At 35.0% G+C, this 144,179-nt stretch overlaps 1 long non-coding RNA gene across 1 annotated transcript; it reads left to right on the top strand.

Annotated features, from left to right (window-relative positions):
• The first annotated feature begins 51,949 nt into the window (after nucleotides 1-51,949).
• LOC126937362 (uncharacterized) lies at nucleotides 51,950-111,640 on the top strand. The gene is made up of 4 exons (XR_007719708.1): nucleotides 51,950-52,055; nucleotides 63,938-64,009; nucleotides 93,276-93,392; nucleotides 111,322-111,640. It is a non-coding gene; the product is annotated as an uncharacterized LOC126937362 (long non-coding RNA).
• The last annotated feature ends 32,539 nt before the right edge of the window (nucleotides 111,641-144,179 follow it).

Genomic DNA, 144,179 nt, shown 5'->3' with positions numbered 1-144,179 from the left:
GTGTAACCTAACTTTCTGTCTTCTACATAATTTAAGAGACTAAAATCAACTAATCACCTAAAGTAAAGAGAAATGGAGGAAGTGAGGGACAGAAAACTATAAGACACATGGAAAAAACTATAAAATTACAGAAAAAGCTATTGCATTATTAGTAATTATCTACATGTAAATGTATGAAACTTTCCAATCCAAAGAGAAAAATTGGCAGAATGAGTAATATCCATGATCCAACAATATGCTCTCTACTAGAGACTCACTTTAGATTTATGTATTAGTCAGTTTCACACTGCAGATAAAAACATACCCGAGACTGGGCAATATACAAAAGAAAGAGGTTTAATGAACTCACAGTTCCATGTGGCTGGGTAGGCCTCACAATCACGGTGGAAGGTAAAAGGCACATCTCACATGGTGGCAGACAAGAGAAGAGAACTTCTGCAGGGAAAGACCCCTTTATAAAACCGTCAGGTCTTGTGAGACTTATTCCCTATCACGAGAATAGCATGGGAAAGAGCCGGCCCATGATTCAATTATCTCCCACCAGGTCCTTTCCCACATGGAAAATATGGGAGCCACAATTCCAGGTGAGATTTAGGTGGAGACACAGGCAAATCATATCAAGTCAAATACATGAAAAACTTAAAAGTGAAATAATAGAAAATGGCATTTCATGAAAATTATATTAAAAGAAAGCAGGGGTATCTGTATTAGAAAAAATAGATATTGAATTAAAAACCTTACAAAAGACAAGGAAGGTCATTATATATTATTAAATGGTTCAATACAGTAAGAAATATTATATATATAACATATAAGTGTTATAAATATTTACACACTTAATAACAGAATATCAAAACATATCAAGCCTAAATGAAAGGAATTTAAGAGAGAGAGATAGTTCTACAATAATAGTTGGCAAACTCAATACACCACTCTCACAAATGAATAGAATAACCAGAAGAAGATAAGCATGAAAATAGAAGAACTTGAACGGCACAATAAACCAACTAGATCTAGCAGACATGTACAAAACACTCTACCTAACAGTAAAAGAATATACATTTTTCTCAAATGCACATGGGGCACTCAAAATATGGCAGACCATATTTTAAGCCACATACTAAGTCTCAATAGATTTTAAATCTCACTAGATTTAAAAGATAAATGTCATACAGAGTATCTTCTGTGATCACATAGATGAAATTATAAATCAATAACAGGAGAAAAAACATAAAATATAAATTTATAGAAATTAAACAATACACTTTTTAAACAACCTATAGATCAAAGAAAATAATCACAAAGGAATTTAGAAAACACTTAGAGATGATTGAAAATGAAGACAAAATATACCAAAATTTACATGATGCAAGGAAAGCAGCGCTAAGGAAAAAAATGTGAGCTTAAATGCTTATGTTATAAAATAACAAAGACCCTAAGTTAACAATCTAATTTTACAAATTAAGAAACTAGAAAATGAAGAACAAACTAAACTAAACTCAAAGCCAGTGGAAGGAAAAAATAATACAGATTAGAGTAGAGATAAATAAAAGAGAAAATAGAAAAGTAATAGAAAAGGTTGTTGAAACCCAAATTTGGTTCTTTGAAAAGTTCTAAAAAGCTGTCAGATATTTAGCAAGATGGGCCAAGTTTCTAAAATCAGAAATGAAAATGAGGACATTAATACCAATTCTACAGAAATGAAAATAACTATAGGACAGCACAATGAAGAGATGCACTTGAAGAAATTAAACAATCTAAACAAAATGAACAACTTCTAGAAACACAAAATCTATGTGAAATAACCTATGAATAAATATAAAATCTGACTAGACCTGTAGCTAGCAAAAAGACTGAATCAGAAAATAAGAATCTCCCAACAAAGAAAATCCCTGGACCTGATTGCTTCACTGGTGAATCCTGTCAATTATTTTAATAAAAATTAACATAAACCCTTAAATTTTTCACAAATTAAATAGGAGAAAACACTTCTTAATTAATTTTCTAAGGCCAATATTATTCTGATAACAAAGCCAGACAAAGACACAAGTAAAGAAATCTGCAGAAAAATATCTCATAAATGTTGAGGCAAAAATCCTCAAAAAATGCCAGTAAACCAGATTCCATATTAAAAGTGTTATATATAATGACTGAGTGGGATTTATTCTTGTAATGCAAGAATGGTTCAACCTACAAAAATTAATGAATGTAATACACCATGTTAACAGAATGAAAGGGGGAAAACATTATTATTGCAACTGATTCAGAAAAAGCATTTGACAAAATTCAACATAATTTAATGATAAAAATACTCAATAAAGGAGAAATGGAAGAAACTACCTTATCTTAATAAAAGCCACAAGTATAAGTGTTATAGTTAACTTCATAAACAATGGTGAAAAAATAAAAGCTTCTCCTCTAAAATCAGGGATAAAGTAAGGATGCCCACTTTCACCACTTGCATTCAACAGAGTACTGGAAATTCTAGCAAGAGCCTTTAGAAAAGTAAAAGGAAAAAAATGCCATCTAAATTTTAAAGGAAGAAGTAAAATTATCTCTGTTTACAGATATGATCTTACATATGATTAATCCACAAGAAATATATATATAGAGATTCCACAAAAGAGGAAAAATCTTGTAGAATTAATAAATGAATTCAGCAAAGTAGCAGCATACAAAGTCAACACACACAAATTGGTTGTTTTTCTATACACTAATAATGAACAGTTCAAAAATAAAATTAAGAAAATGATTTTATTTACAATAACCTCTCAAGCAATGACATATTCAGGAATTAACTAACCAGGTGAAAGGTTACAATGAAAACTACACGATATTGGTGAAAGAAATTCAGAAAGACATATATAAATAGAAATACACTCTATTTTCATAAATTGGAAGACCTTAGTCCAATGTGTGCCATTAAAGAGGGACCCCCACAGAGGGTAAATCTATCCCTACCAGCCAACCAGTTAGAGGCTGGGAAGGGGGTGTCTGCCCAGGTGGTGCAGTGAAAAAAAGGGGGTGTCTGTCCAAGTGGTGGCTTATCTTATCTTGGATCTAAGATAAGAACCCAATAGAGTGTAGCAGGTATGGGTTGTAGACAAAGCAAGAGCATAAAAAGGATTAATACCTTACATGAGTTGCAATGTAAAACAGAGAGCATGGCAAGGAACAAATTATCTGGAGTCCTGAATATCTGTGTCTGGAGCAGGATTCGCTCAGCCTCCTGAGTTGTCCTCTTCAGCATCCCCCAGATAAAGTCCAGGGATTGTGTTGTCTGAGAAAACCGCATCGTCCAGGACTGTGGGTCCTGTAGGGTCATTTTCTTCACTTCTGTTACTGGGTTGGGTTCTAGCAACACCATGGTATGGTTTGATGCATCATGCTGGAATCCAAAGAGGACCTGAGGGAGTGTGAACACAAGCATATTCTCTTCCCCACATTAACAGTTTGTTTGTACCACACCATACATTACTGTTTACATCGTTCCATAAAACTGCGGATTTTATGTCTTGAGAGGTTTTAGCAAAGTGCTTTTCTACAGCTGATTGAAATTATTTATCTAAATTTTAAAAATTAAGGTGGATAAAGCTTGTGCCAATAGTGTTGCAGGGTCCTTACTCATATTTCCCTTTTTTGTTTTTTAAGCATATTTTTAAGGGTGGAGTGGGCATGTTCTACTACGGCCTGCCCTTGGGGATTATAAGGGATGCCTGTGGAATGTTGGATATTCGGTGTGTGACAATATTGTTGAAATTATGAGCTGGCAGAAGCCAAACCGTTATCAGTTTTAATTTTTGTGGGCTGCCCCACAAATGCAAAGTTAAAAGAAGATATTTAATGATATAGCATGTGAACTCTCCAGGGAGAACATGAGCACTAATTAAGTGAGAATTGGTATGAACAGATACATGTACATATTTAAGTTTTCCAAATTCAGGGATATGTGTAATATCCATTTGCCATAACTGATTAGGCTCTAGTCCTCTAGAGTTAACACCTGTTGAAGGAGAGGATGTGCCTGTGAGCTGGTAATCTGGGCATTGTAGGATGATTTGTTTAGCTAGCCTTTGGGTAAGTTGAAATTGTTTAAATAAGTTTCTCCAGTTTTGGTGGAAAAATTGATGTGATTGGGTGGCTTGGTCAAGCAGTGATGTCATATCCTGTAGGTCTGCTTGATCATTGTCATAAGCCAATGGGCCAGGCACTGAGCTGTGGGCCTAAATGTGTGTAATAAAAATAGGATGTGTACATGGATCTGGCAATTGCTGAAGTCAGAGAAAAAGTACACACAGGGTGGGTTCCAGAGTGGACTTAATTAGGGCTGTCTCAAGGTTCTACAATAAATAACAGAGTAAGCAGAGTCACTAACAAGACTGATGGGCTAAGTGGAAAATATTTCCAAGGCCAATATTAAGGTTCCACTGTCAGCTCTCTGAATGCTAGTAAATCCAAAACGAGTGAGGGAATTATGCTCTACCAAACAGCCAATATTCCACATTTACTAGAGCCATCAGCAAACAGTGTTAAAGCATTAGGTATGGGGGATTAAACTATTTTAGTAGGCAAAAACCCAGAAGTACAAGAAAAGGACTGAAAGAGTTTGTCAGCAGGAAGAGCATGCTCTATATGGCCTGTGTAACCAGAGAGTGCTATTTGTAGGTTCATAGATAAGGGCAATACTGCTTCAAATTGCTTTTTACTTAAAGGAATTCTGATAATATCAGGGTCATAACCTAGCAACTGATTGCATCATCTGCAGCCTGAATAGGTGACATTACTGACTAACTGGATATAGGGAGAGAGTGTTTTAGTCCTGGTATGTGAGCAAAAAAACCATTCTAGGAAGTGCAGACTTAGGGTCATCTGTCCTATTAACCCTTTAGGGGAGTGTTTAGTGGGAAAAAGAAACAACTGAACTGAATACCATGCATCTATGCAATCTAGTTGCCTCTGGGAAATAGCTTGCTCTATCTCTTCAATTTCCCTTTGTTCTGTGGGAGTTAAATATCTGGGAGAATCTAAGGAAGCATTGCCTTTTAAGATAGAAAACAGATTCTGTAACTTATCAGTAGTTATACCTAAGGTGGGATGAAGCCAGTTAATATTGCCTAATAATTTCTGATAATCATTTAAGGTGTATAAGTTGCTAGTACTTAATTTAACCTTTTGAGGTCTTATTGACTGAGAAGTTGGTATGTACCCAAGATATTTCCAAGGAGAGGACATTTGTACTTTCTCAGATGCTATGATTAAATCTCTTAACTGTGTATTACTTATGACAGAGGCATATAACCTTAAAAGTACTGGCTCTGTTGGGGCTGCTAGTAAAATATCATCCATAAAATGAAATAATCTTGCAATTAGGAAATTCTTTTCTACTGGGGAGCAAAGTCTGATTTATATGATACTGACACAAGGTAGGACTATTCAGCATTCCTTGGGGAAGCACTTTCCAATGAAATTGGCGAGCTGATCTTTCATTATTGATAGCTGGTATTGTAGACGCAAATTTTTCTGTTCTGTTCTGTTAGGGGAATAGTACAAAAGCAGTCTTTTAAGTCAATAATGATTATAGGCCAATCTCGAGGAATCATCGCAGGGGAGGGGAGCCCCCCCCAAGGGGCCCCATAGGTTGGAAATTAGCACTGATAGCACATAAGTTATGCAAGTCTCCATTTATCAGACTTTTTGGGAATGACGAAAATGGGTGAATTCCAAGGGTTGTTTGATGGTTCTATATGGCCGGCTTTTAATTGCTCCTCAACTAACTCATGGGTTCTTTGCAATTTCTCTCCCTTTAAAGGCTACTGTTCTACCCAAATAGGATTTTGAGAGAGCTATGTAAAGGGTCGGAGATGAATAACAATGGTCATTATTAGAAAGAGATCTGCAGATCAGTTAACCGTTTTATAAATGGGCTAGTGGCTCGGTTTTCTCAAATGCCTTTTTAAAATCTGTTTGCCTTGTTGATCTTGCATTACCAGGGAGGCTAAGAGCTGCCCTTCTAATGCCGCTTGCCTAAGACAGGGTCCCATAGCTGTAGTGTATCCCTTGTCTTTTTTTCAATTTATTGAAGGAGAGGGCTCAGGCAAAACCTCCATTTCCTCTTTGTTATTTTGGCCTGGTGATAGCGGGGATGAAGGCTAAGGAGGCGGTAAGGTAAGTGATGGTTCATCCTCCCTCTCCTTTTCAGGCTCTTCTTTGTATAACAGGGCCAGAGCTGCCCTAACTAAGCCTATAACATTAGAGATGTTACTGGGACCCATTGCCCTTGCACATGACATTGTTTATGATTTATCCCAACTTGTTCCCAGAGCTCTAGGTTCAGTGTGCCTTCTGCTGGGAACCGTGGGTTATGAAAAACAACAGTTTGTATTAGGTCCCTTAATTGAGCCTGTGAAACCAACATTCTGCTAGCTTTAAGCATCTGTTTCAATACTTTTATATACAGTTTCTGTTGTGCTGATAACTGTTATCTCATGATAAAACCCTAGCCTGAACAATTCCCTAGAATTTGGAAATCCTGAGCAGGCATCAATGACTTACTGACTCACTAACTGCACAGTCTTTTTACCTTTCTTTTCAAGGGTTGCGTCGGGATCTGTTGCAGTGTTCCTCATGCAGGGAACCACCTGCCAGGTCCAATCAGGAGACCCTGACCAAGAGATGGATGCATTCAGACACAGGTATCCAGTGAAAGAGTGGGCTAGGGGACTAGGCCACTCACAGAAAGAGATGTAGCAGCCACAGCCTTGACGAGCTGGTGCTGTGGGTATTTATTTAGTACAGATTTAATGACAAAGGCCTTGAGTCAACACACTTGTGGTAATTAACATGGTTGCCTCTCCCCACCCCACCCCACCTGCACCCCCCACCCACAACCCGGAGAGAGCAGCCTTGCATGCAGATAATCAAAGTTTTGTCTTATGACAACATGAGTAAACAAGCTATTTAGATAAACTCCCCTACATTCCCTTGTTATTTGCTTTTTGCTATTAGCTCAAGGTAAGAGGATTAGGTTGCCTTCAGCCAAAACCCTTTCCCAAAGCTTTTGCAAAACCTTCCAGTCTTCCAAGAATGTTTGCGTCTTTCCTATAATTTTTCGTACAACTTATCCCACCACCCCGACTGAACTCCTACAAAGATAGATATGTAGACAAATGGAATAGAATCCAGAAATAAACCATGGCATATATGATCAAATGACTTTCACAATGTGCCAAGATCATGTAGTGAAATAAAGTCAGTCTCTTAAATAAATGCTACCTGGAAAATTGAATGTTCACATGCAAAATAATAATGTTAGTTCTGTGTATAACACCATAAAGAAAATTCAACTCAAAATGGATCCATTACCTACAGACAAAGTTTAAAACTATAAAACTTTGGAAAAAAGCTTCATGACGTCAGATTTGGCATACTTTATTGGACAAAACACCAGCCACAGGTAACAAAAGAAAACTAGACAGAGTGGAATTTATGAAAAATGTTAAATTAATTCATCAAAAGATACAATCAAGAGAGTAAAAAGGCACCCTAAAGAATGAAGAATGTATTTGCACATTATGTATTTGAAAAGGGACTGATATCCAGAGATACATAGCGAATGTCTAAAACTCAACAGTAAAAAACAAAACAACCTAATTCAAAATATGCAAAGGATTTAAATGTCTCCAAAGAAGATATATACATGGCAACGAAGAATATGAAAAGATGCTCAGAATAACCAATCATTAGAGAATCAACCACATTAAAAATGGGCAATGGATATGAATAGACACTTCTCAAAAAAAGGCATACATATAGCCAACAAACATATAAAAATAGTTCAACATCATTGATTATTAGAGAAATACAAATCAAAACCACAATGAGATACCATCTCATGCCAGTCTGAAGGGTGATTATTAAAATAAAAACAAAAAACAAGAAACAGCAGATGCTGGCAAGGTTGCAGAGAAGTAGAAATGCATTTACACTGTTGGTGGGAATGTAAATTAGTTCAACCACTGCAGAAGACAGTGTGATGATTCTTCAAAGATTTATAACTGGAAATACCATTTGATCCAGCAATCCCATTACTGAGTATATTAACAAAGGAATATAAATCAGTCTATTATAAATACACATGCACTCATATGTTAATTCACTATTCACAATAGCAAAGATATGGAATCAACCCAAATGCCCATCAATGATAGACTAGATAAAGAAAATATGGTGCACATACACCATGGAATACCATGGAGCCATAAAAAGGAATGAGATCATGTCCTTTGTAGGGACATGGATGAAGATGGAAGACATTATCCTCAGCAAACTGACACAAGAACAAAAAACCAAATACTGCACGTTCTCACTTATAAGTGAGAGATCAACAATGAGAATACATGGAAACCGGGAGGGCAACAAAACTGGGGCTCGTGGGGGGAGGGTGGGGGTGGTGAGAGCACTAGGAAAGAGACATAATTCATCCTGGGCTTTATACCTTGATGATGAATTGTTAGGTTCAGCAAACCACCATGACACATATTTACCTATGTAACAAACCTGCATATCCTGCACATGTACCCCAGAACTTTAAAAAATGGAATAATTAAAGCAGAAAAATAAAAAAGGAGGGACTTCAACAGATATTTGTAGACCTGTATTCATAGAAGCATTATTCATAATAGCTAAAACATAGAAGCAACCCAAGTATCCATCATCAGATGAATTGATAAGCAAAACATGGCAAATATATACGATGGAATGTTTTTCATTCTTAAAAAGGGAGGAGATTATGTTACATTTTACATCATAGATGAATCTCGAATACATTTTGGTAAAAGAAATAAGCCAGTCCCCAAAATGACAATACTGTATGATTCCACTTATTTGAGGTAGATAGAGTACACAAAATTATAGAGTCTGAAGAAAGTAAAATGATGGTTACCAAGAGCATGGAGGAAGAAGGAAGGAGGAGTTATTACTTAATGGATGTAAAGTTTCAGTTTTGCAAGATGAAAAGTGTTCTGTAAGTGGACAGTGGTGATGGATGCATGACAACATAAGTGTACTCATCACTGAACTCTACACTTAAAATGGTTATGATAGTCAGTATCATGATACATGTATTTACCACAATTTTAAAAAGAAGAAAAATTTAACTTGTTCTTCCCAAAGATCCAGCAAACTATTTTGTAGATAATGACAAATTGACTCTATAGTTTATATAGAACGGTAAAAAGCCTAAATTAGCCAACATAACACTGAAGAATAAGGGCAAAGTTGGAGTGAATACACACACATACACACATATGGCTTCCATGTATGTATGTTTATGTTTATAGTTTATATTATATGGCAGCACTATGCCCAGTGATAGGAATAAAACAATTTGTAAGACATGCTCTAAATTTGAAGAATTCAAGTTTTTTTCCATGCAATGCTTTAGTTATGTGAAATGTTGGTGAGACATTTATGCACCCATGTGATCAATGGCATGCTGGATTTCGTTGAATCACTAACTAACCAATAGGAATTGCTTAGAGTTATCTGCATGTCCCTCACTTTAAGCCTTTTTTCAGTAAGATTTCCTGCAGAAAAAAAAAAAAAAAAAAAGACTGACACATATAAGGCAGGGGAAAGAAAACAAGGAAACAAAACTTTTATTTCTATTACTTATCTTCCAATATGGAACCTAGGTATATGAAATCATGATATTTGAAGCTATTAAGCAATGTGCCTGATACAGGCACATTTTAGTATATAAAAGGACTTGAACTGCCACAGTCCTACTATGAAAATAAGGATTCAAAAATAAAGGGAGAAGAGGCTAGGAGCAGTGACTCACTCCTGTAATCCCAGCGCTTCAGGAGGCTGAGGAGGGCTGATCACTTGAGGTCAGGAGTTCGAGACCAGCCTGACCACCATGGTGAAACTCTGTCTCTACTAAAAACACAAAACTTAGCCAGACATGGTGGCAGGCACCTGTAATCACAGCTACTCAGGAGGCTGAGGCAGGAGAATAGCCTGAACCCAGGAGGCAGAGGTTGCAGTGAGCTCAGATTGTGCCACTGCACTCCATTCTGGTTGACAAAGCTGGACTATTTCTCAAAAAAAAAAAAATATATATATATATATAATAATAAAAAGAATAAAGGAAGAAGAGAATCATCCATAGAACCGTATGAACCACTAGTTCCAGACATTTTCATGCAGTGATTAGTTGGTCTATCTCTTATTGACAATGAAAGCTATCTAACTTGAGTCAAAGAGAAATAATTTAATTAATTGAAGGACTCATACTTCTTTATTGGTGTTGGATCCCATAATCAAATTATCATAATTAAAGTAGGACATAGCACATAATTTTACATAACAGTATGATGTGAAATAAAAGTAGCTAATGTTGATGAACCCATTAATGGAAATAAGACTAATTGTGAGCTACAGGGACTAAACGGCCAGAATTTATAGAATTTTTTCCTGTAATAATGAGTGGAACATGTGTGTTGGGTTTGTTTCTTTGAATGCCCCCTTTTCCCTTTGTATCTGTTTTTCTGACTGGACATCCATCACATTATTACTACAGTAGTGAGACTGAGTATCACCTCACTATGCAATAATAAAATGACCTAATGATTTGCAAATTAAGCATCCTATGGAAATTTTTAGTAGCTCTCAGAACAGCGTGAGTGTGATTTAAGCCTCCTTTAGTCAAAACATTTGAAATCAGGATTCATTTACAGCTTAATCATTTATATATTGCCTACATGTTCACACTAAGCATATTTTGTTTTAGTGCCAAAATAATTAGACAGAAAATACTAATTCGGCCATGCATATCATTTCAATTTATATGCAATGTAGATGCCAAATGATGATTTGACAGTTATTTTCAGGTTTTAACCTGTTTGAATAGCCCTACTCATGACTGGGGATGTATAATATCGGGAATGCTTGACAATGGGAGGCCTGGTTGCCAAGTAAGGAATCTATTTTCCAAATTGATGCCAATGCATTGTATGCCACATATATTCACAATTGCCAAGCAGCCTTTCTAAATGACTTGTAATCCCTCTGCAGATTATGTTTCTAATTTATAAGAATTTTACTAAATAGCTATGGATCTCCCTCAAACTTTCATTTGTCAATCATGAAATTAATTTAGAGATTATTTTGTGTTGTTCTGAGAGCATCCCCTTATTATTCACCATATCCTGAGAACCAATGTGCTCATTTTTAATCCCTGTTAATCTTTCACTTGGTAATGTAGAAGTAAAGCAGCAGTTGACACTGGCAAAAGCAGTATTAAAATGTTCATTTTGATATATCCTGTGTCTCTTCTCAGCTTGTTAGTCACGGACTAAATAACATTATTTTCAAGTATTGCATATAAAAGAGGGTTTAAATCTTTTGTTGTTATATATAGTTAACATCTTCCAAGGATTTACACCAATACCTTAAATGATAGGAAGGCACATATTGCAACAGGAATAGGTTGGTATACTTTGTTCTCCTTTGATTCCAAATTAACATTAAAAGAAAAAGTTTTGATTATGTCTGGATATGTAATCTGAGGGAAAGGATGACTAAATTGATTGTCTAATTTAAAGTGTTCCTAAAGGAAATGTACATATTTTTGAAATTTAAAACCTGAACATGAAAACCAGGTAAAATTTGCTCTCTTGTACATAGCTAAAGGACAGCAAAGACCTCTTTGCTAAGCGTTGGTATAAAAGATTCTGTATACCTGAAATTTATGTCAATTTGCACTGTATATATGACTTGGGAACATTATTTCCAACTATTTAATTTTTATAAAGTTCCATTAATATATTATGTTTTTGTTGTTGCCTGTGCTATTGGGGTCATGTTTAATTTTAAAAAAAGTGTAAAACCCAAGGTTGTAAACATCTGCCCCTGTTTTCTTCTAAGAATTTTATATTATCAGCTCTTAAATACAGTAGCTGTCATCACCCTCTTATTTGCAGTTTTATGTTCTATGGTTTCAGTTACTCCTAGTCAACTGTGGTCTGAAAATATTATGCATGAATATAGTACAATAAAACATTTTGAAAGAAAGAGAGACAGACCACATTCACATAACTTTTATTAGAGTGCATTGTTACAATTGCACAATTTTATTATTATTTACTGTTGTTGATTTCTTCCTAACTTATGTATTAAACATATATATGTGTGTATGTATATGTATACATATATATGTGTATAGGTATACATATATATACACACATATATGTATGTGTGTGTATATGTATACACACACACACATTGTATATACAGTTACAGGGTTTGGTACTGTCCACAGTTTCAACCGTTGGCTGGGGTCTTGAAATGTAGCTTCAACAGATAAGGGGAAATGACTCCATTTGAATCAATTTGAATGAATTTTTGCATATGGTATAATGGTCCCAACTTCATATTTTGCATGTGCATATTCAGTTTTTCTAGTACCACTTATTGCAGAAACTGTTCTTTTTCCATTAAATAATCTTGGTACCCTTGTGAAATTCAACTGACCTTCACTTTTTTTTAATTTAAATTTTACTGATAGAGTCTTGCTCTGTCATCCAGGCTGGAGTACAGTGGCATGATCCATGGCTCACTGCAGTCTTGACCTCCCAGGCTCAGGTGATCCTCCTGCCTTAGCCACCTGAGTAACTGGGACTATAGGTGTGCACCCCGATGCCTGGCAAATTTTAAATTTTTTGTAGAGATAGGGTCTCACCATGTTGACCAGACTGGTCTTAAACTTCTGGGTTCAAGTGATGCTCCTACCATGACCTCCTAAAGTGTTGGAATTGCAAGTGTGAGCCACCGTGTCTGGATTATTCAATTTACTGCTTATGTAAGAGTTTATTATTGGGTTCTCATTTCTATTTCATTAGCCTATATGTCTATCCTTATTCCAGAGCCATACTGTTTGATTACTATAGATTTATAGTACATTTTAAAATAAAAAATGTGAATTCTCCAACATTTTTCCCTGATACTGTTTTGCTTATTCGGGATGCATTGAAATAGCATATAAATTTCCTAATGGGTTTCTACATTTCTTAAAAAAAGGCCATTGAGATTTTGATAGGGATTGCATTGACACTGTATATTGTTTTGAGTAGAAGCATCATTTCAACAGTATTAAGTCTTCTAATCCATGGACGTGAGAAATTTTCCCACATTCATACATCTATATTCAGAAAATCTATTTGTCTATTATCTTGTTTTCATGTAGTGTCTTTGTAGCTGGCCTCATACAATGATTTCAAAAGTATTTTTTCACTTTCCATTTCTTTTGAAAGAGTTTGGGAAGAGTGTTGTTAATCTAAATGTTATTTAAATGTTTGATATGACTTACTGGTGAAGCTGTCTATTCCTGAGTTTGTCTATATTGGGAGTTTTTTTGTTTTGTTTTGTTTTAGAGCGCCAAATACTTCTCTCTTCCTCCTCTTCTCTTGAGGGCTACAATTACAGAACTAGTTGGGAAGCAAAACGGTATAAAGACTACCACTGGCTTTGGAGTCCGACAAGCCCAGGTTCAAAACTTTGTGACCTAATATTTGTGTTTTTTTCCATTGACAAACAATAACGGTAAATATTTATAAAGTACTATGTGATATTTTAATATACATATATTATGGAATGATTAAATCAAACTAACATGTTCATCACCTCAAATACTTACTTTTTGTCGTATGAACATTTAAAATATACTCTCTTAGCGATTTTGAAATTTATTATTATTAGCTAAACATTATTATTGACCATATTAACCATGTCATGCAATAGATCTCAAATGCTTATTCCTCCTGTCTAACTGAAACTTTGTACCCTTCAACCAACATACCCCTATCTGTTCATCCTCTACTCTCTGGTAACATCATTCTACTCTCTACTTACATGAGTTTGACTTTTTTTAACTACTAATTCAACTCCCTTACTTGTTATAGTTCTTTTGAGATTTTCCACTTTTTCTTGAGTTAGTTTAGTAATTTATGTGTTTCTAGAAATGTATTCTATCTAGGTTATCCAATCTGTTGGTATACAGTTGTTCATAGTATTCTTCTATAATTTTTTACATCTGTAAAGTCAGTAGTGTCATTTTTAATTTCTGATTTTTATAACTTGAGACTTCACTTTCCTTGGGAGGAGAGTGGTTGGGTTCAGGCAATGGCAGGTTTTTAACTGGACTTCAGATCCCTCTAATGCCAGAGACTGGTATTTGGGAAGGTGATTATCTGTTAGCCAGAGACTTCACTTAGAGGACAACAGTCCTTCCACATTTTGTGGGGTATATGAAGTTAAATTATTTCCCATGGTGAACTTGGTGGCCACTGGCACCAGCAAAGCCACGGCTGCAACTCCTTGGAAGCAGCCTGGTGATCCTTTAACGACCAAATCAAGCTCCATGCTTGAGTAACCTACTGGCTATTGAGCTTGACCTAGTGCCTGAGTCAAAATTCCCAGAGCCATTTCCTTCCTTCTTGATAGATAGAGACTGAATGCCTTCTCTATGGGAAGAATAAGGCCTGGTGACTTCAGCAAGGCTTATTTTAACTGGTTAAAGGTCTTTTAAGCCTCAGGTTCCCAAGTCAAATAGTGAGTTTAGCTGCTTGAGTTTATTTTATGAGTTAATATAAAGAGCAATCTATCTCACACTGCCCAGGTATCCATAGTCTGCAAAATCTAGTAATGCCTAAGAATCCCTTCAGTTGTTTAAGGTTTTTGGTAAGGGAAAAGGAGGAAATAGGCCTAATATTTTTCTCACCTAGTGATCTGGTCCCTTCTGATAAGGCTAGACCTAGATACTTTACTGAAGTCTGGGAAAGCTGAGCCTTAAATTTTGAAACCCTACATCTCCTTTCAGCTAAGAAATTGAGGAAAGCCTCAGTGCCTTCCTGAGACTTCCTCAGTTGGGATAGAGAGGAGAATGTTACCTACATACTGCAAAGCTTCAACATGAGGGTGAGAAAAATCAGAGAGGAGGAATAAGCATGTCCAAAAGAACAGGGCCTGTCTTTGCAACTTTCTTCTGATCTCAGGGGCTGCCTGAGTAATAAACTTGTTGTTTAAGATTAGATGTCCTTCAGTTGAATTGGGAGACAAGGCAGTGTATTTCGCTAAAGCTTCTCTCAGCCTTTCTGAAAAGCCTGAAGGATTTTTATCTAGTTTTTGATCTATCATGGAAATCTTGGAGTAGTTAATAGGCTTGGCTCCAGTCTTTTGCAAGCCTTCCAATGTATACATTTAAAAGAGTTTTCTCCATTCTCCAATGCTATCATCATGGTCACATTTAGGGTCCTCCAAGGGCACAGCTACTCTCCCAGTTGGATAAGGCTCTTTCCCTTCCCTGGCACTTTGTATGAGACACAAAGTTCAAAGCTCTTTCCCTTCCCTGGCACTCTGTATGAGACACAAAGTTCGTCACTAGTTTTCTCCATTGTTTGCAGGGCTGACTGTTTCTCAGTAGCAGTTAGGATTTGATTTAAGAGTAACATAATATCCTTCCAGGGGAGTTTGAATACTTGTGTTAAATCCTGGAAGGCCACCATATGTGAGCGAAGATGGGGTTTGCCCAAAGAAAGCTTCAGGGTCTGAGGATTAATGGAGATCCAGGCTGCAGTTGAAGAGAATGCAAATTTGAAAATATGTTGTTACCCATCTGGAAAAGAGTAAAGAGAAAGCACCCCTTAGTCTCTTTTATCCTTTCAGAGTTACCCAGGGTGGAGAAAAAGATAGAAAGGGTTTCCACTTTCTCCTTTGTCCTCTGGTCTCCTCTGAGTTCCAGCAACTGTCATAGGTGCTGTCCATGGATGCAAGCATCACCTTCACCCATGGATCCAGAAGAGCTAGTTAGCAGTAGTAGTCATGCCCTAGCACTCCACCTGTCTCTGGGTCTCTCAGACTTACTTGACCCAAAAGGCTTCCAAGTTACCCAAGGGGCCCAAGAGACATTGTGCAGTAATTGGATTTGGTGAAGAAAATCCAATTTAATGAAGAAGTGTCCTGACTCTATCTCTGGCTTCTCTTACTGTGACCCCAGTGAAGCACTGAATTCCCAGAGAATGAGATGAATTGACTTCTAAGCATAAAATCCACTTTTTGTTTAAATGCCAATGTAGCTGGATGCAGAGGAGGTGTCTCAAAAGTACATAAGGATTTAATGGCTATCCTCCCTTCAATGGGGACATTACTGGGCTAGAATTTTTCTCTCAAGGGAAGCTTCCTCTGACTGTTCAAAGTGGAGTTTTTCTGTTTACAAATAGGACATGGGGTCTGACCAGAGGGAATGGAGTTGAGGAAATAGAGGTTTTGGGCTAAGGACCAATAGGACCGCCCACAGAGAAAATCCCATTTCACTAGAAGGTATAGGAGGAACTAAAATGTTAGTTAAAAACTCTGACTCCAAATTATTTTCAGGCAAAGGTTAAAGAAAGAGGTGTGGGGCTTGGTGGGCTGTTCCCACAATATGCCTCTTAGTAGAAAAAAAATGATTTGCCTCATAGAGGAACGGTTTTAATTCATTTGGCAGTGCTGCACTCTTACATGGAGGAAAACACAATCCAAATGGAGAGTAGGATATTCATTTGGGATCAAATACTCCTCTATACAGTGCCATGAATGACTATCACTGGGAGATTAAAATAAAAGCCCTTACTAGGTGAAAGTTTGGGCTAAAATGTTGAAATACCCCCATCTCAAGAAAATCATAGAAGCCGCAATTATTTGAGTTACATTCCTGATTACTAAGAAACTTTCTAAATGATCCCTAAAAGATTACCTCCACAGGCTGCAAAACCTCCCCCAATATAGCATAAAGAAGGGATAAGAGACATGATAGCCACAAAAAAGAAGAACAGAGAATGTGATAGGAAAGTCTGGAAATCCTGGTGCTGACATCTGATGACTGTTGGAGACCTGAATCAGTCCAGGGGCCTTCAGGTAACACTGAGGTGTGGCATTAGCCAGATGCCTTCGGTTTCCCCAGGACCTCCTAACCCCACATGAAGGACCTGTCTTAACTGTCCATTTTTTTTTTCTCTTGTCTCAATAGAGCATAAATTTACATCATCAAACCTATTTTATATATTTTTTCTTGAGTAGAGCTAGTAACAAGACTATATATATGAGAAGCTGCAAATCCCATTGTAAACTATTTAAGCTCAAAACGTAAGTCTGAAATACATTTTCTATCATGTTCTTCAATGCACTTTTTAAATTTAATTTTTATTTAGAGAAAGTAAAACTCACTTATATCAGTGAATATTTCCATGAGTTTGTATAAACACCTACAATTGTCTAATCACAACACACTCAAGATGAAAAAAAAAAAAAAAAAAAAACAAACTACACCACATCAAAGAAATTTAATCTTGAAAATACTTTATACAGTCAGCTCTTCCCACTTTTCCACATACACAACCAACTTTGGGAATGACTTATCTATTACTGTTCATAAAAATTTGCCTTTTACAAAATGTCATATAAATGGAATGTTGCCTTTTGAATCCTGCTTTCATTACTTCACATAATACATTTGAGATTAATCCATGTGTTGCATCTATTAGTAGTATTTTTTTTTACTGCTAAGCAGCATTCATTGTATAATGAATGTATCATTGATTGCACACTCATTTACCAGCTAAAGAGCATTTACATTGTTTCTCATTATTGGTTATTAAAAATAAAGCCAGTATAAATATTTACATATAGATGTTTGTGGTTGCATAAGTTTTCATTTATTTAAACACCCAAGAGTGGATTATTTGGTCATAACATAAGTGAATGTTTGAATATCTAAGAAATTCTTAATATGTTTTCCAAAGTGGTTGTAGCATAATATGAGAATACCAGTCACTTTGAATCCTTACCAGCATTTGAATTTTTCATTGTAGTTATAAGTAACATTGTTCTGATGACTAATTATGTTAGGCATGTTTACATGTGCTTAGTAGCCATATATATTTGCTTTAATAAAGTATCTGTTCAAATATCTTTTCTAATGAACTTGCTATTTTGCTATTACTGAGTTTTAGAATTTTTACACACACACACATTAAACAAAAAGAATATATACATATTTATTCTTTTTCTTCTTTTTCTGGATCTAAGTCCTTGGTCATAATAATAATTTGGAAATATTTTCTCTAATATTTGCTTACATGATCTTTATAGTACCTTTCACAGAGCAGGAGAATTTAAATTTCATGAAGTCAAATTTATTAATATATTATTAATATATTATTTTATAAAAATATTATTTTCTAAGATACTATATTATGCTTTTGGTGTAGTATATAATAAATATTTCGTAGTATAATATAATAAAAATATTTCTTTAGCATTTTTTCTATAAGTTATATAGTTTTAACTTCTTTATTTAGATTATTCATTTCATGTTAACTTTTATGTAAAAGATATGACTTAAGGTTAATTTATTTACGTGTGTGTTCAATTGTTCCAGGAAAATTTCTTTTTAAGACTATAATTACTTTATAGAATAGCCAAAATTTAATTAAACATTTAAGTATTAGCATAATTCTATAGGCTCTGTTCTGTTCTACTTATCAAAGTATCAGTCCTTTCTCTAATATCAAACTCTGTTGATTGCTCTAGATTGATACTGAGTCTTGAAATCAGATAGTGCAAGTCCTTGTATTTCCTAATACACTTGTATTTCCTAATATTTTTTGTTTTCCTAATTTTTAATTTTTGGGGTACATAATAGGTATATATAACTATGCAATACATGAGATATTTTTATGCAGGCATACAATGTGTAATGGCCATATCATGTTAAATGGGGTATCCATTACCTCAAACTTTTATCATTTATTTATGTAATGAACATTCCAATTATACTGTTATTTTTAAAAAAATTATAATATAAATTATTGTTGACTATGTCAACCCTTTTATGCTATAAAATACTAGATCTCATTCACTTTATCTAACTATATTTTATACCTATTTTATACCTATATTTTTATGCCTATTTATACCTATTTTATATCTATATATTTTTATACCTACCCCATCTTCCAACACCCACGACTCTTCCTAGCCTTTAGTAACTGTCGCTCTACATCTCCATGAGTTAAATTGTTTTAATTTTTAGCTCCCACAAATGAGTAAGAACACATGAAATGTATCTTGGTTTATTTTACTTAAAACAATGTCCTCTAGTTCCATCAACATTGCTGTGGATGACAGCATTCAGCTTGTTTTCATGGCTGAATAGTACAGCATTGTGTATACATATCACATTATCTTTATCTATTAATCTGTTGATGGACACTTAGGTTGTTTTCAAATCTTGAATATTTTGAATAGTGCTACCAAAAAGCATGAGAGTGCAAATATCCCATTGATAAACCAATTTTTCATCTTTTGAGTATATACCTGGCAATAGGATTGCTGAAATGTATGGTAGTTCTATTTTTCATTTTTCAGTGAGCATCCGTGCTATTCTCCATGGTGATTGTACTGATTCACATTCCCACCAACAGGGTATGAGGGTTCCCTTTTCTCCACATCCTCATCTGCATTTGTTGTTACTTCTCTTTGAATAAAAGCCATTTTAACTGGAATGAGGTTCTGAAACTGCCTTTGCAAAAATTATAATGGAGGAAATTATGACAGTGAACAAAATCAGACTTAACTGACTCCATCTTGCTTCTAATCTTTAAGGTGTCCTTGTTTATTCCTGGGTATAGGCCAAATTAACCTTGGGAAGAAATTTAGTTTATGGTTTGACTCTGAAACAATATTGATTAATAACCCTTTCCTGAAAAGACCTTCTGCCTTGGGACCAGTCTGCCTTTGTAGACTAACAAATTAGCTACAAGAGTAGAAATCATGGTAAGGGGGTTATGTAGCTTCTGGATGCAAGAGTCTGAACCTCCCCAAACTGCTCCTGGGGATAATATCACTATTGGAAAACCTAAAATCAGTGCTTAAGATATTTTGCAAACACTGCACTCGGTGCATCACCTGACTCCACCTAGATCCATAATCTGGCTCAAACCAGTTCTGCAATTCCACCTAGGAACAGAAGACAGCAAGACAACCTTTGACCGTGCTGTGATTCCATCTCCAACCTGACCAATCAGCATTCCTCACTTCCCAAGCCCCTACCCACCAAATTATCTTTAAAAAACTTCCCCAAATGCTCCAGAAGACTGATTTGAGTAATAATAAAACTACAGTCTCCTGCACAGCTGGCTCTGCGAATTACTTTTTCTCCATTGCAATTCCCCTGTCCTGATAAGCTAGTTTGGTCTAGGCAGCAGGCAAGGTGAACGCATGGGGCAGTTATAGTGATACCTCATTGTAGTTTTGATTTGCATTTCTTTGATAATCAATAATGTTGAGTATACTTTCATATGCCTGTTTACCCTCTGTATATCTTCTTTTGAGACATGTCTATAGAGAAATGCTCATTTCTTGGGTTCCATTGTTAGTTATTTTTGTATTGAGTTGTTTGAGCTCCCTATATATATTCTGGTTATTAATCCTTTTTAAGATGAGTAGTTTTCAAATATTTGAAAAATTATACTTCAAAACTTATCATATGTTTGTTATTAAATTCTATTCTCATTAGTTATTTTTAAGGTTTTTTTCCTTCATTTTAGACTATTCCTGCTTATTCCTTTGAATCAACTAGTGATTTCCTCCTGCTGCTCAGAAGAAACAAAAAAGCATGTGTAATGAAAACAACAACAACAACAACAAAACTGGATCAATATTCTAGTACTGGTTAATTATCTTGCAAATCCTGCCAGGTAATAGGAGTAAATATGATACCCACAATCCAGAAGTTTTTTTGGGGGAAAATAAAAGCAATGGAAGTAACCAAAGTCAAGTCCATGCACCCAAATCTTAACAGACATAACTACAGTCACAAGTTATCCAACTGTGTCAGCAGCCTTGGAATTTTTAAAGCGTCGTTAACCCCAGCCTTGTTTTGTTTTAACACCTGTTCTCTTACAACCCAAATTGTTTCTTTTTGCCTAGAGCCTATCACCCTCCAAATAGTGACACAAATAGAACCACGCATGGATGTGCTCTTCTTATGAGGACCCTTAGATTGACCCCAGGAGAAATCCCAGCTGCTGTCCCCCATATAATGTCCTCTCCAGCATGAAGTAGCCAGAATGATCAATGCTTCACATCCCTAACTTCACTTACGGTTTTCATTCCTGGGAAATGGGGAATGAGATGGGGGGGAAAAAAAAGTTGACAGACAGTGAAGACAGGTTCTTGGTAGAATTCTTTTAAACATAAAAACAGCCTGAAAAATCAAGTTGCAGTTGCACCGATAAGGGAGCAAAACCAAACATAGAAACACCTTTGTTCTTTGTGTAACCAGTGGGCTCCCGGTAAAAAAAAGTTTCCTTCCCTTCTACAGACATGTACAGACACGTACGTGGTGGACTTCCTGGGAACTTTCATGAGAGGGAGGCTTGTCTGAGACGTGCCTGAAGCTGCACAGATAAGGGCAATTACACAGATAGGTAAAATTTCTTATAAAAACCTTTGCATTCAACTGTAAAAACGGGAACCCTCTTGGACCCCCTCTCCACTGCAGAGAGCTTTGTTCTTTTGCTCAGCAAATTTTCACTCCAAACTCACCCTTGGTGTTTATCCTCCTTAATTTTCTTGCTCATGAGACAAAGAGCTCAAATAACACCTCAGACAATGAGACTACTTCATTGACCCTAGATGGCTTCAGTATCAAAAAGATAATAAAATAAAACAGGCCAGGTGTGATGGCTTATGCCTGTAATCCCAGAATTTTGGGAAGCTGAGGCGGGCAGACCACTTGAGGCCAGGAGTTCAAGATCAGCCTGGCCAACATGGTGAAACCCCATCTCTACGAAAAATAAATAAATAAATAAATAAATAAATAAATAAAAATAATTGGGTGTGATGGTGTGCACCTGTAATCCCATTGACTCATGTGGCTGAGGCAGAAGAATTGCTTGAACCCAGGAGGTGGAGGTTACAGTGAGCTGATATCACACCACTACACTCCAGTCTGGGCACAGAGTAAGACTCCATCTCAAAAATTAAAAAAAAAAAAAAAAAGAAAAGAAAACAAATAAAAACAAACAACAAAAATTCTCATCCCTAACTCATGCTGCCTTAAGCATGAATCCTCTAGTATAAAGTAGCTTACTTTTTCCTTCTACTTGCCCAAACTGTACTTGTTCTTAAAGGCAAAGTTCAAACCTCAACTTCCAAAGCTTCTTCAAAATGCACAGAGTCCTGTCTTTAATGTATTACTTCTATTATATTCTGCAGCACTCTTTTGGAATGAACCCAGTTTAATTCTACTTTGTAAATTTTTTTTAGCTCTCCACCTTCTCTTCTGTCAATCCAGTTTGTATCATTTGTTATAGAACAGTGTCTGTCATATGTAGATGTTCAATAAATATGTTAAATAAGGGAATAAAACATTAATGAGTGATATGTTTTTAATTCCCAAGTTAACACTAACTTGCATGAGGCTAATTAAATTAAGCATGCCTAGTATCTGGCTTTAAAAAGACATGTGATGATCCAAGCAGAAAATTTGTTAAGCCCTTATCATCATCTCTCATCTCTCCATCTTCTTTGATCTAAAGCATAGTTAAAATGGATTACTATGAAAACAGTGGGATTGACCCCTTCCCCACAGTTATTCCTTTGGATTCACCATATAGAGTACTTTGTGATAATCAGAAATTCTACATCAGAATTTTGTCATAGAATGTTTGCTTTTGGTTACCTGACATGGGGAACAATTTCACAATGCCTCATTGTATCATTTTTCAATGACTACTTTTGCCCTTTTACTTTGGAAATGTTTGTTATTTCAATTGCATGTAAATAATTTGATTTCTATGTTCTACTGAACCTCACTCATTGTATGGTGAGATTCCTTCTTTCCAATTACTTTGTTTGTATAGCAGAGTTGCATTTCTTTTGTAGGCATGTTTCGGTAATGGTCTTGAAGAGCCACATAATTCAGAAAATATTGAGCATTTAGTTTAATAAAACATTTAAACATCAGTGATTTAAAATCAAAATATCAGGTTCCAAAATCAGAGCTAGCACCAAGATAGTGAAGTAGGAAGCCATTTAAGCTTGCTAAGATTCAGTTCCTTCTATATAATGTGGACAAGACTAAGAACTGCTTTTTAGGTTAACTTTCAAGATTATGATCAGTAATGAAAACTCTTGCTAGTAGTTAGTATTAGAAGTGATGACAACAGTTTTATTCGTATCATTGTCATAATTATCATGTTTAAAAATATTAATATAATTTAATATTTAATATTATGAAATCCCATAAAATAGTTATGTCACCTTCCTATCATAGGAGAATGAATGTAGAGGCTTGTAGTGTAGGAAGAATACTTCTTATAATTAGGCCCAATAGTTATTAGATAATGAAGGATTCATTCTCTTAAGTATTTAATTCTTGATACCAGTCTCTATTTTATACCTAGTTGACTCAAAAAATTAATATATGATGACAATAGCAGCAGATAATATTGGATAACATATGTGTTTATCTGAAGAATGGGTTTTTCCAGTAAACTCTTTGACAGATCTCAGGTAAATTTCTCACTTTTCTATTAGTGACTGAGCTCCCCATATATCTGCTAAATTAACAGCACCCTAATAGAGTTTCTGACTTTTCCAAGGTGAATGGTGATAACTTACATTGCAATGTCTCTGTTTTTACCCTCAGCTGAAGGCAACACAGATCTTATTAAGATCAGAACTACAAAAAGAGAAAAAATAATCAAGCTCTGGAACTATATATATATATATATATATATATATATATATATATATATATATCTCCCTATCTAATCTCTTCTGTTTTGTTTTGGCTTCATACATTCAACCTCATTCTGCCATTGGCATTGGCTTGTATTCTGAGTTTTGTTATAGTAGTGACCTCCAACTAAAATATGTTTGATAAAGATAATTTTATTTTTGTTGATTTTCTTTAATACATCTATTTGGCTATACAGAATATCTTAAAATTACCTCTGGAAAAAGAAAATATTTACTTACATGACAATCACATTAAATATACTTTTTATGCTTTTATTTTGAATAATTTATTTATTCATTAATTTGGTAAATGTCTCCAGAAATAATACATCACTTTGCTCAATGGTTTCAACTTTCATATGTTGAAAAAGAAAAAAAGGCAGGCATTCAGTATGGATGCCTGTATTATGGGATTTTTCAATATATTCTTTATGTATGAAGTTCAAATGAATTTATTTTAAATATAGCAACAGCATGTGATGCTAAGACTCACCTCATTTTATTAGGCTGTAAGTGTACACGATTGTAAATATACAGTTAAGACTCACTACTAGAAAAACATGTCTCAGTCAAGATAATCATATTAAAAATATTTTGAATTTGAGTGGTAAATTAGTAATTTCTTGCTTTTTTCCAAAAAATTCAACTGATGTGCAGATGTGTAGGAAAAAGCCACTTATGTACATGCTTATGGGTTTGCATTACACACACACACACACACACACACACACACACACACACAGACAAAAGTTTTTAGTCACTGTTTGCTGCATAACAAACCAACCTAAAACACAGAGCCTTAAAACGATGACGTTTTATTTGCTCATGATTCCATTGGTTAATCATTTGGACTGGGCTCAGTTCAGTTATTCTGCTGATCTCATTTGTGCTCACTCCCAATTCTGGGTGATCCAAGATGACCTCATTTTCAAACTTATTGATTGTGCTACCTGTAGGCTGGAATTCTCTTGCCATAAGGTCTCTCATCTTCATAGAAGCTAGTCTGAGTTTCTTTATATTTCAATTTCAGAATATCAAGATAGGTAAGCAGAAGCTGCAATACCTCTTAGACATTGCACAGTGTCACATCTGCTATATTCGTCAAAGCAATCCAACCACAAGACCAACCTAAATTCAATGGGAAGGGGAAATGGACTCTATCTCTTGTAGTCTAGTAACATTACAAATGGCAATTCTGATTCCCAGTGTAGTATTACATTTAAGATACCATGGGAATAGCTATCCACTCTTGTTCATATACAATGTGTCATATACTCGGCCTTATTTTTTTGCTTTGTTTTGTTTTGTTTGAGACAGGGTCTAGTTCCATCACCCAGGCTGGAGTGCAGTAGTGTGAACATGGCTCACATGGCTCCTACACCTCAGCCTCCCAGCCTCCAGCCACCCTCCTGCCTCAGTCTCCTAAGTAGCTGGGACTACAGGAATGCATCTCCACATCCAGCTAATTTTTGTATTTTTTCTAGAGACGGGGTTTTGCCATGTTGCCTAGGCTGGTCTTAAACTCCTGGGCTGAAGCAATGTGCTTGCCTTGGCCTCCCAAAGTGTTGGGATTACTGCTGATGTCTTATATTTAGCATTTTATTTTACTATATAATTGCACCCTATGGTTAAACAACACTATTCTGATTATACAGATAAGAAAAGTTAGATTCAATGAAGTTACCTAACAAAGTTAACATAAGACAGCTTTGGAATGAAAATACAAATTTTTCCAATGCCAAAATTCAAGCCCTTAACTTCTAGACTATACTGCCTGATGGGCCACTTTGCTTGATTTTCCAAAAGAGAGAAAAAGAAGCCATAAAAGGTAGTTTAAGATTCAGCCATCACAAAACTGAAAATTTCTCCTCCCCTCCCCAACAGATACCCTGTTTACAGTAGGACTGATTTAGGAATATCTGCTCTAGCACTTAAAGGCTCACTATTAAATTTTTTACTCATTTAGTTTTATTTTCTGAAATGTTTATCATACACCTTAGCTCTCATAATGCTGACCAATATTCTCCCTGACATATAAATAAATATAAATCTATGGCTATAATTTAGATTATGACTAGAATTTGATTCCCACTTTTGGTTTGGCAACATAAATTTCACATTTCATTGAAAATTTCAAGATTTCCTTTTTATAAGCTTAGTATCTTCCCTTTAATGTAGTATATAGGTATCTTTCAGAAGATGTTTGGCCTTGAAATTCTTCTTAATTTTAAAGAATTAAAATCTTATTTTACTAGTTGCATTGCAGAATGATGCAGTGTTTATATAAGAGGATTTACATTTTTAAATATGACTCATATAAGTATGTAATTGTTTTCTAATGCCCACTTATTACTAGATAAATATGCTTTTTTCTTTGTAACGTAAATGCTATAAACAGTGTGAGATGGTGAGAGATAGCTGTGTCTCACTTCAGAGGTCAGGTCAGACAGGGTAGAAACTGCCCCCGGGAGCAACCTACTATAATGGCTGTCTTTGGGTTTGGAGTATTTTCAGAGTCATCTTTCTCCAGGTGCTCCAAAGAAATAGGTACAACTAAGGAGACTGAATGAATGTGCACACTGAATGGAAGCTGCTACCCCACAACCTCTTCTGATAAATGTTGAATACTTTATCTTATTTGGTCACAGATGACTGGAATAAGATTTGATTCTTTAGTCATTAGCAGTTCTCTGTAACATGCCCAGAGGATTTTAACGTAACCTGGAATGGAAGTACTACCTATTTAAATCTCTTGAAATTGGTTAATGAAAAACTAAATGAACGAAACATTCTTTAGGAGTAGCTTGGACAAGAAATGAGAGCGAGTCAGTAATTGGTTGTAGGAGCAGAGGATAAATGTCACCCATAGACAGGACAGAATCCAGAACTCCTGTGTGAGCAGAAATTTGAAGTTGATGGCAGACATCATAGAAAATCTCAGAATAGCTAAATTATCAGCATTTCACATTAGAATGGGAAACAAAGTGTGTTTACTGCTGGACTGGCAAATAAAGTATATCACTAGAGCTGTTTTAGATTTTACATTCCTCCTTTCCCACAAGCCTGACCTTCAGGCAATTGTGACTATTTTCTTTCCTGTCTAGATTTTTCAATTCACAAAACCTCTACAATGAATCCTAGTAATTACCATCTGTGCAAAGTAAAAGTGCTTGCCTAGCATCAGAGCCAATAGAGACCAGATTACGTGTCAGGGGAAAGGGATGGATATTAACCCTGCAAGGTCTATGGTTAAATAGAGTTTGAGAGAGGGCATTTAAGCACAAGTTTCAAAACATGTTATATAAATGATCAGTTCAATAGCACTAATTACACAATATTAATTTTTTGCCAAGCTTACAGCAGCTTCTGAAATAAAGAGGCAAGATAGCTTCTAAAAGGCATTACAAAACTCTAGACAACTATTAGCTTGAACATTGATCTAAACTCACTTTAAGCTTTCCTATCAAATGTAACTCTAGTAAAAATGTAATTTACTAATATTCATCTTACAACAGGAAATGTTATTTTTCAAAAGATAGCTACTTTAATATGTCTGATGTGTGTTAAAATTTTAACCACAAAATAGTACATTTAACATTCAGAGACTGGGCACAGTGGCTCACACCTATAATCCCAGCCGTTTGGGAGGCTGAGGCAAGCAGATCGCTTGAGCTCAGGAGTTTGAGACCCGTTTGAGCAATACAGAGAGACCCAATTTCTACCAAAAATAAAAACAGTAGCCAGACGTGGTGGCATGTGTCTGTCATCCTAGCTACTGGAGAGGCTGAAGTGGGAGGATCACTAGAGCCTGGGAAGTCAAGATTGCAGTAAGCCAAGATTGCACCACTGCACTCCAGCCTGGGTGACAAAGAGAGACCCTGTCTCAAAAAATAAGACAAATAAATAAAAAATTTAAAAAATAAATAAAATTCAGAAATATCCAATAGTACACATTAAATTCAGTGTGTAAAATGCAATGCTGTTTACTCTAATAATTAGAAAATTTTCTTAATTATATTTAATTTTTAAGATGAAAATGTGTGATAAATTGTTAAATTAAGAAGCACAGTAAATGAATTAAGGCAGTTTTATATTACTATTTTAACTACCATGTAAAGTTTCTGAAATTATATTTTCTCCTATATGGTTTGTCAGAAAAAAGTTACATTTTGAGAAAGGTCTTCATATTATTCATTATGTGAAAACCTATGTAAAAACTGACAGTTCAGCATGTAAATTTCAATGTTATCCACATGTGAGTTGTTGTAAAATGAGGAATAAAAGTGATTGAAGCACTGCTGTAACAGCTGCATAAATCATCTTCTTTATCCTGATTGTTGTTGCTTTACAGGTTTATCAGGGAAGCTAGTTTTCAATGCAGTGTAGAAATTGGTAAATAATAGTCTATTCTTCCTTTCCTTTCTCTTTCATATTTATGTACTCATAGTTCCATTTTACTAATAATTCCAAAGAGTGTGTTTCTATAGGTCACCGAATGAATACGCAATTTAAATTGATGTTCAATAAACTAAGAATGATGGGACAAATACACTCTAGCTTTTTTTTTGGTTAAAACTCAGTTGACAAAAATATCTCAAAGACTAAACTTTAGTTCTATTCTATATATTTCACAAATATCTTTAGTTAATATCAGCACAACAGATAATAAACATTTACTTTAGTAAAAAATAGTTTTAAAATTTGCTTTATTTTGAACAAAATGGCAGAAGATAATTCCTCTTAATGGTAAAAATTATGTTTATTTCTATTCTGATAATGCTCATCTAATAAATATGAATGGACCCTTATTAAGAGTCAGTTGAAAGCATGGCAATGTCACACATCTGCCCCTATGATTTCTCCAAATACACCTTCTCCTGGGAGTGAGATAAAAACATGGGGTGTCATTACAATGTATTTGTTTAACAATTATGGAGCATTTTTGTGCATACATTGCTAAATACAAGAAATTAAAGAGTTAAATACATTGTCCCTGCCCTCATAAAACAGCACTGGTGGTGGAAACTGTTCACCTCCCCTAACGCACTTTCATTAGCCTTAAGCCACATGAAGAAAGCTGCCCCTGATTTCAGAAAAGCAGATGCTGTATTTTTCGAGAACTTTTCTTAGTTTGACTGTTTTGGAAATTAGGAGGAATTACTCTCTCAGTTCAAGGCTATCTAGATGAGTACAGAGTTTAAAGTTCAGAAAAAAGCAGATAAGATTCGTCTAATAAGAGGGAGAGATACATTAAAAATCATTTTGATGCAGAAAATATCTTTAAAATATGTGATTTCACACAATCCATTTGGAGAAAAAAAGACTTGATATATCTTTATGGAAATCTATAGATAGAGAGATAGAAGCAGAGACACTCATTAAATTCTACTTTAAATATTTGAGAGTTGGGGGGTAAAGATAATGGAAATTATTTTGGAGAATAGAGAACAGATTTGTAAGCAGAACTGTAATATATTGGTAACATACTGGATGCTAAGGATTTATGTAGAGAAGACTGACTCGTAGGTAATTTTGATATGTCTATCTTGAAAAAGTTGCAGTTGGTAGTGTCAATTACTTTGATAAGAAATTGATCAGAAAAAGTGAAATGTACATACTTACAAAAGGAAAGGCAAAATAAGAAAAAGCTATAGAAAAATATGAGATAGCTTGATGTGCAGATGTAGATAGGAATTTTTAAAATATGTTTGAGGTATTCATAGGACAACTAGCTTGAGATAACAGTAACGATAAGCCATATGAAGTAATAAAAGAATCTTAAAATCATGATTTGATTTGGAGGTACTGATTTTTAAATTCTTTAAGAAAAAGGTAGTAGTTGAAGCCATATACACTGATACCATGTATCAGGAAGAATAAATGCAGTGAAGACAGCAAAGATCTGGGGTTGGAAATTGAGGGACACTAACATAAGGAAGGTTAATCTATAAATATTGAGCACTCCAAGTGGGTGAAATAATCCCCAAGTAGAACAGCATTGCAAATGCCAAAAAAGAACAGTGCTTCAAAGAGGGAGTAGTCAACAGTGTCATATGCTGGAGAAAGATTAGACATCATGACCATAAAAAATAGTGTTAAAATAACATGTAGAAGTCAATTGTGACTTCAGTTATACACAAGTTATTCTAGCTTGACAAGTAAGTGGATATGGAGCAAAATCTATTCTTATAATATATATTTACCAATCAGCGAATATAGAGAGAAGAGAGACAACTGGAATTCAAGCAAACAAACAACAACAAAAAACAGAAAAACAGAAACCTTCAAGGAAGAATAATGCAAATTCTAAAATACATAGCAGACTTACGTGCTCTTAATTTATGAAATGATCCTAGTTTAGGATTCTGGTAACAGCCTTTTTAGCTGAAAGAATAATGAATTATGGCCAGTGGCTAGGCCATAACCCCAACAGTGACAAGACCAAGTGTGCCTTTCTGCCACTAAATTGTCAATGACTAATATAATTCCATATTATGCATTTAGCAGTGGTTGAATAAATTAATGTTTGTAACCTTCCTGGTGACTTCTCTTCAGTCTTTTTCCTGAAGAGAAGTCACTGTGTGGGTTAGGGTAACTAGTACGGTTCGTAAGACCGGTTTCTTACGAACCGTACTAATTACCTTGAATGAGATATGACCTGTGTTCAGTTTCTGGTAACAGAGACCCAGATTCATGGTAGCCCTACTATTTTTCAGTTGTTTTATTTTTCTGTCATATGCGAAATGTATTAGAAAGGCAGACCAGGTTTGTCATGGAAGTTCAAAGACATTACTAGAATTTCAGACTCCTATTTTCTGCTCTGTACTTCTTATTGAGTAATTTCCATGCTCAAGGTTATGTCATTACTATACGAGAATCTGCTTCAGTTATTACATTTATATTCCAGGCAGGAAGGAGGAAAGAAGGGTACCATGGCAATTGCCTGCTGAGTGAACCCCACCCAAGGACTTTGGCTTACATGTAATTATCCAGCCCTATCTGTAAGATAGCATTAAGAATACAGTTTTTAAATTGCGTATTTTTATTTTCTACATCATCATAATGAAGAATTGTAAAATATTATTGGGTAGAAAACAGTTTCTGACATATACTGTAATGCCAATGAACACAAAGGAAATTTTGACTTCTAGCTTTATATGACTATGCGACTACCCACTATGCCAATCTTTCTTCTGGAAACACTTTCTTTATGTAGATACTTCTCTGAGTAAGTCAACTGTTACTCTTCCTGGGCTGTAATTTCTTGCTTCATGTTCTTTCCTAACATGATCTTGACTTATAAATAACTTCCAAATTTATAATTACAGCCCATATTTCACTTCTAAAAAACCTATATATCCAACTGCCTTTTCAACTTTTCCACTCTGATTTTTCACAGGAGTTACTATATACCCAGCAAGCAGAAGATTAAACTTATCTTTATACTCCCAAAACTTGTATATTAATAATTAACTTAATCTAAAAAAAATAGGTATCCTGATCCACCTATTTTCTCAATGTAGAAAACTCAGAGTAATGCCAGGTTGAGTCAGGACTCTAATTCCTATCTATAAGACCAAAAAGCCCATTTTTCTTATTATTATGACTTATAGCTACCCAACATTAAGCCCATAAAAACATCTAAAAAAGAAGAAAGAAATATGGAAAAAAATAGGAAGATAAGAATATAAGTATGAGATATTATAGTAATAACAAATAAATTCTGACTCTTATTGAGTCATAACTTTTGATAAAAATGCACGATATAGTACATAGGAGTAAATTATACATAAGTCAAGGTATTATTTGAAATCTGGCAACATAGTTCTGGTGATATGGCACCAAATCTACCCAGTAGACTTGAGAGATTTTGTATTTAAGAAATAAAAAGCACTCGAGGACTTCTGCTTACGACACTCAGAATTCAACTTGATGATTTTCTTTGCAAGACCCTCATTATAACATCTTAGTATGAAACAATGGAGAATCCCTGATCAGCATTTAAGGGTATCATGTTTCTAAGTCATTAAATGCATAATAATTGTCCTTCTTCCTCTGCCTGGCTATTTACAAGTGAACAGATGCCCAATATTTGGAGAATATGTATTCTTCCTTGACAGAGGAGCCTTGGATGGGACATAGAGTATAAAAAAAAAGACAAAGAGACAAAGAAAAATATAGATTTTTTATGTGACACAACTCTAAATATATTCAATTATTTATTTTTTATCTGCTGTAGTTACCATATTACTATGCTGCGAAGAGGAGTAAATTGCATAACTTAATATTTAATTATATAATTTATTTGCAATTATTAAATGTTTATTTTGTACTTATTGTATGAAAGGAGCTATATATATGAGGCAGAGAGGAAGGAAGGAAGGAAAGAAGGAAGGGAGGAAGGAAGGAAGGGAAAGAAAGAAAGAAAGAAAAGAAAGAAAGGAAAGAAAGAAAGAGAAAGAAAAAGAGAAAGAAAGAAAAAGAAAGAAAGAAAGAAAAAGGGAATGTGTTCGTGTCTACAAACATTGTCCCTAAATATTTGTTAATACAATAAAATTTTTTAAAGCATATGCAACATGAGAAACTAAATGCAAACTTTAAATACTTGATTGAGTATTTCTAGGCTGCTAGCAGTAGTTTTCCTCAATATGGTACCCATTGATTCATTTTCTTAAGCAATTCATTCAGTGGACAAAATTAGTTAAGACCACACTTTAGTGGTGGTCTGAATAATTCAAGCATAATACGTAATATAGGTGAAATCATATATAAATAATAAGGACGTTATTATATTTCTGCCAAAAGGTAACACAGAATGTTTTATTTCATAAAATATGTGCCATAACTACAACCCTTTCGGAGTCAAAAACCGAATAAAACAAGAAAAAGTAATGTGTTACCTGCCTCATTGTCAAAAGATGAGACATCTAATTTTTAAAACCTTAGGGTCATTTTAAAATTGTTGCCAGATGGTGCTTAGCATTAGGCTCAAAAGAGTGTTTACCCTGAATACTTTATGCTTTCCTCCCATTACCTTTCTTTTTAATTTACTTTTTCTGCTTCACAGATATTTGACCCCTATAATAAATGAAAAGAAGTGTTATGAGTTGATATAATTATCTCTTGAGGCAGTTACATAATCTCCATATTCTCAAGAATATTACCATAATGTTAGTATTTAATACATAATACTTTATATTTTTAATTATCTCATCCACAATTTGTAGGACAAAAGAAAAACCTTAATCCTTTTGAAAGCCATTTTCTGAAAAAGGGTATTGCTGTAATCATTGTGAGAAGCAGAAAGAGGAAGATTAAAGTAGAGAATGACAGACAGATTAAAAGGTAGACAGATAGAGGGGGAATGCGCTAAAATATCCGTGTATGATAGTAGTTTCAGTGAAAATAAATGATGAATTATACAAACACTGCTATGAGAAAGATTCTGCCCCTTAAAAAGATCCAGGGAGAAAAAGAAACTATTTTTGGTTTATACTTTTAATATTTAATGTCTATTTTAAATTTATCTTGAGTTTTTTACGTAAGATCAGGAACAAAGATACAGACATTCCGAAAGCATAGTACCCAATAGGTAGTTTTCCAATCCTTATCTTCCTCCCACCCTCGAACATCAAGCAGGCTCTGGTGCCTATTCCCTTCTCTTTCTCCATGTGTATTCATTGTTTAGCTCCTACTTATAAATGAGAATGTGTGATATTTGGTTTTCTGTTTCCGCATTAGTTTGCTTAGGGTAATGACCTCCAGCTCCATCCATGTAGCTGCAGAGAACAGTATCTCACTCTTTTTTATGGCTGCATAGTATTACGTGGAGTATATGTACCATACTTTCTTTATCCAGTCTGTTGTTGATGGGCATTTAGGTTGCTATTGCAAATAGTACTGTGAAGAACATACGCATGCTGTGTCTTTACAGTAGAATGATTTATATTCCTTTGGCATATACCCAATAATGGAATTGCTGGGTGAATTAGTAGTTATTTATTACATTCTTTGAGAAATCTCTGAAGTGTTTTCTACAGTGGCTGAACTAATTTACATTCCCACCAGTAGTGTATAAGCATTCTTTTTCTCCACAACCTTGCCAGCATCTTATTTTTTAATGTTTTAATGATAGCCATTCTGATTGGTGTGAGATGGTATCTCATTGTGATTTTGACTTGCATTTCTCTAAATGTTAGTAATGTTGGGAATGCTTTTCATGTGCTTGTTGGCTGCATGTATGTCTTCTTTTGAAAAGCGTCTTGTTTATCCCCACTTTTTAACAGGATTGTTTTTTCCCTGAATCCAGAATCTATAAACTTAAATAAATTAACAGATGCATAATTTGCAAATAATTTTCCCCATTCTGTGTCTTGTCTGTTTACTCTGTTAATAGTTTATTTTGCTGTGCAGAACCTCCTTAATTTAATTAGGTCCCATTTGTCTTTTTTGTTTTGTTTTGTTTTGTTTTGTATTTATGTTGCAGTTGCTTTTGGTATCTTCATCATGAAATCTTTGCCAGGTCCTACATCCAGAATGGTACTTTCTAAGTTTTCTTCAAGGGATTTTATAGTTATAGGTTTTAAATTTAAGTTTTAATCCATCTTGAGTTGATGTTTGTATATAGTGTAAGGAAGGGGTATAGTTTCAGTTTTCTGCATATGGCTAGCCAGTTATCTTGGCACTATATATTGAATAGGAAGTTCTTTCCCCAGTGCTTGCTTTTGTCAACTTTGTTGAAAATCAGATAGCTGTGGGTGGTACGGCTTTACTTCTGGGTTCTCTAACCTGTTCCATTGGTCTATGTGTTTGTCTTTGTACTGTTACCATGCTGTTTTAGTTACTGTAGCTTTGTAGCGTAATTTGAAGTCAGGTATTGTGATGCCTCCAGCTTTGTTATTTTTGCTTATGATCGCTTTGGCTATTCAGGCTCTTTGTTGGTTCCATATAACTTTAGAGTATTTTTTTTTCTCATTCTGTGAAGAATGTTATTGATAGTTTAATAGAAAGAGCATTATATCTGTACATTGCTTTGGGCAGTATGACAGTGTTAACAATATTGACTATTTCCATTCATGAGTATAGAATGAGTTTTTTCATTTGTTTGTGTCATCATCTCTGATTTCTTTGAAAAGTATTTTGTAATTCTCATTGCAGAGATCTTTCACCTCCCTAGTTAGCTGTCTTCCTAGGAATTTTACTTTTTGTGTGTGGCTATTGTGAATGGGATTGCATTCTTGATTTGGCACTCAGCTTGAAAATTGTTGTTGGATAAAAATGCTACTGAATTTTGTACATTCATTTTTATCCTGAAACTTTGCTGAAGTTGTGTTTTAGGTCAAGAAGCTTTGGGGCAGAGACTATAGGGTTTTCTATGTATAGAATCAGATCATCTGCAAACAGAGAGAGCTTCTTCTCCTTTCTTTTTATTAATATTTGGATACCTTTTATTTCTTTCTCTTGCCTGACTGCTCTGGCTAGGACTTGCAGTACTGTGTTGGATAGGAATGGTGAGAGTGGACATCCTCTTCTTGTTCTGATTCTCAAGGGGAATGCAGCCAACTTTTGCCTGTTCGGTAGGATGTTGGCTATGGGTCTGTTATAGATGGCTCTTATTATTTTGAGGTATGTTCCTTCAATACCTAATTTGTTGTGTTTTTTAACATGAAGAGATATTGAATTTTATCAAAAGTCTTTTCTGCATCTATTGAGATGATTGTGTGGATTTTGTTTTTAGTTATATGATGCAATGAAACACATTTGTTGAGTTGTGTATGTTGAACCAATCTGGCATCACAATGACAAAACCTACTTGATCATGGGGGATTAGGTTTTTGATGGTTGCCAGATTCGATGTTCTAGTATTTTATTGAGGATTTTTGCATCTATGTTCATCAAGTGTATTGGCCTGAAGTTCTTTTTTTGTTTGGTCTCTGCCACGTTTCAGTACCAGAATAATGCCGGCCTCATGTAAGGAGTTAGGGAGGAGTCTCTCCTCCTCAATTTTTTGGAATAGTTTCAATAGGAATAGTACCAGTTCTTCTTTATATGTCTGGTAGAATTCAACTGTAAATCCATCTGATCCCTGGGCTTTTTCTGCCTGGTAGGCAAGATTGGTTCAACATACACAACTCAACAAATGTGTTTCATTGCATAAACATAACTAAAAGCAAAATCCATACAATCATCTCAATAGATCTTATTTCTCTCTTGCTTACAAAACTTAGTTTGGCTGGATGTGAAATTCTTGGTTAGAGTTTCTTTACTTTAAGCACGCTGAATATAGGCCCCCAGTCTCTTCTGACTTGCACGGTTTTGGTTGAATGTTCTGCTGTTAGCCTGATTGGGTTCTTTCGGCAGATGACTCATCCCTTCTCTGTAGCTTCATTTAACGTTTTTTCTTTCGTGCTGACATTGAATGACTATGTGTCTTGGGGATGGTCATCTTGTACAGTATCTTGAAGAGGTTCTCTGCATTTCCTGAATTTGAATGTTGGCCTCTCTAGAAAGGTTGGAAAATACTTGTATATAATGTCCTCAAATACATTTTTACAAGTTGCTTGCTTTCTCTCCCTCTCTTTCAGGAACATGGAACATGAATGAGTTGCAAATTTGGTCTCTTTACATCATTCAATATTTCTCAGAGGTTTCATTAATTCTCTTGCATTCTTTTCTATTTATTTTTATCTGACTGAGTTAATTTGAAGAACAAATCATTGAGCTCTGAAGTTCTTTTCCTAGTTGTTCTATTCTACTATTAATACTTGCACTTATATTCTGAAGTTCTTGCAGTGTACTTTTCAGCTCTATCAGATCAGTTTTATTCTGTCTTAAAATGACTATTTTGTTTTCAGCTCCTGTATTTTTTATTGTATTCTTTAAATTCCTTTCTAAGGATTGGGATTTGACTTTCTACTGAATCTTGATGATTTTCATTTTTATCTATATGCTGAATTGCATATCTGTCATTTCAGCCATTTCAGCCTGCTTAAGAAACATTGCGGGAGAATTAATGTCTTTGACTAGAAATAAGAGATACTCTGGCTTCTCAAGTTGCCAGAGTTCTTGCTCTGGTTCTTTCTCATCTGTATGGGCTGATGTTCCTTTAATCTTTGCAGTTGCTGTCCTGTAGATGGAGTTTTTGCTTTTATCTTCTTTGATGCCCCTGGGGAATTTTAGTGTGGTATAAAGTAGGTTCAGTTGACTGGTTTCAATTCTGGAAGATTTCAAGGGGCCAAGGCTCACTGTAGCACTCCTAGGCTGAGCATGTTCTCTGCTCCTAGAGGTTAGAAATATTTTGTGCTAGAGGGGCCAAGGTGTGACCTGTCCACTAGCTCCAACACTCTCATGGGACTGGGGGGGGGCGGTGGGAGGTGCTGTTAAAAGCACTTCATGGAGGTGGCAGCAGTGGGAACCATGATCACTCACATGTGTCAGCAGTTATAGAGGTTTGGCAGGGTACACACACATTGGTTGGGGCAGGACAACAGTGAAAGTGGGGCAGTGGCATCCAGGAATGCATTTGTGCTGGTGGCAGCAGCACAGCAGAGTGCCTGTGCATTGTCAGGGGCAGGGCAATGGCAGGGTGGTGGCATCCTTGCATGTGCTTACACTGGCAGTAGCTGCAGTGCAGCAGGGCAGGGGTTCCAGTGTTTGTGCATGCACTCACACTGGCAGCAGCAACAGCAGCATGGTGGGCTGACTGTACCTGAGCAGGAGTGGAATGCTGGTGGGTGTGGGCAGGGAAGTCAGGTGCAATTGTGCTGGCAGTGGTGGGTTATATGCATACATGCATATCATTAGAGGAGATGCAATATCTGCCAACGCCCTGACACAGCAAAGTGTGAGTGAGGGCCATGAGCAAGGGCAAACCAGCAAAACAGCAGGGGAAAGCTGTGGTGAGGCGAGGCTGTGGGTGGACTGGTCATGTTGGAAGGCACCAGTCTGCTTGAGCTTTCCAATGCTGAGGTAAAGTCAGCCAGCAAAAGTGTATGATGAGAATCCCGGAAAGAATGGTGGTTGGGAGCCGGGCGCGCTGGCTCACACCTGTAATTCTCAGCACTTTGGAAGGCCAAGGCGGGCAGATCACAAGGTCGAAAGATTGAGACCATCCTGGCCAACATGGTGAAACCCCGTCCCTACTAAAAATACAAACATTAGCTGGGCATGGTGGCGCATGCCTGTAGTCCCAGCTATTCAGAGGCTGAGACAGGAGAATCGCTTGAACCCAGGAGGTGGAGGTTGCAGTGAGCCAAGATTATGCTACTGCACTCCAGCCTGGCAACAGAACAAAACTCGGTCAAAAAAAAAAATGGTGGTTGGGCATCTGAGGCTGTGCTGCAAGCAGATATGGCTAGGCTGGAGCCCCAGCAGAGATCAGATCAAACTGACTTTGTCCCATGGGCAACACCACCCTGTTGTGTTGATGTCCGGCAGTCATTCAAAGGCTAAAGCCACCTAGATGAGTTTGATAAGCCTGGGGATATAGGCATTCTTGGCCGTGCTCCACTTCAGCAATTCCTACCCCAAACTCCGGTCTTCACACATGCTGGAGTCCTGCCTATGCCAAGTCTCTAAGCATCTCTCTGTGCTGGCTCAAGTGTCCATGGGGATTGTGGATTCCCCTGCAGCTAGGATTCTGGGGGTCCATGCTGAGAGCAGGCCACTCCTCATCTGTTCAACTCATCCCTTCCCCAGGAGTTGCAGCGGTCCAAGAGTGGGTTATGGTGCTCAACATATCCTGCCTCAATCCCAGGCAGGATTCCCAGCTTCCTCCCCTTTCCGTACAGTGACTGTGTCTTCCCTCTGTCCACTCTCAATGCCTTCCCCACAAAGATCTACTCAGAGTGTGCCAGTCTTCCTGACGTCTTCGTCTTTCAGTAAGAAATGATCCACCTGGCTGTGCCTGGTTAGCCATCTTGACTTCCCCCTATATTTTGAATAAGAAAAGTTTTCTAATAATTCAGAAAGTTTTCCAGGGAAATACAGTTTTTCCTGATACTGATGAGACTCAAGCACAAGTCTTTAGGCTTCAAATTCTACTCCTCTCCGCTAATTTATATATCATCTAAAAGTGTGACTATGCAAAGTGACTATTTAGAAATAACCTCAGTTAGGTTATTTCTGAGTGTCACAGAAAATGACAGAGTAGGAATTTCCAGGAGTTGGTCCTGCCACCAAAATAACCATTTAACAAGAAAAAAAGAAAAAAAAAAAAAAGAAGAAGAAGAAGACTATCATAATAAACTACTTCAGAACTCTGGAATCTAATTAGACACAGCAAGTGGGGAGTCCCTCATGAAAGAAAGCAGAGGCTGTTAAACTTTCAAAAGGAAGCAACTCGCTTGAATCAGGTATTTTCCCCTATTCTTTATCCTCCTAGCAAACATGGGATAGGTGTCCTACTATGTCATCTGGTGTCAGGATGGACAAGTAACCTTCTTTTCTTCCAAAAATTTAGCATTGTAAGTTTTAGTCAGTCTGGTGTCCCTTAGGGGAAACAATGGAGACACTTGCCTACTTGTCTTTGTTTGAAACACCTTAACGCTGCACTGAATTCCCAAGAGGCATCTATCCTAAGATTTAAAATTACAAACATACCTTGTTTCAAAATCCAGATATTTAAGAAAATCTATTTCATGTCACAGGCTGACTACTGAGATAATAGAACAAAAATTTCGGTGACCACATACGAGAAATTCAAACTTTGCAAAGATATTTTGAAAAAGTCACTATATAAATGTATGAGTAAAGTCCTCAGAAAATAACAACGGCAATCTCTAAGGAGTGAGAGCATTGTGGCAGAAATGAAAAAATGTAGAAAAATAAATAGTGTCTAAGGGAACTGTGGGACACCATCAAGCATACCAATATATGTATTAGAAGAGTCCCAGAGAAGACAGAGAGAAAGGGAAAAAATATTTTAGGAAGTAATAACCAAAATTTTTCCAAATCTGATAAAAACCATGAATATCCTTATAAGAAGCTCAGTAAATGCCAAACAGGATAAATTCAGAGATTTACATTACAGTCAAATTACCAAAACCTTAAGACAAAGAGCAAGAGACCACATGGCAAAAAGAAAGGACTCAATGGGTACAAAGTATGCTCCATAAAGTTAACAACTGATATTTTATCACAAACTCTGAGAATAAAAGACTGTGGGATGGACTATTTCAGCACTGGAAAAAAGCAAAAAAACTGTCAACCAATAATTCAATATCTGGCCAAAGGATTCTTCAAGAATTAAAGGGAAATTAAGACATTCCAGATAAACAAGCTAAAGGAGTCTCTTAAAGAAATTCTAAAGGAAGGTGTTCGGTATAAAATGAAACACGTTAGACAGTAAACAAAAGACATGTGAAGAAACAAAGAACACAGGTAAAGTTAATTGTATAAGTAAATATAAAGCCAATATTATTGTATTTTGACTTGTGAATCTTCTTTTTTATATAATTCAAAAGGAAAATATACTAAACAATCATTGTAAGTCTATGGTGATGTCCACTCACTGTAAAAATATATACCCTGTGACAATAACAATATAAAAGTGGAAGGACAGAGATGTGAAGGAAAAGAGTACTTGTATGCTATTAAAATGAAATTTGTGTTATTCAAATGTGATTTTATTTATATGTTTAACATGTTGATTGTGCTTGTCAAGATAGCCAATAAGAAAATAAATTTTAGGCCGGGCGTGGTGGCTCATGCCTGTAATCCCAGCACTGTGGGAGGCCAAGGCAGGTGGATCATGAGGTCAGGAGTTCAATACCAGCCTGGCCAACGTGGTGAAACCCCATCTCTATGAAAAATACAAAAATTAGCCAGTTAAAGTGGCAGTTGCTTGTAATCCCAGCTACTCAGGAGGCTGAGGTAGGAGAATCGCTTCAACAAAGGGGGCAGAGGTGGTGATGAGCTGAGATCGTGCCACTGCACTCCAGCCTGAGTGACAGACTGAAACTCTGTTTAAAAAAAAATGAATAAATAAAAATATATTTTAAAATACATTTTTTTTTTTTTTTTTGCTTCCCTGGGCCACATTGGAAGAAGAAAAATTGTCTTGGGACACATGCAAAATATACTAACACTAATAGCTGATGAGCAAAAAAGGGAAATCACAGAACATCTCATAATGGTTTAAGAAAGCTTATGAATTTGGGTTGGGCCACATTCAAAGTTGTCCTGGGCAACATGCAGCCTGTGGGCCCTTGGTTAGATAAGCCTGGTGTACAGTAAAAGAAAGAAGAATGTGATGCAGGATTTTTGCTCCTTATTTAAGCTGGGTATGGGTTCTTGTCTCATGACCAGGACTAGTTAACTAAGATACTTGAGACCACTGAATCCAACGCAGTGTCAAAAACAACAACAACAACAATAACAACTACAAAAAACAAAAAACAAAAAACAAAAAAAACAGCTTGGATGGCATCAACAACAGAAATTTATTTTCTCACAGTTCTGGAGGCTATAAGTCCAAGATCAAGGTGTCGTCAGGTTTGGCTTCTGAGACCTCTCTCCTTGGCTTTCAAATAGTCGCTTGCTTATTGTGTCCTCCCACGGTGTTTACGCTTTGTGGCTGTGCCTTTGGTGTCTCTCTATGCATCTCAATCTCCTCTTATACGATTACCAGTAAGGTTGGATTAGGACCTGCCCTAAGGTAGGGTCCCTTTCACAGCACATGGGAATTCTGAGAGATACAATTCAAGTTGAAATTTGGGTGGGGAGACAGGTAAACAACATCATTGTGCCCCTGGCCCCTCTGAATCTCATGTCCTCACATTTCAAAACCAATCATGCCTTCTCAACAGCCCCCCAAAGTCTTAACTCATGCAGTATTAACCCAAAAGTCCACATTCCAAAGTCTTATCTGAGACAAGGCAAGTACCTTCCACCTATGAGCCTGTAAAATCAAAAGCAAGGTACTTACTTCCTAGATACAAAAGGGGTACAGGTATTGGGTAAATACAGCCATTCCAAATCAGAGAAATTGGCCAAGACAAAGGGGTTACAGGGCCCATGCAAGTCTGAAATCCAGTGGGGCAGTCAAATTTTAAAGCTTCAAAGTTATCTCCTTTGACTCTAGGTCTCATATCCTGGTTATGCTGTTGCAAGAGGTGGTTTCCCATGGTCTTGGGCAGCTCTACCTCTTTGGCTTAGCAGGGTAAAGCCTCCCTCCTTGCTGCTTTCACAGGCTGGTGTTGAGTGTCTGTGGCTTTTCCAAGTGCACGGTCCCAGCTGTTGATGGGTCTACCGTTCTGGGGTTTGGAGGATGGTGGCCCTGTTCTCACAGCTCGACTAGGCAGTGCCCCAGTAGGGACTCTGTGTAGGGACTCTGATCCCACATTTCCTTTCTTCACCCTAGCAGAGATTCTCCATGAGGGCCCCGCCCCTGCAGCAAACATTTGCCAAGGCACCCAGGCTTTTCCATACATCTGAAATCTAGGTGGAGGTTCCCAAACCTCAGTTCTTGACTTCTATGCACCTGCAAGCTTAACACCAAATGGAAGCTCCCAAAGCTTGGGACTTCCACCCTCTGAAGCCACAGCCTGAACTCTATGTTGACCCCTTTCAGCCACAGCTGGAGCAGCTGGGACACAAAGCACCAAGTCCCTAGGCTGTGCTCAGCATAGGGACCGAGTGCCCTGCCTACAAAACCATTTTTTTTCCTCTAGGGCCTCTGGGTCTGTGATTTGAGGGGCTGCCATGAAGGTGTCTGACATGACCTGGGGACATTTTCCCCATGGTCCTGGGAATTAATATTAGGCTCCTTGCTATTTATGCCAATTTCTGTAGCTGGCTTGAATTTCTCCCCAGAAAATGGGTTTTTCTTTACTATCTCATAGTCAGGCTGCAAATTTTCTGAACTTTTATGCTCTGTTTCCCTTTTAAAACTGAATGCCTTTAATAGTACCCAAACCACCTTTTGAATGCTTTGCTGCTTAGAAATTTCTTCTGCCAGATATCCTAAATCATTTCTTTCAAGTTCAAAGTTTCACCAATCTCTAGGGCAGGGGCAAAATGCCACTAGTCTCTTTGCTAAAACATAACAAGAGTAACATTTGCTCCGGTTCCCAACAAGTTCTTACCTCCATCTGAGATCACCTCAGCCTGGACCTTATTGTTCATATCGCTATCAGCATCTTTGTCAAAGCCATTCAACAAGTCTCTAGGAGGTTCCAAACTTTCCCACATTTTCTTGTCTTCTTCAGAACCCCCTCAACTGTTCCAACCTCTGCCTGTTACCCAGTTTCAAAGTTCTTTCCACATTTTCGGGTATCTTTTCAGCAACGCCCCACTCTACTGGTACCAATTTACTTTATTACTCTGTTTCCACATTGCTGATAAAGACATATCCAAGATTGGGAAGAAAAATAGGTTTAGTTGGACTTACAGTTCCATGTGGTGGGGTAGACCTCAGAACCATGGTGGGAGGCAAAGGCACTTCTTACATGGTGGTGGCAAGAGAAAATGAGAAGGCAGCAAAAGTGGAAACCCTTGATAAACCCATCAGATCTCATGATACTTATAACACTATAACAAGAATAGCATGGGAAAGACTGGCCCCCATGATTCCATTACCTCCCTGGGTCCCTCCACAACACGTAGGAATTCTGGGAGATACAATTCAAGTTTGGGTGGAGACACACTCAAACCATATCAGTACCATAGTGTTTTTTCATGATAGCACTCTAGTGTAAATTGAATTCAGGTAATGTGATTCCTCTACTTTTACTGTTTTTTTCTCAGGATGGTTTGGCTATTCTTGTTATTTTATGCTTACATATAAATTTTAGAATTTGTTTCTATTTGTGTGAAGAAAGTCATTGGTATTTTGATAGAGATTGCATTAAATCTGTAGATTGCTTTGAGTAGTAGACACACTTAAAAAATATTGATTCTTTTAGTTTATGAACAAGGAATATCTTTTCATTTTTTAATGTCCTCTTCAATCTCTTACATCAATGTTTTTTAGTTGTCATTATAGATATCTCTCACTTCTTTGGTTAAGTTTATTCCTAAGTATTTTATTTCACTTACAGTTATTGTAAATGTGATTACTTTTTTTATTCTGTTTTCACATTGTTCACTGCTGACACATAAAAATGTTACCGATTTTTCTATGTTGATTTTGTCTCCTACAACTGACTGAATTTGTTTATTAATTCCAAGTTATAGTTTTTTTTGGTGGAGTCTTCAGGTTTTTCCAATATGATTGTATTGATAGATGCATAAGGCAGATAAGAGGGAGAGTCCCCAGAGAATCTTCAACTCACCTTCACACTGGAAAAATTGGGTGGAGCCAGAAGAATTTTGTGCCTTGTGCAGTGGGGAGGGGCCTGGCCTCTTCAGCTCATGTGTGGTGGCCTGGAATTCAATCTGTGAGGTGGGAGCCCTTTGGCAATAACCCCTTTCACTTTCCTGAGAGTTTTTTATTTTTTTTTTTTTTTCCCCAATAAATTCCACTCTACTCACCCTTCAGTGTGTTCCCATTCCTAATCCTTCTTGGTTGTGTGACAAGAACCGAGTTTTAGCTGAACTGAGGAGCAAGTATTCTGCAATATTTTGGCGGGTTATGCAGGAATATGAGAAAGAGTGAGTAAGATGCAAACCAAAAAAGCTTTTTCCCTTTCACTTCTAAGACTTTTTGTCCTCTGACTACTTCTGACGGTAAAGGAAATTGTGCCTCCTTGCCCCCCTTCCTGTCACTCCCAGGGGTCAAGAATGTCAGCATTTTTCTTTTCTTTCTGGGACAGACAAGCAAATGGCTCCTCACCCCCAACCCCTTTTAGGCAAAGCTGGGACACATGGCCCAAGGGTGCTGCATGGCAGGCTGGCCAGCATTTCAAGCCATGCAGTCCACAGAGTCTTCCTCTCCCTCAGCTGAAGGGTCCAGCTTAGTCAGGCAGCAATTAAGTTTATCACTCAGTTGAAACAACCATTTACATAAGAATAAGACCTGTAACCACCTGGTAATGCTTTGTTTTAGCCTTTATCATTTTACAATGGCAGCTAGGGTTCACTTCTGGCTTAGGAAATTAGTCCTTTCTGGTTTGAGATCTGCATGACCTTTTGCCACTTGCTGTTTATCTTCTCCTCCAAAAACTGTCTTGGTTTTTCCTATCTCTGAGCCTTTAGTAATGTTTGAAAACCAGAAATATTGCAGTTAAAGTTGGATAACAGGAATTTAAAAGAATTTCCTTAAAGAGCACACATCTTAATCAAAAGTGAATATCCAAGTTATAGGTATATTCAAAAGGCCTTTACGTTTTTTCTCTTCTTGGATCTTGTTTTGCTGGAAAAGGTTTTTTTGTCAGTTGACTTAATTATTTTTATCCATTTTGTCTTGACCACTCTTAATGCACACATGAGAGGCTCTAAGATAACTTCTGTGGTCACGGGACTCCTTGGAATAAACAGAGAAGGTGCCACTGGTCCCGTTTTGGGAAGAAATCTGTCTTCCTCATGGAACCCCAGCAATTAAAATTGGATAGATCCATTTCAAAATCTGTTTTTGTCTCCCAGGTATGCCTGTTTAGTAGGCCCTAGAAACTACATGTTTTCCTAGGCCCATCTCTTACAGGGTTCCTCATGGAGGCCAATAATCCAATTGGGAGATTGGCACATGAAAAATCATATAGCTACTGGGTTTTCTCCTGCCTGTCTGTGTAGTTATATATGTGCTGTGTGGTGATGTCTATAAAAAAAAAAAAAAAAGAGCTCTAATTAACTAGCCGAAAGGAAGATAAGTGATTGGATCAAATATTTTTTAAAACAGAGACAAAAGCTGTGGTACCTTTTAGCTCCTGTGACTTTAATATTTGAGAAATAAACACAGCCTTAAAGATTATTGGTGAAATGCGGATGTTGTCAAAATGTAAACAGGTGAACTAAATTATGCATGTCAGATAATAGGTTTGCAAAACGTTAAAAGGTTATAAATTGGTTTTTTCCTTTTTTTGGTTTTTGAGAAGTGTTTGACTTGCCTGCTTCAATTGGTAAGGCCTGGGACATATGGAATTAACAGCACCCTTAATTACGCTGGAAAGAGTCAAACCTTGGCTGTGATGTGCACATAATTTAAACAACTTACCAAACTTTACATTAAAGTTAAAAATTGCTAGGAGTTACCACATAACATGTAATTGAGACTACTAAAAATAGATTTACATGTGAGGTATGTAAGAACATTAAAATGTGTTTTTAATTAAATATTATAAGTAGGCATAGAAATGTAAATTGTTGCATAGGATTAAAAATCATTTTGAAATAGGATAAAGGTAAAAGTTCAAACAAGTTGTAGAAGGATTATAAAAATTAATCTAGCAAAGGAAATTCCATGTGTTAACATTCTGACTAAATTCAAAAAGGTATAATATGGTTTTTCTGCAAAGTGAGCACTGAAATAAAAACACAACAAGGTACTCTTAAGACAGTAATTTTCTCTTTAGCAAAATGTGTGAAGGTTAAAAGATTTATGCTTTTTAAAAATTTCTGAGTCATCATTTTGGCAAAATAAATAACTTACAGTGATCTGGAATTCTATTTTATAATATAAAGTGTTTTAAATCTCAGACATTTAACAGGCTTCCCAAAATCAAACTTCAGTTTCAAAAATGTTTTTCTTTATGCCTGGCTTTTGGATGGTACAGAGGGACCCTGGAGCATCCAAAAAAAATGTAAACAGGATTATTTTACTTATTTAGGTACATGATATTGCCAAAGTGATGTTTAATTTTCTTCAGGTTATATTTTAGGAAATAATATTAATATACGTTCCATAATTGTATGGAATTTCTGTAATTCTAATGCCTGAGTTTATGTTTCTAATCATAATTAAGGTTATTATATTAAGTTGTTACAAACCACAGAGATAACCAAATATCTTTGTCAATCATGTTTTTGACTGTAACTACCCTGAATATTTTGTCATTCACATACAATTGTTGTCTTGTTTTGATCTTCTTCAAAAGATGTTTTATAATCAGATATAGAACTTTGACAGGTGCTCTCAAATGCAGGTTTCTGATAACTTTGGAGATCGTAACATTGGAATAAAGGAAAAATGTACAGTTCTCATGAAGAGCTGAAATGTTTATGAACATCAAGCAAAACAAGAGTTGGGCTGGGCGCGGTGGCTCACGCCTGTAATCCCAGCACTTTGGGAGGCCAAGGTGGGAGGATCACCTGAGATCGGGAGTTCAAGACCAGCCTGACCAACATGGAGAAACTCCATCTCTACTAAAAATACAAAAAAAATTAGCCAGGTGTGGTGGCCCATGCTTGTAATCCCAGCTACTTGGGAGGCTGAGGCAGGATGAGGAGGTTGTGGTGAGCCGAGATCGCACCATTGCACTCCAGCTTGGACAACAAGAGCAAAACGGTGTCTCAAAATAAAATAAAATAAAATAAAATAAAATAAATAAATAAATAAATAAATAAATAAGAGTTAATGGAATGGACTGAACTAATAGGAAACTGAGACAATCTTTTCACTTTTGCTTAGATCATTGCTGATCCTTGTTTTGTTTTCCAGAGTCAAGGAAACTTATTTTGAGCTATTTATGGCCTTTAATATTTGAGTGAGTATACTCCTATGAACAACATTTGGAACATTGCTGTCTCTCTCTGCTGGGCTTCTCTGGAATTCGGAAACTAGTTGTGAGTATTATTAACTTATGTTTGCATCAGTGCAATAAGAATTCATTTTCTTTTGCAACAGGATGCAATTGGAGAAACAGATTATTTTACTAAGGTTTTGATTAGAAGGTTATGCTTCCCTTTAAGAACACAAGCTTGACTTACAGAGCCAATAAAGTCCCCTTGGGGAAACTGGCCTCATACCTTGTGTGCACAGTCCCTGTACAGGGTTCCTAACTTGTAGTGTGTAAATAATGTCACTTTCAAACAGGCCCAGGAACTTTATGGTCTTTGGATCTCAAGAAGAGAGAACTTTAGCCAACTCACAATGCTATTATAACATCAATTGAAATGACATATGAGTTTTCTCCTTCATTCTGTTGATAAAATGTATCACATTCACTGATTTGCATATGTTGAGCCATCCTTACATCCCTGAGATAAATCACACTTGGTCAAGATGAATTATCTTTGTAATGTTTTTGTTGAATTTGGTTTGCTAGCATTTTGTTGAGAATTTTTGCATCAATGTTCATCAGACATTTTGACTTGCAGATTCCTGTTTTTGATATGTCTGGTTTTTGTATTAGGGTAGAACTGGCCTCAGAGAATGAGTGAAATATTCCCTCCTTCTGTATTTTTTGGAATAATTTGAGTAGAATTGGTATTAGTTCTTTAGATGTCTGGTAAGATTCAGCAGTGAAGCCATTGGGTCATAGGCTTTTCTTTCCTGGCAGACTCTTTAGTACTGCTTCAATCTTATTATTTGTTATTGGCCTGTCCATGTTTTGGATTTCTTCATGATTCAATACTGGTAGGCTTTACATGCCTAGAAACTCACCTGTTTCTTCTAGTATTTCCAATTTATTGGCGTATAGGTGTTTGCTGTAGTCTCTAATGATCCTCTGAATTTCTTCAGTGTCTGCTGTAATATTTTTTTACTTCAGATTCTATTTATTTTCTCTTTTTATTTTTACTCTGGTTATAAGTCTGTTGATTCTGTGTATCTTTTTAAATACTTGGCATCATTAATTTTCAGAGAAATGTAAGTCAAAACTACAATGAGATATCATCTTAGACTAATCAGCATGGCTATTTGCAGAAAGTCAAAAGACAACAGATCCTGGCATGGCTGTGGAGAAAACAGAAGGCTTAGGCCCTGTCGATGAGCATGTAAATTAGTTCAACCACTGTGGAAAGGAGTTTAAAGATTTTTCAAAGAATTTTTAGCAGAGCCACCATTTGACCCAGCAATCTCATAACTGGGTATATATCCAAATGAAAATAAATCATTCTACCAAAAAGACACATGCACTTGTTTGTTCATTACAGTACTATTCACAAGAGCAAAGACATGGAATCAACCTTGGTGCCCATCAGTGGTGGATGCATAAAATAAATGGTACATATATACCATGAAATATACCATGGAATACTACACAGCCATGTAAAAATTATCATATCATGTCCTTTGCAGCAACATGGATGCAGCTGAAGGACATTCTAAGAAAATTAATGCAGGAACAGAAAACCAAAACTGCACATTCTCATTTATAAATGAGAAATATTCCAGGCACAGTGGCTCACACCTGTAATCCCCGCACTTTGGAAGACTGAGGCAAGCGGATCACCTTAGGTCAGGAGGTCAAGACCAGCCTGGCCAACATGGTGAAACCCTTTCTCTACTAAAAACACATTATTAGCCTGGTGTGGTGGCAGGTGCTTGTAATCCCAGCTACTCAGGAGGCTGAGGCAGTCTCCTGAGTAGCTCCGCCTTCTGGGAGGCGGAGGCTGTAGTGAGCTGAGATTGCACCATTGAACTCCAGCCTGGGTGACAGAGCAAGACTGCATCTCAAAAATAAATAAGTTAATAAAAATAAGAAACAAAATAAATAAAAGTGAGCTAAACACTGGGTACTCATGGGCATAAAAATGGCAAATAGAGACAGTGGGGATTAGTAGAGCTGGGAGGAATAGAGTGGGGCAAATGTCGAAAAACTACTGGCTATTATGCTCAGTATCTGGTTGACAGGATCAGTTGTGCTCCAAACCTCGGCATTATGCAATATACTCAGCTAAATCTGCATACGTACCCCCTAACTCTTAAATTTGCTTTTTTGAAGCTATTTTCTAGATCCTGTAGGTGTTATTTTTTATTATTATTTATTCTTTAGATTCTTCTGCCCATGTATTTTCAAATAGCCTCTTTTCAGGCTTATTTTTTTTTCTTTGATTGAAAGTATCATTATGCTGCTGAGAGAGTCTGATGCATTATTTAGTACATGAATTGTGTTTTAGCTCCAGAATTTCTGCTCTATTTCTTAAAAAAATTTAAAAATCTGTTTGTTAAATTTATTTGATAGGATTATTAAATTTTTTCCCTGTTTAACCTCAAATTTCATTTAGCATTCTCAAAAACAGCTATTTTTTATTATCCCTCTGAAAGGTCACATATCTCTGTCACTCCAGGATTGGGAACTGGTGTCTTATTTAGTTCGTCTTGTGAGGCCATAATTTCCTGAATGGTCTTCATGCTTTTGGATGTCTTTCAATATCTGGGCATTAAAAAAAATTAAGCATTTATTCTAATCCTTGCAGTTTGTACTTATTTGCATTTATCTTCCTTGAGAAAACTTTCCAAGTATTCAAAAGGAATTGAGTGTTGTGATCTAAGTCTTTGGTCACTACAGCCATATCTGCATGAAGTGTACCCCAAGCCCAGTAATGCTGTGACTCTTGTAGACTCACAGAAACAGCACTTTGGTGCTCCTAAGTAAGACTGAGGAGAATTCCCTGGATTACCAGGCACAGTCTCTTTTTCTTTTCCCTTATTTTCCCCCAAACAAATGGAGTCTGTCTCTCCATGCTGAACTGCCTGCTGTTGGGGGAAAGGTGATGCAGGCATTCCCGTTGTCACCACCACTGGGACAGTGCTGGATCACAACTGAAGCCAACATGGTATTGAGTCTCTCACAAGGACTATAGCAGCTAATACCTGGGTGCCACCAATGTGCAGGTTCAAGAGCTCTTCGATCAGCAGGTGATGCATCCTGCCAAAGCTGTATCTCTCTATTCAGGGCAGGCAGGTTCTCTTTTGGTCCAGTGTGTGTTTAGAAATGCTGTCTGGGCACTGTGTCCTGAATTGGGAACTTTAGGAATATACTTGGTGCTTTACTTTACTGTGGCTGAGCTGGTACCCAAATTTTAAGACAAATACTTTTTTTTTTTTTTTTTTTAACTTTTCTCTTTCTTTTCCTCCAGCAGGAGTTTCTCCCAGTGGAGAACTCCAGTGGTATCCAGGTAGTAGTTGTCAACTCTCAGTGGTAGCCAGGGAGTAGTTGTAGTAGTTGCTAACTCCCAGTGGTAGCCAGGTAGTAGTAGTAGTTTAGAAACTCCCAGGTCTGCTAGTGGCAACTACTACCTGGCTACCACTGATGTTTATTCAGGGCCCAAGGACTCTCGAATCAGCAGGTGGTGAATCCTGCGAGGCCTGGTCTCTGTGTTCATGGCAATGGGTTCCCTTCTGGCCTAAGCTATGTCTGGAAATTCTATTCAGAAGTTAAGGCCTGGAATTAGGGACTTTAGGAGTCTGTTCAGTGTTTTATTTTCCTGTGTTTAAGTTGGAACCCAAGTTGCAAGACAAAGTCCTTTTTATTCTTCTCTCTTCTTTCTTCAAAACGAAAGAGTTTGGCCCTGTGGCCACCACAGCTGAGAATGTGCTGGGTCAAACCCAAAGCCCGCACAGTACTGGGTCTCACACGAGACCCACAGCAACTACTACCTGGCTGGTAACTGATGTTTATTCAGGGCCCAATAGCTCTTCTATCAGCAAGTGATGAATCTTGCCAGAACTGAATCTTTCCCTTCATGGCATCAGGATCCTTTCTGACCCAGTATGAGTCTAGAAACACTATTCAGGAGCTAGGGTCTAGAATAGAGGCTTTAAGGCTCTTCTTGGTGCTTCATTTTACTGTGGATGAGCTTTTATCCACACTCTAAGACAAAGTCCTTTTTACAATTCCCTCTCCTTTCTTCTAGTAGAGGGAGAGTGTCTCTCTGGAGCTGTGAGTTTCACTGTCCAGAACTGGGGGAGGGGTGACAGCACTCCCTTGGCCATCTCAGCTGTTCTCTTACTAGGTCATGTGCACCCCAAGTGCACTGGCTGTAAGCCAAGGACAGCACCAGGACTTGTCCAGGAATTGCAGTCCTTGTGGCCTAGACTGCCTTTTAAGTTTATTTAGAATCACAGAGCACTTTAGCTCATAGTGGTGAAGCTAGCTGAACTCAAGTTGTGCCCACTGGGAAGGACGATTCCCCTCTGTGTAAGCCTGGTGTAAATGTTCCCTCCTTGGGCACTGGATGAATTCTGCTCTGTGTTGCTTTTTACTGTGACAGTGCAACACTGAGTTCCAGTACAAAGTCCCACAGTCATTTTCCTTTTCATTCCCCAAGTATTCAGATTCTCTCTTCATGCCATGTGGTGGCTGCCAGAGAGAGAAGAGGTGTCAGCAATTCAAGACTGTGTTTCCTTACTCTCTTCAGTGCCTCCTTCCTTGATATGATGTTAAAACCAGGTACTATGATTGCTCACCTGATATTTGGTTCTTATGAAAGTGCTTTCTTATGTGTATAGTCGTTAAATTTGGTGTTCTGGGGCAGGAGGGGTAATTCCTAAAGGGTTCTATTTGGGTATCTTGCTCCACCCCCTCTCTATCTGAAATTGTTATAGCTATTATATTTCTATTGCTTTTTTAATACAATTTTTAAATGAACTTGTCAGTATCTACCAAAATAAAACCCTAGTGTATTTTGATTGGATTATACTGAATCTATATAATAAATATTCAGAGAATTGATGTTTTAAATATAATATATCTTCTAATTCCAACATATGACATAACTTCATTTATTTAGGAACATTTTGATTTTCTTCATTAGTATTTGTTAGTTTTGAGCACTATCTTACATGTATTTTCTTAGTTTAAAATCTACATATTTCAAGTTTTTTTGTGTACTATTTTAAGTAGTACTGTTTATAAATTGACAAAAAGTCCAATTAGTCATTGCCAGTATATATAAACGCTATTTATTTTATTATACTGACCTTTTATTCTCCTACATTTATAAACTGACTTATTTGTTTTAAGATTTTTTTTTTATTTCTTTGGATTTACTATGTGTACAATTGCTTAGTATATGTATATTGAAAATTTACACATTATAAACTGACTTATTTGTTTTAAGACATTTTTTGATTCCTTCAGATGTACTATGTGTACAATTGCTTAGTCTATGTATATTGAAAATTTTATATCTTCCTTCCAAAGCAGAATGTCTTTTATTTCTGCTCTATTTCAAATTGGACTAGCCATGAGTTCTAGTATAATTCTGAATAGGAGCTATAATCAGAAAAATCCCTTCCTTATTTCTGATCTTAGGGGGAAAACGTTCAGTGTTTACCATTATACATGGTATTTTCTCTAAGTTTTGTGTAGATAACTTTTTAAAAGGTTTAGGAATCATCTTTCAAGTATTAGCATGTTAAGTTTTTCATCAGGAATGGATGTTAAATTTTGTTGAATACTGTTTCTGCATCTGTTCAGATGCACATGCAATTTTTATTCTTAGAGTCTTTACATATGGTAAACTATACTGATTTTTGAATGTTAAATCATTTCTATTGCATTTATCCTTGCTCACCCAGGATAAATACCATTTGGTAATGACACAGCAATATTTTCATATGTTCCTTCTTTGGGCTTGGTAATATTTTCCTTAAAAATTGTTTCTATATTAATTAGAAATATTGGTCTAATATTGTTTTCTTATAATATGTTCTCTAGTTTTATTGTGTGGATTGTATTGGTCTCATAAAAAGTTTCAGAAAGCACCCTTCCTCATCTATTTTGTGAAAGAGATTATGTAAATGAATATTATTCCTTCCGTACATACTTGCCACAATTTTTCTGTGAATCTACTTAGGCCTGAACATGTTTTATTGTTATTGCAACATTTTAATTACAAATTTACTTTCTTTTCTGGATAAATTATTGATGTGTTTATTTATAAATTTTGATAAATAGCATCTTTCAAACAATGTGTCAGTCATAAATTGTCATATTTATGGACAGAGATTTACTTGAGAGATGCCATTATTTTATTTTTTATTTATATTGGGCCAGCAGTGATATTTTTCTTTCATTACCATGGTACTTTCTGTTCTCTTCTTTTCTCTCTCTCTATATATATATCTTTTCTTGGTCATTTGGGAAAAAGCTTGTCAATTTTATTGATTCTTTTACTGTAAACCAGATTTTTCTTTAGATGGTTTTCTCTATTGTTTTTCTTTTGTTCAATTTCATTTATTTTTATTATCTTGATACTTTTTTCCTTATTAATTTTGTTTTATTTTTCCATATTTTTTATTGTCAAGATAGAAGGTTAGATTCTTGATTTAAGACTTTTTTTTTTCCTAATATAATAATGTAATGCTGCTATGGGTTGAGTGTGTCTCCCCCAAAATTCATTTATTGAAACTGTAAACCCCAATGCAATGGTATTTGGAGATGGAGCCCCTGGGAAATAATTAGGTCATGAAGGTTGGGCCCTCATGATAAGATTAATATGCTTTTATAAATAAACACTAGAGCTGGAGTTTTCTCTCTCTACTGTTTGCTATATAAAGATACAACAAGAAGATGGCTATTTGACAAGCAGAAAGATTATTCTCACCCAAACTCAACCATGCTGCTACCCTGATCTCTGACTTCCCAGCCTCTAGTATCATGACAAATAAATTTCGGTTGTTTAAGTAACCCAAGCTATGGTATTTTTACTGTAGCATCCACTACTGACTTACACAAATGCTAGAGTTTCTTCTTAGCACCGCTTTGGTAACATATCACAAATTTTTATACGATGTGCTTTCATTGTGCTCAGCTCAAAATATTTTCTAACTTCTAAATTAAGTTAGAAATTTTGACCAATGCATTATTTTACCAATGAATTATTTAAAAATCTGTTGTGGCTTTTTTCAAATGTTTGTGATTTTCTAGATTTCATTATTTATTGATTTCTGGTTTAATTCAGTTATGCTCAGACAACAGACTTTATTTGATTTCAATATTTTAAGCTGGATTTATAGGATTTTTTCAGATATGTATATATATTATGACAAACTGCTTTTGATATTCACAAGGCAGCATAGATCAGCAGCTGATAAAGTGAACTTGGAACTCGAGAGAGGTTATAGAGACATGTTCAACTTTGGGACAAAAAGAAAGAATTAATAACAGGTTTAAAATACATTCAGAGGACAATCTAATGTGGAATCAAGAAAAGTTTAAGAAATCCTACCTTTGACCATATTGGAATAAGATAACTGGATTTATCTATCTACTTGAAACAACTAGAGAATAATACAAATATAAATATTTTTTAAAAGCTGGGAATTATTAAACAAAACATAATGACCCTGAGAGATGGAACATATATGAGCTGAAACCTATAATTGCAACAGTTTCATTCCCTGAGAGTTTTTTCAAACCACAATGCAATGAAAGGGAGCTTGGGCAAATGAAGCAGATGAACTGAAAAAGGGTTAGACATCTAAGAAAGAGAAAGTAGCTAGAAAGAGTCTATAGATCAGAGTAGAAGAAAGGAGGGCTGCAGAGACAGAACTCAGGAAGTAAACAAAGGATGTCCCTAGATTATTCATAAAAATATTGATAAGCACATGCACGTGATGAGGAAAGTATCTATGGCCAAGAAGAAAATCACGCAAAATGATAAGAGGAAATGGTACCTGATTACTCACACAGAATTTCTAAAAATATATTTATTATTATTTTAGCATTTTTATTCCTGTTTGCTTATTTCTACCAAACATTCTGGAACACCTATAATTCACAGGCTATTGGGAAGAATATTTAAAAGAGAACAGTTAGCTCAAGACTAAACAATATTGTCCTGTCTGAAAAATATGTTCAGCAAAACCTTAGTGGATAAAAGTGTTCTAGAACAAAAGTGTTCAAAGATAAGTCCAGAAATACAAAATCATCCCACACTCAACAAGGTAAAATATACAATGTTGGGCATCCAATAAAAACGTGCTAGGTTTGCAGACAAGGAAGAATGTATTACCAATTGTTGCAAGAAAAATCAATCAGGTGACACAGATTCACCACTGACACAGTCACTAGACTTAGCCAACAAGGATATTTAGAAAGAGTTATTATAACTTGAGAATACATATATTCAAACATCTAAGGATGAAAATCTAAGGATGAAAATTACAATGACTGATGAAAAAAACTAGATGAGTTAATAACAGATTAGACATTACAAAATAAAACATTAGTAAATGCAAAATTGTAGAAATATCAGCTATCTAAAATAAAATAAAGTTAAAAATATACATCTTTATATATAAATATATATTTCAGTATATTATATAACTCCTATAATATGTAATAAAAACTATATGTATACAAAACATTAGTGAACCATGGAACAACTTTATGCATCCTTGTAATTGAAGTCTCCAAATTGGGGTGAAAGAGTGGGGAGAAATACTTAAAGAAATGATAACTGAATTTTTCTGGATCCAAGAAACTCAAAGAATCCAAAGCACAAAACTCATGAAGAAACTGCACGAAGAAATACTGTAATCTAATCAGCCCGTTGAGTGTAGCTGGCTTTAGAGACTCACTTCTAACAGATAATGAAAATAGAAACAAATAGTAAGTTTACAGTAGAGAAACCTAGTAGTTATTACCTTACTCCATGATTAAGGTAAACATTATCATTGATGAATCATTTTCCCAGCACTCTCTGATATGATATGATGAGAAAGGCACATAATCTCTGAAGTATACCTCCCTAAAATTCATAACCTTATTCTATTCATAAAAAAAACAGACATACTCATATTCAGCAAAGTAACTTAGCAGTAGTCTTCAAAATGTCAGTCATGAAAGAAAAAGAAAGACTTTGAAACTGTGAGAGGTTGAGGAGACAGGTGATATGACCACTATAGGAAAATGATGTCCTACATGTTATATTGGAAGGAAAAAAGGACATTAGTGGAAACACTAGGGAATTATGAATAAAGTCTGTAGTTTAGCAAATAGTATTGCACCAATGTTAATATCTTAGGTTTGATAAATATGCCATAATTATGTAACTGTTAAAATTAGGAAAAATTGGGTGAAGGGTACGTGAATTGCTCCTGTACTATCTTTGCAACTCTTCTCCAAAGAAATTCAAATTCGTTTCAAAATATAAAGTTAAATAGATACCATTTGCAAAGAAATCATTCAAGTGTATTTAAAACCAGAATAACTATGACTTGAGAATGCTCTGTGATCCAAAAGATATTACAGACAATGTTTGCTTGAAAAAACAATCTTAAATTGTGATTTGAAAATATTTCAGTTTGTGGTTGCTTATATTCATTCTAAAAATAAAATAGCAGTTCAAATAGATTATCTTGATATTTTCAAGTTAGAAATAGGTCTTCAAACGATATGGCACCATTACCCCAAATATTGCAGAAGTGTACACTTTGTGTGCAAGGCTTGCAGGTGTACCTGTTATTTAAAACATTCCACACAGAACTTTTCAGGTTCTGACATTTTAAAAGGGATTATTCAATATTTTCTTTTATACAAATATGAATATAAATATAAATAATCCCATATCTTTACTATTCCTGGTCCTACTTTGATGCAGCAGAGAAGAGAAATGGGTCATAGTTTTGAAAAAAATAAAATAAAATAAAATAAAATGCTAGTAGTGGGAATGAGGAATGACCATTTTCCTGTTAATTTTAAAACTATTTATAGCATAGAAGTCAGAGCAATAAGGTCATAATCTACCAAGATAGTTTCTCAATCAGCAAATACAATGAGAACATGCTTGATGTCAAGGCACCACATTAAATTGCTCCATGGGAGACAGACGAATTTTCTAATAACCAATTTTGCATTCTTAGGAGGCTTTCTCACCATTTAGCATTGCCAAGTTTTCTGCCGTTTTGTAGTTTACAATTCTGTTGTATTTCCAGAAGGATTGCCTGGGGCAATTAGCAGTCAAGTGAAGACAGGGATGATATGCACCTCATCTCAAGTTGCAGTTGACACTGAATAAATATTTCTGGTACTGTGTAATAATCATATTGCTGTGTTTAACAATATCTGTAACAAAATCTTCACAATCGTTCAATGGGCCCTATTTCAAATACTGCTGCACTTCTGAGGCTCATTCTCAAAAATGGAGGAGAAATTTAACTATATTTACACCTAAAATATAATCCTTACAGACAAGAAGGAATTGGAATAGCCCTGCAATACCTATGGTTCAGATGAACCTAACTCTGCCTTCTGCCCTTACCAGAAAGGCACAGGGTCATATTTTGGCCACCACACAAATTCGGAAACCAGGAATTGTCTGTGAGAAGAAACTATTTTGTTTCTTTTTTTCTTCTCCAAAACAATTCTGCGTTGATAGTTTGAGAAAATAATATAAATTAAAAGCCATAAGGCAATTTAAAGACATTATAGTGATTTTTGCCTAGTGAAATTATCAGTTAGAGGATGATCGTTAAAACTGCACACTGCATACACTTCAGTCTTGAAAGATTGGCAGCTCCCTCTACTGTTTCTCTGGGTGAGGTGCGAGGAATCAAGGCTCAACCCTTTGTGTAATTCCGTTTCCTGTGATGCTGGACTTTCACAGCTTGTCAATTAATGGCCTTCAAACTGGCAAGCTTTCAAACAATGGCTGACTTTCAGTAGTCTGATGGCACCTTTAGGACACCCGCTTCGAAGACCGATCTACTTCAAAAGAAAGCTTGATACTTCTATTAGAGCAAAACATGTGAATCACACTCTCTCTTTGAAGCTTTCTATTTCTGGTTATATCCGTCTGGTCTGTTTACAACAGATGCAAGCTTCTTCTGAAAAGCGGTCCTCCTGGCAATAAAAACTTGTAGCTTCGGAATCCAATTTCTTTTGCATTTTTTTGCGGAAACATTCATTATTTTTTATAAAGTTCAGACTGGTTTGCATCTATTCTTCTAGACCTCATTCACATCACATGTAAAACCAACTTTTTCATGTTTTGTCCTGTTGGATACATTTCTCATAATGCAGTCTTCATTTCTTTTAACCATGCTTTTGTTATTGTGACTACAGAGGAAAGGGGGAAAGAAACAGGTGCTATCGTCTCCCTAAATAGAATCTCCCAGGAACTTGTCTGCATTTGTAATTCCTTTTCTATATACTGAGAAGATCTTTTAAATAGCCTGGAAGAAAAGTATTCATTATACTATAGTGGCTCAACGATTACAGCTTAAGACGCAAGGATAAAATTGCTTCATTTGTTAAAACATGTAGAAGCATAATTACTTTCTTTTCTCTTTAAAATAAAATTTAGCACAACGGTACAGATTCTCTATTAGAAATTAATTTAAAACATATAGGAAAATGAATAAAAGAACTAAACTTCACTTCACCTCAGTATCTGTTCTTAGAAAAATACCATTTATTTAAAAGAAAATACACACATTTTTTGACAAAGTTGTCTATACTAAACTAGCCATGATTACTATTACTTTTCAAATGAATTGGCATTATTTTTTTCCAAAAAATATCTTTTAAAGATAACAAGGGTAGGCCAAATATAAAAGACAAAGTAAAGTATACTTTTATTGGAAAATAATGACTCTGTTCTTTGTGTAACTAACGAATTACTCTGTGTATAATGGCAATAGTATTGTGCATCTCCTGATGTCAGGTATTTGATCCTTATTACAATGAGACTAAATGTAGAGAGAATTTCATGGACTGACAAATGCATAGCAAAATATTGCTCCCTCTTCCCTTTCCTTCTTCAAGGTGCTGTAAGGCAGTGTTGACTTTAAAATAATAAAACAGATATAGATGTTATATGTGAAATCCTTTCAATTTTGAGAGGAAGATGTTATGTACATAAATAAACATGAGTTAAAATGCTGAGAGCCTTACAAAAGTAGAGAGTTAGTCTTTAAGGAATTTGAAACAAATATTATTTAAGTAGATAGGGAAAATTGCAAATTCCTGAACAGTATACCTTGAGAAAATATGTCCGTTTCTACATAGCAATGAAGCAATCATGTCAATTAAGGTAAAAAAATAGTCAATTTTGTCACATAACCAGATTGCAGAATATCTCACACTGATGTTCCTTAACAGCTAGGTGTTTCACTATTTATGGCAAATTCTTCATGGATTTTACAGCCTAGAACCTTGAAGATGTAATGAATAATGATACTCACACTCCTATTATTTGATCATTCAACTGTTTTTTACTCATTCAACAAAATTATGATGAGAAAATATTTCTTGGCATGTGAAAAGAAAACGTTGAAATGCATAAAAATAAATTAATTGAAATGGAAATAAAAGAATCATAATTTCAATTTTAGGAGACATTTAAGTTAGTCCTTAGTCAAAGAGCATGAAAAATGTCAAGTTGGTATGGACTAATTTTGTTATGAATTTACCTGGATAACCAATAAGAACCAGTTATAGGGTTCTCAAAGAACACCATCTCCAGTGCCTGTAATATCCTCTGTCTCATTCTCTAAAATCTTATTGGAATAACTTAGCCCCACTGTAATATGCTGCACCATTACATCTAACATCTCATGCTATTACAGCATTCACTGGTGCATTGTCCAAAGCAGCAGAACTGCGATGGAACATTTAAATATTTTCTTGACAGATATCTATCTGCTAGATATCTATCTGCTAGATATCTATCTGTTGCTATGTTGAGATCCAGTAACTCCACATTTCCATTTCTTTCTTTTTTTTTTAATTATTATACTTTAAGTTCTGGGTTACATGTGCAGAACATGCAGTTTTGTTACACAGGTATACATGTGCCATGGTGGTTTGCTGCACCCATCAACCCGTCACCTACATTAGGTATTTCTCCTCATGTTATCCCTCCCCTACCCCCCCAACCCCTGACAGGCCCCGGTGTGTAATATTCCCCTCCCTGTGTCCATGTGTTCTCATTGTCCATTTCAACCACAAACATATGCTGTGGAGAAACAGGGTATAATAGATATACACCTGTAGCTCCTGAGTCTGTGGATACAAAAAATTCTGACTCTAATTATGATCAGATAGCTAACTATGCTCCACTGAAATAGTTTATTTGTATAAGCAAATGCAAAGTATGGTTTAAATACCATTCTTAAGCCTGGATATTACTGATTCAGGTAATAAGTTAGAAGTGTCTCACATCTGTTGTTTGTAGACAAACAGTTGTTTTCATATATTTTTTCTTGCCTATCTCTCTGCAAAATATCTTTACAATAATAAATATATCTCTTTTCTGAAGTACAATATCTACTAAGTCACTGAAAGATTAGACATTTGGCTTTGTTAAATGTGAAAGAAAATTACACATTTATCACCCAATATTATAAAGGATTTCTAATAGAAAAGCATTGCTTTTAGAACTTCAGATGTTGTTACTAACATAGGGATGCTAGGTGCATTATTATCAACAGTGTAAGTTAAGACTTTCTTTCTTCATTTTACAAATGTTAAAAAAAAACATTCTTTGTAACCTGTATTTCCCAAAGATCAATAAAGAGCCTTGCTATTATTCAGGCATTGTTGGTTTCATAAAACATCTTTCTTTGTAGAAAGCTTTGTCACGAAATCTCATACACTCATGTGCTTGGACACAATCACTTCTATGTTCCTATTCCACGAGAATTTCATAAATTGTCTTTCATACTTCCATATTTTGCAGATGTTCCAATGTAGAGAAATATAGAAGATAATACCAATCTGTGTGTTGGTTCATCATAGAACAAACTCGTGATCTAATTAAAATAACACATTACATTTCTAAAGAAACTGATCAGAAATATTGTCAGAACTGTCTAGTATATATACTACTCTCAGGATATCTGTCTTCCAATTGCAAATGATAATGCAATAAATTTTTACTATACATCAACATATCCTGAGTTGATTTTTCATGTTTCATCTTGGTGTCAAGATTTTGAACTGCCTTTCTTTTCCGTGTGAAAGTGTGATCACATGAATTACAAATTTTGTACCATTTGACTCAAATGTTGGCAAAGCTTTTGTATCACATTTCCCAGGATCAAAATGACACCTTTATATTATACTAAAAAAAAAGACATGCTATGAGCAACTCTTAGATATACTTAGCAAGAATACAATAATAATAATGATCATATAATAACATGAAACAGACATGCCTGCCACTGTATTTGTATTCACAAATTTAAAATCTTTTACAGAAATCTTGAGGGTAGCTTTAAAAGTTTTTTCCTTCACTATAGTTTAGCTGCATTTAAACTTCTTTCTTAAAAAGTTTATTTCTACTTAATATGTTTTATTTGTAACGTGCTCCATAGCTTAACTTTGCTCAAACAGCAAAGAACATTTTAAATGCCTTGAACAAACTCTACCAGTTAAAGCTTTAAAATGGATAGAATTGACTTCTTGCTTCATTAACATGGTCACTTACATAATGTAATTCTAAAACCACATGGGTGGGTCTTATCTCTAGATAAGGTAAAGACAACTAAAAACTGATATGGCCTATGGACATTTTTCATGTTGGATTGAAAATGTAGCTCTGAATAATTGGTGTGAAAATCGGGCATGCTAAGATAAACTATAATATGACTACGGTACCTTTGGGACTTTAAATATGATCAAATTGAGGTTTTGCTTTTTGAAGTGATTGTACCAGCAAGAAAAATTGATAATAAATCAGTAAATTACAAATAACCCTGGATGCTAGAACTGTCAACTCATAGTTAATTACCCAATGGAGAGTAATTTTTCAAGAAGATAGTGTTTGATTCCTTTTATTAAGCATATTTTTGAAGCAGTAAAACCAAATTTGTGTGATTCATCACCTTCCCAGCTTATCATTGTTAATGTCCTTTTTGGAAGACAGTCCTTGTTTCTAGTCTACATTAAATCACTGTTAAGGCTTGGGGTCAGGAGAACAAACATATAGTAACCATATATTTAAGAGACTCAAATAGTCTGAATTATACTTATATAATACAAAAATATTTATAGTTATATACAGTATATAACATGTAATATGAATATAATTATATTGAAGATAAAATAATTATTTTTAAATCTAATTATATTTTATAAACATTAAGGAGAATGTTGTACATATGACTATCATTATTTCTTGCTTTCTGGACTGTTTCTTAAATAGCATTATGTTTTAACTTTCTCCAGACAGTGTAACGTGATGGTAGTTCTTTTTACCAAACAACTGCATAATGTTTTTTTCTCCCCCCCTGAAAAAAAAAAAATGTACTGTAGGAAGCCTTCAGAGAGAAACACTCCCTTTACCTCCTAACACCACAATAAGCACTTTGTTTTACTCCGGCCCAGTGGCTCTGGCTATGTGTTTGCCGATAGCAATGTGCTTCTGCTGTGAGAAACCAGTGTGTAACTTTGACAGTATTGGCAGTTATGGTACCAGAACTGATGAATCCCTGAATTGTACACAAGAATCATATTTGCCACTTATTTTTAGGGGGAGATTAAATATGTATAGGGACAAATGCAAAAAGGAACAAGATACTTCATTTTGATTTAGTTACTAAAACAAACAAACAAACAAAACAAAAACAGAATGGTGAAGCCTGTGGACACTGTTAGATTCCATGGAACCTAAGACCAAGAGGGCTGAGACTTAAAGGACTTCTGCCTACCGTCTTTGACCAAGAAAGAAGGAAACTGTGTGGAAAAAAAATAAGAATTTATGAGTGCAAATGTCCAGGCCTACTCCCATGTGACAATAAACAATAATGATATATTTTGGTAAAGCACATACTTTGTGCCAATAGTTTAGTTAAGAGCTTTTATGAATTATCTTCTTTCATCCTCATGTTATCATATAAATTTGTATCTGCATTGTCCTCAATTAAATATGAGGACATTGATTTGTTTTTATTAGTGTTTTTTTTTTACTTATTCATATTGTCTATATCCTCTTGAATAAATTTTCAATTTTGTCTAGAAAAATGTTTTGTTTTGTTTTTGAAATTAAAATAATATAATTTATTTTAATCATATTTAAAATATCAATATTCTCTAAAACTATTGCTTTTTCTCCTTAATGTTTTTGTACTTTTCTCTTTTTACATTATATGGTTTGCTAGTGACAACACTTTCTGAAAATCCGCTTTTAGTTTCCTGAAGCTGTTTTCTTGGGGGTTTCAAATTTTCTGTTTATTGTTGCTGTATAGTTTAACTGCTTTGTAAAAATGGCCTGTGAACTCTGATTGTTTAACACTTGCTGATTTCTATATGTCTCCATAAATGGCCGAACTATAAAAATACCACCTCAAAGTTCAAAATTTGTTTGATGTTATGTTTTATAGGTTCCATTAAGTCGTTTGATAACTGCAGTATTCAATACTTCCTTGTCTTTGGTATGTTTTCATCAGAGAGAGGTGAGTTAATCTATCACTATGCATTTCAGAGAGACGTAAGCTCATCTATGGCTATATTGGAAGTTATGGAAAATTGAGTGATTGCCTAACCATAATTTGCCCTTTTCATTTCCATGAGTTTGTAACTTTGTAGGTCTTCCTGTAGAGGGAAGTAAATTTTTTTGTGATACTTTATCTACTTGACTTGCTTTAAACCATGTGATGTTAGCAGATATTGTATAAGTAGGAGCTTGTAATAGGCTTGTACAATGGGGCTTGCCCCTTAATTATTCACCTTTCCAAGAACAGTGCTTCTCCCAGGTAACTGCTGTTACTAGAATGATCACTTGTGGAGAACACTAGACTTGATTATCTGTATAATGCAAGCTCAGCTGTAATTGCAGCTTCAAACAGAGCTGCCACACTGAACCTGTAATGAGTTACCATAGTTTTTAAATACATACTTTAATCATCCACTTACTTTTTCTTCCTTCCACTCTCACCTCTCCATTACTTCCTTCTCTAGACATTTCTTTATGGCAATGCGTGCTTATCTAATTATGATCTTGCTTAAGAAATCCAAGAGGATAATCATGAAACAAACCAAGAACTGAGTCCCCAGTGCAGAATCCTTCTGCTTAGGGGCTGCTGTAAGCAATTAGTTCACCATCCTGGATAACATCAACCAGATCTCTGGATGTGTGATTACCCGAGAGCCATAGGAACAAGACACATAACCCCTGTACTCCACACATCTCCAGCATGTCTCCCATACCAAGTTTCTCTTTATAAACACTATGATACATTTCAAAATTTTAAATGGCACTTTAGAACACTAGTTGGCCGTCTTCTCGGTTTGCTGGCTCTCTGATTAAAACTGCTTTTCCTCTCAACAAACTTTGTCTCTGGCTTCTGCAACCAAACTTTGGTCTGGTTACCAATTCACCCTGAATTAGCTGATCTCCAGCCAACCCACATCTGTGAGAGAAACAAGTTCTTATTATGTACCACTGTAGTTCCATTGTTGGATTTTATGAAGTATTACTATGGAAGTATCTAACTGATTTAGAGGTTTCGTTATTTTCTCATTTTAATTTGTCAGCATTATACTCATTTTTTTTGTTTTTTTGTTTTTTTGTTTTTTTGAGACGGAGTCTCGCTCTGTCGCCCAGGCTGGAGTGCAGTGGCGCGATCTCGGCTCACTGCAAGCTCCGCCTCCTGGGTTCCCGCCATTCTCCTACCTCAGCCTCCTGAGTAGCTGGGACTACAGGCGCCCGCCACCGCGCCCGGCTAATTTTTTGTATTTTTAGTAGAGACGGGGTTTCACCGTGGTCTCGATCTCCTGACCTTGTGATCCGCCCGCCTCGGCCTCCCAATATACTCATTTTTATAGTTCATACTGCCTACAATTATATAAACATTCAGGTGATTATGTGTGTGTGTATATGCTATTCTACTTCATACCTATTAATTACTTACTCTTTATATTTTCCAAATCTGACATAATTATTTTTGCATTAATGGTATTTAGCTAGTTTTTGCATGACACATGATTGACAAAATTTCTTCCTTGTTTTATTTTGGGTATTTATCTCATATGCCATGTATGTATATAAACATTTCATTTTGAAATAGTTTAGATTTTTATAAAAGTTGCAAAGATAACACGACACAGAGTTTATATACACCCGAGTTTTCACTATAGTTATCATCTAACATTAATATAACATATTTGTCATAACTAATGAACCAATACTGATAAATTATTAAGTAAAGCTGGTACTTTATGAGGATTTTTTTCTAAGTTTTTATCTAATGTTAATTTCTTGTTACAGGATCAAATTTAGGATACAATACTACATTGTTTTGTCAATTATCTTTAGTCTCCTCTTTGCTGGGACAGTTTCTCTGACTTCCCTGGCTTTTGATGACCTTAAGATTTTTGAGGGACCTTAAGATTTTTATCTGGCTTTTGATGACCTTAAGATTTTTGGTTAATATTTTGTAGAATTTCCTAAAATTTGGACTTGTCTCATAATAGTTTTCATAATTAGATTGGAGATACAGGCTCTGGAGAAGTAACCACAGAGGTTACATGCTGTTATTATTATATCATACTAAGGGTACATGCTATCAACATGACTTATTGTTATTGGTTTTGTTAAGCTTGGTCACAAGCAGAGGGAATGTTTGTTTGATGTCTTCACTGTGAAGTTATTCCCACACCCTCCCCCCCACTACTAATTCCTTATTGTACTCTTTGGAAGTAAATCATAATGCCTAGCCCATATTTAATGGGTGGTGAGTTAAAATGCCTCAGTTTCTTATTGCAGCTATAACAAATCACCATAAACTTTAGTGGTCTAAAACAACATGAATTTATTATCTTATAGGTCTGAAGGTCAGAAGCTTGAATGTGTCTAAGGTTTTCACAGAGTTGAATTTCTTCTGGAGGCTATAGGGAAGAATCTCTATTCAAACCCATTTTCCATCTTCAAAGCCACAGCATGGTATCTTTACATCTCTGTCTTTCTGACCCCTGGTTTCCAGTGTCACATCTCCTTCTCTTACCTTTCTGATTCCTTCTTTCTCTTATAAAGACCCTTGGAATTTCATTAGGTCAACCAGATAATTCAGAAATATCTCTCACTTTCAAGATCCTTAATTTAATTACATCTGCAAAGTCCCTTTTGCCTTAATTGCAGGAACATATTCAAAGGTTCCTACAGTTAAAACCTGCAAAGTTAGGGGAGGAAAGGGAGGCATTACCTACTTACCACACACACTGGGTACCACACATACATTCATATATTTGCATAGATTTAATTTTTTGTTCAAAAATATTTCATCTTTCAACATTTATTTTTTAAATGAATTTTACTATATATACTTATGATATACACTATTATGTTACGGCAGGAGTCCAAAACCTGGACCAGTACCAGTCTAAGGCCTGTTACGAACTGGGCTGCACAGCAGGAGGTGAGCAGTGAGTGAGCCAGGAAGCTTCACCTGTATTTACAACTGCTCCCTATCGCTCAAATTACTGCCTGAGCTCCACCTCCTGTCAGATCAGTGAAGGCAATAGACTCTCATAGGAGCATGAACCTTATTGTGAACTGTGCATGTGAGGGATCTACATTCTACACTCCTCATGAGAATCTAATCTAATCAGGAACCTAATCTACTAACCATTGTTTTATTCTCTATCTCTGCTTATTATACTTTTTTAAAATACAGAGATTATGCAATATTTTTCTTTTCATGTCTGGGTAATTTCACTTAACATCATGTCCTCCAGGTTTATACATATTGTGGCAAATGGCAGGATCTTCTTTTATAAGGCTGGATAATATATCATTATGTATATGTGTAAATATATATTCCACAGTTTCTTTATTTATTCATTCATTTGTCTATGAATTGACACTTAGGTTGTTTTTATGTCACATCTTCCAAACATAGCGTGCTTTAATTACTCAGTAAATATCTCCAATTTCTCATATTATCGTTAGAGTTTTAATTATGCTATCTTCCTGAAGACAAAACAAATTAGTGATTATTTTTACATTCAATAGGTGACAGTTTTTTGAAATAGTATGTCAGCTTCTGAAGTTTTGATTCTATTTTATTTCTTGTTTTGTGGTTCATTTTCATACCTGCAAAAAATATTTTTAATAGCCTATTGTGTCAGAGTCTGTGGCTAAAGAACTCTTGTCTCTTACTATTATAGATATTATTTTGTATTCATTTTCTCATGAATAAAAATAAAATTTTACACTTTATATAAAGTATACAATTTGAAGGTTATTATTTGTCCATTACTATTTCGAAAATATTTTAAAATTCTTGTCTTGGTATTCATAAGCTATATGTTGTCAACTAAATTACCTTTAATTTACAGGCAATTTGCTTTTCTCTGATCGCTATAATTGTCTCTGGTTTTCCTGCTTTTTTGTATCTTCAGTATAAAGTTTCTTGGGGTGGGTTTATAAGTTTATTCTTCTAAGTTATTGGGGCAAACTTTTGATTTGAGAACACAAAGGTCTTAAATACTAGAGATGTTTTGCCAATTACCTTTTTATATATTGCCTGTAGTTTATTCTTTCTGATGTTTTATTCTTGAAATCCTGTAAAACGTACTGTAGTCCATCAGTTTCTCCTTCTTGCCAGATGTTTTCATATTTTATTTAAACTTTGCTATTGAATTTTAAATGAATTTCTCAAAATTATCTTCTAATTCATAAATTCTCTCTCTCCCTGTGCTTAAACTAAAGTTCATCCCCTCTATTAAATTTTTACTATTTATAACATTTTAGACTTTTAGACAAATTTATAAGTTCTTTATTTAGTTTTGCCTGTTTTTATTGTACAAGTCCTTTCATTTATAAGGGAGTTGTGTCATCACTAATTTCAAAAATATGGATTATACTTATTTTACATTGTTTGATACATTTTTAATAAAACCATTCCACTGAATTATCTTGGCTTTATGTTTTTTTTTTCATTCATTTTGGAATTTTGCATTTGTTTCATCATTTAGGGCATAGAGTTTCTATGTGTCTTTTTTTTTTTTTTTTTTTTTTTTTGAGGGAGTTTCGCTCTTATTGCCCAGGCTGGAGTACAATGGCATGATCTTGGCTCACTGCAAACTCAGCCTCCCGGGTTCAAGCAATTCTCCTGCCTTAGCCTCCCAAGTAGCTGGGATTACAGGCATGCACCACCACACCTGGGTAATCTTGTATTTTTAGTAAAGATGGGGTTTCTCCATGTTGATCAGGCTGGTCTCCAACTCCTGACCTCAGGTAATCCACTTTTCATTTTTCATTATATTTGACCTGAAATTAACTCTCATTAATGAGATATTGTTTTTTACTTTTACTTTTATGGATACATAATAGTTGTACATATATGAGGAACATGTGATATTTTGATACAATCAAACAAGGTGTGATGATCAAATCAGAGTAATTGGGATATCCATCATCTCAAAAATTTATTATTTATTTGTGTTGGGAAAATTACAAATCTACTCTTTTATTTGAAAAATATAAAAAAAAAAATTAACCAAGTTATCTTCTCCTAGCCTCTAAGACCCTTTTCAGAACTAGAAGTCATAGTGACAAACTGGATTTTAAGAGATAGCTAGATTCATTAGGAAGTGGTATCTGTGTCTTCTTAGGCCTCTAGAACAAAAGTTGCTATAAGCCACATGCCAGACAGCAATCTTTCTATAATTTTATCAGCAAGTTTTCAAAAAAGAAACATGAACACAATCATTTGCTATAGTAAAGTGAACTTGACTACAGTTCCCCTCTCAAGGGAAACAGTTTATATCCCCTTTATTCTATGACAGCTGAATGCTTGAATGACGGCAGCTTCATAATAGGGCAGAACTGTAGCCCAGAATGCTTTATGCTTTCAGACGTGCTCATTGATTTGCATGTATTTTCAATTTCTCATCCATGGAGAAATCACATCATGCTTTCTGAGCTAGCTAAGGTATTCTTTGTTTTTTCTCTTCATAATTTATTTCGTTTTGCCTAGTTTTCAGAGCAGAAACAATGAAAATAAATACTGTCTTGTCCAATGTGGTAGGCAGAATTTTGGCCCCTGACCTCTGCCACCTCTCATAACCAGTATCACACTCATGAATATGTTCAATCACATGGCAAAAGGGATTTTTCAGATAGAATTAAGGTTGCTTGTCAGTTTATATTAAAATTAGACAATTACCCCAAGTGATCTTTATGAGACCGATGTAATCAGATGAGCCCGTAAAATAAAAGTTATCTCCCAGATGAGAACCGAATAAAAGTCAGAGAGATGTGACAGAAGGGGAAGTCAGAGACATTTGAAGTACAAGAAGAATTTGATGTATTACAGCTGGTTTTCAAAATGGGGAGTGCCACAAGCCAAGGATGCAATGCAGTCAGCCTTTAGAAAATGAGAAGGAATCCCAGCTGACAGCAAGTCCTACAATCTTGCGGAACTGAATTCAGCCAATGAATGTAAAGAGCATGGAAACAGATTATTTCTCAAATACTCGAGATAAAAGCCCAGGCCAGCTGACACTTTGATTTAGGCCTTGTGAACCTAGCTAAGTCCATCTATGCTTCTGATCTGCAGACTTCTGAGATGATAAATGTCTATTGTTTTAACCACTAACTTTATGGTAATTTGTTACAGAAGCAACACAAAATGAAAACACTCAGATATGTATTTGCAACTTGTGTCAATAAAATCATCATTTTATATTATATATTTACTAATTAAGTAGTAATTAAGTATGTTAAGGTGTGGCTTTCCCTCTTAGGTTGATATAGCTCTACTATATGTATTTTGGAACTTAAATTAGAAAGTCCAATTTTAAATCAAAAGTGTTTTAATAAAGCTTTTAAAAATATTTTGATACCTTTGGGTTTAGTCCTTTTCCTTTTTTTCTGTCAGCTATAACTTTACATTAAGTGTTTGTTCAGAATATTTTACTTTAAATTTAAACTATAAATTTAACTATTCCAGTTTTTTTCTGGTTTGGTAAACGTATGCCTTGTTATTTGCATGTTTGGAACTTGAAAGTAGATATATTTATTATTTTCAGAACCAAACATATACTAATTTCATTAAGTTCAGTAATTTAGTCTACTCTTTCTTACATGATATTCCATATACTAAGAGGTGATTTTAACTTTCATATTACAATTAAGCTCACACTGTTTTTCCCTTAGACTTCTTTTGCTATGCTTAGTGAATTTTTGCGGCTATCTAAATGATTCATGATACTTAGAACTTTGCTATGGATTTTATTTTTGTCACTCTTGTGTGTCTTTTTTTTAATTAATATATTTCACTTTTAATTCAATTTTGTCAGATATTAATTTCTTAATCACTGCTTTCTCATTTTGAATTTGCCTTTCTATCTTCTCCATTTTCTTGTTAAGATTAAATTCCTCATGAAGCCATAAATGTAGCTTGAAAGAAAGGGAATGAAATAGGAGAAAAGACCTAGGAAGCTTCAGCCAATTGCTTATGTGCTTTGCTTCACCTTCTGGACCTGATTAGGCCTGGTCTCACTTATTCCATTCTGTTACATGAAAAAAAATCTGCTATCAATGTCTAATTTTGTGATTTATTTGATCAGATAACATACAGCCCCTGGTAGGTACGGTGATATCCTGTGATATTTAGTGTCTGCTAGTGCCCAGTATTGGGCAGAAACTACTTTAAAAAAAAATTATTTTTATTTTAGTTATAGGGGTATATGTGTAGATTTGTTACATGGGAATATTGTGTGATACTGAGGTCTGAAACGTGAATCTTGTCACCCTGATAGTGAGTATAGTACCCAATAGGTAGATTTTCTAGATTAGAAAGTTATAATACATTAGCATGATCTTTCTCAAAAAACTATAGTTACAAAATTTTGAACTTCTCTATTGGAGTGTGGCAAAGGCTTTCTCTGGCATTTACACTTGACAACAATGCTACCGAAAGCACTGGGTCTGCTTTACCATGTTGCCAAAGTGGGAAAAGAACAACTACTTTGCCATGTTGCCCAAGTGGGAAAAGAGCTATTCTACCTACTATAGAGCTTTTTGTTTGCTTTTGTTTTGCCTCAGATATTACTGAAAATAGCCAGACTTCTAGGATATATAATAAGTGAATCTGAACAATATACCTGAATATAGCATATATTGCCTCCAAATATCAGAGGCATAACCACAAACATTTGCCTTTTTTGCATCATGTAGTATAAAGTTCAGAATATACTCTGTTTAGAAAAATACTCCAATATCCCCACAACTACTGGATTCCTAGAACTTTTGCTAACATTTAAGCCAGGAACTTTTCAGGATATATCTTCCTCTCTCTGACATGCAATCATTTACCAAGCTATATCTACATTATTACCAAGGTATCTAGATTGCTTGCTACTTTCAGTTCACCAGGAAAATTAGTGAAATATAATTATTGTAATATTCAACTTTTTATTTTTTGAGATATTAAGATGATCAAAGATATCCCACATAACATTATGACAAAGAGAAGAGTTACCTTAAACCTTAATTAAGATAATGAAGGTATTATGCTGCTCTTGCCATGTAGAAATGAAATGGGATTTTTCTTGGCCCTGCTTTGCTAGCCAGAATTCCACTTCTGTGGCTGGCCAGGCCTCTGCTTATTTGTTCCCGTCACACTGCTCTGACCCATGGCTCCAGGACTGGCCCAGCTCCACCCCTGCCTGGTGCCAGCAACGGAGAGGGCTACATACAGCTCCTTTCACCCCAGCTCTTTGGCAGGTCCCAGGTTCTTGTCCTATGTCCAAGAAGAATGAGATTACTCTAACAATTGAATGGTGAGGAGAGTGGAGAATAATTTTATTGAGCAGTGAAACAGCTCTCAGCAGAGAGGGGACATGAGGGTGGTCCCCTCCACCCTCGCCAGCCACATTGGGTGATTTCTCTCCCAGTGTGGCTGGGTCTGGGCCTTTATGGGCTCCGATTGGGGGAATGTGTGCTGATTGGTTTGTGAGTATGCAAAAAAGCTAAAACAAAGACATCACGCAAAGGTGGGCAGGACAGTAAAAAAAAAAACAAAAACATTTAGGGAAGAGTAGGTATATGTAAAATAGGTGAAGGATGAGGATCAATCACAGTAGAGCGTGCCAAATAGGAAGAGAGGTTCTCAGTTTGGTCAGTGGATTTGACTTGTAGCTTGGCTTTCGGGCTTTAAACTGTCTTTGGCTTGAAGGTGGGGTTTCACTGGGGACCTGCCCCTATCTGCCTAGGCATTTGACTGCCTTCTGCCACTTTTAAACCAACTGCTTCTGATTATTTTTCTGATATAAATAGGAATTAAAGCATAATTTAGGTCAATAACTGCATATATCTGTGTATTAAGTATCAGATATTGCATTAATTTGTTAGAATAAGAATACTTCATCTGGAACCACAGCTGTGATTGGCATATGAATGTATCTACATTTCCAAAACCTAATCATTATTATCTGTGTGCTATTTGCACTAGGCAAAATATAATTCTCATAGGGATATGTTAGGAATCATCTCCTGTATTCCTCTTTAATCTCTGCAATTCTCCTAGAGATGTGATATTGCTCTTGTCTTACTTTCCTGGCAAAAGTCAGTAGTTTGAAGGGTTTTCACTTGCCCTATGTATTATAATAGCCCTGGTTCCATAAATTAAGAAACCAATTAGGAATCTTCTCATCTTCTATATATAACTAACTATTCCCACAACACATTGAGAGGACGAGATAAGTAACCACAGGATGAGTCTATAATCACATTTGATTCATTGTGAGGCAGACTGGTGCAAGGCTTCTGATATAGATTGAGATGTGTAAGCCTCATTATGACTAATAAAACACTGTGACATTTTGATTTCAAGGAATTAGTGTCAAACCTAAGCCAATTTTTGTTATTGTGAATATGCTTCTAAGAATATCCATGTGCAAGTCTTTGTGTAAATATAAGTTTTCATTTCTCTCAAATAAATACCTAATAGTAGAATTGTTGCATCATACAGTAAAATTATGTTAAACATTTTAAGAAACTGCCAAATTGTTTACAAAGTGATACATTATTTTATATTCTCGCCACAAACATTACAAATATTCCAATTTCTTCACATCCTTGCCATTATTTATGTTTCATTTTATTTAAAAAAAAAGCCGGCCGTGCGCAGTGGCTCACGCCTGTAATCCCAGCACTTTGGGAGGCTGAGGCGGGCGGATCACAAGGTCAGGAGATTGAGACCTTGGTGAAACCCCGTCTCTACTAAAAAAACAAAAAATTAGCCGGGCACGGTGGCGGGCACCTGTAGTCCCATCTACTCGGGAGGCTGAGGCAGGAGAATGGCGTGAACCCGGGAGGCGGAGCTTGCAGTGAGCCGAGATCGCGCCACTGCACTCCAGCCTGGGCGACAGAGAGAGACTCCATCTAAAAAAAAAACAAAAAACAAAAAACAAAAGAAAGCCATTCTAGACAGTGTGAAGTAGTATCTCATTGTAGTTTTGATTTCATTAATGGTTAATGATGTCAAATAATTAACTATGCTTATTGGTCATTAAATAAGCTTATAGCTTTTTTGGAGAATATCTATTCAACTTGCCCATTTGCCAATTGAATTGTTTGTTTTTGAGGTGTTAGCACTCATCATAATGTTTTCAATTTGCAGGAAAGCAAAGGTAAGATAAAATAAGGCATTTATAATAGAATATTTTATTAGAACAGAATTTTTTGAAAATTAAAATTAAAAGAGAAGCCACAGTGAAAATAAGGTTTCAAGTGGCTCATTTGTTAGCCATACTATAAAAAGCATTTATTAATAGGAAGTTAATGAACTACTTTACAATTATAGCAGCCTAAGAAATATGTCCAAAGAAAATAAATTTGTGTAAGAATATAAGATTCTTGGTAAAAAATAGTTCTTTAAAGGGTTTATAACATTTGGAGCAATGCCAATAGTCAATCAAAAAACAAAGCAATTGCTTTTCTAGTTGTTTGCATTGAGTTTTAAAGAATAGAAAGTGATACTGCCCATTTTATTCAGAGTCAATAAATGATTAAAGGATGAAGTGACTAAACAATTAGAGAGTCAGCCTCTGTTAATAGTGTATGTGGAACAATTACAGGCCAAAATGTTTTAGAAAAAGTTGAGAAAATACTAATTTAGTATAACCTGAAGAGGAATCTGCTAAGAAGTGTTAAAATTCATGATAGTAAAAATATATGTGGGGCAGAAGAAAGGCTCAATTGGACAAATTTACAAAGATTGTGAAATTTTAAGGTGTTTAAAGCCTACGGTGTTCATTGTATTATGTATCAGTAGGTATTTGGAAGAGGAAAATATTTAACATAGCATATGTTGTTAAATTAGTAGTGTCAAGGAACAGTGTCATTAAGAATTGTGAACTCAACCATGATTAATTCTGTAAGTTTTTGCCATAATAGACTTAACGTACTGAATAGCCTTACATCATAGCAGTTTCATGTCTTACCATCTAAATTTTTGTTTTAAGCTTTTGAACTTAAGGCTAAGATTGAAATTCTTCTGACTATGAAGATTCATTCTCAACTACTATTATTGAACACTGAATACTTTGGAAATTAGCTTTGCCACATATTGATAACATTTCTTAGTGAATTTAATCTAAAATCATAAGGTAAAACAGTGTTCATGTGTGAAACTTACACTGTGACAGTGTCATTTTGACAGAGATTACTGCTGTTTGAATTACAAATGATGTCTAAGTCCTTAATACACTTTCCATGCTGTCAAAGTTAAAACAAGATGCAAAATTTCCACTCCCACAATAAATGCAGCAAATATATTTTCAAAGTTTAAATTACATTCCAGCAACATTTTTCAGACATCAATGCAAGTGCAAATACAATTTCCATATTTCTCAATCCACTTAACTGTGTAATTGAGGAGCCTCTACCTAATATTCATTTGGAAGTGATGGATCTGCAATGTGATGGTATGCTAAATGATATACACAACAATAGAAGAGCTTAATATGTCTATAAATGTCCTCTAAATGGTAAATATTCTCAATTAAAACCATATGCCCATAGATTGATAGCAGAATTTATCTATGAGCAAAGACATGTTCAAAGATGACCTATGTTAAATGCGATTACAGATCAGAAGTAACAGATGAAGTTGTTTTGAAATTTATTTAATGGAAATGCTAACTTTGAACCTTAATTGAAAAACATCTGTCCAAACAATACCATTCTTCTACTTAGTAGACATGTATTGCAAACAAATTGTATGCAAGTTTAATATATACAATAAAATTTTATATGTATTTATAATTTTATCAATTACAATTTTTGCATTTCTTTCTCTCTTATTACATCAGCATCTACATATCATTGATTTGCTTCTTAGCCTAATGAGCCTAAACTGCTTCTTATCTGGACCTTTACAGAAAATGTTTGCTTACGCCTAATATATTGCTTCCTACTTTTTGTGTGAGAAAAAAAGGAGAAATAAGAACATGCATATATATCTGCAATTTTGAACCAAAAAAACTCTCAGAATAGGTAACATAGAGATTAATGAAGTTGATTACCTTTAGAGTGCAGGTAGAAATGGGATGGAAAGGATCTGGGGAATCAAAGAAGATAATACTTCTTTGAATATCTCTTTTTACACAGTCCTGCATTTTCAAACCTTTTTAAGTTTTCACATTCTCACAAATAAATGAATACAGAGATATATAGATAAATAAATAAATACTATCAGCAAGGATGGAATGAAAATCCCCAAAATTTAATATAGACTCAAATGAACAAACCTAGATATCAAATGAGTAACAAAACCACATTTTTGTAGGATTAAAAACAGCATTAACTCAAGTAACTTTTGAATACAGTATTAGAATTACACATCTTTATGAAAAAGGCAACAAAGAACTGAAATAGATAAGAAACTCTAATTAGTACATTTTTCTGAAAACACTTTTTGTACATTCAAAATTTGAGCAAAAAAGTAAATTTTTTTTGGATCATGGTTTCTTACTCTTAGAGTAGGGAAAGGACAAAGGATAGCAACACGTTTGGGGTGCTGCTAGATTGGGATTGAAGTTATCAGTATAACCTGATGATTTGTCTGTGTATTTTTAGATAGTATAATATAGAACTGAATATAGATTTATTTAGGTGAATATATGTTGCAAAGATTACATATATTGGATGGCTGAAACGAATCACCAGACTCCAGAGAGCATAAATATGCAGGACTTTCACAGAGGTAAAGGCTATGGTATAGCAAGGAAAGAAAATCAGTCACAGGCAAGATTTGGGATACATAAAGACTTCCACTCAGGGTTACTGAGCTTTATTAGTTTCATAAAATAAGCTTTATTTCCAGATTATGAACCACCAACTATTGCATAATCTTTACTTCAGTAGAGCTCAGGTAGATAGCTTTAGTATATTTTTTTTAATGCTCCATTTATTATTTAGGCAGAATAGGCTGTCTACAAGTTTGATTAGGTATAAGCTGTCAATTTACAAATCCCTAAACAATGTAAACTTGTTGGCCCTGAGTGTGCCTATATGTCTGTGCATGCACACATTTATGGACACATGAATGTGAGTGTACATTTATATTTTACTTCCTAATTCTGTTCATTGAGAGGGTCTGGATGCAATGATACCTTAGTAAGAGTGAACCCAATTAGGACTGACATTTTGCTTATTGAATACTGTTCTCCCCAGAGGAGCCAGAGTTCCTTAGATAAATGGCTTATTGCCCAGCTAAGGCAGAAAAATGCATAAAATTAGTCTGGGGCATTTTCTTTTTCCAAAGAGGTGAACTGCTGAAAGAATGGCAACACATATAAAAAAGAAACAAGTTAACCTGAAGATGTCAAGTCTGGGAAATTTTGACCTATTGGACAAATCTGGGAAAATCTGAGCATGAAAAAACATGTAAAACTAAAAAAAAAATAACCAGTTGAATAAAATAAGAATCAATAAATCCATAATAATGCAAAAAAGTAAATGAATGAGTGAAACAAACAAAGGAAGGAGGAGAAAGTGATTTCTTCCAGTACATTGTCAACTAATCAAGGAGAAAAAATGATGGAGAGAGGAAATCATAATTTGGCAACAACAATAATTGATTCAATAAATATTTGCCGAGTAACAAAATACTTACATATGTCTTAAAAGTGTCTGCCCACAAGACATTTGCTATTTACAAAGTGTGAAATAGTGATGTAACCACAGTGAGGAAACCTGGCCCTCATTACCTAGACCAAATCATTAAGGTTAAACATTGTCAATAATGGGAATAATCAACAGAGTGTAGCTCCTGATATGATGCACTGAGGCAAGCCCAGCATCCCTTCTTTGGTATTCCTGCCAAAAAATGTACAACTTGTATTTACACATGAGGAAATATTAGACAAACCAAATTGAAGGAACTCTTATAAAATGTATAGTTTGTCCTGTTCAGAAATGGCAAATTCATGAAATTTATAGGAAAAATTTAGGAACATTTCTGTACTAAATGTGTCTAAAGAAACATGTCAAAAAACTGAATGCAATTCATGATCACAGATTTTCTATTACTCTAAAAGAAATTATTTGAACAACTGGCAAAACGTAAGTACAGTTTACAAATTAGATAATAGTTTTGTTCAATGCTAATTTTGTAGTTTTGATAGATACCTTGTAAGGGAATCTCTTCAAGTGATTCTCAGAAGAAAATTATGAATTTTGATGGTTATAAGATGAAAACACAAAACTTAACACTTGTACTTGACGGTAAAAAATGAAAAATTAAAAAGATAAACGTATTAACAAATTATATGTATGCATATATTTTTTAAGACAGGGTCTTGCTCTGTTGCCTGGGTTGGAGTGTAGTGGTGCAATCACAGCTCACTGCAGCCTCAACTTCCCAGGTTCAAGTGATCCTCCCACCTCAGCCTCCTGAGCAGTTGGAACCACAGTCTTGGGCCACCATGCCCAGCTAATTGTTTTATTGTTGTAGAGATGGGGGTCTCACTATGTTGTCTGGGTTGGTCTCAAACTCCCAGGCTCAAGCAATCCTCCCATCTTGGCCTGTCAGTGCACAGTGCTGAGATTACAGGTATGAGACACTGTGCTTGGCCAACAAATTATATTTTTAATAATTTAACAGATGAAGTACAAGATTTTTATTGAAAAACAATATAAAAATTTGGGCAATGCTTAATAATACATAAAATAATTACATATATGTTACATTTATGGATGCAAAATGTAATTTATTATTGCTGGGAGTTTTTCCTAAATTACATAAATGTAATACAATTTCACTCAAAATCCCAGTAGAATGTTTTATAGACACAAAGAAGCCACACCACAAAAATAGCCTCATCCCCTAGATGCTCTCACGAGTCTGAGTTATTTTTTGAAAGGTCAATCTCACAAATTGATGGATCTAATTGATCAGGCCTGAATTGTGATTTCTTCTACATTTCAGCTATGGTACTAAGGACATGTATCTTCCCCTCAAAAATATCCATACATACAAATGAGGATTCCTCCAAAGGTCAGAGAATGCCTAAGCCACACTTGTTTTTTAAACTACATCTAACATTGTAGGCTAATTTTATAATCAAAAAAGTATTTGAGTAGTTAGCCAATTATTCACAAAATATAAATTATGCATATATTACTTAGTTTTGGGTATTTATGGAAACAAATAAAACTGCACTTTCCTGTTCTTGAGATGTTTGCAAAAAATGAGGCAAATAAAATATATTAAAAATTTTTGATTCTGGAAGTTAAGGACTTCAATTTAAACATTTATACAGAGCAATAGAACCAAGGAGAAGTATTAGATCTGTTGGGAACCATTGGATTAGTTGCTTTTTATAAGGTAGCACCAAAGGTAATCGTTGATGGAAAAATGAAAATTTCCCAGGCAGAAAACAAATGTGAGAAATGAAAGCTGATGTAATATATCCCAGTACTTCAAGTCACAAGCTTTTTATTTTTTTAATTGAATTTTTCCTATTAGCTTCTCAACTAGAAATATTGCTGCAAAGTATTCAGCCCCAAAACATTTGGAGATCAGCTTTACAATTCATTATGTGAGTGCTATTAACAATGTAGGCCATCCTGCAGCTTTCAGTTTTAGTATATGTCTTTGCAACCTAAGTTCTAAACTCATTGCTTCTCTATAGCTACAAGAGGGCATATGCTGTAAACATGTGAGTTAACACTACATGATGTGAGTTTAAATTGCATGATTTAAAAAAATTAACCTTATTAAGTTTAGATGTCTCCAGATTTTCCTGTTGTTAGGCAAAATCTAGCCTTCTGTATCTAATTAATCTCACATTCAGGTTTTCTCTCATTTTTATTGGTCTTAAATATTTTTGCAGATACGTAAATATATTTAAGGGATTATATATATTGTAATAAGGACCCTTTATAGGTCCTAAAACCTAGTTTAAAGTACACTACTATTTATAACTATTGATTATTTGGTTTTAGGTAAATCTTTTAAGTAAGGATATCAGGATCTCCCTAGAGTTACACTGATTATAGTCCTCTTAATTTAGTAGGTACAGTGGTTTTGCTTTTCACGGTTTCAGTTCCTGTGGTTAACCACAATCTGAAAATATGCGAGTATGGTATAAGGTATTTTAACAGAGAGAGAGAAAAAAAGACCACATTTACATAACCTTTATTATGGTACAATTATTATATTATTAGTTATTGTTAATATCTTACTGTGACTCATTTATACATTAAACTTTATCATAGGTAGGTATATATAGAAAAAAACATAGTGTGTATAGTGTTCCACACACTACCCTCAATCTCAGGCATCCACTGGGTGTCTTGGAAAATATCTCCTGCCAGTTTGAGGGGATTACTGTATAGTGGTTTTAATATTAATAATGAACATTTAAAATCAGAAATTAAATATACACCGATCTCTCTGTCTTAAATATTTTCTCTCTTTTTCTATCTCACCCATCTGGTTAATGACTCTATCTTTTAAGGTTTCAGTTTAAACATCATTATCCTAAGGGATACTTCACTCACCATCACCACTAATTTCTGTCCCACCTCCAGGACTGGCAGATCCTCCTCTTACATGCCTGCTTGTTTACTTTGTATTATTTATTAGCACTTATCATGGTTGACAGGTAAAACTGACTCAAGCAAATACTTGCTTACCGTGTATCTCCAATATGGACTGTAAGCCTCATGAGAGAAGAAGCCAATTCTTTTTTTTATCTTATTCAGTACCTCACATAGTATTTGATTCTCAGTAAATGTTTTTTGAATAAAAAATGAATAAACTGAACAAAATTCTTTTGGAAGACCTAGCAAGACCATTTGTGAACTACTTGAGGAATTGTCAGGCAAATAACAGGTGTAGATATAACTAATTCATTTCGTGTATAACTAATTACTGTGAAGATAATGCACATCTTTCTTTCATCATTAATACATCGTCATAATGTGGCCAACACAATTTCCAGCCACTAGCAGGTGAATGAAGGTCTGAGTCCTGTTTCTACTGTCTCTTCCTTTTTTTTTTTTTTATCCTGCATTACATGTTTTATTGTCTCACAACTGTTTTGTTCTATTTGACTCAAGGGATTCTCTGAGTCACTTTACATTTACACAGTTTAAAAAATTTTTTATTAAGATTGCATATTAGGGCCCAGGTATGGTGACTCATGCCTACAATCCCAGCACTTTGAGAGGCGGAGGCGGGGGCATTGCTTGATCCCAGGAGTTTGAGACCAGCCTGGGCAACATGACAAAACCCTATCTCTACAAAAAATATGAAAAAAATAAGAAAATAAAAGATTAGCTGAGCATGGAGATGTGTACCTGTAATTCCAGATACTAGGAGGCTGAGGCAGGAGAATCAAGTGAACCTGGGAGCCAGAGATTACAGTGAGCTGAGATAGTGGCACTGCACCCCAGCCTGGGCAAAAGAGTGAGACTCTGTCTCAAAAAAATGTGTATTAGGGATGCAGAAAATATAATATTTTTTAAAATTTAATGTTTTATATAATTTACCTACAGTTATGTTTTGAACCCTATTATTTTAGGTGGCAGAAACATTGACTTAGCCAACATGGCAGTTCAGCACATCTCTGTTGCTCCGAACTGGATGCAAGTTGTTGGTGTGTGGAGTCAGGGCAAGGGGAGAGGTTCTTATAAATGCATGTGTAAATACACTTACATATGATCATCAGTCCATGTTGGCTTCCACTGGTCACCTCTGACATTCTAGTTTTGGTCCCTATGGACATTATTGTAGCATCTCTTTCCTTCCTCAAAGGCTGCTTTTAATCTCATTTCACACTACAACTTCTAGAGCAATCTACATAGCACAAGCAATACTCAACTGCTTCTTTGCTATGCTACCTTTAGAGGAGTTCAGTAAAGCCAGGTATAATCTAATTTCTCTCAGAGCCAATACCTAATAATGCCTTGCATCCTTCTTGTCTAATTATCCCACGGTGATTCTATCTTGTTGTAAGAGTGGTTGGTCTGTTTTAGAGGTTTCAGGTATTTTTTTCTTTTGTACTTAGTATTACTGTGAACTAAACCTTGGAAATTCGAGGGTATTTTTTTGCTGTTGTTATTATTGTTTTAACTGCTCGCTTACCATGATACCTCTTTCTAGTGGCAATGAATATCTTGGAGAATAACTGATGTATTTGGGAGAAAAGTCAACAGGTAAATAAGAAATCAGGGGATAATTGCTTAACATTTCCAAATATTAAGCTATTATTGATAATTGTAATGTAACTGTCTAGTAACCTTAGAACATTTTTATGCCTCATACTGAGGCTGGTATTACTGTTGTACACTTTGCTTCATCCTGGCAATTATAGCATGTTATTTTATGCTGAGTTTAGTTTCCTATATGTGAAATTCTTGCCAATTTACCCTGCATCTGCTTTGTATAATATTGACTGACTTTGGCCACTTTTTCTGAAAACAGCTTAGACTTCCAGTCAGGCTGTAGTTAGATAGGCCACTATTATCTTTCTGATCTCACAAACACCACTAGAATTACTCGTTTTATCCTTGAATCCCTTTTACACAGGCCAGGATAGCTCAGGACAAGTACTGACCTCATACTCCTCAAGATTTCTAGTTTCAATGACTCCCATTAGTCCTGAAACATTGGTGACTTTGAGAGCTCTGATTTCATCATCCAGTAGCACAGAAGGACCTATTTGTGCTGCTCCTAGATTTAGTAAAGAAAGAAAACCTTGGGAACAGATTGCTTTCAGGAAAATCATACTCTATATGAAAAAAAAAAAATCCTTTATTGAAAGGATTTTGGTGTTTCCCCTTTTAAAAACTCCCCTCATTTTTCTCTTTAGCTTTACTCGCAAATATATCATATATTCTTCAAGATATTCATTTCCACTAGAAATAGGTATTATGGTTAGTGAGCAGTTAAAAAACAAAACAGAAACAAAAACTCCCATTTATTAGAGCTCACTAGTAATAAATCCCCATCTTAAACATATCAAACGCTATCTGTAGTTAGAAATAAAAGAGAAAACAATGGAGTTTCACAATACTTTCAATCCCTAAATTTCTCCAAGCAAACTACCAAGGTTATCCTGGAAAATGGAAACTGGAACACCTGTGACCCTCCCCTCCTCCTCTTCTTTGTGTACTCATTCTTTATACTTTGGCTAAAACATACCTGCCTTCTTGCACTCCCTCAGTGACATACATATAGCAGGATTGAGTTACTAGTGTTTCCTTCACCTTATCATTTCATTGGTAGACAGATGAGTGAGTTTTTCACAATTTGTATTGATACAGTACGGATTGCTGATTATTGAATATTACAACTACTTTTCCTGTGCACAAAGTGATCATTCATGGAATCACTACTAGTTATAATTGAAATTAAAATTTGTTTCTGAAAAACTAAAATTTAAAAACTAAGACATAAAAAATATGGTCAAGAAAATTTGGAGATGTATTTTGCATTTGATAATTGCCTCAAGGTTTTCCAGATTTTATGTATATTCAACATTAATATAGCTCTGGGTGGTGATTTTCCAATACATAGGGAGTTTCTCTGTCCATCCTCAGCAGTTTTCATGTTCAATTTGAATCCTTGAGTTAAGAAAAAACTCAGGAGTGTATAAAATACAAAACTAAAGCCTTTGTTAAAAAGGGCAAATGTATTTACACAAAATTTGAAAATATATATATAGCAAACATTCAACAAAGTTAAGAAATATAAACAACATATAAGTAGGCAAAGAATTTCTTTGACTTTCCACGTGTTTTTAAAAATCATTTTTAAAGAGACAAGAGAAAATGGAAACTGTAAAGGAAAATCAACATGAAATATTCAATCTCACTGTGAAGTAATAAATAATGACAGGATCAGAAACCATTTTTATATACCTGGCAATTGTTTTGGAGTGTAATTTGGCAAGATCCATCAAAATTAAAATGCATGAACACTGGGGCTCTATAATTCTAGGGCTGGGCAATTGCAACAGGTGTATTTGTACGGTGTGGAAGGATCAATCTTGTACTTTCTGAAAGTATAAAGATTAGAAACATCCTATAGGTTCATCTGTGAAGATCTACTTAGTAAATAATGAATCGCATTTTGGGGTTGTAGGTTACTTGAGGATAATATCAGATTCTTATGCATTGTTGACTTCCTGTAGGAATTTGATGTGGGCACTTGAGAAACTTTCTTGTAGTATTAAATGATTAGATTATAAAAATTGATTTAAAGTACTTGTGTAAGTTTATCCAATTATTGAGCAATTAGGAGATATATCAGGATATATATCAGGCATATGAGAAGTAATAATGGTAGATGCAGTATGTGCTTTTACTGACCTTAAAAAGCAAGATCGAGAGATTGCAATGTTAATTTACATAATAATTTTCAAAGTCATTAGTACTTTATCCTTAATAGGATTAATTAGGACAAAAGGTAGAAAGCAGGTATTACTTTGTAAATATATTTTTGATAAACATCTATCTATTACTGAGTAACAAATTAACACAAGCTTAGCTACATAACGACACAAATTTATAGTCTGTTCTATGCTTAGGTTCTCACAACACCATAGTCAGCATCATCTGCTGGGCTTTTTTATAGAGGCTCAGAAAACAAATCTGTTTCCAATTTCACTGGGTTTTTGTAGAGTTTGTTTGTTGGCATTTGGAGGACTAAAACCCCATTTCCTTGCTGGAGGTCCGTCAGGAGCTCTCTCTGCCTCTACAGGCCACTGACCTCCATATTCAAACTAAGGAGGACAGGTTGAGTTTTTCCTTTGTTTCTAATCTCTTTGACCTCCACTGCAGCAGTATCACTGCTGTTAAAAGGTTTATGTGAATAGATTAGGTTTATCCAAATAATCTTTCTTTTGATTGAATCAAAGTTAACTGATTAGTGACTTTCAAATCATCTGCAGAAAGTTCATTTTGCCATGTCACCTGGCATAATCAGAGGATGATCTCTCATCATACTCCCAGTTCTCTGGATTCTAGTGAGAAATCTAGAGGAGACATTTTAGGATTTTACCACAGTCATATACAGTAGTCTCTCCTTATCTAAGAGGGATTTGTCCCAAGAACCCCAGTGGATGCCAAACTGTGGAGAGTACTGAAGCCTAAATATATTATTTTTTAAATACATACATACCTATGTTAAAATTTAGTTTTAAATTAAACACAGTAAGAGATTAACAAAATAACAATAAAACAGAACAATTATAATAATATGCTATAATAAAAGTTATGTACATGTGGTTTCTTTCTCTCAGAATATCTTATTGTACTGTACTTACCTATTTTCAGACCACAGTTGACCATGGGTAACTGAAACCATGGAAAGAGGAACTGTGGATAAAGTGGATAGACTGTATTTGAATTAGGTGATTATGATTGACCACCTAGCTAGATCTTGGTGTTGCTATTGGTTAAAAAAAAGAAAAGAAAAGAAAAAGTCTACAAGATTTTATTTGCATAGATATTCATCTGTATCTTTTAATGGGCACCATAAGGTAAATATAGGTAGATAGATCTAATTATCTATCTATCTATAGATAGATATATCTTTATTTATCTATAGATATATATATGGATAGATATATCTATTTATATAGAAAGATAAATATATCTATTTATCTATCTATCTGTCTATATAAAATATAATTTCAAGAAAATATATTTTAAAGACAACATTAAGCATTACACCCTACAGGTCTACACTAATGTTGGCTTACCTTGAAACTTTGTACTAGGAATAGAGAATTGTAGATCAGTAGCAAAAAATGAAATGTTCTTTCAAATTAAGAATGATTATGGGAAATAATCAAATCATTCATTTTGGACATCCTTACATATTCATTTAAAAGAAAAACCCAGGAGTAAAAAATAAATTATTTATCTTTTAATTTATCATAATGTAATTAATCTTTTCAAATGATATTAAAAGCACATTGGTCATATCATATATAGTTTCATCTTTTATGTTTTTAGTTAATAATATATTGCTTGTAAAGAATGAAACAAATACTATAAAATTCCAATGTACTATGAATATTCATTATTCTTTTCTTTAAATCAACATTAATTATAAAGTATCTTAAAAATTTTACAGATTTCTCAATAATTATAATTTCCATAATATGAGAAATATTTTCTCATTGTTACTGTAAACTAAATGTAACTAATAGCATTTTCTAAGTGCTTGGTCAGTACTTTCATCATTCTTTTTGGAGGTGGGAGAAGGAGTTCACACAGGATAATAATCCTATTTTACAAAAGGTAAAGTAGAAAAAGTGAAATGTAAATTTTCACTAGAGTTATTACTGTAAAGATGGAAATCAAACCCAGACTGGATGAACAATTTCCTAATAATCTCAACTTTATTTTATTGTTGAATCTATACATAGTGGTAAAAATTTTTTGACTCAACAACATTTGTTATACATTTGTAGTATGTCTTAATTGAGACCAGGTTCTATAAAAGTCTGGGGAAAAGTTCCTTGAGGGTTTTACTTTTTATTTACTCATACATTTAATAATTTATTGAACATCTACTACCTACCATGATTTATGTTAATAAAATGGGTCAAATAATTGGGAGAATCATTTCCAACTCTCCCTGTCTTTTATTTGGGATTTTTGTCTGTAAAGTACTGCTTCTTTGAACTTGGGAGTACATAAAGACTTGTAAGTAAAAGAAAACTTCTAAGCTCTACTTTTTTTTTTCTTACTTTACCAATATTATTTACCAGTCACTGTTAGAATTTGAATATCAGTTGTTTGAAAATGGCAGTTGGAGGGTCAGTGTACATGGTTTAAGATTCAGAGTCATACAACTTAGATTTGCTTTTGACATTATCACTATATGACTTTGGCAAGGTAATTTGTCTTTCTATGTTTCAGCTTCTTCACATCTAAAATGGGGCTAATGGATGTCATCTCATAGGATAGTTAAGAGATTTAAAATGTCCTAAGCACACAGAAAGTGGTCACTAAATGCTAGCTTTATTATTATTTTATGTACTTTTTTTTAGTCTAATAAGGGGTGAGAATCAAAAAGAATATTGTAAATTATAGTAGTTTCTGACATGATAATAATATTTTTTGGAAATCATGAAAATGACTGCAATATCTTTGAACAACTCTTGCTTTTTACCAAAAGTACAGTAAATGGTGGAGTTCAAAATTATCGTTATCACATTTACTAGACACATTTATTGGCTTCTGTGAAACACTGTTTTAAGCACTTTAAAATTTTATTTATTTATTTATTTATTTTTGAGATGGAGTCTCGCTGTGTCATCCAGGCTGGAGTGCAATGGCACAATCTTGTCTCACTGCAACCTCCTGCCTCCCAGGTACAAGCGATTCTCCTGCCTCAGCCTCCAGAGTAACTGGGATTACAGGCATGCACCACAATACCCTGCTAATTTTTGTATTTTTAGTAGAGACGGGGTTTCACCATGTTGGCCAGGCTCAAACTCCTGACCTCCTGAGGTCTCGAACTCCTGACCTCAGCTGATCCACCTGCCTTGGCCTCTCAAAGTGCTGGAATTACAGGTGTTAGCAATGGCGCCTGGCCGCACGTTAAAATTATTAACTCATTTAGTTGTCATAGCAATTCTTTGAAGCAGGGAAATAGAGAAACATTATATAATAATATTATCTATGTTTACATTCCTAGCGAAAAAGACAAGATTTAATTCCAGGCTTTCTCTCTCAGGAATCCAAAATTCTGAATTAAAAGCTATCTACTTCTTAATTTTGAGTATTATAAAATGATCGAAATCCTAAAGGCATTAGGTGTACCTTAATAATTAGAAGTCATAGGTGGAGTTCAGAAATTCTGCATTAACTTAGGCATTTGCTATTTCACATAATATGGTATTTTCAATAAATAGCAAGTATGAAGGGAAAAATCCCAAATATTGTTGTGAAAATTTCTAACTTCAACATCATTAACATATTATTTTCTTACAAAAGTATATATTTTCAAAGTAATAGATAAATATTCTCAACCTAATTCTATAATATATAGTATGAAATATCATTTTATATAATTGATGCCAACTACTTAAGAACATAAACAAGGGGAATTACAAACTTATTTATATAATCGCCACACTCATATTGGCAATTTTCTACTTTATATATTCCTAAGTTTTCCCAAATGTTCTTAAAAACAATCATGTTACAAATTGGATTTGTGATCTTTACCTTTCCAGATCTTACCCTTGCAGTGTTTTTTTTTTTTTTTTTTTTTTTTTTGCCTATCACCTTCCATTCTAATCACCCCTCATCAATTTTTAAAAATTTTTAAATGTTTAGCTTCTATGTACCAGTAACAAGAATGTGCCTAATATGTTTGTAACTTCTAAAATCATTAATAATTCAAAACTGAATCACTTATGACATTGCATGAACACTAAGTGTTCATAAGAGTACAAACCAAGACTTATGCTACACATTGAAAAAAAGTAATTATTTCAAACAAATATAGTTCCAGTGGGAGGCAATCGTACCCAATGGAGTGCTAAATTTAAGAAGACTGATAATGTCAATTGTCAGTGAGAATCTGGGACAACTGAAACTCTCATACTTTGCTAGTGAATGTGTAAAATAACATAAACACTTTGGAAACCAGTACACATTTTGTTTTCATAAAATCAAATAAATTCTTCCACTGTGACTCAGAAATTCTACACTTTTTGTATTTATAGCCAAAAGAAATGACAAAAAATGTCCGAGAAAACAACTTGCATGTAAATGTTCTCAAAAGTTTTATTGATAATAGAATAAAACTGAAAATAACCCAAATGCCCGTGAAAAAGATAACAGATAAACAAATTGTGGTTTATCCATAGAATAGAATACTGCTCGGCAGCTGAAAACAAAAACAACCAACCAATCAACCAACGAAACAAACAAAAAAACCATTGCTGATAGAACAAAGCTATGAAATTCTAACGATTTTTTAACTCTCCTGAGAGAAAGAAGTCAGGCACAAATGTATATATACAGTATAATTCTATTTATATAAATTTGTGAAACCAGCAAAACTAACAGACGTTGAAGAAAATGAGAACAGTTGTTACTGGAAAGGAGTCCTGATCCAGACCCCATGACAGAGCTCTCAGATCTGATGCAAGAAAGAATTTGAGGTGGATCCACAGTGTAAAGTGAAAGCAAGTTTATTCGAGAATTTAGAACAAAAAAATATGGCTACTCCTTAGACAGAGCAGCAGCATGGACTGCTCAGTTGCTTAAATTTATTACTTGTTGATTATATGGGAAACAATGTATGAATTATTCATGAGTTTTCTGGGAAAGGGGTGGGCAATTCCTGGAACTGAGGGTTGCTCCCCTTTTTAGACCATATATGGTAACTTCCTGACATTGCCATGGCATTTGTAAGCTGTCATGGTGCTGGTGGGAGTGTCTCTTAGCATGCTAATGCATTAGTGTAAAATGAGCAGTGAGGGTGACCAGAGGTCACTTTCATCACCATCTTGGCTTGGGTGGGATCTGGCCAGCTTCTTTACCACATGCTGTTTTATTAGCAAGGTCTTTGTGACCTGAATCTTGTGCTTACCCCCTATATCATCCTGTGACTCAGGATGCCTTAACCTCCTGGGAATGCAGCCTAGCAGGTCTCAGCCTTATTTTACCCAGCTCTTAATCAAGATGGAGTCACTCTGGTTCAAACACCTCTGACACAGTGATTGCTTCTTGGGATTAAATGAGAAGAATGATTACAGAATGTTCTGGAGGTGAGTTTCATGAATGCATATATTTCTCAAAACCCAGATCTCCATATTTAACTTTAACTAAATTATACCTTAATATAAAGATGATGCCAAAAATAAATATGACAAACTAAAATAAGTCAGATGAAAGCTTGTATATACGACACTACAGTTATACCCCACAGCCACAGCATCTGCATAATGGGATTGAGAGAAAAAACTTTTATGTGAGGAAAGTCAGCACCCTTTAGTTGTCAGGCTCAGAGAGACATTGAAATGCAGAAGCAGTCCACATCACACTTCCCTCTTGAGCTAAATAGTCACCTCTTGAAGCCACTTGCTTCTTGGGTTCTAGACTGACACTAAGTAGCCATAAAATGCCATATACTGGACACCATAAGCTTGTACTCCATGGTTCAACAATGTGTATCCAATCACACCATTGTTATTTCTGTGCCCAGTTAGAATTCCTGTCAAACAACTTTGCATCAGCCCACTCATTGTCCTCTTTTTTCCTTTAAAAACATGCTTGTAAGGAAGGCCTGATGGAGCACTCCCAAGGCAACATGGAAACATTTCACAGGCTGCAGCTGCCAACCTTGGACCAAATAAATGCTCTATAACAGTGTTGCCATGCTTTCTTCCTTCAGGTTGACAGGTCACATATTTTTTATCAAAAATAGTTACTTTACTTTTAGACAGGTACAAAGGCAGTTTTGGGAAGACAGAAGTAGGTATATTTGAAAAATTTCCCCACATTAAATCCACGTGTAGCTCCATTGGGATGAATATCAGACAGTCTCTTCTTCCTCATCTTGCTCCTTTTGGTTCTATTGTCATTTAAATAGAAATCTCTTTTGTCCTGTGTTCTGACTTCCTCTCCTACCAGTTCTTACTGTATTCTGGTAGTTGGCTATAATGTTTTTACATTCGTGGTGGTGTTTTTTGAGCCTGAAGAGTATTCAGAGATTTCTTTATGGTAAAACAAATAATGCAGGATTTTTCTCAGCCCCTTTGCCAAGCTCGCAGCAGGAGGTGCCCTGTCTACCCCACCCACCGGGCTGCGTCCAGCTTGTGCTCCAGCCCATGGCTCTTACAGCTACTGCAACTGTATGCTCAGCCCCTGGCAGGTGGTGGTGTGTGAAAGAGCAAGTGCAGGGTCCAGTCAGCTGTTCGAAATGCCAGCACAGTGATGAACTCCATGCAGGACTTGCTGCTGGACCAGGCATGTTTCCCCAAAAGGAATGTGATGGCACCCAGGCAGGGGTGCACATGACCCCAAAGAGACTGGAGGGGTGTTACAACATGCTAATAAACTCTTTTAGTTTTACCATCCACAGCCTGATAGACAGTGGCATGTTAGCACAGTCAGCCTCTTGCCCTGCTCTGGCCCACAGCTCCAAGGCTGGCTCAGCCCTGCCATTGCTTCCCATGGTGTAGAGTGGCTGCCCTCCTCTGGAGGAGAACAGATGACCACAATGTTATAGCTGTCTGAGTACCCACATTTGTTGGGTACTGAATTCTTGTCCCCCATCCAAGAAGAATGAGGATATGCTGACAACCAAAGAGTGAGGGAGGTGGAGAAGAATTTTACTGAGTAATGGAACAGCTCTTCGTGGAGAAGGGATCCAAAGTCAGGTGGTTTCTCTTCCAGTGTGGCTGGGTCTGGGGCTTTTATGGGCTCAGAATAGGGGAGTGCATGATGATTGGCTTGTGACTATGCAAAAAATAGTTAAAACAAAGGCACCACTCAAAAGTGGGCACAACAGTGTAAAAAATCAATTAGAGAAGGGTAGGTATATATAAAATAGGTGAAGGGTGGGAATCAATCAGAGGAAAGTGCACCGAATGGGAAGAGAGGTTCTCAGTCCAGTCCTTGGATTTACCTGGGACTTGCAGCTAGGCTTTAAACTCTCTTTGGCTTGAAAGTGTTGTTTCAATGGTCACTCACCCCTGTCTGCCTAGGATTTGTCTATGTCCTGCCACTATCATAAACACCATTGCAAAGTATTTAAAATTCTTTACAATGGAGCATCAACGAGGCTTTTCTCCTAATAGGGCCCTTCCCTCACAGCAAACTATGAATAATTATCTGTCACTGTCTTAACAAAGACCACTTCCCTCTACAGGTGAACAGAAGTAAAGAAAGTGACAAAAGTAGGTTGGGGTGACAAAACAAAATGCTTTCCCGCTGTACTTACTTCTGATATCTGAGGAATAATTCTTAAGAGAGCAATGTATTACAGATCTCAAGCTGGCTCCAAGAAAATGGTGCAGTAGGTTTCTCAGTCTTTGGCATGTCTCCAGACTCAGCCTTGTTTGTCTCTCCTAACATCTCACCTTTTCTTTCCTGGGCTCCCAAGGGCAGGCTGCACATGTCTACCAGTCCCTGTGAAAGTGTTAGCTGATAATTAAGATGATAGCTGAAGCCTAAGGTGTTAGCTGACACAGTTTAAGATATAAGCCTCCTGGTGAATTTACACTTTAATCAGGGACTTTGAAAGGTGAAATACTAATTTTGTTCTTTCCATTTTCAATGCTCCATCTTTAATATTATTTATTATGAATATTCATGAAGAATATTCAACTCGTGTAATTAGGGTGAAATAAACTTATTTATAACTAGATCTATCAGTTCCCATAATCTGATCCTCTTTCCACCTGCACTATTTATGAACAACATTCAAAACAAAACAGTGGCCAAAAAATAGATATATGGACCACATCATGCAGAGCTACTTATAATTACCTTTATTTCCTTCAGTCAATTCTTTCAAAAGTCAAAATGACTATCAGTAACCTTAATTGATATTTAAAATTGAAGCATGGCCAGCATAAGATTCTTAGCTCCTACAAATATGAATAAAATTGGTGTGATTTCTTAACCAAAGAAAAATGGCACAAACTTGCCAGACAAGTATTTTACTGACCTTGTTCATATTTATTCTAATTGATTACTTTCAGGGAAGAAAATATCATAACTTTGGAGGGTGACAATATCTTTGATCATTTTAAAAGTTTTACTTCATTTCACAAACTATTCTTCTGTAATTTTTATGGTTTTCTCAGTGTTACATCTGGATAGTACACTTTCACTAACTGTATGCTTTCTTATATTCTGTATTTTATACAGTTGTTGGTATACCACTTATGACCTTTCCTATCTAGGTAAAGCATTGCCAAGATCTTCATATAAGATAATTTCTCATCAAGTCATCCTTCTCCTTTTCATCTGAAATGATTTTATGTTTTTTCATTTAACCTATTTCCAGTTATCAATACACACATTTTTTGAGATGAGGTTTAGCTTTATTGCATAAGCTAAGCTAGAGTGCAGTGGCACAACGATAGCTTACTGCAGTTTCAAACTCCTGGGCTCAAGCAATCCTCTCACCTCAGCCTCCTGAGTAGCTGGCACTATGGGTGCATTTCACGAGGCCCAGCTAATTTTATTTGTTTATTTATTTATGTCTTTTGTAGGAATGGAGTCTTGCCATGGTGCCTCAGCTGGCTTTGAACTTCTGGGCTCAAACAATCCTCCTGCCTCAGCCTCCCAGAATTATCAATATTGAAAGCCAGTTACTGATGATAACATAGGTAAGACTGAACTATGGCTGAACTTATTCATTAATTAATGAGTGGGAAAATTAATGAGTGGGAAACCCCTGAATCTTTGTGCTTCGAGTTGAGAGGTTTCATCTGGCATCGATGCAAAAAGATGCATAAGAGGCTGAAAGTTATTAAGGGCCTCAGTGTTAGCAAGGCAGAGTGGAAACAGAAGGATATACATGGGGTTGGACTAAATGCGATATTCATGCCATTAGGCATATGATTACCTGTGGAAGAACTGTGTAACAGATCCAAAAGTTTGAATGACTGTGAGTATAAAAGAAACACTGAAATCTAAGGATAGTTAGAAGAGGTTTAGAAAACAGAATGAATTCAAATGGAATATACTGAGGTTGAGTTATCAGAAATATATTTAGAAATATCTTGAAGATAATGTGACATTTTAGAGGTGACATTAAGAGAATACATATGTCTAGAGAATTATATTTCAGAATTTAAATTAGTAGAATTGAGAAGTAAGTTTTTGTTCCCAAAAAGAGGATAAGATGAACCAGGAGTGCCAGTGAACCAAAAAAAAAAAAAAAAAAAAAAAAAAAAAAAAAAAAAAAAAGAGAAATATGCAAACATAAGAAATGGGAGAAAGGAAGGATGACCAAAGAGATTAAAAAGGAGTAATCTGGGAGGTGGAGTGAGAACCAATGTCACATATTTCACAGAAAATGAGAGTTCAGAAATATTAAAAAGAGATGTCATGTCTAGTATTAACAGCTGTCATTAATATGCACTAGACCCTTTACTAAGTAAGTACCTTATCTCATTTAAAGTTCAGAACATCTCTTTAAAATAGAAGCATTAGTTGCACAAAGTAGTAAGTCTCAGAGTTTCCTAAGGGCAACTATTCAGAAATTAACAAAGTTGGAGTTTGAATCTTAGGCTGTATGAATGCGATGTAACCACTTACCTACATTATCTCAAAAATTGACTTTATGCTAAGATTGAGAATGAAAAAGGGTCAAAGTGTTTGTTAACTAAACAGTGATCTTTGAAAGAGTAGTTTGGGGATATCTATCAGGATAGAAGCTTAGAGACAGATAATTGAGATGTGAATGCACAGTAGACATTGTAGAGAGTGACAAGAAATTTGGCCCTGAAATAGACAGTTTGATGGGTTAGCCGAGTAGAACGAAGGAAATATATTAAATGCTCTTTCTCTCTCTTTTTAATGATTAAGGAAACTAGAAAATCACTGTGTGTTAACAGAATCATTTTACATTTGTAATATGGTAGTTCTGTGGGTCATCGACTCAGAGATGAAAGCTGACACAATTGAATAGCAATTTATGCTCACTGATGCATCACTGGGAAATGACCTAAATTAGATAGCCCTTGTTAAAAGTAATTACATACATGACATTAAAGAAAGTGAAATGCTAAAATACTAGGCAGAAATAAAAATGAATTACATTAATCTTGGAGAAAATACTGCTTGTTGTGTTTAAGAAATATTAGTATCCATAAACTTTAGACTCTGTCACTTCCTGGCACAGATATATAAGTTATAAAAATCTGAAAATATATACATATTCATATAAAGAAGCCTGGGATGGTGCCTTTCAAAATTAAAAGAAAATGACCAGAGCCTTAATTTTATTTTTCTTCTTCCAATATATGAGTAATTTTATAATAGTGCGATATATCATAGTAACATCATTCAAAGCGTGTCTGGCTGAGAGCCACTATTAGGGCACTTGTGAGTAGATTTGTAAAACTGATATTTTGATTGAAGGTTCTAATTAATTTGACAACATTATCCCAACTTTGAAGAAACTAAACATATTAGAGTATGAGATAGAACATTGGCGTATTTTGCAAAATTTCAATTGATATGGCCCACAAAGGTGGAAGAAAATTCATTATTTATTAATATTTATAATATTATTTTTCTAAGGGACAGAAGACACGTACTTTTTCATGCTGGGGCAGCTGGCACTTAATTCAAACACACTGTCCTTCACTCTAACACATTGATAGACATTTTGACACAAATAATGCACATTTTTTAACACCTTCAAATATAAGCATACACACAAAACACATTAAATGATTGTCTATAGGCAGTGTATGGGCCAGGATACAAACACACACACACAGACACATACAGACACACACACACATACACACTTCTTTTGTCTTGGTGTGGCCATGTGACCTAGTTATCACTCAGTAAATGAGAGTAGAAATAAAATATGCACTCACTAAAGGGCCTCTTCTATCTATAGGAAATGTCTCTTTGGGCTTTCTCTCCTTCATGTGGATATGCAGTCACCCAGTTCTGACTATATAGAAGACACAATTACCTTGGAAAGAGCAACCCAACAGTATGGAAAAAATATTCCTTGAATGCCCTCAGGAAAACATGTTTTCTTTGTAGCCTAGACTTTACTGACTGTTATAGAAAGGAAAGAAATAATAATAATAATAATATATTGTATTAAAGAAATAATAATAATAATATATTGTATTGAAACAAGCTTTATTCTTAGATGAATCAGAATTCCAAGGAAAGAGACTGAGATGTGTTTGCCTTGTCGATGATCACCAATAACAATGACATTCACATGCAAGGCTGAAAGTTTTGCACCATTAACTGTCCCCAAGAAAGCCTGATTGGAAAGTATTATTAATTGTAAGTTAGAACAAAATAATCTTTTTGGAAAGGGCTGCAAATAATCTAAAATCTTCCATTTTTCTTCTTAATTATACAATTTTTCCTAATTTACACAAATTTGGAAAAGAAAATTCCTATCCTTGTTGCTCAAGATTCTCATTATACACTCACCCCACAGGTAGCCTTGCCCGGCTCACAGAAGTACATTTTATTTTATAAATATACATACTTGCACATGCAATTTTCCATAATAAAATCATGTAAGTCATAATATTTAAATAACTTTTTTTATTCACAAAAATATTATGGACAGATTCCATGTTCAGTACATATAGTTCTACCTCTATTTTTTGTGGAAATGTTGCTTAGTATTTTATTCTATTCCTCCACAAATAATGGAATAGCCATTTATCATGGTTATTTAGATTGTTATTGGTATTTTTCTGTTACAATATATGTTTCAATAAGTTGTACACAGGTGTGTATATAGATTAATACGTATTTATGTACTAAGCTACTATTTCTGTAGCTAGATTCATAGTATTGTTATTCTGAATACGGCAAGCATAATTCATACTAAAATCTTCCCCCCCGAAATGTTGGCCCCACAAATAATATATTAGAATGTCCATTCTCTACACTCTCACCACTAGATGCTAGGTTTTCATCTTCAGAATATGATTAAAGTTCTTGCAAGTGGCCAATATCAGATACAGATACACATGACATCTCTAAGTAAAAAGTGTGAGGAGAATTATTTAAATATGCAAGTTCACTCAGATAACATAAAGTAGGGTAATGGTTACTAACAGTTGGTGTGTGTTATATATAGTTAACTTTCAGTTAGGAAGCACGGTAATTACATTGCCCCTTTTTAACCTTTCAAAATATATGTAATGTAAATGTTCTCTTTTTGTTCATATTGTTCCCTCTAGAGGCATCAGATGGTGTAATTTGGATTTACATCATCACAGTAATTGAAATATGAATATATTCGAATTGCTTTCACAATTATGAGGCTTGAATTTAATTATTTTTATTAAGATGGGTAGTGGGATACAATCACAAAAATAAACAATATATTTCTTGCTGTTCATGGCACTGTGTCAACTACTATGCAGCATGAAGCTAATACGGAGGACATTACATTAATTCTCAAAGATTTGCATTTGAAATTCTTTAGGATAAAAATTAACATGGAATGAAGTTGATTGTGATTTAAAATAATCTCATATTCTTTGATTTACTTCTATTTTTCTTTGCTACTTTTCATCTTTTTGTATGCAAGGGTGAGGGACTAATTGATTATTTTCAGAAAGAGTAAAAGAGAAATGTCTGTAAAACATGATGTAGTAGAGTAATTGAGAAGCCTCAAGCGATGTAAAGCGAATGGGGCTTTAAAAGATGACACCTAGAAAACCGGATTTTCCCAGAGTCTGAACTACTAGAATAGGAAAAACTATACAGAAAACAGAATAGTGAAAATGTGTGCAATAAAAATGAAACACACCATTTTATCACCATAGAAATCAGACCAATAATAAATAAATATTCTGTGAAACACAGGCTTTGCCATTAAGATATCAAAAGCCTTTAAACCAAGTGGCAAGTTCTTTATAAGAAATGAAAGCAAATTCCAGATAGAGGGTATTTTTCAATTTAAAAATTTATAAGATCCTATGATTCCTCACACAAATGTAATATGGTGCAGAACACCACCAAATTACCATTCTGCCCTCATCCCACACCTGAGGAGTACATTACTGGTAGGAAGACAGGTTTCAGATAATATCAGAGAAACATATAGAGTAAATGTGTGTGCAAAATTCCCAGTTGTGTTTGTTTAATTAGATGCTGGTAACAGCAGCAAACAATAGTAAAGAAGGCATGGAAACAGAGTGTTAATGAGATTCAAATAAATCAGATATCACTCTTGGACTACAGATAAAAGACAAGCTCCAGTATATCTGCATTTTAATCAGCCTGATCACAGTTTTGATGAATGTGCCAAAGGGACTGTTCTTTGCTCTGTTTTCACAGTGAGTGAAAGGCAACAAAAGGAGCAGTTTTGATTTTTACACTTCCTGACAGATGAGTCATATGGGATTAATGTTGGAATTCATTAAAGCTAGAATTCTACCTAAGGATCATATTTCACAGGATATATACATTACCATTTTATAAAGGTGACATTTAAGAGTCTGGTTAGCTATTTAACAGATTTTGGCAATTGGACAGGACCTAAGTATATACACATGATATTACTAAATATATATGCATCCATAAACACACAACACCAAAGTGTCCTACATTGCTTAGGAAAATATTCTGAGCCATACACAAAAATACATCAATTTTGCTGCTATTAAATAAAAGCAAGAACTTCCAAATACAGTCATTCCCATTATCTAACCATGCATTAACCAAGTTTCTAGAACTGCAACGTATTTTAAGAAGAAAAATTATTTTATTAGGTAAATATTTACTAGTAAATTAACTGCTTAAGATCAGCCACCAACTAAATACTCACCACTTAACATTAGAGTTTATTCCACTTGGGTCAGGCACAGTGACTCATGTCTATCATCCCAGCACTTTGGGAGGGCGAGGCGGAAGGGTCACTTGAAGCCAGGAAATCAAGAACAGTTTGGGAAACACAGCAAGATCCAGTCTCTACAAAAGCTGAAAAAACAAAAACAAAAACAAAACAAAATAAAAAAAAATTGTCCAGGGTTGGTGATACACATCCTTAGTTCAGGCTATAGACCTAGCTACTCCCCTGTCCCCAAAAAAGAAAGACAAAGAATTTATTGCACATGAATAAGTCAGTCTTATACTGAATCTCAGGTATATAGAATATCTAACATTTTAGTGCAAATATAACAGAAAATAAGAGCCAATGAAAATTACGGATCTTGAAAAGATGCAAGATTTTATGAAGTTGATGAAATTGTTGGAGAACTGCTCAAATAATCTACAATAACTTGACAAAGGAGACTTTTTGATAATTAAAATGGATAACAGTCAAGTTCGTTTTCAAACAATGTTTAATACTTCAAAAGAGGATGTCTTGAAGATCAAAAGACCTAGGATCATTGAAGAATGGTAACACTCCGGGAATATTTTTCCTAAATGCCAATTTTGAGAACACATTATGGAAGCCAAAGATGAAGCAAGAGATACTATATCACACCACCACATAATACTTTTAGAAACAAAATTTGATTAATAATCATTTATTAATATTTAATTTGTCCTAAATTTTAGATCATATATGTAATTTTGAATCAGAATTTTTCTCAACACACAAAAATAATTTTCATAAATGTTTACATTTTTAAAGATAACATTTAAAATATTTTTTTCTTCATTTACTATTAATATAGACATTTCCGTCTGTGCCTGCAATATAAGTTTGAGTCACTGAACTTATCTGATTGACTTCTTTTGGCTAAAATGTCTATCATCCTGCTTGGCTAGGCATGAATAAGACATAGCTCCTCTACAGAAGCTCACAGTTTATCGTAAAGAACATTCATGTCAACAATAACAGTATTCCATTGTGATAACCAGAATAAAAGTTGTAAATTAAAATGTGAAATTTAAATGAAAAATTTGGTATCTTGGGTCATAGAAAAAAACATATAGATTGTACTTGGTAGAGAAACAAGTTAAGTCATATGTTTTGTACCTGTCTATACTTTTCTTAATTATGAAGATTCATTTGATACTGTTATGAATATATGTGTTTATATTAGTTTATATTTTCTATACTTGCCACATTTTATGTTAATCTTTTCCCTCCCAGCATGCATAATTTATCTCTGACAATATTTCACAACATTACATCAGCTTGGGGAATATAAAATGACATCATAACTGTAATTCTGAAAGATTCCAGGAAAAGAAAGATGGCTGTGTGAAAACATGTACTTGGTCTGAGAATGACAAAGCGTAAGCATGTAAAAATTTAGAAATCTTTAGAAATAAGTGCTACAAGTTGATTTACTGAAGTGGTAGGCTAATTTTGTTCTTTTGCAAGAAAAATATCTAACAAATACCATGTCTATATAGCTTGTCTGTTGCTTTTTCAGATACAATCATGTAACATACAACCATAATTTGGTCAAGGATGGACCACATATACTACGGTGGTTCCATAAAATTACAATGGAGCTGAAAAATATCTGTTGCCTAATGATGACTTGATGAAAAGTATATAGAAAAAGAATACAAAAAAGAAAATATTTTTCTATAGCCATAGAATTGTCTGCTTTTTAAGGTGTTATTGTAAAAGAGTCAAAAGTTTTACAACTTTAAAATTCATAAACTAAAAAAGTTACAGTAAGCTAAGGTTAATTTATTATTAAAGAAAGAAAATTATGAAATAACTTTAGTGAAGTCTAAGCTTACAGTGTTTGTAAAGCCTACAGTAATGTACAGTAATACCCTAGGTCCTCACATTCACTCGCCACTCACTCAGAGCAAATTTTAGTCCCATAAGCTTCATTCATGCTAAGCACTCTACAGAAGTGTAGCATTTTTAATCTTGCACATCGTATTTTTAGTGTACCTTTTTATGTTTAGACTTGTTTAGATGTACAAGCATTTACCATAGTGTTACGATTGCCTACAATATTCAGTTGCATGCTAAACAAGTTTGCAGCTTAGGAGCAATAAGTTATACCATATAGCCTAGGTGCATAGTAGGCTTTTCTATCTGGCTTTGTTTAAGCACTCTATAATATTCACACAGTGATGAAATTGCCTAATTTGGGGGATGTATGCTATGTCTCTGGATAAATAATTTTCTATTTCTAAATTAAAACCCTAGAGAGTGACCATACATCTTAGTTTGCCTGTGATATAGCTTGTTCATATCACATGTATTAAGCCACCTTAATGTTTATAAATACATTTTTATTCTTAAAGTCCTGATATAGAAAATGAATTATATGCTTATCTTATCATCTATGGTAGACTGTATTTACATGAGTATAAATGTAATATAAAATACATATTCTGCAGCAGACATACTAGAGAGTGCCTGCCATAAAGTAATTACTCTTTACTGAATAAAATGTGTGTGTTTCCAAATAAAAATTTAGGTGGATTAGACCAGAGTCTGAGCATGTATTCCAACAGTGGATGCAAATCACTATATGGCTACTGCACAAACTTCATTTTCTGAAAATTTGTGTGTGTATTTTACAATTCTTTGGAAACTCAATAAATTTTGCAAATAAATATTTTTTAAAGTAACAGAATTCATCATTTTAAGATATGCTTCTATTCTTTATATTTTTAAGGAAAATACTACCAATTAATTCATGACCTGCCATTGATTTTCAGACATATCTGATTTTCAGAGATGTTAACAGGTAGATAAAAAATTGAGAAAAAGCAGTATAATATTTCTACTCCATATAATAACAAATTAATAAAATGGTATTATTGGTTATCACATTATTTACTCTTTATAAATATATTTGTGTTAAGTAGACATCACTGCATCAGTTGTCCTGTGGAGGTCATCATGTTCTGTTCTGTGGGATCATAATTTAACAAGTCAGGATGCTGTGCAATATATCTTTCAAATGTTTATTATTTCTAGATACAATATGTTTATGATGTTTAAATCCTTTTGTGTACATGAAAATTTCTGATTTCAAATTTATAGATATTCTTTCATCATAATTAAAACATTTAATTAAAACTCCATCTCAAACACAAAACAAAACAAAAGAAACAACAACAAAAAAGAGGAAATATAGGCATTCAAATCAGAAAGGAAGAAGTAAAATGAGTGTGGGTGGGGGTAGGGATGGTGGTATATTTCTGCCATTAAAAAAGAAGGAAGTCCATTTGCAACAACATGGATGAAACTGAGGACATTTTACTAAATAAGTCAGACAAAGAAAAAGAAATGCTGTACGATCTCACTTATGTTATATGTGGATTCAACATTGCACTTATTTATACTGAACATGTTATGGTGCCAGAATCTTTCCTAATGATAATATTCACCCATTTTGACTTATGAATATTTGTTTAATAACCCATTTAAGTTAGGCACAAAATTGAAATAACTCTATAATAGTGGATTTGGGGAAGGTTCATTTTAACAATTCAGTGTATTTTCTTATTTGCAATCACATCACATAGAATATGGTTGACTCTCAAGCCTGAAGTTAAGCTGGAGTTTAACACATATATGGAGAAAAGACATTTGTTGGCAACTACCATTCTGCTTTCTGTATCTATGAGTTTAATTTTTTTTTAGAGTTCACATACAACATAAGTGAGATCATACAGTATTTCTCTTTCTTTGTCTGACTTATTTCACTTAGTAAAAGGTCCTCCATTTCATCCATGTTGTTGCAAATGGACTTCCTTCTTTTTTAATGTCAGAAATATACCACCATCCCTGCCCCCATCCACACACATTTTACTTCCTTTCTGATTTGAATGCCTTAATCCCTCTTTTTGTTTTGTTTTGTTTTTTGCTTTGTTTTGTTTTTTTGTTTTTGAGACGGAGTCTCACTCTATCACCGAGGTTGGAGTGCAGAGGCGTGATCTCAGCTCACTGCAACCTCCACCTCCTGGGTTCAAGTGATTCTCCTGCCTCACCCTCCCGCATAGATGGGATTGCACATCACCACACCTGGCTAATTTTCTGTATTTTTAGTAGAGACAGGGTTTCACTATATTGGCTAGGCTAGTCTCCAACTCGTGACCTCAGGTGATACACCGACTTGGCCTCCCAAAGTGCTGGGATTACAGGTGTGAGCCACCATGCCTGGCCTGAATGCCTTTATTTCTTTTTTAACCTGATCGCTCTGACAAGTACTTCTATTACCATGTTGAATAGAAGTGGGAATCCTTGTGTTGTTCCTGATCTTAGAGGAAAAGCTTTTAACTTTTTTCAACATTGAGTATGATGTTACTTGTAGGCTTGTACTATATGGCCTTTATTATGTTGAGGTAGGTTTATTCTATAAGTAATTTGCTGAGAGTTTTCATGATGAAAGAATGTTGAATTTTATCGAATTCTTTGTGCATGTGTGTATTTATTGAGATGATCATGATTTTTGTTCCTCCATTCTATAAATGGGGTGCATCATGTTTACCGGCATGTGTATGTGTAAGCATCCTTACATTCCTGTGATAAATCCCATTTAATCATATAAATGACTCTTAATGCACTGCTGAATTTGGTTTGCTAGCATCTTGTTAAAAATTTTTACAACTATGCTGTGATTGTTAATATTGACTGTCAATTTTATTGGATTGAAGGATGCAAACTATTGTCCCTGAGTGTGTCTGTGAGGGTGTTGCAGAAGGAGATTAACATCTGAGTCAGTGGACTGGGAGAGGCAGACCCACCCTCAATCTGGGTGGGCACCATCTAATCAGTTGCCAGCATGGCTAGAATAAAGAAGACAGAAGAGGGTGGAAAGAGTAGACTTGCTGAGTCTTCTGGCCTTCATTTTTCTCTTGTGCTGGAATTCCCGCCCTCAAATATCAGATTCCAAGTTCTTCAGCTTTTTGACTCTTGGTCTTACACCAGTGGTCTTGCAATTACACCAGTGCAGACTGAAGGCTACACTGTTGGCTTCCTTACTTTTGAAGTTTTAGGACTTGGACTGGTTTACTTGCTCTTATAAGCAAGAATGCAAGCAAAAAGATAATGGAATAAGATTTCTAAAATATCTTTAAAAACTAAATATTATCTCCTTTGCTGCAACATGGTTGGAGCTGGAGGCCATTATCCTAAGCAAACAAACACAAGAAAAGCAAACCAAATGTCGCATGTTCTCACTTGTAAGTGGGAACTGAACACTGAGTACATATGAACACAAAGAAAGGAACAACAGACACCAGAGCCTCCTTGAAAGTGAAGAGTGAAGATCGAAAGTGGAGAGTGAAGATCGAAAAACTACCTATCAGGTACTATGCTTATTACCTGCATGACAAAATAACCTGCACACAAAACCCGTATGACACACAATTTACTTAAATAGCAAAAATGCACATATACCCTAAATTTAAAATAAATAGATAAATATCAACACAAAATTTTATGCCCAAAGCAAATATCTTTCCAAATTGGAGACAAACTAAACTGTTTCAGAAACTCAAAGTAATTTATCTCCAGAAGACCCAAGAAATGTTTAAGGAAGTCCTTCATAAAGGCAAATGATAGCAGAGAGAAATATGAATCAACATGAAGGAACGAAAAAATGCTGAAATTAGTGTCTATAAGGCAAAATACAGGAAAGTGTTTTTCTCTGTAAGATAATTGTGTAAACAAAAATGATACAAATGTAATGTGACGTATGAAATAACAGATGAAAAATAAAATGTATGCCAATTATACATAAAGGTCAAGAGGGGAAAAAGGAAGTATATACTTGTATGGTTATTGTGCTATATACGAAGTGGTATCACTTCTAATAGGGGACTAGGAAAATTTCAAAGTAAATGTTATAAATTTTAGACTAGTCACTACTGTAACAAAAAATAGTTATCAATAATATGCCAATAAAGAAGATAAAGTTCTATCATAACTACTCAATTAATCTAAAGGAATGCAAAATTAGAAGGTAAAGGAGAAAGAAGTAAAGAAAAACAGAAAACAAATATCATGATTATAGATTAATTCTAAGCATATCGATAATCATAGTAAATGTAACTGGTACAAATAATACAATTAAAAAGCAGAGATTGTCAATTAAATAACAAACAATAACCAGCTACCTGCTACTTAAATATGTTTCAAACATAAAGACTCACATATGTTAAAATTAAATTATGCAGAAAGATATGTCAAGTAGCACTAAAAAAAGGTAACTTGGAGTGTGTCTATTACTATCAGATAAGGTAGTTTTCTGAGTAAAGCATATTACCAGGAATAAGGAAAGGCATTTTATAATGATAAAGGAGTTTACTTATCAAGACAGCATAACAATCATAAATAAACATTCACATACCTTATGACAAAATTTAAAAGTACCTAAAAAATACTTACAGAAGTTAGGAAAAATAGAAATTTCAGAGTTATAATCAGAGATGACATTTACAGAATGCTCTATCCAACAACAGCAGAATAAACATTCTTTTTAAGTGCACATGAAATATTTAATAAGATTGCTTACTCTGGACCACAAGACAACTCTAAATACATTTAAAATAATTCAGCTCATACAAAGTATGTTTTCAGACCAGTATGGAATTAAAGTAGTAATCAATACCAGAAAAAAAAATGTTCAAATGCTTGAAACATAACTAATATACTTCTAAAAAATTCTATAGAGGAAAAAAATCAAATTGGAGAGTATTTTACCCTGATTGCAAACAACGACACATCATTTCAAAATTTGCATAAAGCCATTCAAGAAGTATTGAGGTCAGGGAGGTGGCTCACGCCTGTCATCCCAGCCCTTTGGGAGGCCAAGGCAAGCAGATTACTTGAGCCCGGGAATTGGAGACCAGCCTGGGCAACCAGCCTGGGCGACCAGCCTGGGCAACATGGTGAAATTCTGTCTCTACAAAAAGTACAAAAATTAAAAAAGGAACACTGACAGAAATGTAAAGTATGAAGCACCTATATTAGAAAAGGAAAGATCTCAATAACATCAGCAAACGCCCTAATAAAATTAGAAAAATAGAGAAAATAAAGTTCAAAATAAATAAAATAAATAATAATAATGTGGGTACAAATCAATGATTAGAATGCATAACACAGTAGAGCAAATCAATGAAACAAAAGGCATCCCTTTGAAAAGATCAATAAAAATGACACATTTCTAATCTAACAAATTAAGAAAAAAAGAGAGAAAATCACACCTTACTAACAGCAGGAACAAGAGAGGTGACATCACCACAGATTCTGTATGTATATTTAAAGACAGACAAGGTAACATTATGAACAACTCCATGTCAATAATCTCAGCAACTTATGAGAAGTGGATAAATATCCTGAAAGACACATACTACCAAAGCTCATTCAAGAAGAAGTAGATAACCTAAATAGCTACTTACAATTAAAAACACTGAATTGATGATATAAAATTTTTGAACAAAATAACCTCTAAACTTAGATACAGTCACAGGGAATTTTATAATATGTTAAAAACATTAATTATTCATTAACTTTTCCCAAAAATGAAGAGGAGGAATTAATTTTCAGCTTATTCTTTGAGGCTAGAAAATAGATAGCAAAATAAAGCAAAATCAAAAAAGAAAAGTACAGATAAATGTTCTTTGTGAGTACAGATATAAGAATTCTAACAAAATATTAGCAAATCATATCCAATAATATGTTAAAAGGATAATGAAGAATGACCACGAACAGTTAAGTCAGCAATTTAAGACTGTTTTAATATATAAGCATCAATCAATGTAATTCACTCCATTAACAGATTAAGGAAGAAACAACAACTGATCATTTCTTATAGACACATAGAAAGCATTTGGAAAAATACAAATTTCATTTCTGATAGAAACTTTAAGCAAAGTAGAAATAGAAAATATCTCAAACTGATCAAGGGCATCTATGAAACCCTGACAAAAAACATTATATTTAATAGTGAAACACTGAATACTTTCTTCCACATATCAGGACAACGGTGGAGATGTGAGGTCTCACCACTTCTAGTCAGTATTGAACTGGAAGTTCTAGTCATGCAATTAGTCAATAATAATATAAGAGGCATCCAGGTTAGAGATGAAAAATTAGAATTTAATTCTCATATGAATTTATTCTTTTTTCAAAAACATTCAATGGAGATTACAAAAAACAAATGAATGCAAATAAACAAAAGCAGCTTCTAAAATAAATAAGTTTAGATATTGCAGGTTCTAAAATAAATACAGTACAATCTATTGAAATTCTGTATACTAACAAACAATCAGAAATCCAAACAAAAACACCTAACCAATTTAAAATAGTATAAAACACACCTTCAAAGGGATCGGTCCAACAAAAGATCCATGAATCCAATACAAGCAAAGATACACACTGAAAACCAGGAAGAGCGCTGAGAGAAATGAAACATTTAAAAAATATGTATACCTTGTTCATGTGTTTAAAGTCTTCATATTGTTAAGATGTAGAATTGATACATTGATATACTGATATATATCTCAAATTGATATATAGCTTCAACAAAATCTAATATAATTTTTACCAGGCTTTTCTAATATAATTAGCTAGCTGATTCTAAAATTCATTTGGAAATGCAAGACATACAATGGTTAAAACATTGAAAAAGAAGAACAACATTGGAAGAGTAACACTGTGTGATACAAGACTACAACAATCAAGATAGTGTGGTAGTGTCATAAATATGCACTAGTAAATCAATAGAACCTAATAGGCCAGAAATAGACCAAATCATGTATATGTAAACTGATTTTACATCAAAATGCAAGGAGAATTCAGAGGAGAAAAGATATTTTTAATAAATGGTACCAGGAAAGTTGGAGATATGTATAAACAATGTACTTTTGATTCCTATCTCAAATATTATATAATAATTAACTAAAAATGAATCAGTTATTTACTTAAATGTAAAGCCTAAACCTGTAAAAATGCTAAAAGAAAATATTTACAGCTATTGGTTAAAAAAAGTAGCTTAGTTTGAACATCAAAAACACAATTCATAAAAGAAGAAAAAAAGATTAAATTTCAGCAAAATTTAAAATGTCTGCTCTCCATAATACACTCTTCAAAGAAGGAAAACACAAACCACAGAGTGGAGAAAATGGAATTATATCCATAATACATAATGAATTCTTAAAATGCAATAATTAAACAAGCTATCTAATAAATATGAGGATGAGAAAATAAAACAGACACAAGATGAATATATCAAAAATAGAGCACAGATTTGTAAATAAGCTGAACATCATTAGTGTTTAGGGAAATGCAAATTTATAAGATAATATATGCTAACCCATTTATTATAATGGCTAAGATTTAAAAGTTTGGCCATATTAAATCACCATGAAGGAAATGTAGGAACTGGAATTCTTATACACTCCTGGTAGGAATATAAAATGATACAATCACATTGAAAATCAGTTTGGTAATTTAAAAAAAATTTTGGCAAATTTATCACATATGATCCAATCATTCTTCTAGGTATCCTCAAAAAAAAAAAAAAAAAAATATATATATATATATATCTGTTGGTAAAAAGACTTGTATACCCATAGTCATTGCAGCTTTCCTAGTAATAGCTAATAACTTGGAAAACAAACAATGAATGCTCATCAACAGGTCAGGTATATAAATCCAATAGAACATTGCTCAGCAGTAATAAAGAATAAACTATTGATAAGTACAACATCATGGATGAAACTCAAAATAATTATGCTGTGTGGAAGAAATCAAACCTAAAAGAATATGTCCTATAAAATCAATGCCTATGAAATTCTAGAAAATGCAATTCACTGTCAATAGAGAAACAGACAATTGCTGGGAAGAGGGGGAAAGAAGGGATTACACTTCATCTTAGCCAAAAGGCCGACAAGCTACAAGAAGGGATTCCAAAGGGAAATGCAGAGGTGGCTTCATGGAACTACAACCATTATGGATGCACAGAGCCCATGTTCAGATCTGCCCTGTGCTTGGAGTTTAATGTGATGCTGTAACCCTCTTGAAATTCTTATTTTATCTCTGAGTTTTTGTTTTATAAATGGAATCATAAAACGGAACATGTGTGACAACGGAACATGTGGTAGGAGTTTGGAGCCTTGGCTCACAGGGAGCCCCTGATACCACTGTCTACTGCGACCAGGACTGGTTCTTGGCTGCCCCCTCACAGAACTCTGGCACCTTGGGACCCTACGCAGGACCACTGCCACCTTTAGTCAGGAGTGGAGACCAGGTTGCTTGGGCAGGGAGGCTGTATGCAGTGCAGCTGCATCCCTCTGCTCCTGTGGGAGCCTGCGTGCATGGGCAGAGAGGGGAGAGGGAGGGCCGGTGTGGCCAAGAGGCGTCTTAGGGAAGGGTAAAGAGAAGACCACCCTCTTTTGGTTGGCAGCACCTCAGCACATTTGAAAGGCGAACCATATGGAATCTCTTAGCTATCTAGATCCAGGAATAGAGCATGTTGCAGGATAGACGTCGCATTCCTTGGAGGTGTCCGGACCACCAAGATGGGATTACGGGACTATGAACTCGTAGGAAGAGGAGATTGACTTCCCTGCACCCCACAGGGATCCCACATTTTTGCTATGCACTGGTTACTGCAAATTGTATATCTTGCCCCGGGAATTTGTGCTCCCTTTTCATATGTTCACTATCTTGATTGTGGCAAGGTTTTCACAGGTATATTCTTTCATCAAAACTTACCAAATTATAACTCTTTACATATGTACGGTTTATTGTATGTCAGGTATGCCTCAACAAAACTGTGGCAGAAAATCTAAGAGAAATGAAAAAATGGGTCAGTTTATTACCAACTGATATATTTGTATGTAAACACGCAGCTCTATATGTAATTTGGATAGAAGAAGAATATTGTTTTCATACCCATGGAAGGCAAATAATTAGTAGTATTTTTATCACCAATGACAGGGTATGCAGCTATCAAACACATAGCTCAGGAAACAACTGCTTTCCATATTATGTAATACAAAATAACAAATTTATAAAACTAATTGGTGCTTGAATCAGGTAACACTCTAAGGTCACACTGAAGGTTTTTCAAATCATTGCAAGGTATTTTCTGACTGAAATCTTAGGTTAAAAGGAGGGAACTAAGTATAAAGGATTTGAAGTTTCTTTTAAACAAATAATTCCAAGGCTATATTTCAAAAAATTAAAACATGGGAGTCCTGTCGTTTCTCCCACTGATCTATTTGCCAATCAGAAGAAAGAAAGTATCAGCAGAATTGGGTTTTTTTTTTCACCAATTCTATTTCCTGATGTGAGGAATTTTATTTAGTCTAGGAGACCAGGAAATTCACTACCTAGCACAGCTTTCAAATTAGCCTAGCATCGTTGTGGTTGATCATGGCAGAATCTTCTTGTCTCCAAGACACTCTCTTGCTTCCTATGGCTACCAAAGAAGGGTAAGATTATCCAATTGAGAGGTTGAAAAGGACAACTGTTACTGTGTACTAAAGAGTATTATACATCCGTTTAAGAGAATATGAATTCAGTATCACCAAGGCAGAATAATTGTTATAAATATAAAAGTAAATACACATATATATGCATACATATATATGAGCATTCATGAACCCAACAATCCAAAAAACAGCTACAAGCTAACACTGCTTAGATAATCAATAAGAGGACTTTAAAAAAATAAGCAATATATAATGAAAACTATCTTTATAGATATTCATTATGTATGTAAATGCATACAAATATTCACTCAAAAATTGATAAAAGGATTATCCTTTTAGAAGTACCTTGAATTGTTGAAGCAGTCAAGTGGAATTGTAATGTCGTTTGAATTACTTTACAATGTGAATGTTAGCATTTGCTGTGCATACCTAAAAATGATTTTCAAAATTATACATGAATGTGCTTTGTAAAAAGTGAACAAAACATATGAAAAACAAATGACAAAACAACTGACAAACAAATATCAGAACTGTTCACTACCATTAGAGTTATTACTGTCACTACAGGGATCTGCAACAGCAAACATGCCAAAACTGGAATGCGGGTAAACTAATGAAAGATTTATTAGTAATCGTGGTTATGTATCCTAACCAAAAAGAAAAATAAGTGTGTCATTAATGCAGAGCCACTTATAGTAAAGGAGCAGTGTGTGTTCTAAAGAGGAGATTTTTGCTCAGAGGCCTCCAACGCTTCCACAATGAGAGTGCATTTAAAAGAAATCTGCTTTTAATATCTTCTTCCATGGCAGAGAATTTATTGACTCATTGAAACTAACCTTTGTAGAATGCATCCATTTCCCAGGTATTGTGCTAGGCAGAGAAATTCAAACTATATGATGTATCTCTAATTGCCATGAAAAAATAACAAGATGCTTTGATTGAATTACTCTGATTTCCTCATCATTATAAAAGCCACACTGATATGATTGCCTAAAAGTTATTGCCCTGTACATTTTTCAGGAACGCTTCATTGATATTTGAATGCAAACTACACATAAAATAAGGAGAAAATGGAGTTTTTATTAGTTATGATACATTCCTGGCCTTTTAAAATATGTGTTTGATACTCCATCTATTTAAGACAATGTTTTTCAAATAACTAATGACATATATTCTTTCTCTCCTTCTTTCTTCCTCAAACAGAGGGTTGTGTGGAACTGTTCTAGAACTCTGACTGGACTGAGGCAAAATCTTTAAGCAAAATTATTTTAGCGCTGTGCTTGGTGCTTTTCCTTAATATTTCACATCGTCTGAAAACAGAAGATCAAAGTGAAAATCAGTGAAGCTCACCCAAATGTCAGAATTGGTTGTACTTGTAGTTTACAAGATAAAATGAACAGACTGGCATGATGTTATCACCAGGACAGTAATTTAAATGCTGATTATGACTGCATACACAGTCAAAAGAAAATGAATGATATTAAAAATCATATATAAATGGAACACCTCTCATACTTTAAGTCCACACGAAGACATCATATATTTACTATGTTTCAGAAATATCAACATTTTTGTCTACACGTAAATTAAATGTGCATTTTATGGCATATAAGATAGCAATTAACTGACATCCTACTCAAATTGAAATTTAAAACATGTTAAATTTATATTGAATAGTAGCCTCTGCAGGGATAAGAGAGAAGCAGGACTGATTTTTACTGTGGTGTAAGAAAATCTAAATTGTATGTTTAACTTTTTGTATGTCAACTAAATCACATAGTCCATTATGAAGGGAATAAAATACACAACATTAGTTTCAGAAAGTACTCTTTTGATCATTTATTAACAAAAATAAAACAACAAACAGTTTTTTCCTCCAAATGAGGCGATTGCAGGCCTATTTACTTTGCTTACCAAGTACTCTCTTAATTTTAGATTATTATAGTTTGTCCTAATCCAGAATTTGGATGAGATTTGAAGAACAATACAATTAAAATGAGAATCAAAGTGGTATCCAGGTTATTTTTAAACAAACAACTTCTACTAAAGTAAATAAATACATAATACTTAGTCAATGTGTTCCAACCAGGATACTAGAATGTATTTAAGACAAATGAACAAGAAAGTATCTTTTTGAGTCTTATTCTCAAAAAAAGAGTAATCTTATGATCTTCTATAGCTATATAAATAATTTCTTCATTAGTGTGTCTATGTATATAATGTATATGTGTGTCTGTATGTGTATACATACAAATATATACACACACACGCAAATAGATTTAAATAAGAAAATGAACATGAAACATTTTATGCTTAAATAAAAAAATGAACTCGGCAGTCAGAGGTGAAAAATAATGTGATTGAACTTTTAAAAGCCTTGGATATTTTAGAAGAGAGATCTTAAAGATAGAGAAATGTATATTAAAACTACAATCGATAATACCAATAATTCATCATTGCTTCAGGAAAAATAAAAGTGCTGCCAAATGGAGGGAATTTAGAAATTCCTGAGCGAAGTGCTTGTTGAGATAAATTCCTGAAAGGAAAATTAAACAAACATGCCATTAAAACAGGAAGCTTTTTTCTACAAGCATTACACTTATAGCAGTAAAACACAGCACGAGATTCGAAGTCTTATTTTTTAAAAAAGAGAGTTTCAAATAAAAGTTGACGATGGATGAGTCGTGTCCTGTTCTTGATTTGGATAAAATAAATGGCAAACTGTTAACAGAATTTTAAAGACTGCAATACAAGTTCAATAAAGTTGTGAGTTCAACAGACTGAAAGCCTTGGAAATCCCGATCCAGTCAGGTAAAGTAACTGGAGAAACTACTGGGGTTCCATATAATGAGTGTTCCAATGGCTGAGAAGAATATCAGTGCACATATTGTTAAATTCATTATTGGTTTTGATCAGTAGAGTATCTTTCTCCAATTAACCTTTTCTCAGCAAAGTAAATGAGACCCTGATGGTCTGCCATCATTAATATATCTTTAGAAACTTAGCAATTCTCTTTTTTCTCAACAATGACATTTTGAAACTTACTGCCTTTTGTATGGAAAGCACTTTACATATATTAAGCCATTAATAAAACTATCCTTTTGGAAAAAAGATAGAAATTTATTTTAAAATTAATACGTTTGTTCTTTTCTTTGTTTTTTTTTTGTTTGTTTTTTGTTTTTGAGACGGAGTCTCGCTCTGTCGCCCAGGCTGAAGTGCAGTGGCGTGATCTCGGCTCACTGCAAGCTCCGCCTCCCGGGTTCAAGCCATTCTCCTGCTTCAGCCTCCCAAGTATCTGGGACTACAGGCGCCCGCCACTATGCCCGGCTAATTTTTTGTATTTTTAGTAGAGACGGGGTTTCACCGTGTTAGCCAGGATGGTCTCGATCTCCTGACCTCATGATTCGCCAGCCTCGGCCTCCCAAAGTGCTGAGATTACAGGCGTGAGCCACCACGCCCAGCCCAACGTTTGTTGTTTTCTTACAAAGTTGTACACCTACAAAATAGCAAGATGGACACTCATTATAATTTTTTTAATGTTATTGTTATTACTAATTTATTTATTAGAAGAGTTGAAGTAGTGTTCCTGTCTAGAGATTACTCTAATGAAGTCCAATACGTCTTTTTATTCAAAGCTCAATTTGGAAACAAAAGCAGCTTGGCTGAGATTTATGTAGCCAGAGTTCTAATTAAGAGCATGACCCAAACATGCAGTTAGTATATTTTAATTGAAAAAGTTCAATCATATAGATTTTGTAAAGGCTTAAAGTGTCTTTACTGAAAAAATCTGTGTTCATATTTTCTTTAGGTTCTTTCATATATGTGTCAAAGTTTGATAAAAACATAATTGAGAAATTACTTACTCTTTATAGCAGGCATTCTTTGACCCTGTTATGGGCAATAAGGGCAGTGAGATCTGAAGATTGTACTGAACAGTTTTATAGCAGCAGACAAAGTAGTTTCATTACCACAGGCTCAGTTTTCTCTTGTGAGTCTTAGACAATTCTTTCACTGTCCTTATTGCAGTCAATTCGTTATTTGAACCGTTTTCCTCTGAAGTCATGTTGTTTCATGGAGTACCTTGGTCTGTCCTGATTCTCAAGGCTCCCTTTAACCTAAAAGTTATTCTGATGGGTTCAAGACAGGAATTCCTCTCAAAATCAATTTGAAGGCTGCAAAGATATTTAGTGTAGTATTTGGAATAAATATTACTTTGAGTTGAAACACTCATCCCTGAAGGGCAAAAACTAATATAGTCCAAGCAATATGCTGTTGGCAGATCTTAAATAAGCTCTATCCTCTCACAGTTTGAGAGGCAGATTGCTTATGCTTCATGAGAGCCAAGCTTCTTGTCTCAGGAACATAAAGGATGAGATTCTGTCCTGAAGGACCATTTCAAAAATATTGGAATTTTTATAGTGTGTCTAGTTTATTTGTTATAATACAAAATATCTGTGTTTCCAGTGTTTCACAAGTTTAGCATGGGGATCAGATTTTCTCTTGCTCAAGCATATTGCCCAAGGCAAATATTAGCATTTCTGGTGACATCTTGTTTTGGATTATGAAGTGCATCCAAAGTGTGAAAAGATGCACAGTGAGCAATCTGACTATAGACTTTCTTGAAGATGAGTTACCCCTAAAGTCATTTTTCCCCTTTCGGTAATTTACTCATTGTGACCTGGTATTATTTTTAGATTTCAATTATTTCGTGTATGAATTTCAACAAAATGCTTTTTACTCCATAACAGAACCCAAATCCAAACCCAAACTCAACTTTATTTGGTAGAAATGTTTTAAGAAGTTGACTTGCATATGGAAAATACTATGAAAAAATTATATGCATACCTCTTCAATCTACAACTTATATGTGGATGACTAGATAGGCCTTTCATAAGCAATGTATAAGATTGCATAAAGTGTTTTAATTTTTGTTACAAATTGCATTAATCTGTTTGGATTAATCATCATCTTCTCTTCACCAAACTTCTGTTTTGCATATCTATCCACATTAATATATAAAGATCTACTTCATTCTTTTAAATCCCTACATGATACTCTTTTCTTTGAAAACTATCATTGATATTTAGATTGTTTTCTAGCTTTTAGAGTTAAAAAAAAAAAAAAGCAAAGCAAAATCTTGCAACAAACACCACTGTAATTGTCCCTTTTCAAGGGACACTGGCAAGAGGTTTGAGTTTTAGGTTAAATTTTCAGTTTTACTACCATCAATTTCAGTTTATTTGTAATTCTGTATTTTAAAAAATAATACCAAATTAAAAATTGCGTTTATTTAAATAAGTCTATTATAGTTAACTGCCCCTTCAATTTCTTAAACATCTTAAGGCTACTCAACATAATTTTTTTCTAAAAGGATTATATATACATATTTCGTATTTAAATATATATATTATATTTGTATATAAATTTTATATGTATATATATACATAATTCATATTTTAAAATGTAGTAGAATCTCTTAATGTTTTTCCAATGTTTCATTTACTTTTAAAGACTGTTAAAGTAAACTATTAAAGAAAACTCTGCACAATTCAATTACTGATTTACTACCAGATTCAAAACAAAATCTAACAATAACAAAGTGCTCACTACATTTCCACTACTGTAGATTTAAAAAAAAAAACAACTTCATGATACTCTAAGCAAATATAATGACATAAAATCTCATTTATTCATATTAAATATCATTAATAACTTGAGGGATCATTTTAATAAATGAACTAAGCAAATGTTTCTTAGGAACAATTCAAAAATAACATCTTTGCTTTACAAGATTATTTTTATACCTCTTATGTAAGTTGCAAATGTATTTTTCTACACTTGAAGCACTGACATATTAACTTTTTACAACCTCAAATATTTTTCCATAATATCAAAACATTATTATTAGCAATATGACTTTTCTGTAAAAAACAATAAAGATTTACTTAATTTAAGCTGTTATTAAAAAGAAAATGCATTCTGACACCAGCCAACTTGGGAAATGAAAATAAACAGAGATGATGTAAATTTAAATTCATTATTATTTTGTATAAAAAGGAAAAAGTCACTGTAGTTTAAACCCAAAATTTATTAGTTCTGTAAACCAGTCTGATTTTAAAAAGACTTTAAGCCTTATCTGAATCACATGAAGTGGTATCTACTGTATTATTCTTTATTTTCTTGGTTGCACATGACATCCATTGGCCTATGGTAGGCATTACTTGTTTTATATTAATAACATATTAATAAATCCAAGTATCTGAGTGACTTCAAAGGACTTACAATTTGAAAAATTCTCGCTAGCTTCACAACAGATTGGAAGTTTAAAAAAAGAGAAAATTTGCCTTTACAATCAGTTTGAGTACACTAGTTTGAAAGGGATTATATGCATTTACACACATGTATATACTAATAACACGGTAAAAATCCATAAAATGACTAATAATAGCAGTATGAATATTATAATAAAAATAATAGGAAATTGACCAGTATTATAAAAATTGAATACGGCCAGCTGAGTGCAGTGGCTCACACCTGTAATCCGAGCACACTGGGAGGCTGAGACGGGCGGATCACTTGAGGTCAGGAGTGGGAGACTAGCCTGGCCAACATGGCCAAATCCAAAAATACAAAAATCATTCAGGCATAGTGGGGGGCACCTGTAATCCCAGCTACTCAGGAGACTGAGGTAAGAGAATCACTTGAACCCAGGAGGCTGAGGTTGCAGTGAGCTGAGATTGTGCCACTGTACTCCAGTGTGGTTAACAGAGTAAGACTCTGTCTCAAAAAAAAAAAGAAAAGAAAAAGATTAGGAATTACATACAAAGGCTTTTTCATAGCCTAGACATCTGACCAAAAAGTATGAACCTCCCAATAATTACTAATTAATGAAACTTTCATTTGTTATGTTTTCCTTAACATTTCTCTTTTGAAGAGAACATTGATATAATTCCTGAACTATTGATAATTCGTAATTGTTGGCCTGTATTTACTCAATTGAGAAAAAAAAGCAAATGAGCAAAAAAGCTGTTTATTTATAAATTATAAATGGAGTATCACTGATGCACCAAAATTATATCTTTGCACTGAAGAAGATCACAAAATAGATTTGGAAGCAATTACATGAAAATAATGACCAAGAATTATACGATACATGTATGTATATAATTTATTTTACACAGAGAGAGAGAGAGAGAGAGAGTGAGAGAAGAGTTACCTCCTTTGGTGTGCAAAATATAGCCAGCAATGATGAATAGAGACCTCAGGTGAAGGTGTAAATTTATAAGGGAATGAATGTGTGCATATGCATGTTTCTGCAGTTACACATGTGCATGTTGGTGGAAGAAGTTGCTGAAGAATGCATGAGGAGGGCAGGGCAAGAGAGAGAAAGAAAGACCAAATACAAGGAAAAATCACAGCACTCATGGTGCTAAGGAATTCCATGGAGAATAGTACTGATGAAAAGTAGAATACTGGCCGGGCATGGTGGCTCACGCCTGTAATCCCAGCACTTTGGGAGGCTAAAGTGTACAGATCCCTTGAGCCCAGGAGTTTCAGACCAGCCTGTGCTACATGGTGAAAACTCTACAAATTAAAAAAGAAAAAGAAGAGGAAGAAGAAGAAGAAGAGGAAGAAGGAGGAGGAGGAGGAGGAGGAGGAGGAGGAGGAGGAGGAGGAACAGGTGATGGTGGAGAAGTAGGTGGTAGGATGATAGAAAAATTTGTGGTTGAATTAAACTTAGGGGCCATATACTATGTTTGATTAAACGGGAGCATGAGTCAGAACTGCCACATAATCTAGACTAGGTTGTTTTCTATTTTTTTATTCTTATATTAGTGTTTTATTTTAAAACTTTATCTCTCCTTTTAATATTTGATGTGTACCACAGCTGTCTAAAAAGTTCTGCTATTCTCTAAATATTTTGTCTTAGTTTCTTTATTTATGAAAATGAGAAAAATTGTAGTATTTATTTCAAAAGTTTCTTGAACAGAATTAATGAGTTTATACATGCAGAGAATGTATAATTGTCTATGGCACATGTTCAGCACTCAATTAGTAAATAGAATCTGAATAGAATTAGAGACACTGGAAGGATATAAAATTAAATATTAGCAGTGCTTATCTCTGTAGGGTAGTACTACATTTTATTGTCATTCCCACCTCATACCCTTTGGTATCTTACATTTCCTGATTTTGTCTATAACGAATATTAAGTTACTTTCATCAGAAAGATGTTTCTGAATTTATAGTAATGTTTTTACCATTAAGCCTTTTTGCCCTTTAATAGGATTTGTAAAAGTTACAGAAGGAGGTTGAGTCCAGGAGATTTGTTGGGTTGAACTGGCAATTTTTCCTTCTTTTATGTTAATACACAGTTGAGATTATATGTCAACACTTGCTAATATATTTTATTCTTCATATTTTTCCAGAAATCAAGCAAATGACTATTAAAAAAAATGTTGTCTGAGTTTTTTCCATCATTCCTTCCCTGACCTCCAACTTGCAGCTTTGTTTTGTTATTGTTACTGTTTTCATTGTTGGTTGAGTTCATTGGTGTTCATATTGTTTTCATTTGTTTGTTTATCTCTAGGTCAGGAATCTGTTCAACTTTAGTGATATTTATGAAAGAGAAAGAGATGACGCATTCAGTCAGAGTTCTAGTGTATATTCTAAACAACTCTAATGATGGTGGCTGAGAAATGGCAGAATTATAGGATATCCTCCAAATTATTTAGCCCCAGGGGCAGTACTGATAGAAAAACTGGGTTGAACTGGTGACCAGAAAGAATATTAAGAATAACTTAAAGTCTGTGTCATCACATAGTTGTCATTTCCTCTTTAGGATTCTTTATGACAATTCTATACACCATTATATAACTTATTCCTATCTCCTCTTGCTGTTGCTAGGTTTGAAAATAGGCAAAATATTTAAAAAATTTGAAACCCCAACCTACTCACTTTTGAACTCTTTTATACACTTTCAAAATATTAAAACACAGCCCTTTGACTTGCTTTTACTTATTCAGGATGCTAGTGGAATGAGTAATCTGATTTAAATTTCAATTCTATCAACACACACACACACACAGTCTACCCCCAAGGACTGTCTCTAGAAAGAAACTTTATATCCAATTGTAGCCAAATGTATTTGTTAGAAACATCCAGGGAAAAACCTTGATTTTTCCAGAAACTGAAGTTTTCACATGTAGTATCTGAAGGATTTCGATTATTTATTTATTGCAGATGAGAAAGAGAGAGGGAGAAGGATTAAACCTTTTGGGAGACAGTTGGCTGTACATTGTCACTTTGAAATTGAAGGTCTACTAAATTCAAGTTGTTATTCTTAGAGTTTTAAATCAGAAGCTAGTTTCAACAAAATTGTTTTCCTCTTTCCACTGGGTACATTTAGATAGAAGGTGAATGACTGTTTTTGAGTGACTATTGATGAAGTTAACAAAAGAGTTTATTAAAATGTTAAGGAGATTCTACATAAATCAAACAGAATCAGAATAAGAAATTAAAGGTAAAAGAATTATTCATTTACATACAAAAAAAAGTGAAACTAGCAATGTCTAACCTTGTCTTCTTTTAAGAAAACTGTGTTTGTACTGCATAAAAGTTCATAAAACAGTCCAGGTGCAGTGGCTCATGCCTGTAATCCCAGTAGTTTGGGAGGCCGAGTTGGGTGGATCATGAGGTCAGGAGTTTAGGATCATGGTGAAATTCTGTCTCTACTAAAACTACCAAAATGAGCCAGGAGTGGTGCACACGCCTGTAGTCCCAGCTACTTGGGAGGCTGATGCAGGAGAATCACTTGAATTTGGGAGGCCAAGGTTGCAGTAAGCTGAGATCGGGCCATTGCACTCAGCCTGGGTGACAGAGCAAGACTCCGTCTCAAATAAATAAATAAATAAACAAATTAATAAATAAAACTGTTTTCAAAAGCAATTTATTATTTTTATAAAACATCTTTAGTGAACATATTATTTCATGTTCTTTTATACAATATACTTTTTTTATAGTTGCCAGTTATGTATCAGCCATTTTTTGTTAGACTACAGAAATTTTAGCCTAGAAAACCCTGTAAGGAATGTTCAGTGGATAACCCAATCTAATCAAATTATATATTTTTCCTTTTTCCCTGACTCTCATTCACTTACTATATCTGATTTCAATAATTATTTTTACCTATTTTGCAACTTCTTGGTTCTCTTCACCATATGTGTACTCTATCTGCAGCGTTCAAAAATGTAGTGATGAGAAAAACAGATGAAAATTTGAACAATGTTCTAGTGTAAGGTTAGATACAATGGAATCCATAGACTATTCCTACTCTCCCTGAAAATACCGGTCCCGACATGCATATGTTAATGCATGATCAAATTAACACACGCACACACACGCGCGCGCACACACACACACACACACACAGAGCAAGGGCAGGTAGAAACTAATTGAAAACAGATGAATTGGAATTCTTTTGTTTTTGAAAGTATGGTTATATAAAATCTGCACAAGAAATGTAGTAGGACACAAATCTGAAAATCAAGTAAAGTTGAAGGGTTCATTCAATAGGACTCCCATTCCATTCAGAATTAGAGAGACAGAAAGAAACAAATTGCCTGCTTCAGTGGTTGTCTTATCCTCCAGACAGCCTGCTTAATAAGTTAGTTTTTTCTCTATGGAAAGTAGATCTATAGCTCTTGTTCGAAGGTTTTGGGTAAGAATTCCTCCTGGACTATTAACTAATGGATGGTAATAAAACAATTAATTAGTTTAAAGAATAAGCACACTGATAAAATCAGAAAACCTATGTACATATCCTGAATATCATGGGAAAAACTGATATTCAGAGAACATTAAGATATTTCTGCAAATAGATTTAAATCAAGAGGTGATACCAATTTTTATAATATATTTAGTCTGTGTTCTCAGCAAGAAAATATTGCTTCATTGCTGTCAAACAAACAAGGATGAACAAATAGACAATCCACACATTAAGTCTCCTGGTATGGTGTTGATTTGGTTGAAGTCTACAAAGCTACAAAAGAAAAAAAGGAATTCTCTTCTATAATTATAATTTTTTTGAGAAATGTTTTGACAATGAAACATGATGAAGTTAACCATTGGTACCCTGGAGTTTCGTGTCTGTGGATTTCACCAACTATGGATCAAAAATATTTGGAAACACATTTGTGCTTGTACTGAACATGTACAGACTTTCCCTCTTGTCATTATTTTCTAAAAAATACAGAATAACAAATATTATCATAGCATTTACATTGTATTAGGTATTATAAGTAATCTAGAGAAGATTTAAATTATGATTTAAAGGATGTGCATACATTTTATGGAAATTATACCCCATTTTATATCAGGGATTTCAGCATCTACAGATTTTGGTATCAGCAAGAGTTCCTGAAAACAATCCCTTATGGATATGGATACTGAGAGATGACTGTCCACAGTGAGATAAAGCTGTTGAATAAAACTAATAAAAAAGCATTCTCAGATATCTAGTCAAAAAGAAATACATATGTAGGATTCTTCCTAATGAAAACAAAAACAAAAAAGTAAAGACTTATTTTAGAGCATGGGAGTATCAAAAACTGGAATTGTGGATCTAAAAGAAAACTGGTGAAAAAGAAAGAGATAAAAATTCAGGCATATTTTTATTAAAATAATATTCATATAAGATTTTCAAACAAAATCGTTTTGTATTTTACCACAGATTGGGCGTCTTATACAACCAAAATTTATTTTCTCATAATTTTGGAACCTAGAATCCAGAGATCAAGGTGTTGGTAAGCTGGGTTTCTCGTGAGCCACCTCTCCTTGGCTTGCAGATGACCACTGTCTTACTCTTTCCTCACTCATGGTCTCTTCTCTGTGCATGAGCATCGCTGGTGTCTTTCTTTGCACGTTCTAACCTTCTAGTTAGGACACCAGTCAGATTTGATCACAGCCCATCCTAATGGCCTCATTTTAACATAATTATCTTTTAAAGGCCCTGTCTCCTTAGAATTTATATTCTAAGGTAATAAGGCTTAGAGCTTCAATGTATGAATTTTGAGGGGAACATAATTCAGTCAACAATGATAAAATGGGAGAATTTCCTGATTCCCATTACAGGAAGTGCAACAGGGGTGTGTCACCTATCTGGTCAAAGCTGCTGCTCACACCCCTTGTAGGAGGGGGAGCACATAGACGGGCAGTTGCAGTGGCTGGGGCAAGTGCTTTGGACTCCAGTCGTTGATAGTGTGTAGGTCTGGGTGCCTGCAACCCCCAATGTTACAATGCTCTATAAGCCTTGCTGTCCGCAGACAGCTTTGAGTGTTAATCAGCTCAATGGACCCTCTGTGATTTCCCAAGGGCAGAGGGCCAGTGTGACATCTTTCTGTATCCTGAGCTATTGCCCTGCGTCCCAGAAGAATCAGGTCTCACAGGGGTTGAAGAATGAATGCAAGGTTTTATTGAGTGGTGGTATGGCTTTTAGCAGGACGGATGGGGAGCCAGAAAGGGAGAGATAGGGAGAAGATGATCTTCCCCTGAAGTTGGGCTGTCCTGCAGCCAAAATCCTCTCAGTGATCAATCTGCTCCTCCTCTTCTCTCTTTCTTTGCCACGTCGTTCTGCCCATTCATTTGCTTGTCTTGTTTCCTTGTCTGCTGGCCTGCTCCGGAGTCTGGGATTTGGGGTTTATATGGGTACAGAATAGGGGATGTGGCAGGTCAAAAGGCAACTTTATGGGCATGAAAACAGGAATGCCTGTTTTCATTTAGGGCTGCAGGTATCCAGGCTTGAGGGTGGGGCCTTTGCCTGGGAACCACCTTCTTCTACCCAGCATTTCCCTTTCTCCAGTCTATATCAATAACATTGACTTACATAAGATTGAAAAACAAAAACATTTAAGCTCTTTTAAAAAATAAGATTTTTGAATAAGAGTTAATAAATCAAGACATTAAGGAATAAACACAAGAAAGTAAATTTCTATTTGGAAAGTTGAAAGCTTACATATGAGTTTTTACTACAATAACAAAAGTACAACCCATGAAATAAAAACATTGATAAGTTTCATGTCACTAAATTAAAATATACTTTCTGAAAGATACTGTTAAGAGAGTTACAAAACAAGCCACAGACTGGGAGAGAATATTTGTAAAATATATCGAATTAAGAAATTATATGGGAAATATACAAAGAACTTTTCCAATTCAATAAGAAAGCAAAAAGAAAAAAAAAACTCAAGTAAAAAAATTGACAAAAATCGGTAAAGATACCTCAGCAAAAAAGGAAAATATGAAAAAAATGCTCAATATCATTTATAATGGGGCAATTGCAAATAAAAATAATACTGCAGAGTAGTAGTTCCTTGGTGTTTAATCAAGTTAGTTAAAAAGTTATATCTCCATAAAAACCTGCACATAAATGTTTATAGCTGCTAAAGTCACAATTTCCCAAACAACCAGGAGTTTTATACATATGTAAATGTATTAACACAGTGCAGCAAATCCATGTGATGGAATATTACATAGCGATAAAAAGAAATGAGCTATCACATCATGAAAAGACATGGAGAAAATTTAAATGCATATAGCCCAGTGAAAAATGCTAGTCTGAGATGGCTACATGCAGTGTGATTATAATTTTTTGACACTCCGGATATAGAATTAGCTACCGTATCAGTAGTTGCTAGAGCTTTGGAATAATGTGTGAAACACAAGGGATATGTATGTAATGACAGATTGAGCACAGAGGATTTTAGAGTGGTGAAAATGATTCTCCATGATACTAAAATGTGGATATATAGCATTATTCATTTTTCAAAACCTATAGAACTTTACGACACAGCGTTAACCCTAATGAATGCACATTTTAAAACTCCTTTAGGAGTTAGGGGGGTCACAGGAAAGAATTCAAAACATGACGAGAGATTCTAGCTATATTAAAACTGCATGAATCAACCTCACTGAAGCAGTTGGGGGATAAGCAGTGAAAAAATGAATGTAATATATACAAATAAAGACTAAAAAATTGCACAGTTATGTTGTCATAATTTTGACTAAATATAAATGATACAAGATTTAAAAACCAAATTTAATAACATTAATTAATCTAAACATAGATAAAACAGTATAAATTGCCTTAATTAAAAGTGTGGGAGAATTTATTATGCAATGCACAAATAAAGATGGCATCAATTATAAGAATATTAATACTATATAGGGAAAATGTGAGGCATAATTTGCTTAATACTGTAGTTTAAATTTATGTAAATAAAATAAATTTAGAATCAAATACATGGTCATAAACCACAGTTGTGCTAGCAGTGTTTTTAAAAAGAGGCAAAACAAAATTGTAAAATGGAACAAATAAAACAATAGAAGATTTTGCACGATTATATACACAGGCATACTTCTGAAGTATTGTGGGTTCAGTTCTGGATAAGTGCAATAAAGCAATCATGCAATAACAGTCACATGAATTATTTCGTTTCCCAGTGCATAAAAAGTTATGTTTACACTATACTATAATCCATTAAATGTGCAGTAGCATTATATCTGAAAAACCAATGCACATATCTTAATTTAAAAATGCTTTATAGCTAAAAATGCAAATAGCTGTTTGAGACTTCAACAAGTCATACACTTTTTGCTGGTAAAGGGTCTTGCCTCAGTGTTCATGGCTGCTGACTGATTAGAGTGGTGATCACTGATGAATGGAGTGATTGTGGAAGTTCCTTAAAATAAGACAAAAATAAAGTTTGCCACATCAATCAACTATTTCTTTCATGAAAGGTTTCTCTGTAGCATGCAATGCTATATGATAGCATTTTATCCATGGTAGCATTATTTCAAATTTGGATTCAATTCTCTCCAACCCTGCAACTATTTTAGCATAAAAATTACAAACAGGTATATGAAAACGTGCTCAACATCACTGATCATCAGATAAATGAAAATCAAAACTACAATAAGTCATTATCCTACTCCAGTAAAGATGGCTTATATCTAAAAGTACGGTCATAACAATGCTGGTGAGGATGTGGAGAAAAGGGAGAACTTCTACACTCCTGGTAGGAACGTGATTCAGTACACCACTATGGAAAACAGTATGAAGGTTCTTCAAAATACTCAAAATAGAGGTACTGTACGATCCAGTGATTCCATTCCAAGGTACGTTCCCCAAAGATGTGAAATCAGTACATTGAAGAGATATCTGCACTCTCATGTTTTTTTGTAGTACTATTCACAATAGCCAAGATTTGGAAGCAACTTAAGTGTCCATCAACAGACAAATATATAAAGTAATCATGGTACATATATATAAAATGGAGTATGATTAAGCCATAAAAAGAATGAAATCCTGTCACTTGCAACAACATGGATGGAATTGAAAGGCATTATGAAATAAGCCAGGCACAGAAAGACAAACTGTTTACCTTTTCACACATTTAGAAAGCTAAAACTTAAAACAAGTAAACTCATTGAGATGGAGAGCAGAATGATGGTTACTAGAGACTGGGAGTGGTAGCGAAGGGGTGTGGGCATGGTTAGTAAGTACAAAAATATAGTTAGAATGGATAAGATCTAGCAGTAGATCAAGCACAAGAAAACAATGTATGAATAATATACAAATTCCCGAAAAGAATACACAGAGGAACCATAGAGTTGAAAAATCCAATAACTAAATTGAAAAAGGAACTAGAGAAGGAAGAACAAACTAAGCCCAAAGCTTGCAGAAGAAAGGAAATAATAAATGTCAAGACAGAAATAAATGAAATAGAGACTATAAAAAAATTGAAAAGATCATTGAAATGAAGAATTGTTTTTTTAAAAGCTAAAAATAGAAAAATCTTAAGCTAAAATAAGAAAAAATAAAAATGTTTAAAATAATTAATGTAAAAAATAAAGGAGGAGAGATTGTAACTGATATCACAAGGGATCACAAAAAACTACAATGATCAATTATATGCCAACAAATTTGATAACATAGAAGAAATAAAAACATTCCTAGAAACAAAACTTACCAATACTGGATCATGAAGTAATATAAAATCTGAACAGACCAATAATGAGTAATAAATTAATTCAGTAATAAAGAGGCTTCCATCAAAGAACAGCGTAAATTGATGGCTTCACTGGTAGATTCAATCAAACATTTAAAGAAGAACTCATACCAATTTTTTTCAAACTTTCCCAAAACTTAAAAGGGATAAAATGCTTTAAAAATACTTTAAAACTTATTTTGTAAAGCCTGTATTATCCAGGAAAAGACACTATAAAAAATAAGATTATGAACCACTATTCCTGATGAACATAGATGTAAAAATCCTTAACCAAATATTAGCAAACTGAATTCAACAGTACATTAAAAGTGTCACTCATTAAGAGCAACTAGGATGTATCTCTGGGATGCAAGTATGGTTTAACTTAGACTAATCAATAATGTAATTCATCACATCAACAGACTAAAAGATAAAAATCATCTTCACAGATGCATGAAAAGCATTTGATGAAACTCAACATCATTTCATTATAAAAATTTCTCATCAAAGTAGGTATAGAAGGATTTACCTCAACACAATAAATATACACTAGTAGCCCACAGCAAACATCATACACTATTGCAAAGCATTGAAAGCTTTTCTTCTAAGATAAGGAACAGGTAAAGGATGCTTACTCTCCACATTTCTGTATAGCTTACTAGTGAAAGTCCTAGCTAGAGCAACTAGGCAAGAAAATAAAGCATCTAAATCAGAAAGGAAGAAATAAAATGCTCTGTATTTATAGATGGCATGATTTTGCATATAGAGAAACCAAAAGACACCACCAAATAACTGTTCAAATTAAGACATAAGTTCATTTATGTTGCAGGAGATAAAATCAACATATACAAATAAGTAGCATTTCTATACATCAACAATAAACTACTGTAAAAGAAATTATAAAAGCAATCTCATTTGTAATAGTGTCAAAATATAAAATATGAATAAATTTAACCAAGATGGTGAAAGTCTTGTACTCTGAAAACTGTAAAACTTTGGCAAAAATAATGGAAGACATAAAAAATATCCTATGTTAATGGATGAGAAAAATCATAATGTTAAAATATCTATACTACTTAAAGTGGCCAACAAGTTAAATAAAATTCTGATCAAAACTGTAATAGCATTTTTTCACAGAAATAATTAAAAATTCAAATATTTGTTCAGAGCCACAAAAAAAACACTAACACCCAAATCAATTTTAAGAAAACAGAACAAAGCTGAAGGCCTTAAACTACCTTACCTCAAAATTTACCACAAAGCTATGGTAATCAAAACAGCATGGCACCAATACACACACACAAAGACTAGTGGAAGAAAATTAAGAGCTCAAGAATAAATTTAAATGTCCAAGATAAAATGATTTTGAAAAAGTTTCCAAGAACACAATGGAGAAAGGATAATCTCATCAATAATTGATGTTGGAAAAAGTGTATATTCACATGTCAAATGAAATTAGACCCTTATCACAACCCATAGAAAGTAAACTCAAAATGAAGTAAACACTTAAATGTAAGACCTGAAATTGTAAAACTACTAGAAAAAAATCATAGGAAAAAAGTTCTTGACATTGGTCTTGACCTTTTTTTTTTTTTGCTATAACTCCAAAAGCACATACAAAAAAGCCTAAATAGACAAATAGAATTGCACAAAACTAAAAACTTTCTCCTCAGTAAAGAAAACAATCAACAGAATGAAAAGATAACCTTCAGAATAGGAGAACATATTTGCAAGGCATATATGTGATGATACGTTTTGGATCTATGTCCCCATCCAAATCTCATAATGAATTGTATTTCCCAATGTTGGAGGTGGGGCCTAGTGGGAGGGGATTGGATCATGGGGGCAGATTTCCCCTTGGTACTGTGCTACAATGGTGAGTTCTCATGAGATCTGGTTGTTTAGAAGTGTGTGGCACCTTCCCCCTCCTTCCTCCTGCTCATGCCATATAAGACATATCTGACTCCCCTTTGCCTTCCACAAGGATTGTAAGCTTCCTGAGACCTCCCCAGAAGCTGAGCGGATGCCAACATCATGCTTCCTGTACAGTCTTCAGAATCCTGAGCCAAAGAAACATTTTTTATCTGTATAAATTACTGAGTCTCAGGTTTTTTTTTTTTTTTTTTTTTTTTTTTTTTTTTGAGATGGAATCTAGCTTTGTCACCCAGGCTGGAGTGCAGTAGCACAATCTCAGCTCACTGCAACCTCCGTCTCCCAGGTTCAAGTGATTCTCACACCTCAGCCTCCTGAGTAGCTGGGATTACAGGTGTGCACCACCATGCCAGGTTGATTTTTGTATTTTTAGTAAAGATGGGGTTTCACCATGTTGGCCAGGCTGTTCTTGAACTTCTGACCTCAAATTATTTCCCTGCCTATTTTCCCAAAGTGCTGGGATTACAGGTGTGAGCCACCATGCCTGGCCTCAGGTATTTCTTTATAGCAGTGTAACAATGGACTAATACATAAAATTGGTACTGAAGAGTGGCACATTTCTAGAAAGATAACTGAAAATGTGAAAGTGACTCTGTAACTGAGTAATGAACAGGTTGGAAGGCTGTGGAGAACTGAGAATAAGACAGGAAAATGAGGGAAAGTTTGAAACTTCCTCACTGAATGGTTGTAACCAAAATACTGAGAGTGATATGAACAGAGATGAACAGGCTGATGAGGTCTCATACGGAGATAAGGAACTTATTGGAAACTGGAGCAAAGGTCACTTTTGTTACATGTTTGCAAATAGCTTGGTTGACGGTGCCCCTGCCCTAGGAATCTGTGGAACTTTGAACTGGAGATATATGATTTAGGATATCTGGTAGAATAAATTTCTAAGCAGAAAAGTATTCAAGAAGTCACCTGACTGTTTCTGACAGTCTAAGTGTATATGCATGAACAAAGAAATGATCTGAAACTGAAACGTATTTTTTCAAAGAAAATCGGAGCATAGAAGTTTGGAAAATTTGCAAAAATCTGGTCATGTGGTAGAAAAGAAAAGCCCATTTTCACAGGAGGAATTCAAGCAGGCTGCAGAAATTTGCATAACTAAAAAACAAAAAGGCAAATGCCTATAGCCCAGAAAATGGAGAAAAGACCTTGAAGGCATTTCAGAGACCTTTGTCGCAGCTCCTCCCATCATAGGTCCAGATAGATGTCTAGAAGGATTAAAAGGTTTCATGGAGCAGGCCCAGGGTCCTGCTGCCATGAGCAGCCTCAGGTCACTGCTGCTTGCATTTCAGCCACCCCAGCTCCAGCTGTGGCTCAAAAGGGCTCAGGGATAGCTTGGGCCACTGCTTCAGAAGTGCCAATCCATAAGCTTTGGTGGTTTTCATGTGATGTTAAGCCTGCAAGTGCACTGAATGCAAGCGTTGAGGCTTGGGAGCCTCTGCCTAGATCTCATAGGATGTATGGGAAAGCCTGGATTTCCAGGAAGAAACCTGCTTCAGGGGTGGAGCCCTTATGGAGAACCACTACTAGGGCAGTGTGGAAGAGAAGAGTGTGGTTGGAGCCCCTACACAGAATCCCCACTGGGGCATTGCCTAGTGGAGCTGTGAGAAGAGGGCTGCCATTCTCCAGACCCTGGGATGGTAGATCTACCAGCAGCTTTCACCCTGCACCTGAAAAAGCCACAAGCACTCAACACTAGCCCATGAGAGCAGCTGTGGGATCTGAACCCTGCAAAGCCACAGGGGAAGAGTTGCTCAAAACCTTGGGAGTCCAATCCTTGCATCAGTGTACCCTGCATGTGAAACATGGAGTCAAAGGAGATTATTTTGGAGCTTTAAGAATTAATAACTGCCCTGCTAGGTTTTGGACTTGCGTAGGGCCTGTAGCCCCCTTTTTTTGGCCAATTTCTCCCTTTTGGAATAGGAGTATCTACCCAATGTCTGTAGTCCCATTGTATTTAGAAAAATAACTAATTTTTTTTTTTTTTTTTTAAGAAACTCATAGGCAAAAGGGATTTGACCTTATCTCAGATGAGACTTTGGACTTTTGAGTTGATGTGGAAATGAATTAAGACTTCGGGGAACTGTTGAGATGCCATGATTGTATTTTGCAATGTGAGGAGGACATGAGATTTGGGAGGGATCAGGGCAGAATTATATAATTTGAATCTTTGTCCCCACCCAAATCTCATGTTGAGTTGTAACCCCCAGTGTTGGAGGTGGGTCCGGGTAGGAGGTGATTGGTGGGAGCGGAGTTCCCTTTTGGTACTGTATTGTGGTAGTGAGTTTTCATGAGATCTGGTTGTTTAAAAATGTGTGGCACCTCCTTCCCCCTCTCTTCTTCCTGCTCCAGCCATGTAATATGTGGCTACTTCCCATTCACCTTTCACCATGATAGTGTTTCCTGAGATTTCCCAAGAAGCTGAGCAGATGCCAGCAGCATGCTTTTTGTATAGCCTGGGGAATCATATACCAATCACACCTCTTTTCTTTATAAATTACCTAGATTCATTCATCCAGACCCCAGAATGTTAGATTCACGGGCAGTTTGCACCGTGCATCTGGAAAGGATGCAGACACTCAATGCCTATTTCTTCATAAGAGTGTGAGAACAGAGTAATATATATTATAAGAAGTTAATATTCAAAATATATCAGGAAGTTAAAAACCTCAATAATAAGAAAGCCAATTAACCCAATCAAAAAATGGGCATAGTAATTAAATGTACATTCCTCAAAAGAAGACATACAAACGGCCAACAAGTATATGAAAAAGAAAGCTCAATGACACTAATTAGCAGAGAAATGCAAATTAAATCGACAATGAGATAGCATCTCAAACCTGTTGGAATGACTTTTATCAAAAGCCATTATCAAAAGAACATAAGATATGTGTTGGTGAGGATGCAGAAAAATGGGAACCCTTGTATGCTGTATAGGGGTATATAAACTCATGAAGCCATTATTGAAAATAGCATAGATGTTTCTCAAAAAGTTAAAAATAGAAATACTGATGATCTGGCAGCTTACACTTCTGGGTATACATTCAAAGGAAATGAAATCGGTATGTCAAAGAGATACCTGCATCGCAATATTCTTTGCAGCATCACTCACAATAGCCACAATATGGAATCAACCTAAGTGTCTATCAATGAATAAATGGATAAAGAAAATAAGGTATATACATAAAATAAAGCATTATTCATTTTTAACAAAAAAAGAAGTCCTACAATATGCAACAACATGGATGAAACATGTGGTTCTTATCCTAAGTGAAAGATAAATGCTGTATGATTTCACTTACATGAGGTATCTAAATTAGCTAAATTCATAGAAGCAAAAAGCAGAATGGTGGTTACCAGGGACTGGAGAAGCAGAGCGAAAAGGCGTAAGAGAGAATATGGAGTTGTTCAATAAGTAAAACATTTTAGTTGTGCAAATTAGACATGTTTTTGAAATCTTTTTTGTAGTATCTTTCCTGTACAGTTGGTTCTTGAATAAAATGGGAGTTAGGGTTGCTAATCTCTTCTCACAGCCAAAAATCCACAAATAACTTTTGACTTCCCCAGAGATTAACTACTGATAGCCTACTTTGACTGGAAGCCTTACTGATAATGTAAACATATACATATTTTGTGTATGTATTACATACTACATTCTTACAATAAACTAAGCTAGAGAAAAGAAAATTGCATTTAAAAAATCATGAGGAAGAAAAAAATGTATTTACTATTAATTAAGGAAAAGTGGATCATCATTAAGATTTCATCTTCATTATCTTCACTTTGAGTAGGCTGAGGAGGAGGAGGAAGTATAGGGGTTGGCCTTGCTATCTCAGAGGTGGAAGAAAAATCTGTGTATCCGTGGACCTACGCAGTTCAAACCATGTTGTTCAAGGGCCAAGTGTAGTTATAAAGACTGTACTGTACACTTAAGATTTTGTTAAAAGTGTAGACACGCTATTAAATATTTCCACCACAATAAAACAACGAGTAGGTGGCATTTTGTGTTTATGAACATCAGAAGCAATAAAGGATCAATAATTTTTGCCAGTTTGAAGGTCTCCAAATTAAAGTTAAAGTTAAGATAACTAAAGTTATCTTTGCAGGTAAAACATCAAAATAAATAACTCTTCTGTGCAAATCCAATAGATAAACACAAATGGGAAACTGTGTTTGGAGACGTATTTTTCAGGCACTCCATAATGACATAAAGGGAAACTGAAGGGCTTTAAAATCTTACCTTATCATTTTCTCCCCTTAATCCCTCTGGCACCCTAAGAAAATAGTTTTCCTGAAGATAATGTTGAACCTGAAGAGTGCCCATGAGTACAATTTAAAATCACTTTATGAGATCATCACTCTTAATTTACAAAAGAGGAAAGTAAATAGTGGAGAGGTTAGGTGGCTTGGCAATAATAAATGCTTATTAACTAATAACTGAAGTGGTAAAAGATATGTATCAGAGCGATTGCTTCTCAAGATGTGAAGCAAAATATATTCCAAAATCATATATAAAAGTGGGTGACATAAAAATGTCATGGTTATCTGTGATTCCTACAAAAATTGATATAATTTATTGATGTAATCATATAACTTTAGTTACTTGGGAACTGTAAAACAAATACAATAATCACAAATGGCCTTAAAACAAAAGGCAAGCATCAGACATGAGAGTGTAATATAATTCAGGTCACTTTATCTTGGGAAAAACTGGAGACAGAAAATAATTATTTTTCTTTGGCTTATTTAAAGTAAATAGCATTTATACCATTGTAGTGGACTGTTGACTTTATAGCTCAGTGAAGTACACTGAAGTATAACACATACAAGTTCATCCAGTTTAAATTAAATCAATATTCTTAGTCAACTAAAATGAAAGTGTGAATAAATGACCATCAGTGCTTAGCACACCAAAAACTGGACATCTTCCCAGCAGTCTGGCTAGTTTCATTTCTCAGATCAGATTTTAAATACATTGGGATAGCACTTTGAAAAATAATAATCTCACTATCAAATTCTAGCAGCATGGACAATGTTGTATTACTCACACTTTTTCACTGCTTTTTTTTTTTTTTTTAACGAGTTGCTATCTGTGTATTAATCAGGTCATAGCTTAGCATTTCCTTTGGGAAATTTTGTCTGACCACAGAAGAGTGTTTTAAAGTGACTCCTGAAAGAGTTTAAAGATTAAACATGTCTCTCTCTCTTCCTCTTCTCAAGATTCTTTACAAATAATAGTAAAATTAATAAGATTTACTCACACAAGGACAAGGAGAATAAAAGTAGATAACTAGTAGGGTATTTAAAAATATGATTGACATAAAAGCTAACTATTCACTTAACAAATACATATTATTCTATATGTCAGGTAATGTTCTAATTACTGAGAAAACTGTGAAAAAATTGATAAAATTCCTGTTAACATAGAGCTTGCATTCCTGTGAATAAGTAGATGGTAAGCAAACAATCTTTATATTAAATTTTATCAATTATTTGTAAATGCATGTTTATATGATATATGTAGTATACACATATTTGATGCAACACAATTTAAATATGTATTAATATTTTACATTTTAAATCAGAAGGTGGTATGGTTCAGCTGTGTCCCCCATTCAAATCTCATCTTGAATTGTAATAATCATCATATGTCAAGGGTGGGGCCAGGTGGAGATAATTGAATCAGGGGGCCAGTTTCCCCCATACTGTTCTCCTGGTAGTGAATAAGTATCACAAGATCTGATGGTTTTATAAATGGGAGTTCCCCTGCACAAGATCTCTTGCCCACCAGTATGTAAGAAGTTCCTATGCCTTCCTTCGTCTTCTGCCTTAATTGCAAGGCCTCCCAAGCCACGTGGAACTGTAAGTCCATTAAACCTTTCTTTCTTTAGAAATTACCCAGTCTTAGGTATGTCTTTATTAGGACTGTGAGAACAGAATAACACAGTAAGTTGGTACCAGGTAGTGAGTCACTGTTGTAAAGATACCCAAAAATGTGGAAGTGACTTTGGAACTGGGTAACAGGCAGGGATTGGAACAGTTTGGAGGGCTCAGAAAAAGACAGGAAGATGTGGGAAAGTGTAGAATTTCTTAGAGACTTGTTGGATGGCTTTGAACAAAATGCTTTGATAGTGATACGGACAGTAAAGTCCAGGTTGAGATAATCTCAATGGAGATGAAAAACTTGTTGGGAACTAGAATAAAGGTGCCTCCTCTTGTATTTTAGCAAAGGGACTGGTGGCATTTTGCCCTTGCCCTAAAGACTTGTGGAACTTTGAACCTTAGAGAGATGATTTAGGGAATCTGGTGGAAGAAATTTCTAAGGAGCAAAGCATTGAAGACGTGACTTGGGTGCTGTTAAAAGCACCCAGTTTTATGTATCACAAAGATATGGATTGGAATTGGAACTTAACGCTTTAAAGGGGAAGCAAGAACATAAAAATTCAAAAAATGTGTAGCTTGATGATGTGACAGAAAAGAAAAACCCATTTTCTGCAGAGAAAATCAAGCTAGTCACAGAAATTTGCATAAGTAATGAGGAGCTAAATGTTAATCACCAAGACAAGGGGGAAAATGTCTCCAGGGTATGTCAGAGGTCTTCAAGGCAGCCCCTCCCATCACAGGCCCAGAGGCCTAAAAGGAAAAAAAAATGGTTTTGTGGGCCAGTCCCCGAGCTTTGCTATTTTGTGCAGTCTTGAGACTTGGCGCCCTATGAACTAGCTGTGGCTAAAAGGGGCCAATGTAGAGCTCAGGCCTTAGCTTCAGATGGTGCAAGTTGCAAACCTTGGTGTCTTCCAAGTGGTGTTGAGCTTGCAGATGCACAGAAGTCAAGAACTGATGATTCAGAACCTCTCCCTAGATTTCAGAGGATGCATGGAAATGCCTGGATGTCCGGGCAGACGTTTGCTGCAGGGGCAGAGGCCTCATGGAGAGCCCCTGCTAGGACAGTGAGGAAGGAAAACATGGGTTGGCAGCCCCTACACAGAGTCCCCACTGGAACACTGCCTAGTGGAGCTGTGAGAAGAGGGCCACTGTCCTCCAGATCCCAGAATGTTAGATACATGGACAGTTTGCACCGTGCATCTGGAAAGGCTGCAGACACTCAGTGCCAGTCCATGACAGCAGCCAGGAGGGGTGCTACACCCTGCAAAGCCACTGGGGTGGAGCTGTCCAAGACTATGGGAATCACTTCTTGCATCAGCATGACCTGGATGTGAGACACAGGGTCAAAGAAGATAATTTTAGAGCTTTAAGATTTGACTGCGCTGTTGGATTTCGGAGTTTCATGGGGCCTGAAGCCACTTCATTTTGGCCAGTTTCTCCCATTTGAAACATGTATATTTATCCACTGCCTGTACCTCCATTGTATTTAGGAAGTAACTAACTTGCTTTGATTTTACAGGCTCATAGGCAGAAGGGACTTGCTTTGTCTCAGATGAGACAGTGGACTGTGGACTTTTGAGTTAATGATGAAATGAGTTTAGACTTTGGAGGACTGTTGGGAAGGCATGATTGCTTTTGAAATGTTAGGACATGAAATTCGGGAGGTGCCAGGGCTGAAATGATCTGATTTAGCTGTGTCCCCACCCAAATCATACCTTGAATTATAATAATCCCCATGTGTCAAGGGCAGAGCTAGGTGGAGATAATTGAATCATGGGGTGGTTTCCCCCATACTGTTTTCCTGGTAGTGAATATGTCTCATGAGACCTGATGGTTTTATAAATGGGAGTTCCCCTGTACAAGCTCTATTGCCTGTCACCATTTAAGACATCCCTTTGTTCTTCCTTCATCTTCTGCCATGATTATGAGGCTTCACCAGCCATGTGGAACTGTGAATCCATTACACCTTTTGTTCTTTATAAATTACCCACTCTCAGTATGTCTTTATTAGCAGCATGAGAACAGCATAAAACACATGGAGACGAATCCTATGAAGACCAACTACAAGATAAGAGTTTAGAGAGTAAATGAGGAGAGGTAGAGTGGCTACATAATAGAAAATGGTCAATAAACGCCTCTAGCATTAGGTGATAATTATCTAAAACCTGGATGAGTTGTGGAGGCAAGCCATGCAGATATCTAGGAGATAATAATTTCCTGAAGGATAATCAAGAAGTGTGAGCATTCTGAGGTAGAGTATGCCTAACAAATGTCTTACAAAACAGCATAAGAAGGCTGGTGGGGCCGGGCGCGGTGGCTCAAGCCTGTAATCCCAGCACTTTGGGAGGCCAAGACGGGCGGATCGCGAGGTCAGGAGATCGAGACCATCCTGGCTAACACCGTGAAACCCCGTCTCTACTAAAAAATACAAAAAAACTAGCTGGGCGAGGTGGCGGGCGCCTGTAGTCCCATCTGCTCGGGAGGCTGAGGCAGGAGAATGGCGTGAACCCGGGAGGCGGAGCTTGCAGTGAGCTGAGATCCGGCCACTGCACTCCAGCCCGGGCGACAGAGCGAGACTCCGTCTCAAAAAAAAAAAAAAAAAAAAAAAAAAAAAAAGGCTGGTGGGTCTGGAGTCAGTGAATGAGGAGACAATGTTGAATTCCTTGTGTCTTGAAAGAGATTTTTCTTTTCAGAATCCTTCTTCAAGGAAACCCAACTTCCAATTCTTTTTGGAAAAAGGGTGCAAAGGAAGGTAACTTTTTGAGTCCTTTAATGTCTGAATGTCTTAATACTGCTCTCATACTTGCTTGAAAATGTAACTAGATACATAATTCTAGATTAAAAATAATTTCTTCAGAATTATAAAGAAATCTTTTTTTTAGCGTTCAGGAAAGCTGTTAGAAATATGATTTCAGTCTCATTCTTTTTCTTTTGTTTGTGCCCCTTTTTACCTATTCTTCCATAAAAATGTATTTTTGCTACATTTTTGTAGATATTTTAAGAAACTTTGAGTTTCTTTCTTATCTATATTTTAATTTATGTACAATAATCATAAAATATGTGTATGTATAGTAAAATATATACATCAATAAAAATCTATAATAAATAATAAAAATAAACATAAAATAATATAAATAATTCTTAAGTGTTTATACATGGGTTTTGAAAACTGTATATAACGCATAACTACACAAAAATTATGTTATTTTAACTATCTCAAAGTGCTTTCTTTTGATCAATTCTACCATGTCAATATCTACAACTACCTCTGCCCAAGGCAATGACTGATCTTATTTCTATGATTAAGATTAATTTTACCTATACCAGCATTTAATATAGATGAAACTATAAAACATATTATCTTTGCTTCTGGATTCTTAATTCAACATCATATTTTGAGATTTGTCCATGTTGTTGTATGTATCAATACTTCCTTTTTTTCATTGTTGTGTAGTATTGTAACATAAATATGCCATAATTTGTTTATTCATTCTGTTGTATATTGTGGTTTTTATTATTTGACTATTTGGGTAAAGCTGCTATACACACCTATGCACAAGTGTTTTGTGAAAGTGTATGTTCACTTATCCTTCTTTTAAAATTCATTTATATTTCTATGAGTGCAAATACCTTATTATCATGTAGATGTGTAATTGACTTTACAAGTAACTATCAATGGCTTTTCAAAGATATTTTATAACCACCCACTAACAATCGTATGTGAGTTCCAATTTCCTCCAAATACTTAACAGTACATGTAAGTGTCAGTCTTTTTAATATAATTCATTCTACTGATTTGAAGGTGAGAGAGAGGATATAAAGAAGCTGTTCTACCATCCATAGGTTCACTTTACCAGGTGGAAACCTCTATGGGAAAGGGGACAGATGACTTGGTCTAATATCTTTATCTAAATGAGTTTCTTCTTTTCAAAGAGTGAATAATATCTACATATATTATTTATATTTATTCATTTTCTTTATTTATTCATCTATGGATGGACCCAATTTCATTCCATAGCTTAGCTACTGTGAATATGCTGCAATAAGCATGGGAGTGCAGATATCTTTGGGTATTCATTCCCTTTGGATATATATACCCAGAAGTGAGACTGCAGGATCACATGGTATTTCTATTTTTAATTTTTTGGAAAAGTCTCCATATTTTTTTTCCATAATGGCTGGGCTAACTTACATTTCCATGAACAGTGTAAAAGAGTGCACTTTTCACATCCTCATCAATGCTGGTTATCTTTTGTCTTTTTGATATCTATCCAAACAGCAGTCAAGTGATACTTATTTGCTGGAGACCTTGCCTCTTAAGTGTCCTTAGTATAATGTTCATGGTAAAAATAATTACCTATAGTAAGCTACACACAATAGTTTATGAATCAGAACTTCCTAGAGAATATGTGAGTTATGTAGTCCTCTGAAATATAACATTGAAATCATTCATAACTTAAAGAATCTCTTTCCTGAAGTATCCCACAAAGCTCACTTGGAGAGATCATTGTTTATTCCAGGGCTAAGGGAGCATGTTTTTTCCCTTCTGCACATTTTTTAAAAATTATGCTATTTCATCTACATTGCAAATTTTCTCCATAGGGCTGGTAGTCTCTGGTTGTCATTTTACACTTAAGAGAAAGGGACTATATTGCTGTTTATTAGAATGTCTATGGCTATAGTTGGACCTCTGAGCTTAGCTGCCTTCACTTTTGAATGAATGAAATGGCAAACATACATTTTTATTTGTGGGACCTACTTATAAAAATGCAGATCCTTTCCTTGAAAACACTTCATTTTCTAGGAAAAAAAAAATATAAATTTCTCTCCAGGCGGTTGAAATGGACTGCTGTAATTCTGCAAGAAGTGTAAATCTGGGACTATGTTTCAGACTTTTTGATATTCAGACTTTGAGATACTTCTCGATTTTGAGATCCTTACATAAACCTTTCTTTTTCATGTGCCTCATAGTCCCAAGACTTAAGCTTGTCTCGTTAGATTATCCATAGAAAAACTTTATATTTTGTACCTGGGAGAGAAAACCAAAGCAGCAACGTTAGAGGGTGTGACAGTGATACAGGAGACAAAATATTCAGGTAAAGGTTGGAAGAATGTCTAAGGAAGTAAAAATAGTGGGTGTAATGGTTGAAGATGAATTTAAGACCAGGGTGTTCTAAGTAGAAGGAAGGGAGAATGGTCTAGAAGCTCCATAAATACACACAAAAAAAGGCCCCTAACATGCTGTAGAAGATTTAGTGCCTTTAATGGTGAGAGATTTTTAATAAAAATAATAAGTGGAGATTATTTATTGAAGTTTATTGGATATGTTATATAGGAGGTACTGTTTCAGCAAATAATGTGTTTAGCAGAACGTAACAGAAAATTGAGCTATAGAGGCTGAAATCATCAAGGTGTTATTTTTCTCACCTAACAGTCTAAGAAGGCATTTTCTGATTTCAGTCCACTTACTTAGTAGTGTCCTAAGGAACCAAAACTCATTCTGTTTCTGTTTCTCTTTTCTAGTCGCTTTTTATGCCTACACTTTATCCCTAATAAATGTAAGATTGTCACTGCAAAGTCAAATATCTCATTTTTATTTAAGGCAGAAACAAGAATGAAAGTATGCCACCAAGGTTTTTTGTTTTTTGTTTTTTGTTTTTTCTTTAGCATTTGTCCTTTATGTAAGCATATCTTTCTCAAGACGCCTCCCTAAAGATTCTGTTGATATCATACTGGCCAGTTGTCAGTCATCTAGACATCCCTAGTTTGAAAGTGATCTGAAAGGATTTTGCTTTTCCAGCTTCTATATCAAAAACAGGCAAGAAAGAAAAAGGTTAACTATGATATTTTGATTTATTGAGCAAAAGTGTGAGCCAAAACACTCAATGCTTATAAATTGAATTAATACTTTTTGAGAATTAAAGAAATATTGACAAAAAAGATAATACTCCTTTAAATAAAATAATCTGAGTAAGTTCATTTACTGTAAAAGTGAGCTGGGATTGAAGATAAAAGTACAAACCTGTAGCCTAAGGTAAAACGTCTATTTTTAAATGGTAATGTCTTTGTGAATATGATCGAAATGAGATGTAAAAATATTTTCACTAAGATTTAGAAATTAAATTGTCTACTTTGTAATTATTACATTAGTGCATTACATAATAAATCAGGAAAATATTTTAATTACAGAGACTGTATTATTTGCATTTTAGATAAGAATCCTTTGGGAACAGAAATATCTATATATTCAGGTGCAGTCTCTCTGGTGACATATCACCTGCTCAATACAACTCAAATAATTTCCTTATTTGACAAAACTGTTAGTGTCTGCATTAGTCCAAAAATCAAAATCTGAATTATCAACTACTTTTTATTATACCAAAGGGTCAGGTAGGTAGGAGAGTAAGTCTGATGTGGAGATGGATTTTTGATATAATAAGGTAAGTCAAATAAGCGGTCATTTTTGGTGTATCCATATAAAAACCAAAGTTACTTTTCTATCATCTATTTTCTTATCTAATAAATAGCTTTCTGAAAATTATCTTTATATATAAAATTGTACATATCTCCTTGGGGTCTAAGTGCTATGTTATCATGTCTTGTAGCTACATGACTTTTTCTTTAGCAGGGAAATATACTTATTTATTCTTATAATTGCATATTCTATTTATATAGAACTGTAAACTACAAACTTGTTTTGCTTAATCCTTTTAACGACTGTGTGAGGAAGGCAGGCTAGAAGATATTAGCTTCCATTCTACAGACAAAAAATAAAAACACTTTACCCATATTTAGTATAACACAGAGCTGGATCATAAGCCTTGGGCTTCCATACTCATGATTGCTTTTTTCCATGATTTTGTAATACATCATTTTAAAGTAATCTGATTTCACAATGTTTTAGAGTGCAATAGTAACATCTATAGCATCTATTCCTGGCAAATTTACTCTGAAGCCAACCAACCTAATTAATTATCTTAGAAGCTGGCACATTTTAAGGCACTGTTATACTGCTAATTCCGTTTCACAGCTGTTTGAGGGCCCCATTAGCCACAATTCCAGCAAAACTGATTGGAAAGGACCAGAGAATACAATGGTCAAGCATGTTTAACCTCGGCCTGGCACATCCTTGCCAATTGCTTGGGTGGCAAGCAAAGGTAACTAAGTAAAGGAAGTAGTGGAAAGGCTCACTTAGGAGCAGACGCTGATGAAAAACACTAGCAGTACCAGACCCACTTTTAGCAGGATTAAAATCCTGAGAAGCCCAGTTCCTGGCCTACTGTCTGCTATATAATTATCAGTAAGACAAAGGGCAATCATTCTGGAGAGTAGAATATGAAAGGGAAAGGTTAATTAAACTGCCAGCCTAGGTAGCCAAAGCAGTGCTAATTTCATCCATGCCAAATGAAGAAACTGGTTTGTTCCTTCCTGATCTGGTTTTTTAGGAGAGAATTAATCAGAAACTAGGAAATTATATACCATGAAGCCCAGGGGGAGAAATGGTTGGCATTTCCCAGGATTATAGGTGGTTCACAGGAAAACAAAATCTGTCCTCATAAAAGGAAAAGGCTATCTCTCGGTAAGCTTTGACCTTCCACAAGACATGGAACCCCAGACTAGCAAGATCAGGGCCTGGGTGACCAATTCTAATTCAATAGCAAGACTTCTCACATAGGTACATAGATCCCTGAGAAAAAGGGTTTAAACACCCGAAAACTGCAAACAAAATTTTGAGTATATAAATGTTTTCCTGGTGAAGGAGGCCTTCATTCTCAAATCCTGATCTTTTGCAGAAAAAGACTAAGTCAGATGCAGGCTAGGATACAAAAGCCATCAGATAGATACATTTAGAGCCAGCCTAGTGTGAGAGCTCTCAAAGACATCAGTGAAAATTTACAAAACAGAATCACAGCAGAGGGCCAGACGTGGTGGCTCATGCCTGAATCCTAGCACTTTGGAAGGCCAAGGCAGGTGGCTCATCTGAAGTCAGGAGTTCAAGACCAGCTTGGCCATCAAGACAAAATTGTGTCTCTACTAAAAAATACAAAAAAATAGCTGGATGTGGTGCCAGGTGCCTGTAATCCCAGCTACTCGGGAGACTGAGGCAGGAGAATCGCTTGAACTCAGGAGGCAAAGGTTGCAGTGAACCAAGATCATGCCAGTGCACTTCAGCCTGGGCAAATAAAGTGAGACTCCATCTCAAAAAAAAAAAAAAAAAAGAAAAGAAAAAGAAAAAAAAATCACATCAGAGACAAACGAGCACTTGATTTATTTTTTTGCCATTTTTCCTAATTGTATTTCAAGTCTTTTCAAAGCAAAGCTTTAGGAACCCCCATATTCAATTATGCCCCTGCACTCGGTCCACTGTTGCAGGAGTCTTAGGGAGTCTTACACAAATGCTTGAGTTATGCATTCACTAACATTAAACCTCAGGATAGAAGATGTGCAAATTAGCACTCCTTCCTCCATGGCAGGTGCTGATTTCAGAGGAGACACTAGCCCACAAAGAAAACATTGGAATTTTTCCTTGAATCCAGACTGTGATGAGAAGTCCATGCCATAAATATCATAGACAACTCTATTTTCTTTAACACTTTCCTTCCAGTTTTTAAAGATAGAGCTGGAAATAACCTTCTCTGAGGATACTTGATAACACTTAAAAACAAAAACACATGCACTAATGTGCTGTGCTTTCCAATATACTGGTTCTAGTTCAGCTAGTGGATGAGCTGATTAATGCATTTGCCCTAATAGCCAGGTGAGCCCATCTCTTGAGGAAGCCCCCCTCTATTCTTGGTAGCTATGATGAGCCATGGAGATGTGGAAAGGGCATGAGAATCATGAGATCTCTGGAAATAGTTCTCCAGGAAGGCACTTTCATGAATTAGGTCTTCCAAACAAATGACACCAAACCTCCCCAGGTGCTCCTCAATTACTCTGTTGTCTGTTAGAGAGGTGGTTTATTATTGATCATGGCTTGTCCATCTTTCAACATGGGTTCCTGGACAGGCTTCAGACTTGGAAATCCATAGGTCACACAAGGTTCTAGTATTCACAGCAGTTTTTAGACCCTCAGGGGTGACAAAGACACCAGTGAAAATTTTCTTATTCAGGTAAAGTCTTGCGATGATTCTCTGCACCAGTAAACTCATACCATTAATCCTATGGATGCATACAAGGATGGCCAAGTAATGTTTATTTGGCTATTTCAAGGCATGAGGTTTCACTTACAGTTGTCTGGGATGCACTATGCCTCATTTCTGCTACCAAGAATCATGTAGAAATGATTCCAGTCACTTAAGCCTTAGTTCTTTTCCTCTGCTCCTTCCTTGACAAAAGTGCCGGCTTTACCTGAGTGGCTTTTGGAGCTTGATAAAAACTCTCTCCTTTTTCAGGAGATTTTTGGAAGCCAAAGACATTTTTATTTGCTCTTGATTCATCATCTTTTTGTGGTGGTGAGCCTGTAGTCCCAGCTACTGTGGAGGCTGTGGTGAGAGGATCATTCGAGCCTGAGAGTTGGAGGCTGCAGTGAGCTATGGTTGGGCCACAGCACTACAGCTTAGGTGAGAGAATGAGACCGTGTCTCAAAAATAAATAAAATAAAATCCAAAAATATATTTAGAAAAATATGTAAATAATGGTAGAAAGAAAAATGTGACTTAATGTACAGTAATTAAATATCCCTGTGCAAATTAAGATTTATCTATTCCTTCTCACTTTGGTGTCCATTTGCAAGGAATATTTTTTTCCACCCCTTTATCTTAAGTTTATGTGAGTTCTTATATGTTAGGTGAGTCTTCTGAAGCGAGCACAGACTTGGTTGTTGAATTCTTATCCATTCTGTCATTCTGTATCTTTTAAGTGGAGCATTTAAGTTATTTACATTCAACATTAGTAATGAGATACGAGATACTATTCTATTCATTGTGCTATTTGTTGTCTGAATACCTTGATTTTATGATTTTTTTCATTGTGCTATTGTTACATAGGTCTGTGAGATTTATGCTTTAAGGAAGATCTATTTTGATGTATTTGAAGGATTTGTTTCAAGATTTAGAGCTCCTTTTAGCATTTCTTGTAGTGCTGGCTTGGTAATGGTGAAATCTCTCAGCATTTGTTTTTCTGGAAGACTGTATCTTTCCTTTATTTATGAAGCTTAGTTTCACTGGATACAAAATTTTTGGCTAATAA

The sequence above is a fragment of the Macaca thibetana genome, chromosome 15, assembly GCF_024542745.1.
Source record: "Macaca thibetana thibetana isolate TM-01 chromosome 15, ASM2454274v1, whole genome shotgun sequence".
Classification (NCBI taxonomy): Eukaryota; Metazoa; Chordata; class Mammalia; order Primates; family Cercopithecidae; genus Macaca; species Macaca thibetana.
This window is presented reverse-complemented; position numbering and strand designations above follow the sequence as displayed.